The sequence below is a fragment of the Sciurus vulgaris genome (assembly GCF_902686455.1).
Source record: "Sciurus vulgaris genome assembly, chromosome: X".
Lineage (NCBI taxonomy): Eukaryota > Metazoa > Chordata > Mammalia > Rodentia > Sciuridae > Sciurus > Sciurus vulgaris.
Window position 1 is genome coordinate 38,668,754 of NC_136471.1, and position 144,179 is coordinate 38,812,932.

General features: G+C 40.3%; 1 protein-coding gene across 4 annotated transcripts; it reads left to right on the top strand.

The window, feature by feature from the left end:
• The first annotated feature begins 37,642 nt into the window (after window positions 1-37,642).
• On the top strand, window positions 37,643-104,208 carry AMOT (angiomotin). 4 transcript variants are annotated; one of them, XM_079124829.1, is made up of 14 exons: window positions 37,794-37,934; window positions 45,680-45,748; window positions 52,805-52,953; window positions 55,077-56,010; window positions 62,767-63,223; window positions 67,720-67,864; window positions 68,860-68,952; window positions 75,194-75,339; window positions 87,389-87,538; window positions 88,846-89,036; window positions 96,727-96,849; window positions 98,040-98,272; window positions 99,437-100,144; window positions 100,460-104,208. In XM_079124829.1, exons 4-14 carry the CDS (start codon window positions 55,139-55,141, stop codon window positions 100,555-100,557), a joined length of 3,216 nt encoding a protein of 1,071 aa, XP_078980955.1. In that variant the 5' UTR covers window positions 37,794-37,934; window positions 45,680-45,748; window positions 52,805-52,953; window positions 55,077-55,138; the 3' UTR covers window positions 100,558-104,208. The 4 variants fall into 4 exon arrangements, with proteins under 4 accessions (XP_078980958.1, XP_078980955.1, XP_078980957.1 ...); XM_079124831.1 differs by lacking the exon at window positions 52,805-52,953; XM_079124830.1 differs by lacking the exon at window positions 45,680-45,748 and having other exon boundaries at window positions 37,801-37,934.
• Window positions 104,209-144,179: the final 39,971 nt, after the last annotated feature.

Here is a 144,179-nt window from a genome sequence, read left to right on the forward strand (position 1 = left end):
GCTAGTTTTTAGTATATTTGTTCTATGTTATACTGACATCTATGGACTCCATAAGAGAAATTCAGTTTTTTAGAAAAATTATGTTTGCTGTTTATAAGCAACTTAAAATGCATTTCAACTATGTAGACTTAGAGTCCCTTGATCTTTTATGTGTGAGCTACTAATTGATCTTTGAACCTTATCACTTAGGTCAAAATCATTATAAAACTCTTCTCCCTACCTACAATCAAAACTGAAGGAAGAAGCAATGAATAAGTCTCCATTAGTGAAGAATAAAGGTCTCTTTAATGAAGAGTGGTCCTTACTGGTGAGACAATAAGGAGGATTCTTTCAGTGCATGTGAATCCATTTATAGTATTCATGCAAAAATATCCATTACTGTAGTGACTGTGTGCCAAACACTGCACTTAATGCTAGGGATATGAGTTCCCTCAAGGATCTCAAAGTCAAATGCAAGAGACAGAGAAATAAAACATGCAACGTACAACAGATTATGATAAGTACTATGATAGGGTGTTTGTCAGGACAGGCTAAAAGCTGTAACAAACCTCAAGATTTCAGTGACTTAAGCCAGTAAAATTTTTTGTTGTTTTTCACTCAAGTCAAAGTCCAATGTGGTCAGGAGGAGCCAGAGGGGTCTCTGCTCGAGTCAGTCATTCAGGAACCCAAATTCCTTCATTCTTATAATGCCATGGCCTTCAATTCATGACTTGTAAAATCACTGTGGAGGGGAAAGTATGTGGAGAAAACACAGTCCCTCTTACCTGTCTCAGCCTGAAGAAACCCATCATTTCTGCTCACATTCTATAGGGGAGAACCATTCAGATGACCCCACTTAAGGAAAGAGAAACTGGAAACTTAGTTCAGCTATGTCCCTAAGAAAAGAAAACAGCCTCTATAAACAACTACTGATAGATATATGTAACCAGTGGTAACTAGGTAACTTGGTAACTAAAGGTAACTAGCAGTAACTAGAGAAAGCCATGAAGTAAATTGTTAAAATTCTGTCAAATATAAATTTTTATGTTAGAATCATGGGTGATAACTATGGAAAAATAGAAAAAATAGAGGATATAGTTAATTAATAACTAGCTAACTAGATAATTGGAATAACTGGCATAAGTCAAACGGCTTGTAATATTTGTATTTTAACTCTAAGTTTTCATTTCTTACTTGAATAACTATTGATAACTAGGTACAGCTGCAGTTGATTAGATAAATAGTTAGAGATAACTAGACTAGCTACAATAAACTAAACAGCTAAAAATTTCATTCCTGTCAAATCTAACTTGTTGGAGCCCAGGTCCTGGCACTGCTAGGCAAGTACTCTACCAGTGAAGAGTATACAGCCCTATTTTTTGTTTGTTTGTGTGTGTTTTTGAGGGGTGCAGGGATTGAACCCAGGGACCCCTTACCCTGAGCTATAATCCCAGATCTTTTTAATTTTATTTTTGAGACAGGGTCTCACTAAATTGCTGAAACTGGACTCTAACTTGAGATCCTCCTACTCCAGCATCATGAGTCACTGGGATTACAGGTATGCACAACTGTGCAGGGTTCTAGCCTTATTTTTATTTTTGTTTTGAGACAGGGTCTTGCTAAATTGCTAAGACTGGTCTGGAACTTGAACTTGCAGTCCTCCTACCTTGACCTCCTAAATAGCTAGGATTACAAACTTGTGCCAACATGCCCAACTTCAAGTCTAACTTCTTATTTATTGTTAGAATAGCAAGTGAGAACTATAGAAAACTAAAGAAATTATATAACCAGTTAGCTAATATCAAGCTAACCAATAGCTAGATTACTAGAGACAACAAGATTAATAGGAGTAAGCCTAGAGGATTAGAATCACACATTCCTTAATACTAGTGTCTTACTTCTTATTTAAATTACTAGAGATAACAAGATATAGCTAGTGGTAAACTGATGAATGGTTAACTAGAAATAGCTAAAAAAAAGTTAAAGGAAGTCCAAAGGCTGAAAAATGCTTCCCTCTCAACTTTAACTTTTTATTCTCATTTTGTGACCATTCGCCTCTAGATTTCCTTATTATATGTCTCCTTTCAGGATGCCCCATTGTTTCATTGTAAACCCTCTCTGTTCTTACTTCATATTATCCTGATGTTGAAGACCAATTCCTTCACTGGAAAGCTATTTTCAAAATTTCTGCTCCAATATCACTTGAGATCTAATACTGCTAGATTGGTGCTCAGTGGTACTGGGCCACAAAGAGCTTTTATTTACACAAAAGTAGAAGCTGCTAGAACACAGACTATATCTGAGTTATGGAGAAGTCCAGGTAACCGGATGGAAGGTGACCAGTTTGACAATGGAAGTTATGAAAAACACATTTGCAAATGACAGAAACCCAAATAAAAATCTCTTGAAGAAAAAAAAAGGCAATTATTGGATTATATAACTACGAAGTTCAAGGTCAATCTAAAAAATCTGGACCAAACATTCAAATGATACTATTAAAAATATGTGTCCAGGGCTGGGTATGTGACTCAGTGGTAGATAGCTTATTTAGCCTGCACAAGGCCCTGGCTTCCCTCCCCAGCACCACAATTAAAATAAATAAATGAATAAAAATTTCAAAAAAGTATCTCTGTACCTCTTTTTCCTATACTTTCCTTTGTTTGTTGGCCTCATTCTCATCTCCTAAGGCAGGTTTTGTCCACGTGTCAGGAATGATGACTGCCTGTGGCTTTCTTTCTTCTTCTAGATTTATTTATTATTAACTTTTGGTACTAGGGATTAAACCTAAGAGTAATTTAGCACTGAGCCACACCAGTCCTTTTTATTTTATTTGGAAACAGGGCCTCTCTAATTTGCTTAGGACCTTGCTAAATTGTTGAGGCTAGCCTTCAACTTACAATCCTCCTGCCTCAGCCTCTCAAGTTACTGGGATTATGGGCATGCATCACCACTCTGGCTCTTCTTCTAGATTTATGACCAAATAAGCAAGGCATTTTTCTTTAATTCAAAATTAAAATTCTCAAAGGAGGACTGTGATTGGCTAAACTTGCTCACATGCTTAATTCAGAATAATCAGTGTAATTAGCAGAATAAAATTCTACATTTAAAGGACCCTGGGTCAGAAGCCCTGGGCCAGTGAGGTGGGGCACTTTGGTTCCCAGCTGTTTCATCAGAATCACATGACTGGATAGGAAGAGCAGTTCCCAAAGGAAATCAGGGTGCTAGATAGAAAAACCAAGATGTTATCAACTATAGGATCCATGCACTTGTGATCTAATTTTCTGAACAGAAAGGTCCATATTTGGACTTATTTTCAGATGTTCTGCAGGGATTGGCATAGATTGGAACTAAGTTTATACTGGGATATTGTTTACTAAAGGATATTTATACTATTAGAACCTTTGTTACATGGTCATCTACAACAACAAAGGCAGTAGGGATAGTTGGGATTGGAAGGTGGAAAGGTGAAAAACATATTTGGGGTAGAATGCAGTATTTTGAAATATATTTAGTATGTATCCAAGTAAGAAATGTCCAATGAGAGTAGTAAAGCTACTTGTATGTTTTGCTATAGCAGGTATAGAAATGGAGTCATGACTCAAAAATCTGTAAATCAGAAGAGAAGTATTGTAATGAGCAAAATGCCAAATATAGACCCTCCACATCCAGAAGATGAGTTTGGGGCACAACTGAAGATATAATAGTCAAGGAAATAGAGGAAACAAGACATTTGCCTAAGAATGCATATTTGCACAATCAATTTTCTAGAGAATCCATTCTCAAGCTCCAAATCTGTGACACATTCATGATCAAATCCATAATTTTGATGCTTCATGCACAAAACAGTGATGGATATACTGAATTATATAATGCCTATCAGGTACTTAACACAATGAGCACAAATTAAATATTCAGTCAATGGTTCTGTCATTAATATTACTATGGGCTCATATAATGCCAGGTATTTCGTATATATTATGTGACAATAACCATATTTAGATAGATATTGACAGTTGATCTTAAATAAATTGCTAAAATAACAGAAATGGTCAAGTCCAGAGATAGAATTTAAACCTAGCTCTATCTGTTCCTGAAGTTTGTGTTCTTACCATTAGGTCCCAGGTTGCATATTGAATGTTGGCGATGTCCCATGAAGCCTAAAAAGAGTAGGCAATCTATGATATATTTTTGGTGATCATGGTGTGACCCTTCATAGTGAACATCCAAATTCTTTACAAGAATAGAAATCTGATTTTAAGAAGTTCAAATTGATATTTCTGAATTAAATTGATGCTGACCCTAGATCTGTACAGAATGAGGTGTTCTATTCAACCAAGCAAAAACATTGCAGTACATCACATTATTTCTAACCACACTGATAATTCCATGCTATTCAATCCTTCATGAAATAGAATGTTCAAAAATCTATGGAAGACCTCAGGTTTGTTAGAAACAGTAAAGTGTTTGAACTGGTGTTCCCCATGTGCCTACTTGGTCTGAAAGGTAATATTCTCCTCATCTTCCTCTCAAATTTATATCAATTTATATGTGTTTCAGAGACTCAGGCAAGAGAAAATATGGGTAGGAATTTTCTTTTTTTGGGGGGTGCTGGGGATTGAACCCAGGGCTTTGTACTTGAGAGGCAGGCACTCTACCAACTGAGCTATACCCCCAGCCCCTGGGGTAGGAATTAATGGATAAGAAGTGTCAGTCATCCCTGGGTGTGGTGGTGCACTTGGGAAACTAAGTCAAAGAGGACTGCAAGTTCGAGGTCAGACTCTGCAATTTAGTGAGGCCCTAAGCAACTTAGCTGGACCCTGTCTCAAAGTTGAAAAAATTAAAATGACTTGAAATGTAGCTCAGTGGTAAAGCACCTCTGAGTTCAATCCTCAGCACCCCACCCTCAAGTAAAAGAGAGAGAGAGAGAGAGAGAGAGAGAGAGAGAGAGAGATCAGTTGTTTATCCTGGACATTGATGGCAATGAACCCTCAATAATAATTATGGAACTGGTTCTGTGCAGTTGGTCTTGAAGAATTTGAATTAATGGATTTCAAATTTAGTTAAACCTTTTGGTCGAAATCACCATTCCAGGCATCTTGGAGATAGTCTAACTGCCCTTAAAGATGAAGACATCTCCTTGACTACATGCTCATTAAAGTCCAGTTCTGAATCTTGCATAGCTGGGTTGTTGCCTCAGGGGCAGCCTTTGTTGATTTATGGATGGTTGATACAGACTAGATGCCTACTCATGGCACTTCTTACTCCACAGAACATGTGGGTCCCACCATACCAATACATATGTTGCTAGGGAGAAAAGGAAAAAAAGTATATGTACATATGTATATGTATATATATACATATTTGTAATATAAAAGTTATATATATACATATAAAGTATATATATAATGTTCAAAATATCTGGGGAAACATGGTTTGAATATTCAACAGTTATTATTTATGATGAACTTCCCAGAGGTTTTATTAAGCTCATATGTGCTATGAATCTTTTTCATTTTTATTTTTGGGGGGATACTGGGGGTTGAACCAAGGAATGCTTTACCACTGAGCCACTGAGCTACATCTCCTGTTCTTTATATTTTATTTTGAGACAAAGTCTCGCTAAGTTGGGTAGGTTGTCCTGGGACTTGTGATCCTTCTGCCTCAGCCTCTTCGGTCACTAGAATTGCAGGCATGCACCACTGCCTGGCTGTGCTGTGGATCTTTAGAAGCCTGTAGAATGAACTGGATCCAAATCTATTTGACCAGGGAATAGGTATGACCCAAGTCAATTGGTATCTATACTGGAGAACCAAGGCACTGTCAGAAGTTTCTGGTGGTCATCCCACGCATCCCTAAATTAACCCAGAGAAAGTTTGAGAAAAATGCTCTCCTCTCCAGGGAGCATGTTTGACAAAGCCTTTCAAGCTCATGAACCAGGGTGTCTGAGAAGGGTTCTGTGATCTCTGGGTCCATGTGGACTACGTGCCCACCCACTGCTTTGCTCTGCTACTTCTAGTGACTAAGGCTGGGCTTCCTTGGTTCCTGGAGTACACGCCTATCCTCTCACTGATTCAGGAACTCTTGTCTATATTCTAGTGTTTATGGCATTAACCCTGACCTCTTTTCTAATTCTTGTCAGACCCTCTCCTTGGGGACTGTGGATGATTAAAAGATAAAATGTGATGAGTTAATGAACACATTTATCTTTTAAGCAATAAATTAAATATGCAGAGCACAGGATTCAGTGTCATATGGCATACATTTAACAAATGCTGGTCCCCAATTAGATATCAAAAACTTCTTTAACAAAATCTGGCATCCATCCTATGCTCTTACCTTTCATTTTAGTGTTATTTGGAATTTTTAAAGCACAAACATGAATTGCTTTTATGTTAAAGGTGAAAGTAACTAAATCAGACAGCCACAAAGAAACCAGTACTGTATGATTCCACTCATATGAGGTACCTAGGTAGGCACAGAGACAGGAAGTAAGAATGGTGGTTGCCAGGGGACGTGGGGAGGAGGAAGTAGGAAGTTAATATTCAATAGGTACAGAGTTTTAGCTTTGCAAGATGAAAAGTGTTCTGTTTGGTTGAACCACAATGTAAATATACCTAACTTTACCGCAGTGCATACTTAAAAATGCTTAAAATGGCAAATTTGATGGTATATGTATTTTACCACAATTTATAATCCTAAGCAATTTAGTGAGACCCCATCTCTAAATTAAAAGAAAAAGGGCTGGGGATGTGGCTCAGTGGTTAAGTGTCCCTAGGTTCAATTCCCGGCACCAAGAAAACCATTTTTTTTTTTGTTGTTTGTTTAATTAAATAACAAAATGAAAACATTTTCTCCCTTTTTCTTGTCTTTTGGAAAAGTCTCTGCCTCCCTTTTGTCTCCTTTTCAATCAGTTTTCCATACTGCAAGGAGACTGATGATTCTGAACACAGCATTTCCTATTAATTACTGAAGGATGAAATGCAAAGGATTTCACTTAAAATCCCTACCTAGACCTGCATCCTAACACTGCCCCATTTCCTACCTCTGATTGACTCATAACAAATTGCTCTTATTTTTCAGAATGTTCTATTTCATGATTCTTGTCTCTGCCTAAAATGCCCTCTCAGAGTCCCTTGTCTGCCTGCTGAACACCTTATCCTTCAGGACTAGGCTTCCTATCTGCTCTGTGGAGCTTTCTTGGCCACGTAGAACACTGCTCTTTTGTCTGACCACTCCACCTGGTAGAACCCTCTTATCACTGCAGGTAGCACGCTGCATTGCAATGGCTTGTTTTATGCCTGTGTCCCTCAGTAGACCGGGAGGCCCTCAGAGTCTAAGTAATGTTTATATCTCCAGGGCCTAAGAATTGGTCAGTGGGTGGTTACTGAACGAGTGAATGAACATATAGAAGTGGAAGTGCAGCAGGGCACAGTGGCTCGTGCCTGTGATCCCAGGAACTCAGGAGGCAAAGGTAGGAGGATTGCAATTTCAAAGCCAGTCTCAGAAACTTAGTGAGAACCTGTTTTCAAAAATAAAAATGACTGGGGATGTAGCTCAGAGGTCTTCAGTACCAAAAAAAAGAAGGAGAAGGAGAAGAAGAGGAAGAGGAAGGGAATGAAGAGGAAGAGGATGAGGAGAAGAAGTACTAATAGTAGTGGTGGTGGTGGTGGTGGAAGCACAGGCCAGAAAATGTTATCCTTATCTCCACTACTGCTATCAATAAAACTTGTAATTTTTTTAAAAGGTTTCCACTCTGGGGTATATACTCAAAGGAAACAAAGTCAGCCTACAAAAGAGGTATGTGCAAGGATTGGTATTAGGATGGATATGGTATTAGCAGCCTCAGTGCCCATGAACAGATAAATGAATAAAGAACATGAGGTATATATATACAATGGCATATTATTCGGCCATAAAGATGGAAGAAATAATATGATTTGCAGGAAAATAGATGAAATAATGTTAAGCAAAACAAACCAGACCCAGAAATACAAGCATCACATATTTTCTCTCATATGTGGAATCTAAAAAATCAACAACATAGAAAACAAAAAATGATGACCTGAAAGTAGAAGAGAGACTAGTAGGGAAAGGAAAGGGGATGTGAGGGGGCAAGTGAAGGTATTAGGAAGTGTAGATTTGGACAAAGTATGATATATGCATATCAGGAAGTATCATAGAGAAACCCATTAATCTGTACAATTAATACAAATTTAAATGATTAATTTAAAAATGCAAAAAAAAAATCCTTAAAGAAGCTCTATGTTGCCTGGGAAGCAAGCAGGCCACTACCTGATCGTGGGGTAAAAACAGGGTGACCAGGAGTAAATACCTAAGAATTTCTGACTTTCTTCCTTTTCCTGCCCCTGAAGATCCCACTTCTGTCTTGAAATCTAACACACTGCCTGAGAAAAGATTGAGTGTTGGGGTATGAGGCAGCACTAGAAAAAAATCATACAGGAAAGGGGAATTTATTCTGGTCTTCCCATATTAAAACTGAACTTCGTTTTTCATGCTAATGTTATATATGATGTGCAATACTTTACTTCAAGCACATTGTGGGTTAAGTAGCCTTGGGTGGACTGGTTTGGGAATATGCCCATTATTTATAACATTGTTTATATGGGAAAATTGTTTCTGAGTTAAAAAAAAAAACAAACCTTTGGAACTTAACCTGAGAACTTCCCTAATTCTTTTTGGAAGCATATTAAGTGTTATAAGTGGGCATCTAGAGATATATGAAAAAAGGAGTTTTGATTAGGGGAAAGTGACTATGGCAATATTTAGCTCTTGCAGGCATTATGACTAGATTATACCAATCTCATTCTGCAGTGCTCAAATTACCCATTATTAGGACTAGCATTAAATTTTATAACAAGGCAATTGAAGTGAAGTTGAAAAATCCAAGTTTCCATTTTAACCCAGTCTCATAAAGGCCCATCATCCAATATAACCTATGGTGGGTCACACAAGATGCCTGCAACTTGCTTCAGGACATAAGTAGCCTGTTAAAGTGACGCACCCTCAAGCAGTTTTACAGCAAAATGTCAGACCATGAAAATGACTCACTGGCTTACAGTTTGTCATCAGGATAAAATAGTCCCTGAAATAAAATAGTCTTCTGTAGGACCCTCTACACATAAACAGATGCATCTGAAAACCCATATGACCTAAATGATTATTTCTGGCCATTCTCCTTCCCACATCCAAATGTTTGTGATATATTACTACTGCAGTTGAAGGCTGCAAGGCCATATGCGTGATTTGAGAGGCAACAGTTCAGTTACTGACACTACCCAGGGAAATTGAAGAAAGAGGCTTTCTTTAAAAAAAAAATAGAAGAATCTAAAACCACTTTAAGAATCATCCATTTTCCTGTTAGAAAAAACAATCATGAATATCTGTCAAATACTAATGACAGTCTGTCAATCACACCTCAAACCCAGCCCTCCCTGTTTTCAAGAGCTTGTCTTCTTATTGTAAAACTAGCTTTTAACTATTTCCAAAGCAACAGAATTATATTGCTGTTATGTGTGACTGAAATATGTGACAGGTTGTTTGGATTGTAATTCCAAGGCCCCAGTTATGACCCTACCAGCTAACACACTCTCACCATTCAATAGAGCCTTGTGTCTACATAATGTCAAACAAATGGTAGGGCACTAAACAAATAATGAGCTGATTCAGTAAGCTGTGGCATGTCACAGGTTGTGCCTACTCCATAGGTTAGGAACTTGAAATTATTCTGAAAAGCACAGTGGGACTTGCCCCATGGCACTGCCAGGATGTTGAGGAACTGTCTGAGCCATTGTCCCACTAATCTTGATATACCATGTAGAACATGCTGATCATATTCACGTGCTAAATATTTAAATGAATGGAACCTAAAGACAGACTCTCTTTCTGAGATGGTCTAAATTCACCTTTTTCCTACGTTAGCCATCTGATTCACCTTCATTTAAAACAAACAACCACTCAAATGTCAGCAATATTTTCTTATATGTCCTCTCATGAGTATCTTAGGTTATGGCAAATTAAGGGGATTTCTCTGTTTGGTGACTCAGGTTCAAAGGAAGCCATACCTTAAGGGGCCTGTCTCAACTTTGCTGTCCTTTCCATGAATATTTTGAACACTTTTGTCACATTCAGCACAAATGCAGATCTACTGATTGTCACAGCTACTACCATGACTTGTCTGTTCAACTGGATTATTGTCTGCTTGAAGAAAGACCCTTGTTCACTATTTCTTTTTCTTTTCTTGTTTCTGGGGATTGAACCCAGGGGCACTGTACCACTGAACTACACCCCAGTCCTTTTCATTTTTTGAGACAGGGTTTCACTAAATTGCCCAGGTTGGCCTCTAATTTGCTGTCCTCCTGTCTCAGCCTCCAGAGTAGCAGGGATTATAAACTGCATCACCACCCCCAACTTTGTCCTCCATTTCTTGGGTTATCTGAGCATCCCTTCTCTTCCTGCTCCTGCTTGATGTTTCAACTCTCTCAGGACCTTCTGACAGGTAAAACAATAAAAACAAAATCATCATTCTGCCTCTCCTAAGGTTTCACCATTGACTTTCTTACTATGTTCCTTTTCCTAGGTGGTATCATCTACTCTCAAGATTTCAGTCATCAGCTGGATGCAGTGGTGCATGCCTGTGAACCCAATGGCTTGGGAGGCTGAGGCAGGATGAACACAAGTTCAAAGCCAGCCTCAGCAACTTAGCAAGGCCCTAAGCAACTCAGTAAAACCCCATCTCAAATAAAAAATAAAATGGGATGGGGATGTGGCTCAGTGTTTAAGCACCCTGGTATAATCCTTGCTACCAAAAAAAAAAAAAAAAAGATTTCAACCATCAGCTGTGAAGATGACTTCCAACCCTGATTTTGCCTCTAAATCCCAGTCTCACTTCTTACAATTGACTGATCACTTGCATAATTTGCTGCCATGTTGTACTTGACATAACAAAATCCTCCTGTAACTCCCTAACTTTTCCTCCCTGATATCCAGATTTCTACCACGAATGAGATATTGAGTTCACAAATGTTGCTGTCACTGTTAAATCTTCCCTCTTATTTTCTGTGTTCAATCTATCCTGAAGTTCAGTAAGTTCTTCCTTTGAAACATTAAAACCATCCTCTCCATTCCCTCTGCCAATCACTCCAACAGTCCCAGTATTGGAGATCTTGGGCTTATGTTAGTATAGCCTCTGAGCTGGTCTTCACGCTAGTATTTCTCCTTCTTCCATTGCAGTGATTCTCAAACTTTGCTATTAGGAATACTTGGGGATCTTTCTAAAATCTTAAGGCCCAGGCTCTATCCCACGCCATTAAATGACAATCTCCAGAGTTAGGAGACAGACATCAGCATTTGGTAAAGTTGCCCCGATGATTTTAATGTGCAGACAAGGTTGAGAACTCATGTTTATTCTATTCCACTCACTACTACAGGGACGTCTACAGACACCGCTTTCATTATGTAACTTACTGGCTCAAAAACCTTTAATATCCTTCCACTGAGCAACTTCAAGACTCTGCAATCTGATTCAATTCTGCCTCATAAAACCTGTGCCTTCCCACTTTTATTATCATCTGCTGGAATGCATTTCTCCTGCCTATCCAAGTCATACTCTTCTTCAAGATCTAGTTCATTCATGAAGCTTTCCCCAAGTAATATAAACCATAATGATTTTTTACCATCTGGGCACAACTAGCCCTTTTTGCATACATCATTTCTAACCATAACCTCGTATTATACTAATATTTTCTGCTCTTATGTCATTTTCCAAATTAATTTCCAAATAAGTTTGCATGTCCTTGGGGACAGAATCTGTATCTATCATATGCCCCACTGTACCTGGTAGAGTGCTATGAACATTAAAGCCATTGAGGGCATGACATAACAGCACACACTGCTCATGATTGCTTGAGCCCAGGAGTTCAAGGCCAGACCAGGCAACATAGTGAGACACCATCTCTTCAAAGAAAAAAAAGGACATCCAATAAATATACTGATTGATTGCTGTCCATCCTATCATAAGGAGGTTTCAATTACCATGTAACAAACTTTATATGTTTGTCATGTTATAATATAATTAAATTATGCAGCATGCTTAAGCTTCTCTGCTATTATCATAAGGCTGATAGAAAATGGCACAACATTTTCAGATAATGCTGCTTGTCTTGAATACCTTCTCAGTATAGCCAAGGTATGTACATATACAGTATACAATAAACGCCAGGGGCCAGGCACAGTGGTGCATGCCTGTAATCCACTGGGAGGCTGAGGCAGGAGGATTGAAAGTGTGAGGCCAGCCTCAGAAACAGCAAGACCTGAAGCAACTTAGCGAAGCCCTGTCTCAAAATAAAATATAAAGGGGATGTGGGTCAGTGGTTAAGCACCCTGGTTTCAATCCCCAGTACCAAAGATTTAAAAAAAAAAGCATGAAGGAGGATATTAACATTCCCACCTTTTCTGTTTGTGTGAATGCTAATTCCATGTATCATACAAAGACAGAAATATTATCCTTTAGTGTGATCTTCCCTATTAGCCTCCTCAGAGCTCAAGGCTATAATCACTAGAGGAACCAGAGAAGGGGAGAAACCATCCCACTGACCTTCTGCCCACTGATCAGAAAGTCAGGCTGCCAATAAAGATTTCTATGTTCAGAAATGTTGAAATAGGCCATTTATAACTGGAGGCAGCTGCGGAGCTGTCTAAAGAGCAAGAGACCTAGGAGTCAGAGGAGCTGGGTTCTGTCACTTCACAGTCCTTTAACATTAAGCAAATCACTAAGCCTCTGTGGACTCGTTTCTTCACCAGTAAAATGGGATCAGTAATAAACAGCATAGTGTTTGGAGATTATTAAGTAACACATTATATGTGACTTGTCTCTAATATATAGTGGACAAAAAATGATAGTAGGTTTGAATAATGATGTCAAAGTAGTATTTGCATATTTGATGCAAAATGCAAATCTTTAAATGAAAGGGAACTATCCAGTTTCTCAAGGAATGTTCCAGACAGTTTTTAAAAATTAACGTTTCGGGTTGGGAAGCACTAGGATTGATCTCCAGAACTGAAAAAAAGAAGGTGGAAGGCAGGGTGAGAAAGAGAGAAATTGTTTTTTTATGGGCTGGGAGCGTAGGCCAGTGGTAGAGCATGTACTTAAGAGTATGAGCTCCTGTGTTCAATCTCCAGGACCATAAAAAAATGGAATTAAAAATTAGCTTTTTATTTGGAAATAATTTCAAACTTAGAATAATTGCAAGAATAAAGCAGCACAAAAATATCCACATGCTCTTTAACCAGATCCTGCTATTAACATTGTAACCTATTTGTTTTATCATTTTAATCCATCTATCTAAATTCTTGAACCATTTGAGAGTAAGTTGTATGTATCACGGTCCATTGTCCCTAAACACATTGGTGTGTATTTCCTAGCTAGAAGGATATTTTCTTACATACCACAGTACAGTTAACTTCAGTAAAGCCAACATTGGTACAATATTTTATCTAAGCTACCATCTGTTTTCTAGTGTTGTCAATTGGCCCAATGGCATATTGTCTCCTTCCCATTCAGGATCTAGGCTAGGATGAGGTAGTTCATTTCATTGCCATGTCTCTCTAGCCTCATTCTATCTGGAACATTTTCAAGCAGTTCTTTGTTTCTTACGATAATAGATGCTCCCTCAATTTTAAAATTGGGAAAAGATTCTTTTGCAAAATATAGCAATAAAGAACATAGGCTCTGAAGTCAGGCTGGCTGCATTAGAATCCTAGCTCTACCACCAATTAGCTGTGTGATCTTCAGCAAGTTACTTAGAGTCTCTATGTCTGAGCTTTCTCACACAAAATAGGATTGTTAATCCTATTTCATAAGAGTGTTGTAAGGATTAAATGAGTAGATACACAAAACACTTGAAACAATGCTTACTATATGGTAAGGACTCAATAATATTAGACATTCATATTATTATAATTCCAATGCCAAATAAAAAGTACAAAAATTTACTGATTGTCTCTTATGTGCAAAGTATATTTATTAAGACCAAGTTAATTACAGAGTCATAGAATTTTGAACTTAAAAAGGGATTAAAGATCATTGGTTCTTTACCATATGACCCAGCTATACCATCTCTCAATATTTAACCTAAAGAACTAAAGTTGGCATATTATAGTTGATACATGTCTACCCATGTTTATAGCAGCACAATTCACAATAACTAAACTAGGTATCCATCAATGGATGAATGGATAAAGAAAATGTGGTATATATACATAATGGAGTTTTATTCAGCCATGAAGAAGAATGACATTATGCCATTTTCAGGAAAAAAAAGATGGAATTTGAGAATATTATGTTAAGCAAAGTAAGTCAAACTCAGAAAATCAAGTATCATGTGTTTTCTGTCATATATGGAAGCTAAAGAGAGAAAAGAAAGTGAGGGGAATCTAATGAAAATTGAAGAGAGACAAATAGAATAGAGGAAATGGACAGGGAGGAAGATGGATGGGGGGAAAAGGAAATACTGGGGAATGATATTGGCCAAATTATATTTTTATACCATGTATAATGTGTAACGAAAATCCCACCACTTATGCATGATTATAATGCACAAATAAAAATATGAATGGTGCTTTTCAAAACAATATATTCATGTCCTAATCCTCAAAACCCATGAACATGAACTTATCTTTTTTAAGAAGTCTTTCAGATGAGATTAAATTCAGGATCTTGAGATGAGAAGATCATCTTGGATTATGTAGGTGGACCCTAAATAAATGGCAAGTATTTTTATAAGAAACACACAGTGCCTGGTTGCAGCAGCACATGCCTGTATTTCCAGTGATTAGGGAAGCTGAGAAAAGAGGATCACAAATTTGAGGCCAGTCTCAACAACTTTTATTTTATAAAAAATAAAAAGGATTGGGAATGCAGCTCAGTGGTAGAGCACCCCTGGATTCAATCCCTGGTACCAAAAAGAAAAAAAAAAATAAAAAGAAGAAGAAGTAAAGAAAAGAAAGCGAAAAACACAGACAGAAAAGGAGGCAATGAAGATGGAAAGAGATTGGAAAGATGAGGGTACAAGTCAATAAAGACTAGCAGCCACCAAAAGCTGGAAGGGGCAAGGAACCAACGTTCCCCTAGAGACCCCAGAGGGAGCTTGACCTTGTTTATGCCTTGATTAGGATTTCTTGCATCCAGACCCATCAGAGAATACATTTCTGTTGTTTTAAGTCACCAACTTGGTAGTAAATTGTTATAGGAGCCACAGTGAGCAAATATAAACAAACATGTTCACTCACAACATTGTAGATTTCAGTTAGTTTGTAAATTCCAGGTTGAGAAAATTTACTTTTATCCAACTTTATCATTTACTTATCAGGAGTCAGAAATTCAGGTTGGCAACTCACAGCTAGGTATTGAATTGGGGGTGGAAGGGCCGACCCTGACAACCCAAAGACCCTGATATGGGCTGAGAAACATAGCCATACTAGCTGGATCTAGCAAGTCAAGGCATTGGGCTGAAACTTTCCCCCTACACCCCATCTGTAAGTCAGTCCTTCCTGCTTCCTCAAGAGCCCTCCTTCCTCTCACCCCTGATATTTGCAAACTAGTGAAAATAAACATAGTCACACTGAAAGAATTTGGACAAAGAGCACTTTAAAACTGAAAGTAAGCAGACCTTACACAATGGGGGTGGGCATACCATTTGTCCAAGTCAATTAAGTGATTGAAAACATGAACATTTTTAAAAAAATTCTACAAACACATTTTCTTTGCCAAAAAAAAATCATAAGAAGAAAAAGTGAGAGCATGACCACGTAGAGATCAATTTGGATCTGGAGAACTTTATGCTCCTCAAACTTAAAATCCAGGAAATGCTGTTAAACAGGTTCATGTTGTGTCCCTAAAATGATACCTTGACTCCTAAGCCCTAGTACCTGTGATGTAACCTTATTTGGGTCTTTGCCAATGTAGTAGAATTCAGATGAGGAATTGGAATGAGCGCTAATCCAAATATTGCTGGTGTCCTTCTAAGAAGAGACAGAGAGAAACCAGATGCAATGATGCATGACTGTAATCTCACCAGTTTGGGAGGCTGAGGCAGGAGGATCACAAGTTCAAGGCCAGCCTGGGCAATTCAGTTAGACCCTGTCTCAAAATAAAAATTAAAAGGGGCTGGGGGTATAGCTCAGTGATGAAGTGCCCCTGTGTTCCATCCCTAGTACTTAAAAAAAAGGCAGAGACATAGAGAAAAGAATACCATGTGAAGACACAGAGGCACACAGAAGGAAGATGGTCTTGTGAACATGAAGTCAGAGATTGGTGGTATGGTGTCATAAGTCAAAGAACACCTAGGGCTACCGGAAGCCAGAAGAGGCAAGGAAAGATCCTCCCCTAGAAGTTTTGGTCCAACTCCTTGATTTTGGACTTCTCATGAGAGAAGAGATTTCTATTGTTTAAGCTACTTAGTTTCCACTACTTTGTTATGGCAGCCCTGGAAAGCAAATGTAGGCCTCTACTTGGTATCCGCAAGAAGTTTACTGACTAACCACTATGTATTAGGCACTATGCTAGGCCCCAGGGAAATATAGGTAAGATCCTTTTCTTAGTTTAAAGAATACTTCAGTTTTCTATAGTGGATTAGGCCACTGCAAATCCTTTCCCTCCCCTGTGACCTGGAAACTTCATCAGTTCCTTTTCCTGTTAGCTCATGTGTGTAGAGTATGTAGATGCTCTAGAGACCAGATTTCTTCTGTCTTTTCCATTTATCCAGGAACACAGGCATTCACACAGCTCTCCCTCCTGTGATGGCCAAGGGAGGGAAAGCAGGAGGGGAAAGGAGAAAGGATCCTGCATGGCTTTCACTATTTTCTGGCCTTATCTTTTCATATTCCTGTCAACATCTTCCCTGCTCTAAAACGAGGAGCTCCTCTCACACTTTATGAAACTCAAAGCAGGGACCACACTGTGGCACTGTTTCATTACTAGAATTGAATAAAATGCACAGATCATTTTGTGTCACAATATGATCAGTTCCGGTTTGTGTGTGGAAAGCCTATGGAAGGCCAATTCAATGTCAACTCAGAACTAGGGATATAACAGAGTGGCAGAGCAGTTGCCTAGCATGAGCAAATGCCCAGGTACAACCACAGTACCCCCTCTTTCTACCCCTCCATGCAAAGTCAACCTTTGTAACAGATCCTAGGTCTTATGCTTTAGGCCTTTGTTGCCACCATGGTAAGCCCTTGTTAAACTGATGAAGTAGGTAGTATTTGTCTTTATATCATGCCTATATTCATGATTAAAGAGCCCACTTTCTTACTTTCCTTTCTTTTCCCCAGTATTGGGGATTGAACACAGTTCCTTGCCTGCTCTGCTAGGCAAGCTCACCCCCAGTCCAATACGCTATTTTCTATCATGCTCTATCTTTTTCCACCTTCCCACCCCCAGTAAGCTGCTTCTTACCTTCAGATCTTGTCACTCTTGCTTTGACTAGCCACACCTGTTATCCCAGCTACTTGGAGGAGGCTGAGGCAGGAAGCTCGCAAATTACCGTTTAGCCTGGCCAGTTTAGAGAGATCCTGTCTCAAAAAATAAAAGGGTTGATTCTGGCTTGGCTAATTATGAAGTTGGGTAGATGGTGGTATCATTCATGGAGGTGAAGGATATGGGCACAGGTAGAGGAGAATGATAGGTAGACATGAAGGCAGACGATGTTCAGTTGTCGCTGCCCGCAGCAACAGTCGCACGGATATTGTTACCGCCTGCAGCAACAATTGTGCGGGTATTTATTGGAGGTGGACTGGAAATGAACTACTTCTACTATCTTCCTTTAGTGGGCTGCTTTCTTGCTTATTTGCTTGTTCCCTAGCTTATAGAGGAAGTTTTAGAAGAAGGGAGAGGAAGAAAAGGCTTTGCTTAAGAGAGAGAGTCTTTGCTTATCGGAGAGGCTACACTTTCAGAGATGCTGCTTCTTCTTAAAGGTGCATCCCACATCCAGTGTCCGAAAGGTGCGTGCTAGAAGTGCGGGCTAAAGGTGTGTCTATGGTGCGTCCAGCGTACTGCGATCTGTGATCTGCCATCTGCCATCTGCCTTCTGCAATCTATCAGAGGTGCTGCTTACACGAGGTGCCTCCTATAGGTGTGTGTCTTATATACCTAAGGCAGCCAATCAGCTTAGGATTAGCACAATTGAAGCACACCCCTCGGTACCAATCAAGAAAGAATGAGGAATATCTGTTGACCACTAGCACAGAGGAAACATTAACTAATCAGGCAAAAGTAGATCATGCCGTGTTAACACTAACTATGCGCCACCTCTTGGCTCAACACCAGCCGCCATCTTAGGGTTATCCAAACATGTCTTCTGCATTTGATGTTATTCACTGTAATGTTCCAGCAGGGGGTTCCAGCAGGCAATTTGATACATGGATCTTATAAGAGATCTGGCAGAACGTAGATTTTGAAATCATCATTCAACATGTTCACTTGTCATTCTTTGGGTCAATAAAAAGTATTTGGCTTTGGAGTGCCAACTTCTATATATAACTATAAAGCTCTATTTTTTTTAAATAAGAGCTGCAGATGGAGCTCAGTGGTGGAACACTTGCCTTATGTGGATAAACCAGTGGGTTTAATCCCCAGAACTGCATAAATGTGGGGAGAGATATATTAGAGATCAAAACACCTTCAAAACCAAATGGTATCTAGCTCTGATGATGGACTGTCATATAGTGGGCAAACCCTTTGGGGCAGGGGTGTTGAGCCCTCTCATGATCATTTATTCAGTTACAACTGACATGTGTTGACCATGTACTCATTGCCTGATCATGTCACATTTTTCTTTCACATAGTTCATTGTATCCTCCACAATATTGCAAAGTAGATATTTACATCTTAATTTTAAGGAAAAGGAAACTGAGGCCCAGAGAACTGTAATAATTTGTTCCTGGGAAGATAGACAGAATCTGTCTAAGTCTCATGTTTTTCTGATTCCTAGTTTAATACTCATTCTTGCATATCACACTGCCTCATTTGACATATTATAGATACAAGGAATGCCTCCTGTGTGTGAGATTTTGCCTTGAGTCCTGTAGGATGATACAGAAGTAAGTATAGTAGTCCCTTCTTACCCTCAGAGATACATTCCAAGATCTCCAGTGGTTGCCTGAAAGCACAGATAGTACCAAACCCTTTCTGTTCCATGTTTTCTTCTCTATATACATATATAATAAGATTTAATTTATAACTCAGGCATACTAAGATACTAACAACAGTTAATTGTTAATAAAATAGAAGAATTATAGCAATATACTATCATAAAATATCTAACATCACTACTTGTACACTTTGGAGCCATTATTAAATAAAATAAAGGCTACTTGACCACAAGCACATGTTTTGTGTTATCCATTCTAATGTTCCAGCAGGGGGTTCCAGCAGGCAATTTGATACATAGATCTTATAAAAGATCTGGCAGAGGGTAGATTTTGGAATCCTCATTCAATGTGTTCACTTGTCATTTTGGGGGTCAATAAAAAGTTTTTGGCTTTGGAATGCCAACTTCTATGTATAACTATAAAGCTCTAATTTAAAAAAAAAGAGCTGGGGATGGAGCTCAGTGGCAGAGCTACAACAGTTGATCTGATAACCAAGATGACCACAAAGTTACTAACAAGTGGGTAGCATATACAGCATGGATATGTAGGTCAAAGGCATAAGATTCATGTCCCAGGCAGTACAGAGAAAGACAACATGAAATTGAAGCACACTACTCAAAACTGCACAATTCAAAACTTACAAATGTTTACTAATGAAAGTTTCCACTACTATTTTTGGAACTTATTTGACCATGGACGACTGAAACCATGGAAAGCAAAACTGCAGGAAAGGGGCAACTAACATATAGCATGCGGAGACCCTCTAGGAACTTAATATCTATTCCTATCAAATCACGTCATACAGCCACATCAATGCCAGCCTGCATCACCAGACTATCATATAGGCTGTTTTACCCAGATCTCATGGATGTCTGAGTTGGAAAGTCCCACACAGTTGGGGAGAAGGGGAAGGAGCTTGATGATGTTTTCATTCAGATGTTTTCTTGTGATTAAAAATTTTGAAAATCTTTTTCCTTCAATAAGCAATATCTGTTTTCCCCTGGGTAAGTATTGCTTCCCATAAGCCTCTATCATCTTTTTTACCTGGTTTCCCAGAAACTCAGCTGCTTCTCTTTATTAGTGTGAACTATTTCTCTGTTGAAACAGACATTCCTGTGTTGCCAGGGCTTGCTCTCTCTAATGATGGACAGTTTCTGTAGGAGGTTCACTGTGACTTTTACTCTGGTCATGTCATCCCCTAATGTTCCACATAGCAATATCTTCCTCATATTTTAGATCCTCTACAACTTTCATGTTTTCCTTGTTTTGTATCTAACTGAGTTCCAACTGGGCATGATGGCACATGCCTTATAATCCTAGCACCTGGGGAGGCTGAGGCAGGAGGATCATAGGTTCCAGGTCAGCCTCAGCAACTTAGTAAGACTCTTGTAGAAATTAAAATAAAAAGATCTGGGGATGTAGCTCAGTGGTAGAATATTCCTGGGCTCAATTCCAGTACTGCCAAAACCAAACAGAAAACAACAGACTCTCCAGAAAGGATCATATATTAGGCCTTCGTACTTCACTGTGACTATATTCTAATCTACTTCATTTACATACTTTGAAGGATTTACTGCATGTAGATATTGTTGATAGAAAAAAAGATGCAGGCTCTTTTCCTCAAGGAGCTCATTGTCTAATGAGATGTACATGGATAGACCATACCATTACAATATTGTAGAAAATGATTAGTTTTTTTAAAGCTATGAACAGAGTACCCTAGGGGCCACAGAGGAAAACCTAATCCACACTAGGAGAATGACAGGGTTTTCAGAGGCAATGGCTAAGCTGTCTTGAATGACAAGTATTAAATAAAGAAGCAAAAAAATAAGAAGGATTTCCAGAGAGTGAGAGAACCCAATATGCGCAAAGGCACTGAGGCATAAATAGGCATTTAAGGAAAGAATAACTATTTTGTGTGAATAGAACACAAGGGATGAGTTGGGGAGGAGAGTGAATTAAGTTTGGTTTTTGGGTCAACCTGAGCTTGGGTTTTATCTTAAAAGGAATATGGGGCACTACTGAAGACTTGCAAATAGAGCAGTGGTGTTGGAGCTCAGAAAATGATACCCCCAAAATATGGCACTCTAGCACACTGAGTACTTTGAATTTAAGGAGATTGGAAGGGCCTCAAAATCCAGTTGTCTCTCTGACCTCTTTCTATCCTCCTGTTTCCTTCCCTTCTTCATTCCCCAAAGTGAGTGACAGAAATCAGAATTCCTCTGCTTCATGATGGGTCGTAGAAAATAGAATCTTTCTCCCTCAAAGCAGGACATAAAAGCTAAGAAGGTCATTTTATCCCTTCTCCTTTAAAGGATCATTCCAAAGGGTTCCTGCTCTATAACCAGGAGGAAGGAATGCTACACAGAGGGGCCAAGAGGAATCTGAACAGACAGGACTTGCTGGCTTTCCCCCTGTCTATAACCATAGATCTTATCCCTTTATCCAGTCACATTTCCACAGGGCTGTTCATTCTTCTAAACTAAGCCTAAGAGTTTTCCCTGGATATTGGGGGAGTTTTCCCTGGATATCGGGGTCTTCATTTCTTACAATGCCTTTTTTTTTTTTTTTTTTTTTTTTTTTTTTTGGTGCTGGGGATCAAACCCAGGGCCTTGTGCTTACAAGGCAAGCACTCTACCAACTGAGCTATCTCCCCAGCTGAGGGGTCTTCATTTCTGAAGGTTCTTGTGTCACATAAAAATTTGATTCAATCTGTTATGCCTTTCTCTCCTTAACCTGTCTTGTTATAGTAATGTCAGTTGTGACCTTTATGATGGGTGAGGAAAGGTACCATACCTTTCCAGCCCTATAGTGGCAAGATCAGATTTTTAACAAGATGCTTCTTTCAGTGGTGTGGATAAGGGTCATAAGGGTGGGAGGGGACAAAGATGCAGAATAGAGAAAGCCAGAACGGATGGGGGCCTCAGAGTTAGACGGTAACAGTGGGAATGGACCAGTAACCAGAGATATTTTAGTGATTGGACCTGGGTGGTGAGGAGAGGGAAGATTTTTGAAAATTCCCTGTGATTCTGGCTTGGCTAATTATGCCCTTGGGTAGATGGTGGTGTCATTCATGGAGATGGAGGAAATGGGCACAGATAGATGAGAATGATGGTTAGACATGAAGGCAGATGATGTTTTGTGTTATCCATTCTAATGTTCCAGCAGGGGGTTCCAGCAGGCAATTTGATACATGGATCTTATAAGAGATCTGGCAGAGGGTAGATTTTGGAATCCTCATTCAATGTGTTCACTTGTCATTCTTTGGTTCAACATAAATTCTTTGGCTTCAGAATCTTCCAGAATAGCTGGAAGAGGCATATTTTAAGGGGAAACAACTGTGAGATACCCTTGAAACACTTTCATGGTCTTGGCCAATGGCTAAATATGTTCTTTCAGTCTAGTCTAACCACTTTTAAGCCAGCATAGGTATGTGGCTTTGGTTGCAAAATATGATGTAGGCAGCCATTAAGGTCAAAGATCCAGGAAAGTTAAACTTGGTATTTGTAAGTCTTGCTCCCCAGCTAAATAGCATATATGCACCATGGAGGACTGTGCAGTTTCCAAAACCTCCAAAAGAACAAGTTCCAATTTGGTCCTGTCTTACACAGACAAACTTGACTTTTCCAAACCTGCACACAAACTGGCTTCTCCAATCAGGACAGTCCACTCAGTTGTACTGCAAATGAATCAAATTTGTTTCAATTATAAAGGCTTGTTAATGTTATTTTTTGTAGGGGTGGAAGGGTGTGATACCTTACCTCACACATCATACCCTGCTGACATTTCTATAGCAAGACAGGTTAAGGAGAGAAAGTCATGACAAATTGACTGAATCAAAATTTCATGCAAGCAGGATCCTTCAGAAGTAAAGACCCAAATACCCAGGGAAGGCTGGGCATGGTGACTGGGGAGGCTGTGAGGCAGGAGGATCTTGAGTTCAAAGCCAGCCTCAACAACTTAGGGAGGCCCTGAGAAATTCAGCGAGACCCTGTCTCAAAATAAAATATAAAAAAGGGCTGGGGATGTGGCTCAGTGGTTAAGCACCCACCCCTGGGTTCAATCCCTGGAACCAAACACACACACACACACACACACACACACACACACACACACACAAATACCCAGGGAAAACTGTCTATTTTTATACTTCAGTTCAATGAAGAATGGGCAGACCTGTAGAAATTCAATTGCAAGAAAGTATATGATCAAATGGTAATTGGGGAAGTCAGCCAAGGCCAGTCTGTTTAGATTCCTCGTGGCTTCTCTGTGTAGCATTCCTTCCTTCTGGGATGGGTCAGGACCTTTCTGGAATGAGAGTCTTCAAGGGACAAAGGAGAAGGGAGAAAGGAGAAAGCAAATTTCTAGGTTTTATGGCTTACTTTGGAGGATAGGGGGTCTAGTTTCCATGACTCACTTTAGGGAAAGAAAAGGCTGGGGAGACAAGAGGGCAAGAGAATGTCAGGGAGAGATCTGGCTTCCAGCCTCCTTCACTTCAAAGCACTCAGCATACCAAAGTGCCATATTTGGGGGGTATCATTTCCACGTGATGGGGAAGCCTTCCTATAACCATTCCACCTGTAATTATCCAAGGAATCTTTACTGAACACGTACTATGTACATTCTTTGCTAATAAAAGTTCATATAGATAACTCCCTTCTCTTTCTTAGTACAGTTATAGTGGCCATATAATAAGGAAAAAATGATAGTGTAGAAAATATATATGTGCCGTGGGACAATCAGAAGATAGATTTGAAATCCAGGCTATTCACTCATCTGAATTGTATCAAAGAACCCCTTATGTGGTTAGTTATGTATTTTGTCTCTCCAGCTACACTGGAGTTTAGGGGAGGTTGGGTCCAAGTTTAGACTTCATGGCACCAATCACATGCTAGGTATCTAATAGTTCTTTAGTAAGTATTTGCCTTTGGACTAAGGGCTAATGTCCTTTGTTTGAGTTTGGCTACATTCTTTAGGTTTGGCCCACCCTCAGGAACTATGTAAGTAGTGCACAAGGAAAACCAATGAGAGTTAAGATTAAATTCGGCAGAAAATACATTTTAACAGAGGAGATTAGCCCTTCTGCTGAGTAAGCTGAACCCTAGTAAACTGATCCTGCCTTCTTCCAAAGAACTATGGAAATAAATCACCTTGTGGGTGAAACAGAGTTAGTCTCCGTTTGCAGGGGGATTTTAAGTGTCTCCATGGTTTAGCCCTCTGTGAAATCTCCTCATACTTACCATCTGCTCTGTCTTCAAATTACCTTGAGCATTTTTCTGAGACTCTGTGAAAATGAGCAAGGAGCTCTCACTTTCCAAAGTGTCCACCAAAGCCAGAGGGATATTAATTAGAGGCAGAAGGGGAGGGAGCAGGGAGCTGTCTTGCAGAAGGAAGTTAGTTTATTCCTTGGGAGAGAAATGAAATGTGAGTTCAGGAGGTAGAACAGAAACCTTTTAAACTCTTCATGGCTAGACTAGAAATTGAATGGAAGGGATAGATGAGATGGTTAGATGGGTTCATAAGTAAGTCAGAAGTTTCCTAGAACCTTAGGAAGAGAAGATGATAGGGTCAAAACTACAACCCTCGTTTTGGATATTAAGAACTCTAGCAGGGAGCAAACTTTCTCTGTGAAGGGTCACGTAGTACATCCTTTAGGTTTGTTAGCTCTGTTTCTATAGTCTCTGTCACATGAACTTTACTAAAATGTAAAATAAATAAATAAACAAATCTTAACTGGGTTTGCAGAAAGCCAGCCAGTGGTAGACAATCCTCTGTTCACTTTTGCTTAGGAAGATGGTGTGTCAATTTCAATTCAATTACAAGTTGAAGACTATTTACTGAACTTAGCTGCTAGGGGCTCGGGATGTGGTTCAGTGGTAGAGCACTTGCCTATCATGCCTAAGATTCTAGGTTGGATCCCCAGCACCACTAAAAAGAAAAAGCTGAATGCCTACAGTGGTGAATTCAATTCTGCAAAAGTTAAAAGGATTCAGAGTGAAGAAAAGGCTAACCTTGGCACTAACTAAGCAGGGCTGCCAAAAGGCAACTACTCCCAGCAGGAAGAACTTACTGGAGAGGGGGCAAGCTTTAGTGAATCTAAGGGTCTGTGCAAAAGCTATTCAAAGTGGGAGGAAAAAATGGGGCATGTGATCTGAGCGAGACACTGAGCATCTGGCCAAATTAAAGCTGGGTAACTCCCTCAGGAGCTTTGAGAGCAGACCCAAATGCAGGCTGGAAGCTGGGGTCAAGGAGAGGCGAACACCGAGGGTGATTTTTGACCACAAAGGCAAGGGAAGTCCTGCATTTTGTAATTACCTACTAGCCGAGACCGACAGCACTTTGGGAATAAGTGAAATCTCTGCAAAATGTAACTTACCTGCCTGGGATCCATCTAAAATACCTCATAGGGCCGACCCTGATGGATGTCAAGAAATTATGCCTGAAAAATTGGAGTCTGGGGACTCTGGGATTTCTGGTAGGGGGTGCGGCGGGGGGTGGGAAGAAAAGGTTGGAAATGTGCCCTTTCCCTTTCCCCCAGAAGAAGCATTTTGCACTAGGGAGGGAGGCCACAAAGCAAGCTGGAAGGTAGAAGCTACATAGTATCTAAACAGCACTTGATAATAAGCTTTTGAGAAACCAAGGGAGGGGCTCCCCCCAGATGCTGACTGAAAAGACCCCAGGGCAACAAGTCTTAAGCCAAGATCAACCTGTCAAGATAGGAAGAACAATGCTTCCCCACCCAGCAATAGCCCAGGGCTAGAGGGTTTAAGACTGAATCAATGCTTGGTGCCTAATGGGGAGGGGAGAGAGGGTTACCTTGGGTGGTAACCACAGGTGTCCTGAAAACAGCCAACAGCCTTATATTTGTTTCCAAGGTGTTTTCATAACCATTGTTCAATCTGAAGCTCACATCAAGTCAGTGTGGGACCAAGACATGACAGTGATTAGTCTCTCCATTTTTACACGGGAGGAAATTGAGATTCAAAGGGTTAAGCTACTTGCCCAAGTTTGCATAGCTAGTAGCAGCACCACAGTCAAATCTCTCCTTTTACTTTTTTGTTTAGTACTAGGGATTGGACCTAGGGACACTTAACCACCCAGACACATTCGCAGCCCTTTTTTGTTTTATTTTATTTTTTTATAACTTTATTTTTGTTGTTGATTTTTTTACGTGGTGCTGAAGTTCAAACCCAGTGCCTCACACATATTAGGAAAGCACTGTACCCCAAATCATAATCCCCAATTTTGAGACAGGGTCTTACTAAATTGCTGAGGCTGGCTTTGAACTCTTAATCCTCCTGCCTCAGCCTCCAGAGCCACTGGTATGTGCCACTGTGCCCACCTTTATTTTGTTTTGAAATTGACACATAATAATTATACGTGTTTATGTGATACGGTATGATGCTTCTATACATATATTGTGTAATAATCAAATGAGAGTATTTAGCCTATCTGTACCTCATACATTTATCATTTCATTGTGATGAGAGCATTTAAAATCTATTCTATTTTGCAATATTCAATGCAATACTGAATATTGTCACCCTACTGTGCAAAAGAATACCTGAATTTATTGTTCCTGACTATAATCTATACCTGTTGAATATCCTCTACCTAGACTAGACTACAAATCCCATACTATTACACCAAGGTGGCAAATGACTGCTAAAGAAAAACATTCTTTGGGGAGGTGACCCAGTTGGGGCTGGGAGGGGTGGAGTCCAAATGAACAACTGGAAGATAAGGATGGTGATATCAGGGAAAACTTAACAATTCTGAAGGACTGTGAGTCAAAAAGACTTTTTAATTGAAGAGGTTCAATGTTGCAAGGAAACAGGGAACTGAGTTTAAAAGACGTTGAGGATAACCTGCGAAAGCCACTGAGGTAGAGTTGGGATGGATTCAAGGGGGTTTCATTTAAAGCAGAGGAATACTCCAGAGCAATGACCTTATCCACTCAGTTGAGTGCAGATGCTGACAAAAATAGCTTTGATTTTGGATTTAAATGCAAAGGACAACGGGGCATTCAGAAGGATTATAAAGGACTCATTTGCACAAAACGTGTCTTCATGAAATAGTTTTCCTTCACCCAAAAAACATCTACTGACCACTTACTATGTGCCAGCTACAGCATGTGCTACAGTCTAGTTGGCAACCAAAAAAATAGATTGCTGCAGAGCAACGTGATAAGGAATCTGACAGAGAAAGGAACTCGGAGGAGAACTGAAGCCTTGGGAAAGGGAGGAAGCTGGGGAGGAGGTGTGCAGGCCCACAGCATATTCTGCCTCTCTGAACAGCCTGACCTAATGCCTGCTCCACCCTGGAGGTAACTGAAATGCTAGAAACATGATAGTGTATGAAATATGACTCTTGGTGAAATTAGCCACATAACATGTGAAACAGAAGTCATAGTTCTGTTGTTCTGCAATGAGCTAAAAATCACTACCCAGGAAATCAAACTAGAAACTATGAATCATGAAAAACTAAGAACTGCATCTCTCTCTCTCTTCCCATTTGGACACAACTATGCTTCTTGAAAAGGAACTATGAAGCTAAAGGGATGGGGCATCCAACTTGTGTTAAGTGTTTGTTGGTTCATGTCACCTGGCTAAGCGCATGACAGGAGCCATTTTAGGGGAATGTCAGGATTCCACATTCATGCTCTTTGATCTAGAGATAATAAAGGAGGAAAGTTTATCCAAACAGAGGCGGCTAAACCTACTGCTCAGGGCCACCCTGGGCTAAATTTTACCATAGAAGGAACTGCTACTGAGGAAGCTATAGTAGAAAAAACAACACTGGCCTTCAGGATGGAAAAATCCATACAAACCCCCTGTTATTGCTACACTGCAAGAATTTCAAGGACTTTGTTTAAGCCACTTATTGTCCTTTGTATATGGTTTGTTTTTTTGTGTGGGGGGGCAGGTCTGGAGATCAAATCCAGGGTCTTCCACATGCTAGGCAAGTGCTCTACTACAGAGCTATATCCCCAAACCCTAGAGATTACTAGGCTTTGCAAACTGAGTTTTAACAAAGTGTTGATTGTTTTACGAAAATACTCTACCACTACTAATACTCATAATAGCTACTATTTATTGAGTATGTACCATGTTATAAAACTATAAGGACAACATGAATCTTCAAATATCCTTAAATACTACCCAACACTCCCATATCTCTCTAAAACATAAATTCCATAAAAACAGGGATTTTGCCTATTGTGTTCAGCAAAGGTGTCCTAAGTGCTTAGAACAGTGTTTAACACACTGTGGATTCTCAGTATACATTCGTTCAACCAATAGGTTAGCAAATTGAGACTTGAGAGGTTAAATGATTTATTCAAGATCACACAACCAGCTGAATATGGGGATCTTAATCCAGTTATATCAGGTTTAAAACCTCTTTGTTTCCTAAACTATATTAGGCTGCCTCTTGGAAACTCTTTTTTTTTTTAAATCTGTTTTTCTCTATTTCTTTTATGCAGTTCTGATGGTAGTACAGGAAGTGACACTAACCATTAAATCACCTGAAATTGTCTTCTTGCCATCAAAGACATTGAACAGTCAGTCACACTCTAATTTGCTCCCTAGCACTCATGACTATACATTTTACCTTCTGCTTCAAGAGGTAACACTAACATTTTCTAGGTATACTTCAAAACTCTCTTAGCAAGGTCCTAAGCAGCTTAGTGAAATCCTGTCTCAAACTAAAAAATAAAAAGGGCTGGGGATGTGGCTCAGTGGTTAAGCACCCCTGACTTCAATCCCTAGTACCGAAACCAAACAAACAAACAAAAAACCTCTCCATTATACACCAAGACCAAAGAACTAGGATGTGGATGACATTTTGATGTAACTTCTCACTCCAGAATTCAGAAAATTTGTTAGCTTTCTGACAACTGTCAGTAGTCAACAGTTGCAAGGAACCTTAAAGATCATCTAGTTCAATGCCCCCACCTAGTATTGCAAGAATAACTCTTAAAATGTCACTAAATCGGTTTAGCTCACAGGTATCTCAAGGGTGGGCAAGAGGATGCCAGAGGGTGCACAAAGTTACAGAAGACAAATAATCCCCCATTAAGCATTTTTAAATGTTATTTTATATTGTAACTTCTTCTAATATGCTTTATTGGAATATATAATTCACATGAATGTTTAAAGAGGGACAGGAGATGAGGGTTGGCAGGACAGTTACTTCTCAGGGAATACGTTCCTGAAAAAGTGATATTTAAACTGAGACCTGAGCCAGACGAGATGCCTTACTTCTGTAATCTCAGCTACTCAGGAGGTTAAAGTACAGGATCAAAAGTTCGAGGTCAGCCAGGCATGGTGGTGCACGCCTACATTCCCAGTGACTCGGGAGGCTGAGTCAGGAAGATTGCAACTTCAAAGCCAGGCTCAGCAACTTAGCAAGAGCCTGTCTCGAAATGAAAAATTTTAAAAAAGGCTGGAGATGTGATTGACCCTGAATTCAATCCCTAGTACCAAAAAAAAAAAAAAAAAAAAAAAAAAAAAAAAAAAAAAAAGGAATAAGAAAAAGAGGAAGAGAGAGGAAGGAGTTTGAGGCCAGCCTGGGCAACTCAGCAAGACCCTGTCTCAAAATAAAATTTTAAAAGGGGCTAAGAATGTAGCTCAGTGGTAAAGTGCTTACCTACCCTGGGTGAGGCCCTGGGTTTATCCCCATTACAAATCTCCTGTCAGCACCCCCTGCCCAGCAAAACAGCTGAGGCCTGAGAAATGTGATTGAGGATTGAGTTAGTGGCATGAAGAGTGGGAATATAGCACATCTTTAAGCAACCTAAAGAGACCCTGTATCAAAATATAAAATAAAAAGGGGTTGGGGATGTGGTTCAGTGGTTAAGCACCCCTGGGTTCAATTCCTGATACAAAAAAAAAAAAAAAAAGAAAAAAAAAGGTGGAGAGCCAGGCACACACCTGTAATCCCAACAGCTCTGGAGGCTGAAACAGGAGTATTGCAAGTTCAAGACCAGCCTCAGCAACTTAGTACGGCTCTAAGCAACTTAGGGAAACTGTCTCAATTTTTAAAGAAGGGCTGGCTGGAGAGGTGGCTCAGTGGTTAAATGCCTCTGAGTTCAATCCCCAGTATCAGGTTAAGAAAAAAAAAGTGGGAAGATGGTGAGCTAGTGAGCTCAAGGGGAGGCTAAAAGGGAGGGGCATGGGCAGTGTCACAGGCAGAAGGAATAGTTTGCACAGAGGTTCTGAGGCAGGGAAAAAGTGTAGAATTCAGAGTCAGAGGCCCAAGTGCTCCAGGCCTACACTCTATTATATTCTATATATGTTCTATTTTGAAAACATCTCCTGCAGCACCTCCTATGAGTCCATCTATCCTCTTACCTCCTACCAAAACACTGTGAGAATCTTGCGGGGAAGAGGTGCAACGCTGGGAACAGAGATCTCTACAGCTGTCCCAGCACCACCCCAAATTTTGTAGCCAAAATCAGGAAGCCAGGAATACACAGCTAGCGTTTGCTTAAGGATTTTCAACAGTTACTGAAACCATTCACTGCTTTAGATTAGAAACTGCTTGGTAGAAAAAGTAAATTCTAGCCATCCTGAGGTACACGATATTACAAAAAATAGTACCAGCTGATACCTGTATATGGTTGTCATTTTAGCTTCAGGTGCTATTATGATTCTTATTTTACAAACAAGGAAACAGAGAGTCAAAATTTGCCCAGAGTCACATAGATAGTGAGCAACAGGACAAAGATCGGAGATCTAGGTCCTTTGGGTGCTAAAGTTTAGGTGATGTGCTTAGCACCACACTGCCCTGCTGATCAGAGTTACAAGAGTGACTAGGAAGGTTTTACTTCTTGGTGCTTTAAATCTCTGTGAGCCACTAAGCAAACCCAGCATCGTGCCTCCTGATATTCCTTAAGAAGACTGGGGCAAGGGGATAAAGAAATAAATGGTGCCAAGTGACTGCTATATGCCAAGCATCATGATAGGAGCTCCAACACTGTTATTTCACTTAATCCTCACAGCAACCCTTTACGGTATAGAATTTCTCCCCATTCTACGGATGAGGGAATTGCTGTTGAGGATGCTAAAGTAATTTACCTTGTTGGTAAATTGTAGAGTTGCGACTGGAATTCAGGCTTGAGCATCTCCAAAAGTCTATACCATTTCTACTAGAGCACACTAATGATGGCTTACTATTTAACCCTTCCCAGATTAGGTATTTGCCCTTTAATGAGGGTCTTTCCTGTGCAAATTTCACAGGACAGTGGTGGACCTGAACAGAAGGGGCCTGCAAGGTGGGCCTGCCTTAAATCACACCAGAATGGCATTGACCTGCCTTCTCCCTAGAATTCTGAAAGTGGGGCAGTGAGCCAAGGAAGATAAATCTCTACTCCAGTCACAGCCTTCTTCTCCTCCAACTGGGATAACAACTCTCAGACACTCTGGCAACTACAGAAACAAAGAGAGCGGCGAATCAATCAAGGGTTTATTTGCAAAGGGTAAAGTCAGGGGATGAACTTCCTTTAAATCCTGCTAACTCTGTACATTTAGCGTGCTTACTGGCTTAGGAATTTGATTTTCTTCTGACTTGCTTTTGGAGATTTGTTTTTATCATTGACTAAATTATATTCTCCCTCTCAGCCCATCACCTTTCAGAGCACAGACTTTGATGTGTGTTCCTCAGTCTCCTCAACCTCCCTCTTGGTCCAGCTAAACTAGGACTTTACAAACAAACCCTACCGAGAAGTAAGACCAGCCTGGGCCTTTCCAGAAACTCAAGCTGCTGAAGGAGATATGGTATTTAGTTAAGCTAAAGTGAAGCCCTGCATAAATCATAAAAAGGCAAACCCAGGTTACTCAAACAGGACCCTGAGAGGTGCTTAGGGAATAGACTTGCAGGCAGCTTTATTTTTCTACAGCCGATTTACTTCGAAAATGCTAGATCCCACAAGTACTCCAGGAGTAACTTGGCTCCCAAAAGTTGGAGCAGGTCTTGGCCTTGGAGCACAGTTCTGATGCTGTTTCCTGCATTCCCACATTACTGTTTTCCACACATGGATTGGGCTTCAAACTTCTGTGTCTGGACTGTGTGTGTGTGTGTGTGTGTGTGTGTGTGTGTGTGTGTGTGTGCTTGGAAAAGGTGGAAGGGGAACCGAAAGGAAGAACGTCTAACTCAATGATTATATTGCATGGGTCCCTTTGTTCCTTTTCTGTTCAGATAAAGCTGTTCTTTTCTGATCATCTGCTTCTTGCATGTACAGGGCCAGGAATAAATAGGAGCTTGATTTTAGGAGCTGTCTGGGAGAGGCAGCTTTTCAGTGTTTGGCTGATATATATGCAGGGTGTTTTGTTGTGGGGGGAGAAAAGGGGAGAGTTATGTGTAGAGATATAAATCCTTGGGATTTATTTTCCCCTGTGTATGTGCTTGCTTCTGCTTTTGTTCCTAAACACACTTAAATGATTTAGTTGTTCACGAGGCAATTAGACGAAGATGTGCTCATTTCACACTCAAGGTGGACTAGGTGGGTGGGGAAGAATGTCATGCAATGCAAAGCACTATGGTTTTATGGTCTTCAAGAAGAATCTAGTCAGGGATTGGGGAATAGACTATAAGCCACATTCTCTTTCCTATTTATATTGGGCAAAAATTTTGAATGCAAAGAGCAGAGGATTTTTTTATTAAGATACTTATTTTGCCAGAATGAAGAAACTAGATTTTACATTATAATCTACATTTGACTTCTGGTTTCCCTTTAAAAAACCAAAGTCCTGGCTATATGAGCCTACATTTCCCTGTGGTGGCGATTAGGATGCCTCTGCACTTGAGTCCTATTTTTTGTTTCTTGGCAGTCCCCATCACTGGTATTGACTTGACAATATTGTGAGACTATCTTCACTACCTATTTCTTTTTTTTCGAAGGGGAAGGGACTGGGGATTTAACTTAGGGTCATTTTACCACAGAGCCACCACATCCCCAGCCCTTTTTTAATGTTTTATTTTGAGACAGTCTCAAATAGGCTGCTGAGGCTGGCTTTGAACTTGCGGTCCTTCCACCTTACCCTCCCCAGTTGCTGTGATTACAGGTGTGCGCCACCACACCCTGCACTATTTCCAATCCTCTTCATCGTCCCAGATAGAAATGGTCTGCATTAAATGCCATCTCCTCTTTCCCCTTCTCCCAGTCTGTGATCACCTCTACTCTACTTTGTTTCTATGAATTTGCCTATGTTGGTATCCTCATATAAGTGAAAGCAAACATTTGTCCTTTGTGCCTGGTTGATTTCAATTCACCTAATGTTTTCAAGACAGACATTTGGTTGTTTTTTGTTTTTTTTTTTTTTCTAATTTATTTTAGTTGTGGATGGACACAAAGCCTTTATTTAATTTATTTATTTTTATGTGGTGCTGAGGACCGAACCCAGTGCCTCACACATGCTAGGCAAGTGCTCTGCCACTGAGCCACAGCCCCAGTCCCAGACATTTTTAAAAAAATATAGATGCTATTAATTAGAGCATAGATACTGTTTTTCATTGCATATTAAAGGAGCTGCATTTTGTGGACCAAAAAAGTCAAACAGGGCAAATCGTTTGTGATGGAGAATTTTGAGCTTAAAATGATTCTCCTTTTTTCATATTGCTATACGGGGTTTTGTAACATGGAGTACGTAGGCAATTCAGTGTCTTTACACAGGTGTTTTACAGCTAGTGGTTAATTCTCCTGGTATCCCCCAGAGGGCTTTCCATATTTTATAGTCAGGATATGAAGACATAGGGATGCTGTGGGGATTAGTTAAATGCGTGTGGCACAGTTTGCTGTATAAACTCACTCTCTGGAACTAGTTTTCACTCCCTGTTCTTAACTTCCACAGCTTTTACTGTCAATACCATTCATTTAGCACTTAGCATATGCTTGTTAGTTGTCTTTTTATGTATATATCCTGGAAGGCAGGAGCCAAGTCTCATACCTCTTTGTTTTTACAGTCCTGTCCATAATAGCAGTTCAATTGATGTTTGTTGATGTTGGCCTTCCCCCTCCTCCCTTTTAAGTAGAGCAGACAACCCATAGCTTTAAATTCAAACTCAGTTTAAACAAACTGAAAGGTTTTCCTGGTAAAAACACAGAGGAACTCTTGCGTGGCAGGAGAGAAGGAACACCTAAGACGCTTAGAAGACCCTGGTAGAGCAGAGGTACCCAAAAACCTGTTGTTTGCCACAGGCTAAGAAGTGACTCACACAGGGCCTGATTCACCATCAAATGGTGAATCTACTCCATCAAAATTGGAATTTGAAGAAGAGTCATGCCCAAGGCAGTGTTGAGAAGCGGGTGTTGAAACAGTCATGTTTCAGGGGTTTCCAAGCTCCAGTAGCTGTGCGGAAGACATGTTGGAAAAAATCTTTTCAGGGCAATTTCAAGGTTTGGGGCAGGCATATTACAAACATGGCTGTCAGTCCTTTGCTACCAGAACTTTGTTCTTTCCCTAGCAACCTCTCTAGTGACCTGATGGAAAATGGTCTAAATCTCTTCTTAATAAGGGAATGAGTAAAATAATTTTTGCACGATTTTGTAGTAAAATACTGAGTTATCATGAAACAGAATGAGGTAAAGGTAGTTATTCTGAGATGGAAGGATACTCAAGATACATTGTTGAGTAAAGAAACACAAGGTGTGCTTCAAGTGCTGACCCCACTTGTAAGAGATAGAATGGGAAGCAGAGTGGTAGAGAGGAACTTTTCATTGTACTCCTTCAGGATGGTTTTACTTTCATTTTCTCATGTGTATATTTGATTTTTTTCCACTTTAACACCATAGGCATTTTTTGGGGGGAACCCAGGATTGAACCTAGGGTGCTCAACCACTGAGCCACAACCCCAGCTCATCTTTTATTTTTTTTTTATTTTGAGACAAGCTATCGCTAAGTTGCTTAGGGCCTAGCTATGTTGCTGAGGCTGGTTTTGAACTTGCAATCCTCCTTTCTCAGCTTCCCAAGTCACTGGGATTACAGGTGTGTACTACCACACCCAGCAGCATAGGCAATTTTAACAGGTATCCTGTTGCCATTGTGATCAGTAGTGGTATTCCAGCATATTCCCTCCCTATCTAGTTCTCTTGTCCATACCTCTAAATAACAAGGTTAGAATAACCTTGCTTCGCAAACCAGATGTCTCCATGTTTTAAATGCTCAAAACTCACTTTCCTCATGAAAAATCATCCAAATAACCTCACTTCATACATATGTTGAATCATACCAAGCATTCACTTTGCCAATTCTTCTGCTTCCGAGTCCAATCAACAGTATCTATCATAAGCCTGGCTGCACACTCTATGACACACCATCTGCCCACAACTTTTCCTGTACTCAGAGGGATATTCTGAGACCCTGTTCATGGTGAAATAGTGTTTACCTTGAGCATACTTCTCTTGCATGCCTGATCCATGGTCGCTCAGAAGGCTCCCATGAGGCAGACTTGAATTGGATGCCACCCTTTCATTGGTATGAGTTCATTACCATGACTGTGTTTTCAAAGCCTTTACATTTCGACTTCCTTCCTGCTTGAAACATTTTCTAGGAAATATGGATGTGGAGAGAATGGTGGTTTCCATGGTAAATGTTCCCTCATATTTATTTTCTCAAGTTCAATTCAGAGATTCACAGCATTATTTCCTCTTTCAGTACAGTACCAGCACCACAATAGATATAGGTTGTGGCACAACTGCAGAAGTGTTTAAGAAAGAAATCTCACTTTTTAAACCTTGGTTAAAAAAGGGGTAATTTGTTATTCTAACTTCAGGAAGTCAACTTAATACCCACTCCCAACATTGTAGGAAAAGAATTGACTTATTAAAATAAAGCTACAAAACCTACACAATCTTGGAAGTAAAAGCTTAAAACAGATGAGCAGAATATTTGATTCTCAAGCACATGTGAGACTCTTCACCATGTGTCATAGGCAAGTAGAACACATACATGTGTGGCACGCTTTGTGATTCAGAGTTTTCACATATTTCATTTTATTTTCACAGCAGTGACATTAAATTAGTAGGGCATGTATTACAGCATTTATTTAGATAGGAAAATTAAGGTTGAGAAGCCAAGCCACCTAAAAGTCGCACAACTAGCTAATTAAATGCTAGAGCCCACAATGAATTCTTCCTGTGGTTCTAAATTCCTTGCTATTTTGCTATCCCTACACAGTTTCTTCGTGCTTTCGTTTTCCCAGATGTAAAATGGTAGATTTTCCATCTCCCCGGATGCTATTGCACTTAACCCTTTGTGTTCTTAAGCAATATCAAATTTTCGCAGTTTTTGAACACCACATTGACACTTAACTTACTGCCCTCCCTCTGGGTTTAATGAATTAAGAGGGAAAGTTACTTATTCCCAGAGGGTTGGACAGTGCCATAAACATAAAGGTGTACTGGAGTCAGCCGACACACTGTCACACTCTTTTACGAGACTGAGAAACAAACGTCTCATCTTTCTATTCCCAGCAGTAGCTGCGAGAGAACAGAGAGCTAGACAATAGCCTCTTGTGTAGTTTTATTAATTTTGAGGGCGGGTGGGCAAGGGAATCGGATTGGCGATTCAAGGGACCAATCGCAAGCAAATCCCAATCCAGAGCTGGCCAATGGGTAGCTGCAAAATAATGATGGGTGGTACTTACACATTATGGCTCGCTCCGCCCAGGCCTGCGCTTCTGGCCCGCCCAACTGGTGGAGCCTCCGCAAAGGCCCGCCCACGCCTTCCCCCAGCCGCCCGCTCCGCCCGCCACCAAGAGGGGGGCTAAAGCCGCCGCCCCGCGAGGAATCACGGCCAGGAGGCGGGGTGGGGGGGTGCAGTGGAAAGCTGCGGGTAGCGAAGGAAGAATGGAGGGTGTCTCTGAGAGTTGTGATCTGGGTGGGAGCCTGCGGTAATAAGAATCAAGAGGTAAAGGAAAACGAGGGAGCATTGCTCCTTCCTGCATTATTTTAAATAGGTTTGGTAGAAGCTGCTTTTCAGCATTTTTGTTGTTTTTCTTCCTCCCGCTGCGGGGCGGGGAGCTGCACGGACTCTCCCACGCGACTCTGATGCGTTGTTGCTTTGGATTTTTATTATAGGCTCCTCAAACCCCTTTCCCTCCTCCTGGCCAGTCTGCGTGTAGACACTGGGGCTACCATAACCAAGTCGTGTCGGGCTAGTGAGAGGAGAACAAGGGTCCCTCGCGTTCACCCGAGCTCCTGGACCCCGCCGTTCAATTGTTTGAAACTTCCCCGCCCCCTGGCCCCGCCTCTCTTCCGTGCCGTCCCCCCGCCTTCCAGGGTCCCGGCAGGCTCCCGCCCTTCTTTCCCCGCCCTTTACTCCGCCTTCCTCCGTAGTCCACCCCCCGCTCCTGGGCGGTCCTAGTCCCTCACCGCAAGAAGAAAAGCCACCCATTCCTCCCCCTCCCCTACCTCCCATCCTTTCCCCAGGAGCTGCCTTCCTCGCAGTCACGCCCCTTCCTTCCGAGGAGCTTTCTGGCTGCCTAAACTGGTAGACCCCCGAATTACTCCTCCATCGCCGCTCTCTTTCGCCTCTCCTCCTAGTTCCCACTGCCTCCCCCACACTGCCACCACCTCCAGTCTGTCTAGCTTCCCACCATCCGCTGCTCCACCCTCCGGCCCGGTATCCTGCCTGTCCTCTGCCACCAAGGAGATCCCGGACGGAGCAGCGACTAGGGGAGCAGCCGGGAGTTGGGGCTTCCCCCCTGCCCATCCCTGGCCACTGGCCGGGGACCGAAGCCACTTCAGCGAGCAAAGAGTCGTCACCTTGTCTTCATTGCCTTCAGGGGTAGGAGATGCGTGGTTACTTTTCGTGGGGAACTGGGACTGAAATCCATGGTGGCATGAACTTGGTTGTGCCCTCGGCGTGAGTGAATCGGTCTAGATGTGTGTGGGGGATACCCGAGTGTTTTACTTTGTTTGCAGCTGGACATAAGTTTTCTGGGATGTACAGCGAAATAAATTGATTAAAGAGTGAGCGCTCTTCACCCGTCCTACTTTGGCTAGGAGATGCTAGAGGGTACCACTACTTGACGGTACTTTACCTTCCTTGCCTACTGGGGATCTTATAGGTCTCTAGGTAATTAATCACGTAAGGAACTAGAAAGACCCGAGGGAACCTGAGGTCTACCTTTAGATCCAGCATGATGTTCGCGCTTATCTCAGATAACTAGATGACTTTCTCTTCAGTGCTTAGGTTTGGGGTGGGGGCTCACCCTCCCTGACCTCCAGGCTGTGAATTCTTGAAGTTTTAAAGACTGGGAGTAATCTGCAACACAGAGCTACCTCATATGTATGTGTTTGTGTGTTTTTGGTGTTGGTGTTCATGGTGAGGAGGATGGCAGTAAGTAATTTTGAACTGTCAAGCAGGTGCCTTGACTTCTTGGTGTATGAAAATGAAGAGTAGGAAAAGTGGGAGGGAAAATGACAGTTTTTATAAACTGTGAGGAGTCCCTGATAAATTACCTCTAATAACAATAAACTGATAATTTTCAGCAAGGGACTGAATACAAATTAATGGTAGAGGAAAAGAAAAGTTTATGTGAGGTCGTTTTTCAATCTCTAGTATGTTTAGCAAGTTTTCCCACAGCTTGAGGTGTTTGGTTCAGTTCTCCCGGTCCCTACGGCGAAGAGTGGACATTGAGAGGCAGTTTAAAACTTTTATGAATATAACCTTTTCCCATTCAGAAAGCAAGATAATTAGTTACCATAATCTTCAATGGTGAAGGGCTAAGGACATTTAAGTCTCCTTGAGCTAGGCTTTGTGAAAAGTTCTTTCTCAGGCCAGCTTTTGTGAAGCCTCCTCAGTTAGATCTTTCAGTATCCGCATTTAGTAACTATGAATAGTTTAATGCCATTTTGGACATGGGATAAATTTTCACCCATCTCCCACCTATCTTCAAATGGACCAGGGCATCAAGGTCTTAAGAATGGTGATGTTTAAAGACCTGTTACTGAGATATCCCTAACCCATTGCTTATTTGGGAACAAGCTATAATATTTAAAATGATTCCTTTGGTTGATTTTAGTGGAGGAAAGGAAAGCAGGAAGGTAGAGAAGGAAAGTTACATGGCGACAGTTTTAAAGGCTATCGAGTTTCAGATCAGCTGGGAGGGAAAAGTTGGCCTGACCAAACTACATTTTGTAACTGGCCTGGGACATTTTAATAGCCAGGTGGTTGTAGAGTAGTTGCATCTATTTACAGAGGATAACTCAGGTTCCAACTATTCTCTATGGGTTTATCCGGTGTCATTTACAGACACTTTCTGGCACGACATCATACTTCATTTGAGGTTACTTCTTTCTTTGGAAAAGTTTGTGGCTCTGTAAAATTGCAAAAGTTTTTTTAACTTCACAGTCTGGATGTGAAGTAAACCTGGGACCATGAGTGTATGTAGAGTAACTTTCACATGAACGTTGTGGATCTGCTTACCTATTTAAAAAGGTTTTAGAAAGGGAATTTTAAAAATTCATATTCAATACCGTTTGGGATTTGGAACTTAAAATCTCATTTCTGGTTTATGAAGTAGGATTTATTAGACTGATGCATAACTAGGGCATTTTGTGGAGTTTCCTTTTCTGAAGTTTTGTAAAGAATGAAGCAGATTCTTTCTAGAATGTTTTGAGAACCTTCTAATGGGAAGGCAGAGGGATGGATGCTCTGATTTTGAGGTCCCATTGAGTGCCAGAATCCTAAGTGGGTACATCTGCTTCTGGGCCTCTCCTAAGAGCCCTCTCCCAGGGCCTGCGCTTTCTTTTAAAGGGTGTCTTTGTAATTAAGCAGTCCTTCTTCCCCATCCCCCTTTCTTCCTTTGATCCAGTTTTTTAAGGCCTTTTTCCCCATTTGAAGACAAGAGGAGTTTCTCACACCCTCCTGCTCCCCTCTTAACGTTTCTTTTCCTTTACCCCAGAAAAGTCCCCTGAAGTTCTCAGGATGGTTTGAAGTTGTTTTGTTTGGGGCAGCAGGGTGTGGGGGATGTTACCAATGAAGAAGAGCAGAGGATATATTCCCTCTTGGGAAGTGCTTGTGGCCAGGTAGTCTCCTCCATGGAGACTGAGCATTTGGAATGCATGAGAACAGTCTATTCTTACGAACTGTCTGGTAGAAATTGTCCTTTGCACCCATTAAGCCCAGCTTAAACCTACTGAAAGGAGTGGAGAGAGGTGTGTGGTCGTGGCAGAGTCTTTTAGGATGGTAAATGGGTAAATGTTTCCAAATCTCCTATTACATCACCTCTTTCTCCCATGGATTCAGTGGGTTTAGAGATCTGCTTGACAAGTTAATTAGCTGGGGACTAAACCAATTTGTTTAGAATTGTGATCCATTGATTTCCTGTCCCCAGGAATTTTTGTTGGTGTTTTACTATGATGTGTTGTCTTTAGTCTTTCTTACTTTTCATTCCTCACTGCCTTTTGTGGACTTTGGTCCAAAATCTAGGGTCCCACCCCCAAGTCAAAGGTTAGAATTTGGTCTCAGGAACTAAGGGGGCATTAAATAGGCAGGCCATACTGCATTACTCTCCTCCATGGTGGGCTTCTGACCCTTTTTAGGCCAGGAAAAGGAGAGACGTTGCCCCTTACACACACACGCACACACACACACACGTGCGCGCGTGTGCACACACACAATCTCAACAAAAAAGAGAAAGAAAAAGAGAGAAAGAAAATAGAAGCTCTTTTTTTTAAAAAAAAAAAAGAATCCACAACAAGTTTCTTTGAAAGAATTATCTTTCCTACTTAATGCCTTTGAAGTATGACTTGATATATACACGTAAAAATTCACTATAACTGGTCCTTGCATAAAAGAATACATTAAAAATTGTTGTAATGATTATTGCTTGGATTAAACGAGGTCATTATTTGGCTTTGAAAGTCTTTTTTGTTATATTGGATGGAGTTAATTGTCTAAATCATTCTGACTTGTAATAATGCTGGCCATGTTAGCCCTGGCTCACAACCGCTTGGAGAAGGGAGCTAGGATTACTTTCTGGAAATAAATCAGACTTCATGGATTTTGAATAAGTCTAATGATGGGATGTCAACTTCATTTTATTAATAGATTTTATTTCTGATTATTATATTTGACTAAACCAAAGATCCAGACAAATGTTTCTAGTAACTAATGGTAACTGATGCCATTTTAAATCTGAGAATCTATGATAAGTTCTCCTGTGAGCCTATTGATGTGAATGACCTGGGCAGTAGGCCCAACTCTAACTCGGTTTACCACCCTTGGCAAGGATCCTCCACTGTAAATTGTGGAGGTCAGGCAGTGTGATTTTGAGAACCAGTTCTCAGAAATTTTTGGTTCTCTCTCTAGGCTTCAATACTTGATGTAAATGTGAATCATTGTTACTAGAATGAGGTGCTTTCTAGAAATACATGAGGTGCTTCGTTAGAAATACAACCATGTAGTCATCCTGTTAAAAAAAAAAAAAAAGAGAGAGCGCCTGTAAAGATGTCTCAACATAAATTGTGTTTTATAGTTTAACAACATCAAATTGAATAGCTAAACTTCATCAAGAATCCCAGCATCCTAACGGATCACCTGCATTCATTTTTCCTGGTTCTTTTCAAGTGCTTATCCCTGTACTAAAGTGAATTTTACATAGTTAGGAGTCATAGCATCAGATGTTGTTTTAAAATAAGAGTTCACTTAAGCCCTTGCTTTTTAAAACTGTGTGGAGGAATGAAGTCAGAACCTGACCGAGTACACATGAAGCATACATGTTTTGTTTCATGAATGGCAGGAGAGACTAACAGATTTAATAAGTAATTGCTAAACAATTTTCTATGATTTGGGGGTTGTTTATGAATCTAAGAAGGCTGTTGATTCTATTCTTTTGACCGCCTTTTACCCTCCCCCATTCTTTTTAAGCAACAAAACAAACACAAACAAATAAAACCCCAAAACAAAAGCTAGGAACCACAGTTTACTTTGTCTAAATCATTGGCAGTGATTCTTAAAGCACTGTATCATGATATCCCATTAAAATAGTACAAATTTGGGTAGACTGTGAAATCTCCAAAAAGAGAAAGAAGCAGACCAGTAGAGATAAACTAGTTTTATACCCTGGAAATAATATGAAAAAAAAAATAGTAAGGAATCTAAGGACTGCAGACATTTAAATAAAGGATATGTAGGTACAATGAAGTGGCTCACACACAATGGTTTCTTCACCATATAGTGAAAGTTCAGTTCTGTGGACCTTTAATTTTCCTTTGATAACAAAAGTATAGCCTACATGCAATCTCCAATTTTTGATGGGATCAATAGTGAACTTTCTCTTAAGTAGAATAGAAAAATGGGTTATGGATTTTTCATATTTATGAAGTACCAAGTGAAGTACAAGAATATTTTTTGTAATATGCACTTATGGGAAAATGCAGATGAATCTATTTGCTAAAATTTCCTAAGGCAACTCCTAAAAAAATCTACTTTAAAAAAAAAAAAAAAAAACTCTGTGGACTTGCCTTGACATTTGTAAAGTCACTTTCACTCTTGCCCCAACTCCATGAAATGGCATTAGCCTGTGTGACTTGAAGCCAGGATCTGGGTTTCTCTGCCCAGTCTCTTTCTGACTTGCTATGTGACCAAGGGTAGATGAATTAGCTGCTCTAAGCTTCAGTTACCCTTCTGGGAAGCAAGGATATTAATACTTCACAGAGGTGTTTAGGCATGCTTCATATTGGGCACATGCTTTGAGGTCATTGGATGAAAGGTGTTTGTATGATGGTGGCAGAGCAGGCTTATTATAGGGTCCTGAGCAGGTGTTCACTTTTAATGAGCTTTGCTCTCTTATAACATACAGTGCCCTTTGGTGCCCCATTGCCTTACTGACTATAATTAAGATTGACCCTACATTTGTATTATTGACCTTCTCAGCTTTTTGTAAAACAATGAAACATTTTCAGACTCTGTGGTAAATCGAGGACCCAATAAGAGAACTCCAGCCACTGCTAGACTGATGAAAAATAGCCTCCGAAAGAGACATTTGGTGGAATGTGCCATAGTGATCTGTGAGTTCTTCAAAGCTCCTCCAAAATGTTAAGAGTAAAGCAAATCTCTGCATGTCTGTGTTTTAAGGGAGAAAGTTTTGAGTAACATTTGCTTGTGACAAATACTGATGATAGCCAGTAACTGAAATCCAGCCATTGTAGTGTTTTTTGCACAGCTGGTTTTTATTAATGATGGAATATTTATACTTGCTGTACAATTCGTGGCTCATTTCCATGTGTATGTCAGAACTTAAATACCCCCCAAGGCAACATTAAGATAACATTAAATATAAATGTGGCCAAGCTAGAAAGGGTGAATTTAGGGGGCTCTCCCTTATTTTTAATTGTTGTTGGTACAGATCACAGTAACTGCCCCCCCTTAGACATGGATGCTGGTTCATTTTTCCCTTATAATATCCCATTTCAAACTTCACATTGTGATCCTTTTGATATGGACAGATGATTTGCTCCCCCCCTTTATAATGCAGATGAAATCGATGTATGTGTTTTTTAAGAGCATATTTTCCCTGCACATGCTTCTCATTATCCAAGAGGCCTGGACTCAATCAGTAAAGGAGCAGAGAAACCACATAATTGAAAGGAGAATGACGGTGGTGCATACTTGGAATATTTGTGGGAAGGGGATTGCTGACATCAGAAAATGTAGTGGCCTGAGTGTTAACAGCATTGAAGAGAAATCAGCTTTCTGTGTTTCTGTGTATTGAGAATTATTTTTAAGGGGATAAAAATATGGGCCAGGTTTGACATCCTTTTATGAAGTTGCCCTGGAAACTTTGATGAAGGTTGTTATAGAATAGTTCAATTAAAATCTTCCCCATTAGGAAGCTAATTAGTGCATCCCTTACTCATTTTGCTTCTTTTCAAGGGGCATGGATTTACATTGAATTAGTGACATTTTTTTCCATGTGATAGCAAACTAAGATAAAAATCACAGATGGGGAAAATTATTTAGATTGCCTATTTTAAAGAAATCGAATTTCCTCTTTATTACATTTAGGTTTTCAATTCAGATTTTTGTTTTACTCTGTTTATACACAGTGATCACATTTTAGTTTAGTAGCCACTTTTACTTTCTGGATCATGGTCTGTAAACCAAAGCGTCTTAATTTGAGTTTCCCATGTGAATTGGAGAAAGACAACGAATCATAATAAACCATTTTATTAAGGTAATATTTGATTTTCTTTCCTTCTACAATTACTTTCTCTGTGCTGTGTGTGTCTGTTGAGAGAGAGAGGGAGAAGGGAGGGAGGGATGGGGAGGCAGATTGTTTTTTAAAAGCAAACAATTTTGGGAGTTAAGAAAATATTGATGACCCCCTTTACCCCCAAGAGCATTCTGTTTGCCTCAGGCTGCCAGTTAGACATTGGTTAGGAGAATGTGATGAGTTTTCTGACCTGGTGCTTTCTGGGACCAGGCTAAGCACTCCTCTCTTGGTAGCCTGAAGGAGAAGGGTTATAGTGACAATAGGAGAGCAGGGTTGCTAGCAGTCCCCCACCCCTGCCATTCTGATGATGGAACCCAGGGCTTCTCCCATGGTAGGCATGTGCTCTATTACTGAGTTATATCCCCAGCCCAGCCTAGCAAATTCTTTCTACTGTACTCCATCTTTTTTAGGGGAATGAGTACTGGCCTCTCGGGTTTCAGGGCCATTTGCAGTAGAGTAGATGCTCTGTAGCAGAATATATAATTTGGATCCACTGTGGTTCTCCTTTGTCCCCTAACCTGTAGGGGCCAGTCATTCTCTATGTACATTCCCTGATACTATCCTCAGGATATATGTCTGCACTACTTTTTGCAAATAGGCAAGTTGGCTGGTTTATGCGATTTGTCATTTAACTGATCTCTCCGTAGTCCTCCTTAGGAAGGCATGGTCTAGATTCAGTTTTGCAGTGGCAGCTCAGTCAAACCAGGTTGAACCAGGTTGCCAGTGCTTGCAGGCCGGTAGCAGGAGGAGGGGCTGCTTCTGCCTTGGAAGAGTGACTCAGGCCCTTCGGCATGAAGATATGAAATGCTGGCCCCTGTCCATGCACCTGCTGGATGCCACACCTGTAGCACACACCTGAGCCCCACTCAGACACAAAGCCAAACCAGAGGAGGAGGGGACTCCCTTCGAAAAGGGTACAGCAAAATAGGGATCTCCCAATTATATTAGTGGAGTACCCCTGGCAATAACATTTATCCATCCCAGTGTTGGTTTGGACAGACATCTTAGATATTTTGTGCCAGGTACAGCTCCGTCACTTGCTCAAGATACTGTTGGAGTGCTGAAGGAGTTCGCTTTTTGATTAAATTTTTCTTGTGAACTCTCAAGAACCAGAAAGCAGTCTGTGGAGGATTTTGTCTTATAATTGAACATAGGGCCAGAAGTCACAGACCTGGTTTCTCATCCTGGCCCTACTAGTGAACAACAGTGAAGCTCTGGGCAAATTAGCTATCATTAGCTATCTGTTCTGCACTTGAGCTTTTCCAGTTGTAAAATGGAATTAATCATATCTGCCTTTATTTCTGAACAGACCCACTGAGAAGAATAACAGAAGTGAAAGAGCTTTTGACTTCTTAGTAGGAAGACTGAGAAACTGAAGGTAATAATAATAAATTCCATGTCTTTCATTTCTTTTCTTCTCCTGCTGTTGCCTGTAGCAAAGTTTTTGGGAACGAAGTTGTTATTCACTCAGTGTGCAAGTTTTTAAGCACATTGCATGTATCGGTTAATGTTTTAGGTGTTTGTATGCATACAGTGAAAAAAAAATCACACACCTAGCCCGTGCCCTCTAAGATCTCACAGTCCAGTCATTTCCATTTCCATTTCCAGCTCAATATATTGCTGTGATTTCTGTCTGAACACTTACAAGCATAAATGGAGAGAATTAGCTTTTCTTTTTCTTCCCGTGTTGTGGTTGAGGGCTTCTGTCTCTGGAGCAATGTGTTATTTCAATGTTTAGATTGAAAGTATATGGGAGCTAGGCTTGGTGGCTCACACTTATAACCCAGCTATTTGGGAGGCTGAGGCAGGAGGACCACAAGTTTAAGACCAACCAGGGCAACTTAGCGAGACCCATTTTTAAAAAACATAAAAGAGGTCGGGGTGTAGCTTGATGGCTTTTTACCTAGTCTGCAAACCAGTACTGCCAAAAAAACAAAAAAAAAACAAAAACAAAACAAAAAAAAAAACAAAAACAAAGAAGAAGGTACTTGGAGGGGAAAAATATGGAGTAAATAAAGGATTTTCTCTAACCTGCACATTTGCAAAGTGCCTAATCCTTGGATGATCAGTTTTTCTAGGGGTCCATCCTCAGTTTCATCTTTGCATCTGTTCCATTTCTACCCTGTATGGTTCAAACTCTTTCTTAGGACCTTAACTGTTAGCCATATGCGAATGACTCCCAACCATATATCTCAACCTGTCTTTGACATCAAGTTAGTCACCACATTCCATGTCTTCTACCCAGTTCAGGGAATTTTTTTCCTCAGGGAAGTTTTTTTAGAGAGCAGAGTTCTCCACATTACCAGAGCTATTTGCTTGTCTCTCTGAATCCTCTTCTTGTTGGGAGCTCCTTGAGGACTGGGCTCCCTTTACTTTCTCCTCTTTCCCTACCTGGGGCTTACATAGCACAGGGCCTAGTTATGGTTAAGTGCTCACTAAATGCCTATGGAAAATAACACTGTGATCAGTGCTGTAATGATCATGCATATAAAAACCAGTAGGATCCCAGAGAAGAGGGAATCAGTTTTCCATATTGTGCAGAGTTGGGTCAGGGAGTGCATGGAAAAGCTAGAAATCAAAACTACCCTTTTCTGAGAATCCTGACAAAGAAGTGAAAGAAAAAAATTCCTGTTATGGCTGCTCTCTCTCTGGCCTGTTGCCTCCTCTGCCTCAGTACTGGATGAATTTTATGATTGAGTCTGAAAATAAACCTCTGTCTATAGCACATTGACCACTTAAGACAGGTGCCATTTAGTCATATAATATTAAATAGAACTAATCTTAAAAGTGCCACCTTCACTGAAGCTGTGAATAGAGGTATGCACATAGACTTACCAGTCATGTGTTTAGTTTTGTCTTTTCTTTTTTCTTTTCTCTTCTTTCTTTCTCTCTCTCTCTCTCTCTCTCTCTCTCTCTCTTTCTTTCTCTCTCTCTCTCCTTGTCTTTTATTTTTGGGGCACTGGGGATTGAACCCAGGGATGCTCTACTCCTGATGTGCACCCTCATCCCTTTTTATTTTTTATTTTGAGACAGAGTCTCACTAAGTAACCAAGCCCAGCTGGTCTTGATCTTATGATCCCCCTGCCTCAGCCTCCTGAGTCACTGGGATTACAGGTGTGGGTCACCATGCCTGGCTCATGTATGTTTAGTTCTATACAGTAAAATGTCCTTTAGGATATGTTGAAGATTGGGATCTAAAAACTAACATTCAATTCTCAGAATGTAGCAGGCTGTCTCACTAGAACTGAATGTCTTCAAGCTGACTGTCAGATCTTTCCAAGGGCAAAAATGAAAGATGATATAAGCCATTACAGGCCATGAACCTGTTCTCACCCACCTGATGCTTTTACTAATTAGCTTCTTGGCCGAGTGGCAATTTGGGGCAAGTGCATGCAAGCTGGATTCCCAGGGGAGCCCACATTCCACTCTGCCATTTCGCAAGCGCTGGGATACTACACTGCTTCTTTTGGCCTCTCTCCCTCCACAGAGCCCTGCTCTGCCCTCTTGGAGAAATGGGAGCAGGAGAACTTTTCATTATGTGAGCGAGAGATTTTATGGAGCTTTGGTGTTTTGCTGGTTGTAGTTTTTTTAGTGGGATGTCTAAAAACATTCATACATCTTGACCTATTAATTTCACTTCTGGGATTCTGTCATTAGGAAAGCATCCAAAACATCAAAAAAGGGCAAATCACAAAGTTGTTTTTGTAACATTATTTAGACTGCCACAAGACTGGAAGTCATTTAAATGCCTTAATAATTGGAGAATGGGTAAGTGAATTTGATGCACTCATTTAATGGATTATTACACAGCCATTACAATGTTTGTTATGATGTCTATGCTACAATGCTTACGATAAAGTGAAACACAGAATCCATGATTTTGTGTACATTAATATTTCATAGATTCATAAAACTATGTAAGAAGAACTGAAAGAATATTCTATGACATTAACGATGTTTGGGTTGAGGTGCTAGGATTAATAAGTGATTTCTCTATTATATTTACATGATGTACTCATATTACTTGTAAAAGAAAGAATAAATAAGGATAAAAGTGGGTAGTATGCCATCAGAGGCAAGAGATTGGTAAAAAAGGCATTTTCTAAGTGTATTCTTGAACTTTCCTCATTTTATGCTCAATCTGATTTTTTGTGTCCCTTTTACTTTTTCTGAGGCAATAAAGAATGGGATATAATAACATGGTTGAGTCCTCTGAAATGGATGTGGGTGCCGGGGGCAGAGGAGTGTGGCAATGGGATTCACCCTGCAACCTAGTATCTCATGGCTCATATCCACTTTAGGGTTGACCACCTTCATTGCCTATTAACTTGTTCAAGTTAACTGCTTCAGAGCACAGTAAAGTGTAACCAGGACCCAAAATTGACCAAGCTTTTGAGTTACCATCTCAGAAACAGATCTCTCACAGTGATCCTCAGTAAGATTTGGAAATATCAAGCCCTAGCTGAGGTTTTTAAAATAATATTTCAGCCTAATCTAGGCAAAGGTAGAGATAGGAGCAAAGAGTTGTCGCTAACTCTTTTCTAAAACTTTTCTTAAGCTAGTACAGAGTTAAGTAAGAGCAAATGCCAATATGGTATAATGGTCTCAAGACCTAGAACAGGGACCTAGGAACATTGATCAGTGGGGATTGATGTACACGTCTTGGTCTCAGGAAGAGAGATTTTGCAAGGAACTTCTGCCATAATTCTAGCTAAACACTTTCCTCTTACCTCTTTGAATTTTTTCCTCTTGTCATTAGAACTGCAAAGTTGGTGTTAGTGTTAAGTCAGGTTTATAGTCTCTTAAAACCAGAGTCTATTCAATTTAGTAAATATTTGTTAGGCATCTTCTCTGTGCTAGCTAACAATGGCAGATAATATATTGTAGTGGAAGGGCTCTTACTGTAACAGGTATAAAAATTGCATTCTGGTTTTGGTTCCAACCTTTTTGGCATCATCATTTCATAAAAGGAGGTAGGTGGGCTACTGAGTGGGCTCTCAAGAGTCTTTCCAGTTCTGGCCTTTGATGATATAAGGACCACTGCACAAAAGACTGAATTGCAAGTAAAGGTTTTTTCCTAAACTTCATAAAATTGCTACAGCCTTCTGGAAAAGGCTACTTTGTAATTATAATTATAGGAATAGCTAACTTCTGTTGAGCCACTACTGTGTTCCAGGCACTTACATGGATTCCCTTTTAAAATCTTTATGACAACCCTTGGTGGTGTGAGCACTGTTATGGCCTATTTCGCAGGTAATGGAACTGAGACTCGGGGATATCAAGAGGTAGTTAGTGAGCCATACATAGATCCAGGATTTGAACTTGGGCAGTGTGACTCTAGACCACCTAACCATGGTGCTTCTACTGCCTGTTGAAAGTTTAGGGATAATCTGCAAAAGGACTGTTCTTTCTTATCTCTCAAAGGAAATGAATTTGTATCCTGGGTTTCAAGATCATTGGGAAAGGCATTTCTGTAGGACATTTTAGTCCTCAATATGGACCAATCTGAGAGAATATGAGAATTTACTGGTGCCTCTTGCTTTCTGTGAGAGGTTTTTTTGGGGTGTGTGTGTGTGTGTCTGTGTCTGTGTGTGTCTGTGTGTATCTGTAGTGTATATTTTATGCTCAAATACATGGACATAGTTACAGGGAAAACTTTGAACTGGCTCATTTCCATTTGGCTGGGAGTAAAATTATATAAAACAAGTTGACCAAGATTTAATAGAGAAACAGGTTTTCTGGATTTAGATTCTCCATCGTGGTTGGTGGAATAAGGGGCCAGAACAGGCGGAGGAGGTAGAACAAGGGATAGAAGGGAAGTTCTTATAGGCATATTGCAAAATGTATGTGAAGGGGGAAAATTTGGCCACCTAGTAATGTTGAATTTTCTGGGACTCGGCTTGAGAAACATCTGGGCTCTCACTAAGGTGTTCTGGCTCAGCTTCCCAAGTATATTGGGAGGGGCCCGTGACTGCCAATGGAGTAAGAATTTAGCTTGTTTTGCTATTCTGTTGTTACAGAAGAACTGAACATATAGATTCATCTTACACTTTTAAAGAAAGAGAACTATGAATATCCTTTCTTCTCCTATCAAATATCCTCAGGGACAGTCTGTGTCCAGAAGGAACAAGGTTATTTTATTGATTAAAGATGATGTCAGACCCTGGCAGTGGCATGATGAAAGCTGTGGGCAGATTAAAAGTTGCAGAGTTCATACTATTTTAGTTCTTGTGCACAGGACGACAAATCTTTCTTTCCTTTCTCTAATAAATAAGTGGAGTAGTGTTTTTCTTCTTATGTGACTGTGTGACTCGACATATAGATGAACATAAATTATTTAAGAAAAAAATGATAAACCGGAGAGGACTCTGCAAAGTTTTTGCTCTCAGGCTGATTTCTTTTTCTGTTAAACAGACACCAAAAAGGCTTGGGGTGTGGGTGGGGCAACAATCTGTGTCCAGTGGACAGAAAATGATTTGGGTTTTGAAAAGGATGTGAAGGAGAGAGGGTAAAATTAGGGGAAGAGAGTGAGATTTTGGACAAGTAAAGTTTTCCCACTGAGGAGCTGAGTGTTAGAAGAAAGCCAGTCACAGTGGGCATGAGGAACCTATGTAGTTCTAGAAAAGAATTGTGTCGTGGTTTCTCTCCAGGGGCTCAAGTTTAAAAGCCTTGGGCTATTTTCTGATGTTTCCGTTGAAAAAAAGACAAATGTTTTGTTCAGAATCGGACAATAGAGGCTCCGTGGTTATTTACCATAACTCTGTTAACAATCCAGCTTTGATTTAAATTAAAGGTTGTTTCTCTGCTTTGAAATTTGGGGAGATACCCTAAAATAATTATTTTGCAGATTGGAGATGATTTTGCTTTTGATCGTGATTATACATTGGGCAAAAACAAGATGGAAAGACAAATTTCCATGTTTGTTCACTCTGGATCTGCTCACTTTATTTTTGGCAACATTGCAAGGAAATAATGTTAAATTAATGACTGTGTGGTTTATGTGGATTTTTAGGAAAAAAAGTAAAATTTTGGACATGTTCCCAAAATACAGAGTTTCTTTTGTGCTTCTTTTGCATTGCTTTGCTCTGCAAACAGAACCTGTATTATGAATTAAAGCTTTTCCTTTAAAAGTGATATGAATGAATCATGGCTAGGTCAGTACGTGGTTCATATGCATCTCACCTAAACACAAACTCCTAAGGTTTATAACCGTTTTCTATTGGATCTGGCGGTCTTTTCAGAAGGTCAGAGCAGAAATTGTAAATGAGGACTGTCTCAAATCCACATCTGTGGTGTGTTTGCAACTCATGTCTATAATGTGAGTCTGGTGTGAGTCCATTTGCTGAGACAGTGGGGCTGGGAAAGTGTTGGGAAAGCAAGTGGAGGCATCTTCTGCTTGGTGAAGAGTTGCTGTTCTGGCTCGAGAAGGGCGATCAACTCTCATACTGCAGCAAGACTGGGTGGGCCACCAGGCATGGGGGTGCATGCCTGTAATCCCAGCTACTAGGGAGGCTGAGGCAGGAGTATCGCAAGTTTGGGGCCAACCTCCACGATTTAGTGAGACCCTGTCTCAAAATAAAAATAAAGAAGGGGCTGGGGTGTAACTCAGTGGTACAGCATCCCTGGGTTCACTCCCTAGTACCACTGCCACCACCACAACAACAACAAAAAGGAAGAAGAAGAAGAAGGGATGAACCATTGATCAGGTGATCTGATTATAAACTTCCTGAGTGTCTGCGGTTATAGCTCAGCACTTGCTTAGCATGTGCAAGGCCCTGGGTTAGAGCCCCAGTACCAACCAGACAAAAAAAGTTTGTAAGCTCCATGAGGGCAGGAATTATATCTTTGTATCCCTTGTTGTGTCCAGCAAGAGGCTGACAAATATCTGGAATGGTCAGTATGCAATAAATATGAAATGACTTGGCTGAAAAGAAGTTTTCTTTTTTCTTCCGCCCATCTGAGGTTGAGGCAGTAAAATCAGGAACATGACAAATGTTCTTTCTTTTGACTCCCAAATCTGCTTTATGATGACCACCTTCCTTTCTGGGATGTGGGTCCATGAGCTTCATGAACCTGAGATGTTGAACCTTGTACCCTAAGGTGAAAGTGGTTATGGTTTTGTCATCATCCAGCATCCCAGTTGGGATGACTTTCCTAGACTGTAGGGCTAGGATCGGGCGATACTTTTCAGTGTCAGACCTGAACATTTCTGTCACATGGAGACAACCATGACCTCCTAATTACAGCTGTTGGGCAGTGAGGTTGCTTTTCTGCCCTAGTGGAGATAGACTCTCGCCACTCATTTAAAAGCCAAGCACCATGGGAGGACAAGTCATTCCCTTGGAAGGAGTGGTTTGGTTAACTGCTGGCTGTTGGTGGCAATATAGAAACGACATTTTTATTTCTCCCTCCCTCCCCCTCCTGAACATTTCAGACTGACCAGTGGTTGGACTCTTGGCGGCGCTTACCCTGAACCTGAGTTTTAGGGGAGAGGGAATCTGCCGGTGCGGTTTCTGGAGCTGCTCATAAGCAAGAATTCCCTATCCTGATCAAGGCTTTAAGCCTAAAAGAAAGCAGAAATAGGTATGGATTATGGATATTGGTGTGTGTGTGTGTGTGTGTGTGTGTGTGTGTGTGTGTGTGTGTGTGTGTGCGCGCGTGCGTGCAGACATGTGTCTACGTGTATGTGCAGGTTGGGGTGGGTTTTGCATGGGAGGGGGTGGCATACTCTTCTGGGTCTGGGACAACTCAATGTCTGCATTTCTCTGCAGCACAGAGCTATATCCCCAGCCTTATTTTCTTTTTTCTTTTTCCTTGCAAGAAAAATAATAGTTCAATAGTCATCTCTCCAGTTTCAGGCACCAAAAGAGATTTATGTTTTATGCTTGCCAGCCTATCAGAAAATTCAAATTTGACAATTCAAAGACATGACTCCCAGAGGGTCACTGGGAGGGAGGGAAAGAACTAGAGGCAGGTTGCTCAGTCTGTTGGTGGTTGGTGTGCATGTCCCAAAAGAATATAATAAATGGGATTTAAAAGGGGGTTTTGGAGCAAATTGCTCTGTAGAACAATTGAAAATTAGGTAATGATCATCATCAGGAAGTAAGGGAGAGATGACTGCCACATGCATATTCTGGGTCATTCCCTCCACCAACTAAGGGAAAGGGTTGATGTTTCCAGAGATATTAGAGGTTGCTTAATCTGCTATAATTAAGGGCCTGGGAGCTACGATTCCAGAGTTCTCATCTAGAAACCCGAGGCTGATTAGGTTGACCTTTATTATGACTTTTCATGTGACATTATGTCCATTATCACAAATTATTTCAGATCTTTAGAGTGAAAGTTTTATTATTTAACATCATTATTTAACATGACAGACCAATTTTCTCCAAAGAATTTTTAAGTAATACATTTGTATACACTATACAGTGCCGAGAAAAAAAGGATGTGTGTGTCATCTACCACTCATTTTTCAGATGAGGAAACAAAAGGCAAAGGAAGTAGGAAATCACTTACTTAGGCTTCCCTCTAGGCCAATAGAATTTGAATCTTAAGTTGTGTTACTATGGTTACCTATTTTACTCAACTCATAATACTCACTTAGAAGAATTGGTGGTGGTAGAGAGAGAGATGGTGATCATATCCTTTCTAGAAAGATAACCTTTTTATTTTTCAATTTTTTAATGTTGTCAGAGGCTCACTTCAAATCAAAGAGGTGCTTCTCTTTTACACTCCCAACTCAACAACAACAGAAATCTCAGTGACTGTCCCTGGTTGGCTAAAAGATACATTTTGTCAGTAATAATTTTCCCGAGTCATTCATTCATTAAGCCACAGAGCATCCAAATTGAACAATACAGAAAAAGATATTTTTTTGGAGTAGAGGAATGGGAATGAAGGGGAGGGAGAGGAGAGAGGGGACAGGGACATAACAGCAGAATGAAATTAATCAAACTATGCCATGTGCAGGCATGAACATTTCTCAATGAATTCCACTTTTATGTATAACTATAATACATCAAATGAAAAATAAATGAATTTAAAAATCTGAACGATCATCTTTAAAAAACGAAATATGTGAAACAAATACAGCTTACTGTAAAAAAAGAGTATTTTTTAAAAAGAGATTTTGCAAAGTCTTACAGATCCGAGAAAAAAGATTTACTTCAAGGCAGAGATCATTCCTGTCTGGTGCAAGCCAAGCTTTCTTCACCTTTAATTTATTTTAGTTCTTATTTAGCATATTATAGCTCCTGTCACATGTTGAACTGCTTTACAAATCCCGGCTATGGGGTAACTTTTCCCATTCTTCTGCTTCTACCTCCACAGCCATAAAACTTGGATTTTTAATTTAAATAGAACACAGAGAGATGAAGCCTGTGAATGAGGGCCTTGGAAAATTGCCCCCTCTGATCACCCTGCTTGACTACTCCAGGTCTCCCCCATCCTCTCAGGAATTAAGTCAAGATTGAATATTTAACTCATGCTAGATGTAAAAGTGGAAACTGAGCTCTTTTGCCTACATGTTCCTCATCATATCAGTGCTAGAGCCAGGAAACCCAGCAATTAAGTTGTTATTTTTAAATTCAATTTTTCTACCTTGTTTCTGCAATGGAATCCTCACTCCCAAATATCCATTTTCTTCCCCTTTAGAGGACTGATTTATCCATCAACTGGGTGTTAAGCTTCCTGTTTCCCCTTCCCAGGTCAAGGGCAGCCCAGGTGCCCAATTTCTCTCTCTCTTCACAAGGCACCACCGGCGATAGAGATGAGAAATTCTGAAGAACAACCAAGTGGAGGAACCACAGTATTGCAGCGTCTGCTGCAAGAGCAGCTTCGCTATGGCAATCCTAGTGAGAATCGCAACCTGCTTGCCATACATCAGCAAGCCACAGGGAATGGCCCTCCTTTCCCCACTGGCAGTGGGAACCCAGGCCCTCAGAATGATGTGTTGAGTCCCCAAGACCACCACCAACAGCTTGTGGCACATGCTGCACGACAGGAACCCCAGGGCCAGGAAATCCAATCAGAAAATATCATCATGGAGAAGCAGTTATCCCCTCGAATGCAGAATAATGAAGAACTCCCGACCTATGAAGAAGCCAAGGTCCAGTCCCAATACTTTCGAGGCCAACAGCATGCTAGTGTTGGAGCTGCCTTCTATGTCACTGGAGTCACTAACCAGAAGATGAGGACGGAGGGACGTCCATCAGTCCAGCGGCTCAATCCTGGAAAGATGCACCAAGATGAAGGACTCAGAGACCTTAAGCAAGGACATGTCCGCTCCTTGAGTGAACGACTAATGCAGATGTCACTAGCCACCAGTGGGGTTAAGGCACATCCACCTGTCACCAGCACTCCCCTCTCCCCACCACAACCCAATGAACTCTACAAGAATCCCACAAGTTCCAGTGAATTCTACAAAGCCCAAGGGCCACCTCCCAACCAGCATAGTCTGAAGGGCATGGAACATCGAGGCCCCCCACCAGAATATCCTTTCAAGGGCATGCCACCCCAGTCTGTAGTGTGCAAGCCCCAAGAGCCAGGGCACTTCTATAGTGAGCATCGACTGAACCAGCCAGGGAGAACAGAGGGGCAACTGATGAGGTATCAGCATCCCCCTGAGTATGGAGCAGCCAGGTAAGAGAGTTCCCTTTCTGTCATTTCCTGACCTCATCCCTAGCCAGCCCTTCTGCTGAGTGTTGGGAATATTAAGGGAAGGAATGGGCAGGTGTAAGGAACTCCAACAGGAATGCATGGCTTGCCTGTGGCTCAGTAAAATTGCCTGTTGACCAGAATTTTAGCCTCTTCAGCCATAATGAGCACTGTATTGACATTCCCTTGACTTACAGGTTGGGCATGGACTTGATCACATAGTAGATAAAGAGGAGTGCAAGTCTTGATTTCAATAGCTCTTTGCTGTCCTGTGTCCTTGGATCTTGAAGGAAGGGTCAGTGCTTCTCTTCTTGTGAGTTATTAAGCTCTTCTTTGAGAAGCAGAAGTAAAAGATCTTGGACTTTATCTGCAACATCCTATCACTTCCACACAATCCCATCCATAAAACTCTCATCATTTATTTTTGTGAACAAGTCTATCTGTTTCCTATTACTTATACTTTCTCCGTAGCATTACTGCGATTCTTTTGGACATTAAATAAACAGATATTATGGTGAGGGGAGCTATATACGTGTTCAGGTTCAGGATGTACTTCCTTGCAGTTCATGAAGTTAGTTTGAACTGCTTTGTATTTCTTCTGTAAAGAGTGTTGTTAGTTGCCTGTTGTGTTTTTAAACATCTAAGTTAAATTCACGTCATTTCATGTAGAAGTTTGCCAGATGCTAAAATGCACAAAGAGGAATATTCCCATGACTTCTGTTTTGTATATTCAGTTCTCCCTAAATTCACCTCTTACATATTCAGAAGCCAGTTGCTCCATGTCTTTATTCACCAGACTTTATGATTCCATGATTCCGTTCATTGTCCCTGTTATTAGCCATGTCACTGACATTGATATCCATATTTCAGCATATGCAGCAGACAGAAGTTTAAGTCATGGGCAAAAACATTGGCAGTTCCGTCCTATTCCTGCCCTGTGACCATGGGTAATTATGGGTGGCCCTAAGTTCAAAGTTCTGACCCTAGACTGGCCTTCTTCCATAGGTGGCCAACAGACTAGCTCTGTGATTTCTTTCATGTCTACCTCTTTGCCTCCTAAGAACCTCTTGGCTTGAAGTTCATTGGGTGACTCAGGAGAGAAGATACTCAGGGGGTGGAATAGGGTGGAGGTAAGAGAAGGAACCTGGCATTTCTTGATATATCCTTTTTTTCCCCGCTGGGTCATGGTTTTTAATCAAAGGCAATTTCCTTTGGGCTTTACCCCTAACTTTGCCAGTTTAGGATTTTCCCCTGTTAACTCAGGTTGATTTCCTAAGCCTTGGCAGCCTCCTCTGCAGTTTTCAAAGCGTAGGAGCCTATGTTCTGATAAGTGTCTTAGAACAGGAAATGGGGTAAGGACAGGTCCATTCAGCTTGAAACCAGAGCAGAACCCAATTCTCATCGGCTCACTGAAACAGAAGACCCAGGGAAGGGCTGTTCTGTTGGACTGCATAGCTTAGTGGAAACCCATTCAAACCAGCAAAATGTCCATGAAGCCAAGGGTTTTTGTTTTGCTTTTCCCATCAATATGGAAGAGTCTGTGGGACTCCCTCCTGTCTGTGGATGGGCTGATGTCTGCTGCCTTGTGGGTGTGGAGCAGAAGCCAAAGCCCCGTTCAGCACATGGCCCGCCTTCCCGGGAAAGCTATTTTCAGAACTCATTCACGAGTATTGTTTGTGATCTGAAATGACTCCCACAGTGTTTGAAGCTAGATGGAAAAGCCCTTTGATCTGCCTAAATAAATAATGAGACAAAGAGGGTTTTTTCCTTTACATACTGATTAAACCACCAGAGAAATTTAGTTGCATATATCTTACAGAATGATGTCTACCTTTTCTCCTGCCTCCTAAATTGTCTATGATTCTCACTATCCCTTAAGCAAAAAGCCCATGCTGATCTGTCCTCTTTTCTCCTCTTCCTTCCCTTCCTTCCTTCCTTCCTTTCTTTCCCTTTTCATTCATTTTCCTTCTTTCCGTCTTTCCTTCCTTTCTTTCAGCTGAGTGTGAAACTCAGAGCCTTCATGCTAAGTAAGCATGCTATCACTGAGTCACACCCCCAATATATAGTCCATCATGAGCAGTACTTTAGCACAGAGTTTTCTCTAACATTCATTTCTCAGTGGGACAGGGGCAGAGTGATTCATATACTTGACAAATAATCAAACCTAAAACAACCCAAGTCAGAGAATTCCCTATGTAAAGTTTGGTTGGGCATCAGGCAAGTTCTGGCTGCAAGCTCTGTACTGACCCTGTGTGAGGGAGTGGCACTTATTGACGGATTCCTGGCAAGAGAAGGTAGTTGAACAGCTTTCCAGAAGCATACTGCTATTAGGTGTTGACACATTTTTCCTCCTTTACTTCCTTTAACCAGCTAGCTTTATGGTTTGTGAGTACCTTTCCAAGTAATTGCTGCTAGCACCAAAGCTTAGAAGACGAAATTATTTGTTCTTAATCTACAAATTACAGATCAGGATGCAAAGCTTTTGAACAAATTGCTGTTAAAAAAAACCCAAAACTTTTGTTTGCCTTTAGAGGTGCGATGAAATACTGAAGATTTGCTGTAAAAATGAACAAAATGTTATAAACAATCCTTTGATTATTTCATCTTCCCTATGCCCTCCTCCCTATTTAAAAAATAAATATCTTGAATGCCCAAATCTCCAGATGGGAAACAAAGCCAACCCATCTGAAGCATTTTACAGTTTCTGAATCTTTGTCTTTCTGAGTGCTCTGAGCCTTTTCTGCATCCTGGATTTCTACATTTATCAACTGCTTTTAAAAATTAAATCATTTCTGTTTACAAAAGTAGCCACCTCCTTTCAATTATTGAATTCATGCCCAGATCTGAGGTTTCTTGAAATCCTTGTTGAGTGGAATCTCAGGGTGACCTAATGCTGTAGTTCAGAGTGGAGCTGGTTGTGCAAGAAGAACCATCCGGAATTCGCAGCCTGCTCCAGGATTCACAGATTCACCATTGCAGAGCCTGGGAGAGGCAGCATTCAGGTGGTGAGGATAAATTGTGCTGCAGACTGTTGGTGGCACCTGCTCTGATGACAGTGTGCGTGTGTGGGCCTACACACATGTGGGCAGTTGTGTGGACTTGCATGCATGTGTGACTGGGGAGGGTGGGGAATTTTCTTCAGTCATGGAGGTTACAGGGTGGAAGGTGCTATGTCAGCTGAGTGGAGTGGCTTTTACTTTCCCTTTGTGTCCTCACAAGCTGTTTCTGGGGGAGGGTAGTGGGTGAACCACTCCCTGCCCCTGGTTTTGGGGAGGTCTCTAATTTTGGTTGGTGGCCTCTGTCCTGCATGAATGGCCATGTCCCATTTTCTGCAGCGCACCAGAGGCCCAGCTAGTCTTAGGAAGGAGCAGGATGTCAAGGAGGAGGGAAGTGGCAGGGAGGCAGGCCAGGTCTTCCCCGGGATCACGTGATTCTATTGTCTGCTGGGTGGCTTGTTGTTCCTGGTTAATGTGTCAGCAGGGAGCGATTCCAGCGGCTGTGGGGTGGAAGGACCTGGAGAGTGTGCCACTCACATGGCTGCCACTTTTATTATTACTGTTATTATTCTTGCTCTTACTGTTATTTAGTCTTCAGTATATTTTGCTTCCTATGACATCCCCCATAGATCTCCCCGATCCCTGACTTTTCCTCTTCACAGGGGAAATTTCATCCCCGTATTAATACTGTCCTGCTTATTGGTGGTGGGTTGATGGCTGGTGCACAGATGGAGTTTCTTTGCTGGAGGACTTTCTTTCCTTTTGAGACTGCCCAAGACTTGCCTTGTTTTCCAATGATGGACTCCCTTAGTTTTCCCACCATCACTGTGTGCTGAGATCTGCTTCCTTTCCCAGCCTGGGGAACTGAGGGGCAGCTGCCTTTCTCTGTTTATCTTCATCCTGGGCTTATCTGACCCTGGAGACCTCCTTCCGGAAACCTCGTGGCCTCCACCTTCCCGAGCTCCTGGGTGGCTATGTACTGTGTAGGACCTGGAAGAGCCTTCTGGCCTCCAGGCAGAAGGGAGACCAATGGCTAAGTATTTGAAAGAAAAGACTGATTTGCTTGATGGTGCCCAGGGGAGCTGTGGGGAGGAAACCCAGTTCAGAACTGGGCATTCAAGTCTTTTAAAGAGAACACCTCCCAGGCTTCGGGCTTTCAAATCCTGGGAACCAGGACAAAAGTAAATGTGGTGATTCTTCTCTTAAATTTTGAAAATTATGAAACTGAAATTATAAAATTTTAGTCCCTCTTTTCTGCCCAAGAGTTGCAAAATCCCCCAACAAATCCCAGGATATTGTATCTTAATTCTAGGAAAACATATACGTTATAATAGCTCTTACTCAAAGAATTAGGAGAGTACATTGTCCATTTTACCTACGATGAAACAGAAGGTCCACGGAATAGAAAATGGGAACTCTTTACCAAATAAGTTTATAAATGGTGCCCCAGCTTTTGAAAAGGGTGTATTTTCAGCTCTTGTAAAGAAAGATTCTGAGCGGCAGCAACTTTCCAGTTGTGATCTTGAGAACCAACCATGTCAATTGTTTTGTGCCCAAGTACTTTGTGTGTCCTCTTTAATATTCAGCAAGTGTGGTGATATATAGTTAAGATATATATCACCACACTTGCTGATATCACTATACTTGCTGGAAATTGGAAGAATATGGATGTACCAGATGCATACATGGAACTGAGAGAAAGAACCAGGGTTTGAGCAGTTTTGAGGGCTTTTGTGAACATCAAGGTTATTTGACATCCATGAGCAAGTGTTTGGAATGATTTGGTAGCTGTTAAAAGCCCTTATAGTGAGGAATTCTTGTAGGGATAGATATGAACAATAGTGGTAACTGGAGTGTGTGTGGGAGGCATGTGCTTTAGCATCTGGAATGCCAGTTAAAAGTTAATTGCTGGGCTGGGATGTAGCTCAGTAGTAGAGCACTTGCCTAGCGTGCACCAGGCCCTGGGCTAGATCCCCAGTACTGGAAAAAAAAAAAAGAAATAAAAGTTAATTGCTCCTGGTGATTTGTCTCAATTCCACCATAAATTTTATGTGTAGTCGTGCAAAGATTAAATGGGTCGCCTATAAGTGCAATGCTAACAAGGTCACCCCATCAAAATTGGGAGCTAGATAAGAGACTGTCACTCCTATTGAGCTAAAAAATATGAAGTCCTCAGTATGTTTGCAATTCATTTGGAATCTCAGGAAAGAAATGGGCTCAGACAGATTAAGTAATTTGAAAAAAAAATAATTTGAACAAGGAGTAGACAAGGTCTCCAAACTCTCCCTGTTGGGATCCAAATCCCATGCTCTTAGCCATCTGTCTTCCCTGGATTGAGAAATATCAACTGTAGGACAAGCGTCCACAGAACGTGGGAGCATATGAGGTTAGCTGGGCTTGTGCTGGGGGGAGGGTGAACAAGCTTTTTGTCTTCAGTGCAAACCAACAGATATTCTTTCTGGTAGTGTTGTTGGTTGGAAGTGATCCATCCACAAACTCTCATGGTTTCCCTTAGTGGCCTAATAGTCATTATGTACAAATTGTTTATGTATTATTATTTATTACATATTATTATTATAGGTATTAGTATTTTGTACCTAGCAATTAGATGCACATTAGGAGAGCCACATTTAGCAATGTACCAAAGTTGTCATTCTGAAACTTTCTATAAGTAATAAGCTGGAGATCTGAACATCAGTGCACAGATATTGATTCATTGTGGCAGTGGAAATAGCCAGAAAATATGAATCCGGAAAGAAGTGCTCTATCCTGCACTACCACGAACTCACTTTAATACTTAGTGGCTTACTTCCCTTCTTTTCCCTCTGTCCAGGGATGGAGTTGGATGAAATAATTTCTTTAAGGCATTTCTGGCTCTTATATTTTGTGATTCAGTACATCAAAAATAGTATGATGATGTTGCCTGTAACCCCCTCCAAGTCTTGGTACTGTTACTACTACTAATGGACATTATTAAGTTACCAATAACTGGAATGAATAAATAAGAATTATTTGGTGTTTTTAATGTAAAAAGAATTAACATATTTTTGAGGGATTTTTTTTTTTTTTTTTTTTGATGGGTATGCATTCTCAAAGCCAGGTCCAGGTAGGAAGATGAAGGGAAGTTTTGGTGGCTATTTGTTGATTCCTTCTGGGCAGGTGAGACATGTTTTCTAAATTTGAATCTTTACGTATGCTGGACCACATACATAATGTTATTTCTAACATTAGGTTTAGTTTAAAATAACCTGAAAATTACCTTGTAGAAGAATCATTTAAAATACTTATTAGACTGTACATTCCTTAGATTTTTCACAAAGTGACCTTGGAGGTCATCTGGTTCCATTATCCATGGGATCAGAGTCACAGGTTGTGCCAGAAAAGAACTGTAGAGAGTTTTGCAGGGATCCTATAGTCTGACTTTGCCTGCTTCTCATTTTGCAGGTGTTCTGGGGGCTCCAGAAGCCTCCTCGTGTCACTTTTTTTGGCCCTAGTGGGGATTGAACCCAGGGGTGCTCTACCACTGAGTTACATCCCCAACCCTTTTTATTTTTTATTTTAAGACAAGGTCTTGCTAAGTTTCCCAGGCTGGCCTTGAACTTGATTTCATCCTGCCTCAGCCTCCTGGGTTGCTGGGATTACAGGTGTGTGTCACCGCACCCAACCTCATGTTACTTTCTTGTGCCCTTCTCTCTCAGTGCTTCAGGAGCGAAATTAACCACAGCCTGCCCTTTGTGTTTTCCAGGCCACCACAGGACATCTCCTTGCCATTGTCGGCCAGGAACTCTCAGCCTCACAGCCCTACTTCTTCCCTGACGTCTGGAGGTTCCTTGCCCTTGCTGCAGTCTCCACCATCTACTAGATTGTCTCCAGCACAACACCCCTTGGTGCCAAACCAAGGCGACCACTCAGCTCATCTTCCTAGGCCACAGCAGCATTTCCTTCCTAATCAGGCTCACCAGGGTGATCATTACCGTCTCTCCCAACCTGGGCTGAGTCAGCAGCAGCAGCAGCAGCAGTCAGGAGAAGCCTATTCAGTTATGCCTCGTGCTCAGCAGTCAGCTTCTTATCAGCCCATGCCAGCTGATCCTTTTGCCATTGTTTCCAGAGCCCAGCAGATGGTTGAGATCCTTTCAGATGAGAACCGGAACTTGCGGCAGGAGTTGGAAGGATGCTACGAGAAGGTGGCCAGACTGCAGAAGGTGAGGCTAGTTTTGAGGGATATTAGGGTCTCCTTCTAAATCTTATTAGTAGGAAGCCAGTATGGTGGTGCACACCTGTAATCCCAGCAACTCGGGAGGCTGAGGCAGGAGATCTCAACTTTGAGGCCAGCTTTGGCAACTGGGTGAGACCCTGTGTCAATTAAAAAAAGAAATAAAAAAGGGCCTGGGACTGTAACTCAGTGGTAGAGCGCTTGCCTAGCATGTGTGAGGCACTGGGTTCGATCCTCAGCACCACATATAAATAAATAAATAAAATAAGGGTATTATATCTACCTACAATTAATAGATAAGTAAATAAATAAGAACTGGGAATGTAGAGGTGGTAAAGCACCCCTGTGTCCAATCTCCAGTATCCCAAAAAATCTTATCAGTGGGACTTCACATCCACGTAAAAGTTTCTACTTGTGGGTATCTGTATTGCTTATAGGCAGGTCTTCAGAATTTTTGTGTCCGAAGGTTAGATATGGGTCAAACTTTGGCCTCTCTGTCAGGGAAGTAACATTTTACATTTATACTGGGAGGAAAAAGTATATTTTTTCAGATATCATAGCCCTAGAGAAAACTTAGTTGTTCTAGAATTCCAAAGGGAACAGGGATACCTCTTCATAAGGCCAGAATCCATGTGTCAGTCGAGAACCTACCAGCACTTGAAGGCTTTTAGTCTTTATTATTTTCACCAATATGGATTTGAATTTTCAATATAAAACCATAGTTCACAGTTCCTTGAGAAATCTCACCAGCAGAAGTTAAAGTCTGCCCTGCCTTGTTCTGGAAAAGGTTAAGAGTACTCTTCCTAGTGGGAGTTCTCCTAATAACTTTTTTTCCAACACTGACCCCCCTCCCCTGTTTTGCTTTGGTTCTTCCCTGCAACTCAGATTCAACATCTGCTCTCTTGTGTGGGGGGGGCAGGAGGGGCTTAGCACCACAGCTGGGTGACAGGTGACAGCCCTAGGCTGAGGAACTGGAAAAAGGAGTGTGTGTCCCCAGTTCACATTCTTCCATGGGCCCGTCCTGTCTCCTGCAGCTGGGACTTTAGCTCTTGAGTGCCCCAAGCTAGGAACCTTAGTTCTTGGCCTCCAGTGGCTGTTGGTGAATAGAGTTTTATGTCCTTGGCAGCCTCTTGCAGTTTTGTCATTGTGGAGCTCTTGTGGCTTGATCTCTCTATCTTCTGCACTGTTGAGGGAGGTGAGGCTAAAGGTGAGGGAGGGAGGGAGGGAGGGAGGGAAGGAGGGAGGGGTGGTTGTCTTGTATTGTTGAGCAACTCTGTCCTTAGGAGACACCAGGTGGAAACTTCAGGGGCCTGAATGAGGCCGAGAATTTGCAAATCCAAAGTCTCGGTCCTAAAGTAGAGGAGGGCTTATCAGCTAAGTATTTTTATGCAGCTAAAAAAGCTTCCCCTTTTCCAGTTGTTTTTAAAACCTGAATGGGGCTCATTGGGTTGGAATCAGACCTCTGTCTGATTTGACCCTGGTTTTGTATTTTTTCCCTCTTCTCATTTTAACTATGCCCCTCCCTCCATCACTTTGTTACAATAAATTAATTCTATCACACACTACAAACACAGTTTGGATGATTAGGCTAATAGTTGACATCCCTCCCCACACTCTCCATTCAAGGTGGCCCCAGATCCGTTTTTGATACTACCACTGAAAGATGAACCCAGATCTTCTATAAGCCCTCTTGCCAAAGGATTCATGGTAATTTTGAGGGGTTGGGGTGGATGACAAGGAAAAAGAGCAATGTAGAACTTTTGTTGTTGTTTGTTCCCCTGGATATGAAAATATATTTCAAATAAGTGTAATTGGCCTGAGCATCACGAGATGTGGAGGCCGAACTAGTGCTAAGGTGGAGCACAGGGACAAGAGGGGGAGAAGAGGAAAAGGAAAGTGGGGAAAATAACGTAGATACCAGATGGTACTGGAAAAAATAAGAAAGCTGAGGCTCATGAGGGTAATAAGTAGACAAAATCTGGAAACTCATCATCACCCTCACTTTCTCCTGACCCTACTGTGCCTCAGACCATGCCAGTGGACGTGCCCTTCTGTGAGTTGTGTCATGGAAAGCCCTATTGGTGTTAGGGTTTGGATATGAGAAAACCCCTCTAAGTTCCTGTGTTGGTGTAGGAATACTCAGAGGTGGAATGACTGGACTGAGAGCTAATCAGTCTAACCTAGTTTTAATGAACTGACTGGGTGGTAACCATAGGTGGGTTAGATAAGGCTAGAGGAGGTGGGTCCCTGGGGGTGTGACTTTGGGGTATATATTTTGTCCCTGATGAGCAGAACTCTCTGTTTCCTGACCCTGCCATGAGCTGAGCAACTTCCTTCCTGGGCCCTTCCCTCATGATGTGCTACCTCACCTTGGGCCCAGAGCAATGGAGTTGGACACCATGGACTAAACCTCTGAAACTGAGCTCCAAATAAACTTTTCCTCCCCTAAGTTGCCCTTGTGGGGTATTTTGGTCACAGCAATGAAAAGATGACTAATGCATGAAGAGTACATATCTCCACAGGGCTTGGGGGAAGAATTAGTACCAGAACTTGAAACAACAGTCTAAACACCTAGAGTGAAGTTACAGCTGCCTTCCAGGTGTTGCATACTGTGGAACCTGGAAGCCTCACTCCCTCCCTCCAGACTGCCCAGAGCAGCCCAGCACCAAGCCTGCTCTTTCAAATGGAAATGTTTATTTTCTCTACCCAGCACTTGAATTTCATGCAAAAGCTTCATCAGACACAGGCCTTACAGATCTTGTCTCTAAATGCCATTCACTAGCTTTCACCTTCTGTGCTGCTATCTCGGTGCCATCTGCAAGGAGAAAAGCACTTTCAAGTCTGCTCTTTTCAGTGGTATAAGCCTCATTTGTAGGCAGCCCTGTCTCAGGCAGGATTTTGGAGATGGGGGCAGGTTGAATCTGAGTTGTTTGGTAACCCTACCTTTCACCCCACTCTCCCTCTGGTGGCCTGGTATTTCTCCCCATAAAGCACCCTGAGCTTTGTTAAGGAGTCCAGTGGAAAACTAAGAAGGAACACAGAATGATTGCAGGAATCAGACTTAATTTGAAAATTGCCTAATAGGCCATGGGATTTATTTGTCTTATACAAATCATATGCAAATAATCTCTGTGGTTATTACATGTGCAGTGGAGCTATACTGGTTACAGAAAGACTCTGGAGTCTAATTTCTTTTTTTCTTCCTGATTCTGGTGGATTCAGGACAAGACCTTTTGTCTTTGTGTTTTTTTTTCTTTCTTTTTTTTTTTTTCATTTTACGAGATTTGCAGGGATGTCATAAAATACAACTCTAATCATGAATTTCTGTTCAAAAATCTGTACTGGTTTCCCACTGACTATGGGATAAAGTCCAAATGCCTGGCATTAAAAGCCTTTTATGATCTGACTCCAATCTATCTTCACAGCCATATCTTGCCAGCTTCCCTCTGTGTACCCCACAGTGTCCAGCCAAATGAGGCTACTGGTCATTCTGGGAATGCATTTGCTCACTCAGAATAGAATACCCTTCCCCTCACCTCTGCCCATTGAAATCTGACCCAGCTCTGAGAATCTGACTCTAAATGCTACCTCCTCCCTGAAATTGTTCTCCTCCCCACATCAGGAATAACTTCTTCCTTCTCTGTGTTTTATAGCACTCCTACTTTTCTTCTCTCTCTCTCCCTCTCTCTCTCTGGTGCTGGGGATCAAACCTAGTGCCTCATGCCTGCCAGACAAGTGCTCTACCACTGAGCCACATCCCCAGCCCTTTTTATTTTGATACGGGGTCTCACCAGAGTTGTGCAGGCTGACCTCAAACATAATCCTTCTGCCCCAGCCTCCTGAGTCTCTGGGATTACAGGGTGTGCTACCTTTTCCTAAAACTGCATGTTGCCCTATATTCCTTGACTTGGTTAGATTGAAAGCTCCTGGAGGACACAGAGAATGTTCTCATTCACATTCATACACCACAGTGCTTTAACTAGTTCTTATTACTATTTGATCCTTGATTAAATGTTTTAAAAATGAAGTTGAAGTTTTAGATTTTTAGGGCCTATTGCTTCCACTAGGTAGATAACAGGACAAATTGAAGTAAACATGTGAAAGCCCTGTATGCTCTGACATTATATACATTATTATTAATATTTTCAAAATCAAGAAATATTTATTCAGAAGTTAAAATAATTTTTAATGCTATTTATGAAGTTTATTCTGTCCTACCATCTTCTCTGAAGGCAGACATTGTATATAAATACAATTTTATATACATTTAAAACATTAGGAAGTCTTGTGAAACAGTGAGATACTTACCAAACTTACCATTGAACTTGGGATGTCGTCCTTGAAACTTTTCTGACTGTGTTCTTCTTGCAACATGGCTGTGTGTAGGCTCTGGGAGAAACTGTCACTGAGGTTTTTCATGTATGTTTTTAGACCTTCCCCTATCAACCTCTTATCATTACCACCTTTTTTGCTTTTTATGTTCAGGTGGAGACAGAAATCCAGCGAGTCTCGGAGGCATATGAGAACCTGGTGAAATCGTCCTCCAAAAGAGAGGCCCTGGAGAAAGCCATGAGGAACAAGCTAGAGGGCGAGATTCGGAGGATGCATGACTTCAACAGGGATCTGAGAGGTAAGGGATCCAATGGGCCTACCTGTGTATTTATGGGGAAGCTGCAAGGTGGTGATGGAAAGGGCTGACGAGGATCTGATCAAGCTCTTTGGGGTCATCCAACCCCTTGGTGTGGTCAATGGTAAGTTGTAGGGCCTCTGCCAGGCTAGATGTGTGTGTGTGTGTGAGAGAGAGAGAGAGAGAAAGAGAGAGAGAGAGAGAGAGAGAGAGAGAGAGAGAGAGAGAGAGAGAGAGAGATTGAGAGCCTGCAATAGTATTTGATCTCAAGCTTGCTTAGTCTTTAGTGGGGAGATGTACCTGACTGGCCTTCTAATCCGTTAATCAAGCAGCAATTCTTCCTGATAAACCTGGACTCACCTAGCCCACCCCCACGATTGGTGCAACCTCTGTTCCTTTGTAGGTCTTGCAGATGCATGTCTTTGGACTGTGCAAACTTGAAATAGTGATTCCGTTTGTTATTTCTAGGGCTCACTCCCTTCTTTTATTTTTACCTTCACCTGATGATATCAAAGATGCTGGCAAATGTTTCTACTTTAAATCACCATCAGTACCTTTAAAACTGCTGCCCTTGGCGATGTTATTTTCTATCTTTGGATTTCAGTTATCTTATCTGTAAAATCAAGGGACTTAACTAGATGTTGTCATGGTCCCTTTCTAACTTTAACATTACATGATTTTAAGAACTTGACAGAACTGTGATGCTTTTTTTTTCTGGTTAATGAAAGTCATCTTTATATATTCAGGGATGGAGTATTTCATTGAATGTACAATTCTACATCTATATTTTGGCCATGAGGAGTGAAAGTGTTAAGTCCTTACCCCCTTCTTCCCTGCTATTGTTTTGGAATTCCTGTTTGTTAATCTCTGTTTGTGTCACCCATTCCTACATGACAAGAAGATGCAGACTTGTTTTGCTGAAGGTCAGTAGTTAAGAGGGCAAACATGTGCTTGGTAGTTGTATTTGGGGCCCTGTTGACTATCTTCAAATTCCACAGAGCGTCTAGAGACGGCCAACAAGCAGCTTGCGGAAAAGGAGTATGAAGGGTCCGAGGATACCAGGAAAACCATCTCTCAGCTCTTTGCAAAAAGTAAGTCTGAAAGCTCTAGAAGTGGTTATGAATGGCAGATGGGAGCAAGGTGTGTGAAATGGTTGCCCAGTTCTCTTTAGCTTTCGAGAACAGCCAGGTAGGGATTCTTATCCCTGGTCAAACATGAAATTGGAAGATTCTATTCTATTCCTTCTAGACCAAGAAGTCAGCGTGCTACAATATCTAATCATATTAAATGGCTTCCTCTGTATTAAACCAGAGAAACCTCTTGGAATCCCTGCCAAGAGGACCTCAGTGAGCACAGGATCCCTTACTGTTGAAGGGATTTCTTAGAAGGTTTTCTATACTGGCTTTGGTAGAGATGATATTAACATGCAGAATTGATGATTAGTGTCTGAAATGCCTAACCTGCAGTTGGGGCTTCCTTAGTTAAACACTTAGTATTGTATCCTATCACACTTTGGCAGATCGCAAGAGTAGCTAGAGGCAACGGCCTGAACTAGTGACTCCTGTTGCAGAATTGAAGGGTATAGGGCAGGCAGAACTCTTGTCTTCCTCAGAATAGAGTTTCCTTTGTCTGAAAATACTCCTAGGACCCTGATGATGAATTAATCCTCTTCTTTATCGGTCCCTAATGAACTCCACCCAGTTAGACAATGCCTAATTCTTTCCAATTGCCATAATAAAAGCAGCAATAAAAACTTCATAATAGATTGAGTCCACAGGGAGAGTAAGCTGGGAGGAAACAGATGAATGCCCTCGTTTCTGCAGATGCCCAAAGTTGGTTCCCCCCATCCCGTCCTCCCCCAGTGCAGCCCCTGCTGTACTTGTGCTTGGTGGGGACTTGTCAATCTTCCGTCTTTGCTGGGCCTCCCAATGACCCTTTCAAGTTATTCTGTGTAGCTTCCAGTCAGCTTTTACAAGTTTGTTTGATCTTCATTTACAAAGTTCCCCTCCCTGCCTGGGTTGCTCTGTTGTGCTCTGGCTTCAGAACAGAGTTTTTCTTCCTCTTTTTCTTTTTGCCTCCTGTTCCTTTGTCAGGAGTCTTAGATCAAGGAATGTCGTTTTTCTGGTGTCATGGATGCCCAGTGTGAATTGTTGTGAAGTTGCTTTTGTGGTGTCACGGTTGCCCTGGAAGCTAGTTCAGTGACAGAAAGAGGGTGGCAGCCTCCCAGAACAAAGCAAAACAAAACAAAACATATGGATTCTTGCCCTCGATCTGATAGTTTGCACTCCTCTCTGTGTAGAGATGGTGTTTCAGGTGTCCTAGAAGCTCTGCTACAGTTTTATAAAATGTGGTAATTTACTAGATCAAACTACCTTATCAGCAGGGTGAAAGACTGTCAAATAGCTCTAGAACTAGACAGGGAAGAGAGCATGACTCTTGGCTTCCTTTATTTCTTTTACCTTTGGATATCAACAGGGCCCTGCATGGTTGGAACTATGGCAGAAAGAAAGAAAGCCTTTTTGAAAAGTCTCTCTGGGGTGTGTGCTTCAGCAATCCCAGAGAGTCCAAAGCAACTCAACCCAGAAGTCAGTCGGGTATAGTAGAAAGAGTGTAGAATAAGTTGGGCTTAAATGAGAGCTCCACTCCTTATTTACCAATTGTGGGTCCTTATGTTCGTCATGCTCTCCAAATCTCTGTTTCCTCATATGCAAAATAGAGAAGACAATAATACCTGTCTTGTATGGTTGTTCTGAGGATTAGGCCAGTACAATACTTGGTACACAGTAAGCAACAAATGTACATTTCTTTCCAAGGTACATCTGCTCAGACAGATGTATGTAAAGTCACAGTGAGAAGGTAGGGTGAGGCTACTTTGTGAAAGTTTCTCTTAAGGTTCAAGGTCTTGAGGAGAAGGACATTCAACCTCCAAATCCAAATCCAAATTACTTACCTGAGTTTCTGATGAGAGAGCTGTCCTAGTTAAGAGGAGAGGGACCTAGAAAGGCATAACTACTTATGTCATGGTCCCCCGTAGCTATAATGTAATCCTAAATTCGGAAACATAGGTCAAGTGAGTCTCAACCTTCTCATTCTAAAAATTAGTATAACGAATCTGTCACATCTCAATGAAAGGTGTATATATTCATTTTATGTGTGTGTGTGTGTGTGTGTGTGTGTGTGTGTGTATTTGTACTGCAAATTGAACCCAGTGGCACTTAACCACTGGGCCACATTCCTAGCAATTTTTATTTTTTATTTTGAGACAGGATCTTGCTAAGGGTCTTGCTAAGTTGCTGAGACTGGCTTTGAACTTGTGATCTTCCTGCCTCAGCCTCCCCAGTTGCTGGGATTACAGGCTTGCAACACCATTCCTGGAAAAAGGCATATTTTGAAGCTGCAGATTCCTTTTCATTATTAGTCATGAGATAATGATGATTCTCTTTATGGAGGAAGTTCCTCTGGTGTTTCTTTTTGCCTTCTGATGCTTCTTTCATTTAAATAAACTCATTATCTCATTTGATCCTTAACAAATATCATGAGGTTAAATAAGATGTTATTGTTACCTCCATTTTAATCTCTAGAAGCTTTTATTCTTTCTCTGAATTTTTATCTTTCTACTTACATTACTCATCTATTCTTGCGTGCTGTTTACTTTTGCCATTGGAACCCTTAGCATATGAATCATAGTTGTTTTAAATTCATGATCTGATAATTCTAGCGGTCTTGCCTATCTGGCTCTGGTTTTGATCTTTTCAAACTGTTTTGCCTTTTAATGTCTTGTCATTTTTTTTGTTGTCATTATTAAATAGCAGACATGCTGCATGGGGTAAGAGGGACCGTGGTAAATACATGCTTGAATAATACAGGCCATGTATGGTTGTTCTGAGGATAGTATGCATCTCTGATGTGGTGGTAAGGTGGAGGGGGAAGGGAAATGTTCTCTAGTTCTATGATTAGGTCTCGCTCTTTTAGTAGGCTTGTGCCTCTGAATTGTAAACCTCATGAGTGCTTCTCAGTTGTTCCCTTCCTAAGAAGGTTGCAGGATGGCCAGAGAGGCTAGAGTTGGGTATTTTCTTCTCTCATACAGAAGGCTTGAACAGGCTGGAGTTGGGTATTATTCTATCCCAGGTTGGTTAGGATCTGGAAAAAAATTCCAATAGGTTAGGCAGAGCTAAGTAGTTTCTCTTAAGGGTAAGCCTTTTCAAGAAAAACAGAATGCTGTGGCATATTTCATAATGGTTACTTTCCCCCTGCTCTGCTGATAACACAAGGTAATTTTTCTCTGATCTTCACTGTGAGAACCTGGTCAAGCTCCTAGATGTAAAAGTTCACAAAAGCATAGAAGTTCCATTATGACTGGGTCTCTGGAGTTACCTCTCAGGTTTGTCCACACCAAGCCTCCAGCAATTCATCAATTATAGTCCAGGTTTTCCTAATTCTCTACTGGTTCCTCCAAAGCTTCCTGCTCATGCAATTCTAATCTGGTAAATTGTGATTCTCTGTATCCACCTGTCTGTCTCTCCAATTTTGAGGACAGAAGTTTGCCTTGTGAACTTACTTCTCTGATGGATCTAAGTAAAGTTGTTGATATTTCAGTTTGTTCAGCTTTTTAATTTTGTTAGGACAGAGTGGTGACTTCTAAGTTACTTGTATGCCACAACAGAGAACTGAGGTCCTGTTATTCTGTTTTAAATGAAGGAAAATCAGGACATTGTTGACAGTTGGATTAACTGAAATGTTCAAGTCAACAAAATTAAGGAATGGTAAGGGCTAGAATCTTGATCCTGTTTAAACTTCTCAGAACAGTTTCAGGACTGGGATATTTATTGAACCATCCTTGCATGACTAAGATAAACATCATTTCATTTGTTATTTCATTTCTTGGTACAGATTTTAGCAGATATGTATTCTCAGAAAAAAGCATACCACTTCAGCCAGATGTTCATTTTTTATTTAAACAGTGTCAAAAGAACATTCTTAGGGTTATTTTAATTTTCTCTATTTCTGTGGCTCTTTCTCCCATTCAATTCTTATATCTTTCACTTATCCTTCTTTTTTTTTACTTTTTTAAAAAATATTTTTAGTTGTCAAAGGGCCTTTATTTAATTTATTTACTTATATGTGGTGCTGAGGATTGAACTCAGGGTCTCACACATGCCAGGCAAGTGCTTTACCACTGAGCCACAACCCCAGCCCTCACTTATCCTTCTTAATGAGACTCTTTAGTGGTTTACGTATTGCACTTATATATATATATATATATATATATATATATATATATATATATATATATATTAATCTACTCCTGAATGTGACTAACCATTGAACTAATAGAATCAACACTTTCAGGAGCTCATATGAATAACAGACACCTAAAGTTAGGACCAAGCAATAGAATCTATTTGGGAGTAATAAGAATTGCCTTATTGAGATTTAGTGAGAATCAATTCCAGTGGAATATTCAAGTGTTCTGATCAGCTATGGGTACTAGAACAAGGGACAGCCAATATAAAAAAGCAGTTGAGATAAGAGTAATATATGGACCAAAATATGAGCTTTGTTTAGAGACTAAATATAAACCTGTATAATTTATTAGAATGCACAACTTGTATCCATCTATAGATATTTTTTCAGTCCTCATGATATAGGTGTCGCCTAACTGAGCTCTCTATAAAATCCAAGCCAAAAAGATCATTATGGGCCCACTAAACTCTTTCATTCTTTTTTTTAATTTTATTTTTTATTTGAGCTTTATAGTTATACATAGTAGTTGGGCTCATCCTGAAAAACTAATATACGCCTGGAAATCTATTTCAGTTCATGATCCTCCCCTTTCCCCTCCCGCTTTTCCCTCCTGTCCTTCCTCCCCTCCCCATTCTCCTTCCTTTACTCTTCTAGACTTCCTTTTACTCATCTATTAATTTGTATTTGATTGGTTCTTTGTGTTATCCTATCCTTCCCTCCCCATTTCCTTTATTTTGCTCTGACTTACATATATGAGAGAAACCATTCAACCAGTGAAATACTGAGTTTGGCTTAGCATGGTATTCTCTATTTCCATTCATTTATTGGTAAGTACCATAATTTTAAAGTCTTTCATTCTAAAGTCATATATTGTATCTATACCGGTACATACACATATGTATGTATATACATATATATACATGGCATGTGTGTGTGTGTATATATATATATGTATATATATATATATATATATATATATATACACACATATGCAAGTACCCAGGTATATCAGCTTACTATAAAAAAAATCTAAACTTTCAAACTCTGATAGACTTAACTGTTAACTCATCAGAAGAGAAGAGTCTCAAGTAGAGGATATTTTGGGGGGTGAAATGTTTGCCTGTATTCCTCTGATCCTGATGTTTCTGATCTGATGTTTTCCCTCTAACTCCTCCCTATTGTTTCTGACAATCCCACCACACCCAGTCTATGCTGCAGGAGAAAGAGTGGGAAAGAGCATAGCATGGCTTCTAGTTTTATCTCATTCACTGTTTAAAGACCTTGACTTTCCAAGAGGAGCAAATTCTGAGATAAAGTGGGCTATGTTAGGGATGGTTTTGGATTAGGATTTCCCTGGAGATGATGTGTTGTCAAATAGAACTCATCTCAGGAAAAAAATATTAGCGTGTAAAGGGTGGGATTTGACATTTTATCCACGTTATGAAATATCATTTTTTTTACTACTGGCGATTTAAACCAGAAATACTCAATTGACCATTGAGTTACATCCCCAGCCCTTTTTGGATTTTATTTAGAGACAGGATCTTGCCAAATTGCCTAGGACCTCACTAAATTGCTAAGGCTGGCTTTGAACTTGAGATCCTTCTGTCTCAGACTCCTGAGATGCTGGGATTACAGGCATATACCACCATGCCTGGCTATGAAATATCATTTTTAGATCTATTTAATATACTGTGATGAGGAAACAATGGGGACAATTTTATTGGGCTCAATTGCTCTTTTTTCAGTGCAAGAACATTTTGAAGAAAAAAATTGAGACAGCTAATTTTCTCTTCCTATATATGTGTATATGTATTTATCCTTTTTTGTATAATGCTTCATACTTTTCATGACTTTTACATCCACTTTCTCACTACTTCTGCACAAAGACCATTAAGTGACTTTTCTTAATTTACACAGAAAGTTAGTGGTAGAGTCAGTGCGATAGTCTAGATCTTGGGTATAGTGGTTCTTTAATCTCTGTGCTAGAAGAGTAGCATGTCAAATGGGTCCAGTTTTTCAATTTTGCTCACATAAGGCTTTGAGCCAGCTCTGGGATGGAAGTCCTGATGTTTCTTGTCCTCACAGATAAAGAAAGCCAGCGGGAGAAGGAGAAGCTGGAAGCGGAGCTGGCCACTGCCCGTTCTACCAACGAGGACCAAAGGCGACACATTGAAATCCGAGACCAGGCCCTGAGCAATGCCCAGGCCAAGGTGGTAAAGCTGGAAGAAGAGGTATGTTTTCCTCAGGTAGCATGTCAGTCTAAGGGTGTGAGAAATGGGAAAAAAAGAGCACTGGGCTACCATCTTGGTGAACTGGCAACTTGTGCAATCTTCCAACAAGAATGGGTCATCTTCTGCTTCTAGTTAACAGTTGTGCTGATGTGAGTGGACTTTGAATTCTTTTCTCTTTGCTTGCAAGTTCCTCTTTTGCTACAGAATAGGAAATCACTAGGATCACGGGGCTATTTCCATTCACTTATATAATAACATGACTGCCCTCACCCTCCAAGTTTTACTATATACTTAATCCTGCTTGTGAGATATATATTAGAGTGCTTTAAGACTTTTTTTTTTTTGGAAGAACCAGAAAATGATTCCAGATATTTTAAGGTACTCCAAGGATCTTGAAATGAGAATGGTCCTTGTCTCCTCACACTTAGTGGGAAATAAGTTCCCTCTTAGTCCTAAGTACCCCTCTTAGGTCAAAAGTGCATCTTCATGGTCATACCTTTTGCTGTTGGACTTGGCATATTTGTTTGGGAAAATAAATAGCCTTGGTAAGTCTGGGATAGGATAAGACCCAATTTATGTCAGGAGAATGTACTGACCATGATCTTTGCTGTGGCTTAATGATTAGTTTTAGCATGTAGTTATGTGATGGGGGTGAATTTGTCAGTTATTAGTGGAGCCCCAAAACTATGAAGCATACAATTAATGTATCTTATCAGTCTTGATGGAAACATTACTAGACTGCAACACTAAACTATTCATGTCAAATAGAGGGAATGTTGCTGCTGGATTGTCCATTGATTAACCTTGGAAGTCAGTTGACATTGTACTAAAGTACTACTAACTCCTAGATGCTTTGCATTTCTGGGAATGGATATGTTCCAGCAAACATTGATGCTAAAGATCTTTGTAACTTGGTTAAACAATTTTTGTATCTCACTAAATTCTATGCTAAAGTTTATACAGTTGTGAGGGAAAAATGCCTCCATTATAATAAGTTGAAAGCTTTATAAACCTGAGACAAAATTAAAGTGTTAGGGATCAAATAGCATTCTGGCTGTTGTATGTGAGGTATCTGTCCTGCTTTTATTCATTGTCTGCTTCCTGTCCCTTAGTAAGAATGGTTCTAGTTCCTGGATATCTCTTGACTTGCAGGCTTCCTCTGCTTTCCTTTTTGGGTTTTAAAATGCTTGCTGTGGTGGGGCTATGGGCTCATAATTTACCAGGAGGTAATGCCACCTAATTCATGATATCCTTTAGCCTGATTGATTGTTAACTTCAGGTTGTATAAAATGAAGTTAAAGTCTTGCTTCATTGGTTGTCCAACTCAGAAATATGCCAGTTTGCTTCATGGAAAGTGAGGAAGTTTTGCATTTGCCAAATGTCTGGGTCTAAGGAGCTTAACACACCCTTTAGTCCTTCAGTACACCTCATATATTCCCTTCCCTCATTTATTTATTTATTTTTTGCAAGGGAATTCCAGAGAAAATTATAGACCACAGGAAGACTATATTCTTTTAGAGAAGGGTACACTAAGAGACCTGCTGAGAAGTAGCTTGCTGATGGTCACATGGCAGGTCTTGGGTAAAGCCAGGAATAAAACTGGCGTCTCATGACTTCCTTCTCTAGACCCTGCTGCCTATCTCCCTGTCTGAATCATCCTTTGGTTCAACTCCCAAAAAGAAAATGTGGGCACTTGTTCAGATCTAGCAACTTCTGCATCATTTTAAAACTACCTTTTTATTGACAGGTAATAGTACATCTTTATGGGGGTATAGTGTGATGTTTTGATCCATTTTATGCATTATGTTATCATTCGGCTCAGGATGCTTAGCTTATCCATCATCTCGATCACATAGCATTTCCTTGTTATGAGACCATTCAAAATTCTCTCTTCTAGATATTTTGAATTATACAATACAGTATTGTTAACTGTACTCACCCTCTGTGTAAAGGACCACCAGTATTTATTTCTCTTATCTCTTATCTTATACCCATTAACCCTATCCCTGCCTCTCCAGTACCCTCCCTGGCCTCTACCACTTTACCATTGTTTTACCCTTTAGACCTCTCTTTTCAAAGGACTATAAGAAACTTGTCCAAACTGCTTTGAGATTATGGTGTATATATAACCCTGCTGCCTGTCTGGGAAGGGTACTCGTCCAGTTGGAGATAAATGGGCAAAATACTGCAGCCTTCCTGGTTTTCATTGTTTGAGGATACAGTGGTAACTGGTTGTTATTCATGGAAATAATATGTGTGTAGGAAGAAGATGTTCATCTGTAGTTCCCACTGAGCAGCCCTTGCGGAAACAGTTGCCTGAAATATATATCTGGCTTCAGACTTCTGAGGCTTTTCTGGGCATTTGTTCCAGAGATTTTCTAGTAGTTTTCCAGGGACTTGCCCCAAAATATGTAGCTTTACAATTTAAAGAAGTTCTAAATATTGGCTGGGATTGAATGAATATTGTCTAATGGCTAGATACCTCAAATGAGCTCATCAATTATTGTTAATTTTTTCGTCTTCATCCAACTTGTACTTTCCTATGGATTCAAATTGTTGGGGAATTCTGAATTGCTGTTGCTAAAGGAGGTGGAACTTTTGACTGGAAGAGTAGGCTCACAGCCCTGCCTCTACCCAGTGCAATCTCAGAGGCCATATAACATCTTCCACACTGAAGCCAGATCATATCTCTAACATATAAAGGTTTGCAAAATCGTGTCTGGGGGAAAAGTAGACTAGTTCTTGTGTTTTTGCTTTGTTTTTAGCAGCCTATCAGAGCTGGATTTGCTCCTGGGTGGTGTTTGTCCTGTCTTTCCCATATGTTCAAAGGAAAATTTTCCTTTCTATCATCCTCAAATGTAGGAATTGTTAAGCAAAATTTTGCTTTTCTGCTGTGACTCAGTTACCATTAGGTCTCTGTCATTCTGGGTTAAAATTTCCAAGGACGGAATATTAGGGAGGTATTTAAAGTGTGTATAGCTCTGGAACAGAACTGGTAAAGGGTCTTCATTGTGGTTCCTACACAAAATATCAGTGAGCATTTCTAAAACAACAGGGGTATTCATGAGTACAAGCATTATCTCTCTGGTGGAGAGGAAGGCCATGCTTGGAGGCAGAAAGATATGCTAGATGATCTGCCTATGTCCAAGATAAACACATAACTTAGTTATGGCTCACAAATGGCAACCACAAACTTCCCTTTTTTCTCAGGCCTTCAAAGTTCTTCCAGTGAGAACCTCTCTAGTCCACTTAGTAAATCATATTTAAGGGAAATTTCTCAAAATGGGCCTTTTGCATGGGGAATGTTTTCTCAGCTTTCCAAGTTCAGGGTCACTCAGGTAACTAGTTCTCATTGCATCAAGATGGTCAGGGAAAGATTATAGCTACTTCATTGGTTCAAGAGCCCTTGTGTTCATTTATGTCTTCCTCTCTAGAAAGACCTCATTTATATGGCTTCCCTGAAATTCATTCCATCCTTCTAATCCCATTAAGTCACTTGTCTGGGGTTCTCTGCAATCATCAAGCCCTATACAGAAATGTGGTCTCAGGCTCACAGAGAACCTTTCTCTTGTAAACACAACTTCCATTCTCTTCAGATTTCAGTGTTGATTCTTTCATGGACCCAACTCTGCTGACAACCAGGGAGGTATCTTGCTGGGGAGGGGATAGACCTGTTTTTGGTGAATCACTGTGATCCATGCCTTGACACCAATCTACAGCCTGTACAGCAGGCAGCCAAACGAGGTAAATGGTACTTTTCCGTCTTCACCCTTATCTTTCGGAACACGTAGGTCCTATTGAAGTGGAGGCTCATTAAACTCCAAGTCAAAAGAGCTCTGTGTCCTACAGCAACCATGGTATTCTCTCATTCAAAGAGAATCTCCCCACCCCCTACCAATTGAACTTCACTGCAGAGTTTCGACGGATGCCTGGCATATCCTCTCACAAGGCTAAAGGCAACCCAGGCTTCTGGCTGGCTGCTGTCTTATGAGAATCCAGAATTGAAGCCATTGCTTGGGTAATTGTTTTGGGGATGGTGGGAAAAAGGCCTTGGCAACATCAAAGAGGGAAGATGCTGGGTGGGGGAGGGTTACTGAGCAGAGAGTGCACAGGAAGGGATACAGCAGAATGTGGGAGGGCTGGCAGAAGAATCCAGTGAGCCTTGTTCTTTGGCTTAAGACTAGAATGAAAGCCATAGAGGTTCAGGAAGAAGCGGCCCAAGTGTTAACCTGTTCTGAACTTCAAGTGGCTGCTGGATGATTTTGACATCACATCGTTAGCTCTTGCTGGAGTACTGGGAGCATTTTGCAAAGTCCTTTGCCACTCCACCCAGTTCTCCCAAACTTGCTTTATCTTCTTTTACTCCATTTCCACCATTCTTAAGGCTGATATTTCTTCCTTATTTCTAGGTCCCTTGGTACTTCTTTATGTGTTTTTTTTTCTCTTTTTTTTTGGGGGGGGGGTGGGATTATTAAAGATGCATAGTATTCTGCTACCAGACCTAGTGACCTAATGCCATACCTTGTCTTCTTCCCAGTATTAGAGAAACATGTCTTAGGCATAGACATTTAGATGTCTAATACTCCAGAATAAATTTCAAACAATAGGATATTGTTGGTGTAGGTAAAACTTACACAGTGGTCATGGTGGGTTATAGATTTGGATAGAAGGTCTGCGGGTGTGAATTCTGTGTGCATTTAGAGTGTTGATAGGATTCAGATAAAATTTGTATCTACCCTGGCATCTCCCAGGGTGTTCTGCTAATGAATTGTGGAATCGTGAATTATTTGAAGGGCATTTCATCAAAGGATGACACTTCTCATATTTATGGCAGTGTATTTTCTTTGTGGTAGGTGTCACTTTATCCAGTATGCTAGCAAGCAAAAAAGAAAGAAATCATGTCCCCATCCCAAATAGAGATGGAATGACCATTCTGAGCTCAATTCCTTCAGTCTTATGATTCTGACTTTTTAAATTCCCAAGTTGGAAATCTTATGGATTTCTCTTTAGTCTTCTTTATAACATGAGCTCTGTTTCCCATATAACAAGTTTTTAGAGGTGGCATTTTGCTCTTCGATTCTTTTAATATCCACCAGAGGACCACAGTCTCTTGGCAATGAACAGAAGCAGCATACTAACAACAGAGTAGTGTTACCAAATTACTTAAGTGTAAACCCTTACTTGGAGCCAAGGGCTCCAGGGTAAGACTAAATCAGATCAAACTAAAATCACCAAAGACTGTCACGGAACAACATAGAACTAGTCACATGAAGGAGAGGAGCAAAGGAAGCACAGTTCATTTGTGCTGCTGATGAAACTGTAAACACTAGAAAATAGAAGGGAAGAGACAAATCAGCCATAATGAATGCACTGGACTTAGTTCTGTGCTCTTAGCCTCAATGTCCTTCAGATGGAGTGTTTGTATATGTTGGTGTTCATCCAGCTAGTATTAATAGTTTGCCCCCTCTACTTGCCTCTCTGTATTTTTTAACCTTTAAAAATATTTATAGATATTTTATTATATGCCCCTAGGAACTGTGCAAGTTTTATCTTTCAGCAGATTAGGAAATTAAAGTACAGACAGATTAGACCATATAATTAGTGATAAATCTAGGGGAAAACTCAGGATACCTAACTCTGTCCACCAGTGAATAAATTAAAGAGTTAATGATTAAGTCACTTCCTTGCAAATGACTGAGACAAATGTTTCACTTTAGAAGCCCTAGAAGTGATTTTGTATATAGCTATCCTTTAAAAAATAAGTTTGAAAGACACCCACAGTTGTTGGAAGGAGGAAAGACTTGCCATCACGTGGTATTCATTGCAGGGATCAGATTTTCCTGAGTCAGAAGCAGGTTAAGGAATCTGCCAAATGCTTGGGAACGGGTTCAAATTATTGCAGAAGTGTGATGGGAAAATATGATTGATTGAGCTCAAGAGTATTTGCCTTATTCTTTAATAGGTTCTATTTCCACCATTCTTAATGCTGCTTTTTCTCCTGATTTTATGATTCCCTTCTGAAAACTTATCTCTGGCTAGGAATGATTTAAAACAATTATCTTGACTTGGCCAAGCAAAGTAAATATATTTGTGGAGGTGTGTTTATTGTTTGTATATTTGCAATGTTTAGCTAATCTAGAGTATGCTGGTTTTTGTTCTTGTCTGTAACAGTTATTTAATATTAGTTGGTCACCAGGAATATAGAGCAGTGAACTAGAACTAGAAGAGAGCTACCAAGGGAAATAGTAGGGACCTACCCTTATATGACTGAAGGGATACTGACTCCAATGGAATAGGAACTTTGTCTTACTTCCCACTACATTGCTGCTGCTCTCAAAGGTAGAATAGGACCTAATACATAATAAGCATCCAGTAAATTTCTGGTGAATGCATGAATCCCCACATGAGTAAAATATTAAAAATGACTGATTATAGTGTATTCATGATGAAAAGCTTTCACAAAAAGCAGCAATCTGGTTCAGGAAAGATTATTCAAGGAAGAGCTCTTGGAGAGTTTAGTGATTTGATGAGGAAGAATAAGGAAATAGTCTGGCTGATATAAGGTTTGATCATTTGTATAATAGACATGGTAGAATTTTAAGGCAGTAAGAACCTAGAGCATTGAAGGCATTTTAAGTGGCCATACCTTGGTTGGAAAAGGGACAGTGTGACAGTAGACTAGGTAGTGAATTGAAATGCACTAAGCATTTTGAGATATAAATGAGGAAGATTAGCTTTGGTCTAAAGAAGCATAGGAGGAGGTGTAAAGGTGCTTTGGATATAGTAAAAATCTAATAATTATTAATGGGATGGATGTGCTAACAGTAGTTGCTTTTACTCTTAAATAAGATAGTACCATGGTATGCTACTTCTGGAAGCCTGTTATAGCACCTGAATATAAGATGCATTGATAGAATGTGCACATGTGTGCACAACCTGAGTGTATAGGTCCAGAGAGAACTGAAAGTCTGTTAGGTTGGTATTGTAATAATTTAGTTGTGAAATAAAGACTTTTAAATTATTCATATTGGCTATGAAAATGAAAGAATAAGAAAGATGTTGGTTAGAATTAAGACATAGTAATAGTTGGATATGGTGGACAAAGGAAAGTGGGAAGAACAATAATTCCAAGATTCTGAAACTGGAAAAGTGGGTTAAGTAGTGTTGACTGAACCATCAAAAGGATAATATTTGGGGGAAAGATGAAAGCAGTTCTAGGGCATGTTAAATTTCACATTAAGACATTTTGCAGTCAGCTCGGGATCTGTGACTAAAGACACTTTGAGAACATTAAAATGTGAATATAATTGGTTGTTTAAAGTGTGGCATGAAGGAGCTGCCCTGTGGTCTAAAGTGTTGAGCAAATTTTCTCAACCTTGGCATTAAGGACATTTAAGACTAGATAAATCTTTGGTGGTGGTAGGAGGCAGGGACTGTCTTGTATTATGATGTTTATCAGTATCCCTGGCTTTTATCCACAAGTAGCAACCATAAACATCTCCGCACATTGCTTAATGTCACCTGCGGATGGGTGTGGAACTCACCCCAGGTTGAGAATCATTGGTATAGAGGCAAAAAAAGCAAACTATCATAGACTGTATCTTTGAAGCACAGTAATGGTAGGGTGGGTGGGTTGGGGGAGAAGGTGGATCCAAAAATCAAGACAAAGAGTAAGAATAATTTGAGGAATCATATTGAGAGAACATAGATTTAGGGAAAGGAAAGGAAGGGAGTCTTTAACAAGTTTTTGAAAATTGGCTTTTGGGGAAAACATTGAATGAATGAGTGATTTTCACCATTCACTGAATATCCATGGGGGAATTTGGTTGAAATGATGGATTTACTTGGAATCTTCCTAAGGGGCTCATAGTTACAAGTCTTGATTAGAAACCTGGAGTGAGTGATCTGAGGTTTTGAAAATTCATTTTCCACATGTAGACCTGAACCAGTACCATGGCTTTGGGAATTTTCAAGTGAACCTTCACTTCCTTGAACACTAAAGACATAGAAAAATTAATCATCTAGGATCCTATGGAGAGTATACATATCACATGGTCAGAGTTTTGTATGTACACACACACACAAACCGAAGCACAATTTTGTTTTTACCTCCAAGAATGTACCTATATAGAATTCTAGGATGCTGTTTTGCCTTGTTCTCTTGGACAGTGGTCAGGGTTGAGGTATAAAGGATACTCAGATTTACAAAACATTTAGGAGTTCAAAGACCTTTAGAGGTCTTTTTGGATTATCTGTGTGTGTGACATCAAGTTTTACTGAGAAATGTTTACAGGGAAAGTATGATGGCAATAGTTTGAACAGAGAACACCTTGATTCCTCGTGATGCTTCATGGAGCTGGGTCTTATTTTTTTTTTTTTTAACTTCTTGAAAGCTCATGGGCCAAGTCATTTTGAAGAGAGAGAATATTATGTCCCAAAGCAGTGAGGGGTGAAACAGCCAGTTATTTGGGAACCGTACTGATACATCAATTATGAAAAGATGATGAAGGGAGATAAGGTAGGAGACCCATTCTCTAGGGAAGACAGATAACACACAACAATATTGAATATAAATACACACACAGCTGTGGCAGTCCTTTTCAAATGAAGTTGTAGGTAGAACCCCCTAATACATAAAATGCATAATAGAGGAGCCATTGAATGTGACCATCTGCACCTCAGCAAAATGCTAAGACTCTGAAATACAGTTTGAAAACCTTTCCAAGAGGTGGCAAAATTTTTCTGTAAAGAACTAGATAGTAAATAGTTTCGATTTTGTGGACCATGCAGTTTCTGTTCAATTGCAACTGCTCAGCTTTGCCATTGTACCTGGAAGACAGCCATCAACAAAATGTAACTCCATGGCCAAAGCTGCATTTGGCTTGCTGTTGAGCTTTTTGGTTTTCCGACTCCTGAAACTCCCCGCATTTCCATTTCTTTTAACAAATGGAAACTCTGAAGCTGAGAACAGGGAAGCAAGTTGCTGTTAATTGCAGAACTAAGAGTAAAATCCAAGTCACCTGATAGCCACCTTGTTCCTTCACCTTTCATTATGCTATCAAATAGAAATTTTTGTTATGTATATCTGTGTGGACCACAAGCGAGGACTTTTTTGTCGTAAAGTGGAATTATTCCCTCAAATCATGACATTTTGGAAAGAATATGATGTGCTTGCAGCTCCTAGTGGTTGCTGCTAATTCCGTCTCCAGTGAACACCTTTGCACTATTAGGATATCTTCAGCTCCACTGCCTGAACTGTTTGAGGTCTCGTGTCTTCCTGGGGGAGAATAGCTATATGTTTTTTTTTTCTTATTTTTTATTTATTTATTCATTAAAAAAAATTTTTTTGGTACTACAGATTGAACCCAGGTGTGCTTAACCACTGAAGCCCATCCCCAGCCCTTTTTAATATTATATTTAGAGACAGGGTCTCACTGAGTTGCTTAGGGCCTCACTAAGTTGCTGAGGCTGGCTTTGGACTTAACAATCCTCCTGCCTCAACCTCCCAAGCCACTGGGATTACAGGCATGTGCCACCAGGCCTGGCTAGAGTTGTCCTTTTCTATACTGATATATCTAGGCACTAAGTATTTACTAGGTGATCATGGTGTTTATGAGTGAGCTGTACTTTTTCTTCTTTTAAAGGAGGTGAAAGAATTATGCTGGCAACAGCGGTCCTGGTACTTTGTAGAGAATCATCCCAGTGGTAAACCATAATGGGATTTTTTCGTGGCCTCTTCTGTGGAATTTGTCTGACCTGCATGACCATCTTCAGCCCACTCAGAGAACTCCCTGGGCCTTTATTGATTTTCCCTTCCATGTGGTTGGCTCAGTGACTTCTCTTACTGGGGTGTTTTTGTTACAATATTTAGGTTTCCTTTTTCAAGAAAGGCAGAGCATGGAGAAATCCACATGGCTCTTGATTGCTTATTTTTCAGTTTTCTTAGCTTACATTGCAGTACTTTACCATCAAGGCAATAACTGCATGCTATCTAAGTTTAATTGCTTTAAGTATAACTGCTGTAAGCCTTCATAATTATGGTTAACATTCTCTACATTAGTGTTTCACTGCTCCCTTAGGGTTTTCAGAGTGATTCACAAATAAATGCATTCAACTTTAAATAGCTCATGAGGATTATAGAACCCCAAAGGTGAAGGATGGAGAATGTTTCCTGCTGTCCAATTATTCAAAGCTTAGCAAATAGGAAGGCAGAGGCATCCATGACCTTAAAATTTTGGTTGCCCTATTTAGTGTTGTTACAAATAGTCATGTATCCCAGGAAAGAAAAGTTTAAACTTACTGAGAGAAAAAGTATGATGATTTTGTTTGTTTTATTACCTAGGAAAAGACCTAATAGATAAAAACACCTAGGCTTAGAGTTTGCCTCAACTGGTTTACAAGACTAGATTGAATGAAGGCTGGAATGAAAGGAAATTTCAAGAAAGTATAGATAGATAAAATTAAGGTTTTTTCCCCCAATTACCTGGGCAAAGCATAACACAGGTCTGGTGGGAAAATATAAGTTAGGTTTCCTTCCACCTGGAGAAAGTTTAGCAATTCTAATTTGGGGAAGGGCAGGTCTAATGCAAGGAATGTATGCCTACTGGTACATGTCCATACTGTCTGTATGGAAATTCTAGGGAGTGGCAAATTGGAATCATGACCACAAAGGAGTTGTCTGGTTTCTGCAGTGGGGGAGTCAGATTGGTCCTGCTGCCTTGGTCCCAGCTAAATGGACATGGGTAATGCTGGTTGGGTGGGTAACTTCTTACATTGAAGTTGTCTACCTAGGTAGCTCAAGGGCTTGGGGATTTGTTGAAAAGTCAGAGTTGAATTCCTGAATTCAATTTAGGTTGAATTCAGCTCAGGTTATTGATAATATTTTCAATTGTAGTCTTAATAGTGAAGGTCTATCTCCCTAACTTTAGCTTCCATGAGAGTGATGACAGATGTGCCCCACTTGGAAGAATTTCTGCTTTAGAAAGAGTCCACTGGTTGATTTATTAGCATTGAGGGGTGTCACACAGGTATTTCGAGAAGCATAATCTGTTCCTTCATGAACAAGGTGGCATGGCTATCCTTTCCTCTATCCTCTTGGGTGTCGAGTTCTTCTTTAAAGAACTGCGAGGGCCTCCTCTTTACTTCCTTACTGTGGAGCCAGGATTTTACTTATAAATTACATCAGTACAAAGAATTCACTTTATTATCCACAGTTTGTTTCAACTTTTGCTTTTGGATATGAATTATAGACTTGCAAAAATGAAGAACTGTGTTTGACTCAGGCATAGTTTGAGTGATTTGAATGTTTAGGAATCTTTGAAAGTCCCAGAATAAAAAGTTGAGAGGCTACAGTATAGAGTCATTGACTCAGGCTGAGATAGAAATCTCAAATAATCTGTGACCTTTTAATAAAGAATGAGTAGGGTAGTCCTGGTCAATGAGGAGACTAAAAACTTGAACTATTGAATGGTAGCTTCCCTTTTGAGAAGCACAAGAAACTTTCCAGAAGAGCAGTGATGGATTATATTGGGAATTATCAGGGACAGACTACAAAAAGACAATTCTGGCCTCCTTGTAGTTGCTGACTTTCCCACCTGGAAATGGAACAGCTGTATAAAATGGGGTGGGTTTCTTTTTCATACCAAATTAAACCTTTTCCCCTAAAGAGTCCCGCTAGCCCCTTTTTAACACCTCTACCCTAACAAGTGCAATAAGCTATACTTCCTCAAGAACATTGTGGTTGAGAGTGAAGAAGAGCAGATATGAGAACATCCATTAAGTGGGCACCTGAAAAACTTGCCAAGACACACTGTACTTAGGGGAGTAGACTTAGGGAAGACATAGAGAAGGAGAAAGAGATTAAAAAGCGCTCCTGATTTGTATCCCTCTTTGCATCACAAAGGTCCTTGTTGCCATTCATTCCTTTTTAGAGCTGAACTCTAGGACAGGAAGGGATCTAAACACAAGACTGGACTTGGGGGCTTCATAACTGACCCTGTTACCCTCCTCTTTCCTTCCATCTTGCAAATCTCCCATCTGGGATTTCCAGTTGAAAAAGAAGCAAGTGTATGTTGATAAGGTGGAGAAGATGCAGCAGGCCCTTGTACAGCTCCAGGCAGCATGTGAGAAACGTGAGCAGCTGGAGCACCGACTCCGGACACGTCTAGAAAGGGAACTGGAATCCCTCCGAATCCAGCAGGTATGAAGAACCTAATAAGAGAGAGAGAGAGAAGGAAATAGATGATTCCTGGTTATTTTTCAGTTGGCATTTGGCATGAACACAAAAAGCAAATATTTGCTCATCTTCACATTTTTTTTGCCCCACATGACCTCACTCAAGGCTACCTCCTTGTTATAAATAGGATACCTGCTTCCTTAACTTCCTATTCCTATTCCATCTCCAGTAGTAAGGATTGAACCCAGGACCTCATGTGTGCTATATAAGTGCTCTTCCACTGGGCTCCATCAGCCCTTTTTATTTTTTATTTTGGGGCAGGGCCTCACTAAGTCGCGGAGGTTGGTTTCGGGCTTGTGTTCCTCCTGCCTCAGCCTCCCTAGTCACTAGGATTACGTGGGTGTGCCACTGTGCCTGGCTCCAGCAAACTTCTTAATGTTTATTATGATCTTGCACCTTTTATTTTCACAGGAACCAAAACAATAGACCCTATAAGAAGTGAAGCTACTATACAAATAGACTCCTAGACATTTTAGAATTAGAAATGGTCTTCAGAAATCATCTGGCCTCAAGTTTAGAGGAGAGAAAATCAAGACCCAGAAAAGATTGCATGACTTACAAAAGATCACACAAGTGAGGGACAAGTTAGCAACTAAATTCTAGATTTTTAAACTCCCCATTCCTGCCAACTGACTGGCTGGGATAGCAGGTTTCACCCTATTGATGCACTTGTTGTGTATCATGACAATTACACATGGCAGGCTCTTTTTCTGACCAAGGGAGTCTCATATTCAAGTCCAAGTCCCATGGCCTTCATAGAAGATCTGAATTCCCCTTTCTTCTTTCTGAATCAGAATCCAAGCTAGAAAACCAAAGGCCAAATGTTTTCTCTGATAAGTGGATGCTGATACATAACAGGGGTGGGGGGTAAGGGAAGAATGGAGGAACACTGAATTGTGTAGAGGGAAATGAGGGGTGGGGGAAGGAAAGATGGTGGAATGAGACAAACATCATTACCCTATGTACATGTATGATTACATAAACAGTGTGTCTCTACATCATGTACAACCAGAGAAATGAAAGGTTGTACACCATTTATGTACAATGAATAAAATAAAATAAAAAAGAATCCAAACTAGAGACTGGGAATGTAGCTCAGGGGCAGAACACTTGCCTGGCATGCAGGAGGCCCTGGGTTCAATCCCCTGTACCACCAAAGGAAAAAAAAAAATCCAAGCTGAAGTTGCTTGAAGTAGCCTTTCTTCAAGTGGATCTTGGACACCATGTTTCTTCTCTCATTAATCTGAGGGGTCTTGGTATCTCCCCAACAGCGCCAGGGCAACTCTCAGCCCACCAACATTTCAGAATACAATGCCGCTGCACTGATGGAGCTCCTTCGGGAAAAGGAGGAGAGAATTCTGGCCCTGGAAGCTGATATGACAAAGTGGGAACAGAAGTATTTGGAGGAGAATGTGATGAGACATTTTGCTCTGGATGCAGCAGCAACCGTTGCTGCTCAGAGGTGAGGAGTTGGCTGGGAAGGCCACTGATTGAAGTGGGTCATTGGCAAGAACTGATAACTGATTCATACATTTTCCAGTATATGATTTTCTCTGATACTCTGTCTTTCCTCCAGTTTCCTTCTGGAGTATGTTTTCTTTCATCTGAGGTTATTCAGGGACTGAATGGCTCTGGAGACAGAAGGTCATGGATTTGAAAATCAAAGTTGTTTTATGGACTTAGTGGAATAATAGTTGAGCTTGCCTCAGAAGCCAGAACAATCGCAGATGGGATCGGCTGAATATTTGCACACCTCCTTCCCCAGAGCCACTTTCTCCCGGCCACATGTGCACACTGTTTAGCCCTAGGACTGGAATGAAACCCCCTCCAGAGAAATGTCACTCAGAAGCTAAATGTCACTCAGAGTGGCTGTTGCCATTTGATAGCTCTGGTTCATCCTGGGTATGTTAAGGGCTGTGCTGAACATGAATCCATCCCTGCCCTTTGAGAAGGTCTATATTTGAAGGCCACATTCTCTGTGTGCTTGAGATCATCACTTGTGAGCAGTCCCATTCCATCTGGTACCAGGGAGAAAGTGGCGGGAGGATTTTGGTTTTGATTTTTTATTTGTCCTCCTTTACATATTATAAAAACAAATTATTGGCTTTTGGAGGAAAGAGTTGCTCTTATCTAGTTTGTCTTGCTGCTCTTCATAATCATCAGCTGAAAAAGAAAGAAACAACAATGAAAACTCAATTCAGTTCAGGTGATGATTTTGGTTGTGTTAATAATAGCACCTGGTCTGGAGTTGGGTGTCGAAGGTGTGCTATGGCATATTGCTTCCAGACAGATTTCTAACCAGAAAGTTATTAAAAACCACAGTACTTTTATCACCTCTGTATGTGGTAAGCCAGTAGAGCCTAGAAATGCCCACCAGACTTTGGACTGTGATATATGTGTGGAAGGGGCAAATGGATACATTCATGTTTGAGTACTTCTCGTGCCCAGTCAGATGGGGTAGTGCATCAGGGCTTAAAGAGTTGGACTGGTGCTTTGTCAAACTCATTCCTTATTCTCTAGGAAGATACCTTATGTTTCTCTGTCATCAGCCTGCTTTCAGATACTCCTTATATACACCTTTAATGGATAGAAGCTGCCTATGGTTTGATTTTGAGGTCTTCAGGGTCTAAAGCTTCCCTGGCTTTGCTTCTTGAGAAAGACATGCTCAGTACATTCCAGGTACCCCAACTGTGCCAGAAGATGGTCACAGGGTTTGTAGGCAGATTCAAAACACAAATAAGTATTATTTTACCTTTAGCTTCCAGGGAAACACCCATGCCCAGCACTTGTTCAGAGGTTATTCATGAAACCCTGACACTGAAAACAGTTATTATTGGGAAGTAGGGAAATACAGGGTAATTTTGTCATGTTTGGACAGAAGCTTAGAAAGATACAACTCCTAAGTGTGTGCAGTGTGAGAAAATGCTAGAAAGCAGGGTTCTTACTCCAGGTCAAAAAGCAGGAAAGCTGGGTGGGGCTTATCATGGGCTGGGGCTTATAAAAAAAACTACCCTCCTTTCTCTCTTGAAAGCATTGAGTATTAGGGGAACCACCTTTCAGATGGATTTGGTGCTCCCATAGAAGGTAGAATTAATTAAAATTGAATTCCTTTAAATTACCAGGTAGAAAGTTTTCATGTAATCAATGTTTTTTGGCAAAATACATGCTTATCATTTAGCATGAGAAAACACAGCCAGTTCCCATTTAATAGGAACATTTTCTAATAGTGCCACAAGCAAACATTCCAGATTTGAACTGTGTGCTTTCTTTTCCTGTCTTCTTTTTTTTTCTCTGTGGTGTTGAAGATTGAACCCATGAACACAGGGCTTTGTGAAAGCAAGTGCCCTACCACTGAGCTGTATACCCCCAACCCTTTTTAAAAGACTTTTGTGACAGTCTTACTTAGTTTCTGAGGCTGGCCTCGAACTTCAGATCCTCCTGCCTCAGCTTTCCGAGTCTCTGGTGTTACAGGCATGCACCACCACATCAGGCCTGCATGCCTTTTTTGCGTGCTACCAATCCAGCCCACGGGAGAGACAGAGAGATTGAGATTATATTCAGATTCCTATAAAATGAGAGAATTGAGCCAGGTGATTCCTCCAGACCCTTCTATTTCTAGGACTAAACTATATTTCTAAGATAGTACCTAGTCTGCTTTGCTGTGGAGATTGGTCTCCTTTTCCTCTTTTGCTTTTCATGAGATTACAAATTTGGGAGGAACATTCAAAAACTTTATTTCAGAACCTGTGGGCTCTTCTGCCTGTCCTGCCAACATTTCTTCCCATTCCTTTTCCATTTGTTACCTTCTTCCTCCCCACAACCTAAATGTAGGTACTTGGCAAGGTTCTGTCTTTTGCTTCTTTCTGTGGTAAATGCTTATATTTGCTTTCTTTCAAAATACTTTTAAGTGCCTATGTTATTGGTAGCTGATGGAAAGTGCTTAAAATTTATTTAAGGAGGGAAAGAAAGACAGACAGAAAAGAGGAGAAAGGAAGAAGTGAAAGAAATGATTTCTAAATGTATAATTTATATCCCTAAATTTAAGTGCCTTATTTTAATGCACTGCTTAGTTTCTGTGTATTCTACTAATATCTCAAACTTAATATATTCCAAACCTAATAACTCACAGGTAAATGAAGAGTTTCTCAATTAGGATATCTTACTTAGATGGTATCAGTGGTAGTGGTAGAAGACAGAATATTTTTTCAATAGATTATTAGTTGCACATGAAACAAATCTCATTTAGTTGTACAATTTGATTCATGTTGGTAATTGAATATAACAATGTAGCTGCCACCATGGTCAAGATACAGGACACATTCTGAAATGACCTTGTGCCCCTTGAGCTTGATCCCATTTTCTCCAGACAATGATTGATCTGCTTTTTATCGTAAAATTGTAATTGTCTTTCCTATAGTGTCATATGAAAGGAGTTGCATTGTGTTTACCTGTTCTTTTTGACTTTCTGTGATCAGCATAATTATTTTGAGAACCATCCAGGTCAATGCGTGTATTAATAGTTCATTCTCTTTTTATTGCTGATTAGTGTGCTATGGTACCACAGCTTATTTATTTATTCACTTGATGATGGATATTTGGATTGTTTCCAGTTTGGGGACATTGTGAATAATAAAAGACATTGTAACATAAGACAAGTTTCTTTTCTCAAATGAGAAGACATGTATCAGGTGGTCTTTTTATACCCCTTCAGCACTTTGATTCTGTAGAGCACCTTTTGTCAAAGGGAAAGCTGCCGATGCAATGATTTCAGACAGGACCCAAAGTTTAGCCTTAAAGGGTCCAGGAGAAGGCATTTAATCCATACGGAAAGTGTTGACATTGCCCTTCATCCTGAGATGCACCTAGATCCCAGATTTACCAACTCTGTGGTATTGGACAGTTGTATAAGTAGGTGAATTTTACACTTTATGAAAAGTTAAGAGGGCTGGGGGAGAGAGAGAAAAGAGTTCATTGATGATTTTTGGCTCATTTAAAATTAGTATTTGATACTTAGAGGATTAATGGGGATTTATATTATTTATTAAAATGTGTAATGCTTACTATACAAGGTGCTCTTCTGAGCATTTTACTTTTCTTTTTTGGGGGGCACTAGGGATTAAACTCAGGGGCATTCGACCACTGAGCCACATCCCCAGCCCTATTTTGTATTTTATTTAAAGACAGAGTCTCACTGAGTTGCTTAGTGCCTCACCATTGCTGTGGCTGACTTTGAACTCACGATCCTCCTGTGTCAGCCTCCTGAACCACTGAGATTATAGGCATGCACCACCACACCAGAATTTTACTCTTATTTCTTATCCTTGCAATACTTTGAGGAAAGTACTGTTGTCCACTTGACAAATGGAGGAAACCAAGGCACAGAGGAAGGGGCTAAATAATTTACCCAAGATCACACACAACTACTAAAGGATTTAAATCTACATTTTTGTAACCTTAGCTGCTGTACTTTGCTGCCTCCTAGATATGGTGTAGCTCAAAGATGGTGAAATTGGGATCATTAACTCTTCAATAAGATACTATTTGAGACATCATTGTTATTATTATTATTTGGTCCTAGGGATTGAACCCCAGGATGCATTACCACTGAGGTTAATTCTATGTCCTTTTATTTTTTTGAGGCAGTGTGTCACTAAGTTGCTGAGGCTTGTCTTGAACTTGGAATCCTCCTTCCTTAGCCTCCTGAGTCACTGGGATTACAGGTGTACACTCTCATGCCTGGCTCGAGGTTTATTATTTTCTCACTTGGAATTATTATAAACAATCAAAATGATGCCTATATCAAGGCTCCTCTCTAGATGCTTAACATAGATAAGGGAAATTACGATTGATAAAATTCTCTCTTCATTCCCAGAAGACCCATTTGACAATGCAGATTTTGAGTTTCAGTTCAAAAACGGTGAATTTATTTCTAAAGAGCTGCAAAATGGTAACAAGGTAACATACTGGCTGACCATGTAATATTTTTATTTGCATTTCCTGAATCAGGTCATTATCTTTGTCCAAACTTGGCAATGATTGATTTGTATTTTGGGCAAAGTAAATTCAGCAAAGGAGGAAATAAGGACAGGGAGAGCAGAAGTAGAAGCTCCTCAGACACATTACTCATGGTACCTGTTCCTTCTTGTTGGCAGCTCTCAGTTTGTATCTTCTGCTTTCCTTTCATTCTACCTTCTGTCTTAGTCAGCCCTGTTCTTTACTGTGACTTTTCTATAATAATAACAGTGGAAATAACTTTGTAAGGGTAATCCTGACATCACCAAGATTCAAGTTAGAGTCTCAAGACACTTGCACTCCAATGTCCCTAAAATCACAAGCCATCACAACACTTTCAACATCATCTTCTCAGTTTCCTATGACAGCAAATGGTATGCCCTTTTTCCTAGATAGTCTAATTAGAAATAACAAAGTTTTCATTCATTTTTCCCTCTTCCTAACACCCCCATTCAATTAGTTTCCCAGTTCTATCAATTCTACCTCCTACAACCTGTTTCCATTTCCCTTGTCACTTCACCAGTTCATGTTTTCCTTATCTCACTGGGATTATTGCAATCACCTCGCCAACTTGTCTGCCTGATTCCAGTGTCTCTCTCCTCTAATCCTTCCATCACATTTTAGCAAGAGATAATGCTGTTGTCCTAAAGCCTGGCACATATCAGTTCATTCCTCTTGAAAAGCTGTAATAATTTTCACTGCCTCTTGGAATAAAGTCCAAGCTCATTCCTTTGTCTTGCCTTGCAAGTTTTCTGAAGTCAGAGCCTAGTCTTTTTCCACATGTCTTCCCTCGGCAGCCTCCCAGCAACTTGAAACACTGATCCACTTATGGTAGGGTCCATGTATTAAGTAAATAAAAGGATCCTGCCCACAGGACGAGATGAACTTGAAGTTTAAACAGTCACTAGGTGTTTTATTTAGGAGCTCATGGGTGTCATTCTGGAGAGGAATTTGAGTAATGTGATTGGAATTACTTCATTGGAGAAAGGAAGGATAGAGAAGATGACTAGGATGGGGTATTCACAAAAACCGTTTACTTAAGAATTTGAGATGGGGCATGTGAAGTTCAAGGATATGTGATTCGGTGCTTGCAGGTTGTTTTGAGAATGTAGCCAGCATCTTTGTCCTGATGTTTTTAAGGATGGTCTCAGAGTATTGGAAATAGCACCTTCAAACAATGTGCTTGCCTGCTTTTTCCTGAGCCTTTGGCTTACTAGCCCTAGTCTTCTAGAAGGAAGATTGATGCCGAGGGCTGTCCTGGCAGCCTTGTAGGAATTCACTTAAGTGCCCCACATTTTCAGGCTCCATTCCTGAGGAGTTCACAGTGTCCATGTCAATTAGCTGGCAGGGCTCTGTGTACCCGAAATGGTCTTTTATGCAATGAAAGTGGCAGTAGGCCAGCATTAGTTCCTGTAGTGACAAACCGTACGTTCAAGTCCCCAGTGTGCACAGACCCCATGCTCTCTTCGAGAGGCCTGGCTCTAAAGGCTCAGCCCTCAGTTCACATTGGCACTCTGCAGTGCAGGAATAGCCTCCAGGATTATACAAGGGCTGGAATTTTTTCAAACCATACTCTCCACTATGTTATTTTTCTACCTTTGCACTTCTAGCTTAATAATAAACAGCTTTGTTGAGTGCTTTCACTTTGTATGATGCTCTGTGTTTTACATGCATAATTTTATTTTATCCCCTACAACATGAAGATATAATTATGGTTTCCATTTTGCCTATTAGGAGACTGGGGCTTAGAGCTGGTAACTGACTTTCTGAGTTCATTAAGCTTTTCAGTGGTAGGGTACTTGGGGAATCTGGGACTTGACCCCGGTGTCATCTGTAATCAGAGCCCTGCTCTCAAACACTACCCAATGCTCTTTCCTCTCAGAGTATCCAGTAGGGCTACAAGCAGTTGAATTGCACTGAAGGAAGCATAGAATTCTGAGATGCTAAAATATTTTGAGCTTAGCAAATGATGAGAGCCATTGTATTCCTTCCACTTCTTGCTCTCCAGTTATTTCACCATTCCAACCTCACATATAAGGTGCAAGCTCTTATGGGAGCAGTTGTTTTGTAGAGGCTTGCCCAAATTCCCCAACCTTTGTGTCAAAGGTTGTTCTGCTTGTTCATTCCCTTGCCACTTTGCCCCATTGCCCCCATCTGCACTGGTCACAATCTCGAAGCTAAGAGAACATAGTTGCTGCCTGCAGAGAATGTGCCCAGAGTTCTCCCAACCTCTCTTCATTCTCCTAGGAAGTGTAATCAAGTAGGACCCCAGTTCACTGTTCCTCAGCCTAGTGTCTGATTTCCTGTATGACCAATCTAATTCCATCTGTGTTCTCCTTAATCCTAATCTCTCTCTCCCACTCCCTCCCTTTTTCCTTGTCTCTGGTTCTCTGTCTCTCTCCCTCTCACATATGTGCAATTTTCATCATTCATTGGTCTTTGAGTAAATGGCCTGAGACACTTTCAGATGGAACATGATGGTCCCTTATGCAGCTGGGACTCTGGCAAGACAACAGTCACTTTGATGGGGTAGAGTCATTGATTTGGTGCTAGCATGTTCCAGATGTAGATTAGATAAGGAACCAAGTGGCACTGAGTCAAAGGCCCTCTTTGTCCACTCACACGTCCTACCTGATCTTTGCTGTTGACGTGCCTATTACTTGTTTGTAGCACTCACTCAGGTGTAGTTACTGATATTTATCTGCAACAATAAGCTACTTAGTAACCCTCTGATTTCCTTTAGAGTCTAACTTTTCCCTTTCCTGACTGTCATGAGAATAAAGTTGAATATGTACATATTCCTGTTACTTGGTCATGATGTAAAAACTTGAATGGGCTACCTTCTAGGTATCGGGAGGACGTCTTTTCCACTTCTGGAAGCAAGCATGTGCACATTTCATAGAATACCTCACTAACTTTTGCAGCCATGTCATGACAACAACCTCTTCTACCCTGAAAGCTTAAACTTCCTATTTTGGAGACCCTGAACCCAACAACTCACCCAGAACCCAACTGTTCCCAATGTGATTGATTCTAACTTCAGGCTTTCCAGGAAAGCTTCCTTTGACTTAGGAGGGAGATAGCATTTGTTGATTTTGCTGCCTGCCCACCATCATCATCACTGCCTTTTTCCTCCCCAGGGACACAACGGCCATCAACCACTCTCCTAACACTAGCTATGACACAGCTCTAGAAGCTCGCATCCAGAAGGAGGAGGAAGAAATCTTGATGGCCAACAAGCGTTGCCTGGACATGGAGGGAAGGTAAAATATTGATCTGGACTCTGATAGATCTGAGAAGTTGGTATAGAGACCAGATAGGTCATTAGGGAAGTACAAGCATCTTTATTCATGGCTGGAGAACCTGATTATGCAGCCATACCCACCCCCCCCTACACTGACAGCCCATTACTTAGAGTTTGAGATATGATGACCTTGACCATTCCCACTAACTGTGGAACTCCAAGAAGGGTTACTGTCCCCTGGCTTTCCTAATTGCTTGCCATCTGCCTTCTGCCAGAGATGAATTGTTGACATTTTTACACTGGGGTATTCTTCTAACCCTGCAACCCAACCCTGTTACACAGCAGACTACTCAGGAAAAGAACATCCATTCAAACTGGCATGTAGGGCACCTGATGCCTCTTAAACCCAGGATCATTTGCTTTTGTTTTGTTTGTTTGTTTGGTACCAGGGATTGAACCCAGGGGTGCTTAACCACTGAGCCACATCCCCAGCCTTTTTTTATATTTTATTTTGAGACAGGATCTTCCCAAGTTGCTTAGAGCCTCGCTAAGTTGCAGAGGCTGACCTTGACCTCCTGCCCCAGCCTCCCAAGTCACTGGAATCACAGGTGTGCACCACTGCACCTGGTTTCAGGGTCATTTACTTACTACCTGAAGGTCGTGGCTCATTGACAGAAGGCCTCAACTTCTCAATGAACACATCGTTTCCATTGACTCAATTTCTTCATTACAGCACCTAATACATAGCTTCTCTCATATCCTGCCTTTCTTTTTACCAAGACTCTGCTTTGACATTCTAAGGTGTAAGAGACAGTTCCTGGATTCTCTGTTGTATCCATTTAGATGTGCAGAAGGATATTTTTAGAAAACCCCATGGCACACCATTCCTTGTCTTCTAACTCAAAACTCAGACTAGACTACCCCTTAGTGAGAAAGATAATGGGAGCTCAAGTCCACGAAGGCAGCAAGATCAGAGCACAAGAGGTAGCAATAAGGTTTTTTAAATTGGTTCTTTTTAGTTATATATGACAGTAGAATCCATTTTGATATAACATACAAATGTGGAATATATCTTATCTAGTTAGAGTACTATTCTTATGGATGTACATGGTGGTGGGATATACTATGTTGTTTTCATATATGTACATGGAAAAACTATGTCAGATTTATTTCACTGTATTTTATGTATTCTTTGTCTTTGACTTCTAGGATCAAGACCCTCCATGCCCAGATTATTGAGAAAGATGCCATGATCAAAGTACTCCAGCAGCGCTCCAGGAAGGAGCCCAGTAAGACAGAGCAGTTGTCGTCCATGCGGCCAGCAAAGTCTCTGATGTCCATTTCCAATGCCGGGTCAGGCTTGCTCTCCCACTCATCCACCCTGACTGGTACACCCATCATGGAAGAAAAGCGAGATGATAAGAGCTGGAAGGGGAGCCTAGGTAATGACAGCAGAGAAAGATCATAGTGACACATTGTAGAGGGGAAGATGATGTAGGTTGGGATTTTTTTTCTTCCAGAGGGGTTAGCTATATCAGGGGCTCCTCCACACTGTGAATTCTCACAGTGAAAACATTGAGACCAAAGTCTAGTAAACATGAATTCTGAGTTCTATTTGAATAGGAAGGAAGATCATTTCAATTTCACCTTAAAGTTTCAGATTTGGCCTTTGTCACATAGGACCTTTGTCTTTGTCCAAAGCCCATGTGGCCTTTGTGTTATTCGAAATTTCAAATTTTTTGCATTTCTCTGTTCCTTTTTCCCTATAATAGGAGGACCCAGAGTCCTCATTAAACTACATTGAGCTGGGTGACAGTTTTTTTTGTTACCAGAATGTTCTGATATGAAAACAGAATGTACTTTTTCATTCCATTCCTGGGCAACAGCATCAGCAGCTGGAGCAGCAGCAATTACTGATGTCTGTGTGTGTGTGTGTGTGTGTGTGTGTGTGTGTGTGTGTGTGTGCGCGCATACATATGCACTATATATGCAATATATAGCAACATATTATAAATAATACGTATTTTATATATTATATAATATATAAATATAGTTTATATATTTTTATTTTGGCTCTCCTTGTTGTTTTAAATGTCTCCCTTGGTCCTCTGACCCTTGAAGTGTCCTTTGACTAGAGTAAACATTTGGGGAACCATAGTCATGGTCTGAACCATAGATCACACGATTATTAACACTGTCATGTGTATCTATGGGTTTCTCCCCTCCCTCATCCTTTTCAGCTCTCTGCTAATGTGTGGTGTTGGTTATAACTGGAACCAAATAAAATTCTGACAAATTGGTAGAACTTAATCACCATTGAAAAATAAACCAAAACAGATACCCAGACACTTAAAGGCTTAATACAGTATGCTGAGAGTTGAGTAATGAGGACCAGAAGGGATCTTCTAAGATGGAAGGCAACTTTTCACCAAGGTGGGAGGTGCCTCATTCTGGAACTTCACTAGAGGCAAGAAATAAAGGATTTAGACCCATTCCTTTTTCTCGTGAACTCGTGCAAGGGAGAATAGCTAATCAAATACCTGGGTTGGAATCACCTGTTATTTTTATTGGTTGTTTATATTTTTTGTATTGTTTTTCATCTGTAGGTATTCTCCTGGGTGGAGACTACCGTGCTGAGTCTATCCCATCCACACCTTCGCCTGTGCCTCCCTCCACTCCCCTGCTCTCGGCTCACTCCAAGACAGGCAGCCGAGACTGCAGCACCCAAACCGAACGTGGAACCGAACCGAACAAAACTGCAGCTGTTGCTCCCATCTCTGTTCCTGCTCCAGTTGCTGCTGCCGCCACTGCTGCTGCCATCACTGCCACCGCTGCCACCAACACCGCCACTGCTGCCACCAACACCACTACCATGGTAGCTGCTGCTCCAGTTGCTGTTGCTGCTGCTCCAGCTGCTGCTGCTGCTGTTGCTGCTGCCCAGTCTCCAGCAACTGCTGCTGCTATTTCTGCTGCTGTTTCTCCAGCTGCTGCTGCTCAGTTTCCAGCTGTTGTATCTGCTGCTGCTGCTGCTGTTGCTCCTGCTGCTGCTGCTGCTGCTGCTGCTGCTGCTCAGGTTGCTCCAGCTGCTCCGGCTCCGGTTCCAGCTCCAGCTCCGGTTCCAGCTCCAGCAGCGGCTCAGGCTTCTGCTCCGGCTCAGACTCAGGCACCAACTCCAGCTCCGACTCCGGCTCCTACTCCAGCTCCAGCTCCAACTCCAGCTTTGGCTCAGGCTGAGGCTCCTGCAAGTCCAGCTACCAGTTCTGGACCACGCCGTTTGTCTATAACAAGTTTGACCTGCAATCTAGACAAGACAGGTAATAATCATTCTCCATGACAAGTAGTTCGGGTTCCACCCGCAAATACAGATGTATTTGCTGATGCCTGCATATAGAGAGAGTTGGCCATTTGGACTGAGCTTTTCATGTTCCAAAGGGGATTCCTCAGAAGAGGGAAAAGAAGAAGGTCTGAGATGGGAACAGGCATGAGTAGGTGCTAGTGTTCCAGTAAATGAAGTTCCCAGACAAGTCACCTTGCCATGGGCTTCATGAAGGTTCTAATGCCATCTCTTTGTAGAAATTTGGGTTTTTACCTTGTCCCTAAATGTTCTCTAATCCCTTGTTTCCACATAGATGGTCCTGCTTTCCACTCCAATACTCTGGAAAGAAAAGCTCCTATTCAGATCCTGACACAAGAGCCTGATACAGAGATGGTGGAATATCTCATCTGAGTGGCCCAATCAAGAGCTGCAGTTTCTCAGCAAGGATGCTTTTAATAATTTTCTCCTTTTGTTTGTTCTTATTTTGAGGGTGAAGATAAGGGTTGGGGGGAGGGAATGTTTTTTAAAGGGACTTTTTATTGGAACAATGTAGTACTTTAGTGATACCATATGAACTCCAGTCTATTCTTGACTCTTTAGGAAGTACTTCTAAAAGATAAATTGATGAGAATGTGCTCTAAAGTTTATCGTTTGGAGTTATACAAATACTGGGACTGTTAACAAGTAGATATACATCAATGTTTTCAATGTGCTTAAAGTTGCTTTAAAATGTCCCTATTTGAGATCATTTTCATTGAAGAGCACAGTATGTGTAGAAGACAGTTTGGAACATGTAGTTTGAAAGTGGGAAGCCAGAGAGAACTTGAGTGTGTGCTGTTTTGTCTAGTAGGCAGCCACAGAAAACTCTCGCTTCAGGCTCACGAAATGGAATAATTTTTGTAGCTATGTAAGTTGGACTAAAGGTAGGGAATATTGGGGCATGAAAGGGTGCTAGAGCTAATTCTCTCTCCGAGTTGCCCAGCTACCCTGCCCCAGCAGATTGTTATTGATCTTCATTTCAGTGGTGCTTTGGAAGTGGATTTTTTGGTACCCTTTTGGAGGTTCATGCATTCATATATGTACTCTGGAGTAATTTATGCATTTGGATAATTAATATATTGCTTTCAGATGCTAGGAGAGTAAATTAACTAAGTGATGCACAACTTCCTGTCTTGTAGGGAGTTAAACATCAGGTGCCTTGACGGACAGTTGCGTGAGATTTTGCACGCAGTTTTCTGTGGTTTGGGTGTAACCATGAACAGTGCTTACTTGCCTTTCTTAGGATCAGTCAGCTTAGTGTTTATTTCTTCTACAGCATAGATTCACTGGTTGGGTCACCAGTCTCCAATTGCCAATTGTGGGCAAGTGAGGAACATTTTTGTTGACAGGTTGAATGCTTTGAATTTCTGGTGACTACTTTAGAATAGTTCATTTTGTTTTCCTACATTTTTAGCATATGTCTGAATAGGCATATGTGACTGTCACCTCCAAGGGAATAGCATCAGAAGTCCAAAGTACCATGCTGCAGTCAGGGGAGAGGTTGATTGCAGCAGTCTCTTCAACTACCTCTTCTCAGTGCCAGTGACTCCATCTTGGAATCCCTTTGGGAAGCAGCAGGAAATGTGCATGTGGGCAGGGACCAGTGGAGGCCTTGCCATAGGGCTGCCTCAAGGGACACCAAGGGATGTCAGTTGCCGCAGGTCCCTGCCCCGTGTCACCTCTCTGCCCTTCATTAAGGTGACAGATCTGCAGATAGTGTCATTAAGATCAGTTTGCAAGGGTATAGGGAGGGTGAGGGGCGGGGGGGGGTGCTAGGTAAGGGTGGGGGCGGGTAGATGTTTGGGGATGTATTAGTTAAAATCCAGACTAATAGAAGAGTAGCCTGATATATTACGTCATGAGCCATAGTGTGGGAAGGAACTTTAGCATTGTAGCCCTATTCCCTGATTTTAGTGGTGAGGAATATGAGACTTGGAGAGGTTCAGTGACTCTTTCAAGATCACACAGCACATCTGTCCATTGTCCATTCTCCCAATTACCATGCTTATTTTGGAAAACTCCTATACAAAAAGGAAAGCCTATTTTAAGAAAAAAGCATCTTCATGGTCCAGGGTATATGTAGTCTATAAAGCATCCCTGGATTGAGTAGTTTGTCCAGGATTCTGAATTTTTCTTTTGCCTCTCCTGCAGTGCCTTGTACAAGGTTTTCCCTTTCCTGATCCTCATTTCAATATTGACTCATATGAAATGTCCCCCTAAGAAATCAACTCCACTTCTTTTCTCTCTCTGAGATTGGGTATCTCGGGTGATCTTACAGGGCTCCTCTGTGAGAATAGGAATGGTGTGACCAGTATTCTTTTGTAGTTCATAATTATCTTCCAAAGGAATTACTGTGTGTGTGTATGTGTGTGTGTGCACAATAGGGATGGACAAGAGGGAAGGTGTTTTGATTTTCAGCCAATCTTTTCACATTTTCAGTAATAAAGTGATCATCCCACACATTCATCCTCAGTTACAAAGTGAATGACAAGAGCAGTTGTGCCTGTTCTCATTCATACTACCCATTTATGAGGATACCAAACCTCAAATAGTAGAAGCAGCAAGTAGCAAACTTCAGAAAAGCTACTTTCTGTCCACACAAATAAATCAAAATAATAATAAACCTTTCATGGTGATAACACATTGCCAGAATTTTTGCTGACTCTGGGAGCCATGATTGTAATCACATTCTGTAAGGTGACAAATGTCATATATTCCACACTAGGTGACAGCCATCTCTTTAGACACATGTATTTGGGGGAAAGGAGGAAGTTCTTGCCTAAGTACTATTTTGAACTTTCTACAATTTCTCTCCCCTTTCACAACAGAGGCAGTCCCTCTCTGCTCAGTTTTCAGTTCTAGGTAATTTGCTAAAATAATATTTTACATTTAAGAGATGGAATATGACCACATTGTTGTGTTCTATTTATGCAGAAGATAGATTCTACCTTTTCAGAATATCTTTAAAGTGTCACTTCAAAAGTTCAGTTTTATGGGAGAAATTTCAAGTTAGCCACCTTTTCACAGTTGTGTGGATGTAACATTTGTAATCCTCTTTCTGGATTCCACCTATCCATACATTTTACTGGCACCTCACAGGACAAGAGGGTGACCTTGTCTTAACTTGTACTGCCTGGTAGTCTATGGGGACCTTCGATTTCAGTTATATACCAATGTCCCATGTCCAGGAAAACTTCATTAGAACAAACTTTACTTGATATAAAACTCCTGTTAACAATGTTCTGGAATTAAAAGTAGCTTGAACTTTCTTTTACATTCATATATCTTGATTATTGTCTTAATGAAGGATTTAATCCCAATGCTGCTTTTGAGCTTTTGAGTGACAGGAGCAAGAACCTGATATATCTGCCATCATCTGCCATAGGAAACCCATCATGTTTTCTTTTTGTTATTACACTGTTGGGTGGGTATAATAATTAGGAAATGAACAAACTGATTGTTCAAACTACTTTTTCTTAAGAGCCTAAATCATATGACTGCTTGAAGTATATGTGTACTAACTTGGATAAATTTAATTCTCACATCCATAAGCCATACAATCTCCTGTTGTCTCAAATGCTCATTCATATGTGGAATGTTACTTAAGATGTGTGTCTTCTTACTGAAAGTGTTTTCAAGGGAAAGCACCAGCTGTGGGCTAATTTCCACCAATTTCAGTCCTCATGATCCTTGGAAATATATCTTCCAAGTACCATCCATCATCAGTGGGACAAGTGTTGGGAGTTTGTTTATTTTCTTCTGGTAGCAACGATGGGTTACATGGGGCTCTCAAACCTCCTTCTGGCCTCCCTTGTGATTAATGGCATGTGTTTGTAAAGTGGATAGCTGGGGTTGGCAGATGGCTAGAGAAGAATTGCCTTTGGTTTTAAATGTATGTGGTCCCATAATGATTGTAATCCCATTCTGTAATCGACAGAGCTAGTTCCAATAAAGTGAAGCAGGTTTAAATCCACTTTGTGCCTATCTTTTCACTGACAATAAAGTTAGCTGTTTTAACATGCAGTATCGTGTGGAAAATGTTTTTGTGTTTACCAACAGAAGCTTTCTTTGTGCTGTATTAGTGATTAATTTCAATTAATTGTGCAGAGAAATTACTGTTCAAGGACAGTGTGCAGTAGGATTTGCATTTTCTTGAAGTATGGGATGTGATTATAGATCATAAAGTATTAAGACAACACCACAGGCCACATGCTCTAATTGGTCTCTTTATATAATTGGGCAGTATATATTAAAAGCTTTACATCTTTTCATCTCCTGGTTCCAAAGGATAAAATGATGGCCACCCAAAGCAGAGAATTCAATTTTGGTTAGCATTTTGGAAGGCCCCTTGATAGCCCTTTTCTACCCTTGTTCTTATGCCAATTCATCAGTTTGGGTTAGGGGAACTTGTTATTAAAAGCAAATCAAAACTACAAAGAAGTTGGCTCTTCACTGAAAATGTTGAAGCTGCCTTTACACTGCCCTTTCTGGGCCACCTGTTTGCCAGTGAGTTCTGAATCTGACTGGTGAGGAAAAGATCCCCAAGGACGGGGCTGGGGTTATATAGCTCAGTGGTAGAGCACTTGCCTAGTATGTGCAAAGCCACAGGTTCAATCAGCTGTATGCAAAAACAAAAACAAAAATTTCCCAAGGACTTTGAAATGACATGTTTGCATAGTGACATTGAACTGATTGGTGTTGCAGAAGGGATGGGGCAGGGCTAGAGAATTCATTCAACTGTACATTGGATTTCTTATAAGTTGGGCTTCATCCCCTCCATATTTATGATGAGGTATTTGAAAACTGTATGGGTGAAAGCCCACCCCTCTTTTTCAGAACACATAAGATGCTATTAAGTGAACCACACCTCACAAAACTTTGCAAGGCATTCCTTCCAGAACTATCTTGTGCCCAGTTGTAAGCAAGTAGTCACTTGTGAGAAAAGTTTCCTTCAAAATTGTGTCATCACATTGTAGAAGGAGTTCTAAATATTTTCCAGTATGATAATTTCATCTGGTATATGCCTGCTGTTATATCTCCCTTTCTACAGTCCTTCCCTACTGAGCTAAAATGATGTCCACAGCCTCTATGAGTTGCACTGTTGCAGAAAAATCACCTCCTGCTTCCCACCTCCGCCACCTCCCTCTTACCCTACAAGAAGGTATTTATTGGAGGAAAAGAATGTAAATGGTTTGGTCTTAGAATACTTTTTACATCAACTGGTATTCCAGTGAAGAGTTCTCACTGATAGGACTTCCTTTCCAAGAAGAAAAACATTGTGCACACACCAAAATGTCAACATCTCACAAAATACTCATTCCATAGGTGCACCAACTGAATGAAGCCCAGGGTATCTATTTTGCTTCCCATAATTTGTCATTTGCTAGTCACCTTTACCATTGGATTAGGGCATGTGTGAGAATTGCTGAATAACTACTTACTAGATGTTGTGGAAAAATATCCCTAGAATACAAAACTTTAAAAATACAGTCCATAATTCTTGTTCCTTATGGAAAACACACATACACACACATGTGCATGCTCACACACAGAGTTCATTGCAATGTATGAAATGGCAAAAATCTGAACAAGATACAGAATAAGTACAAATGAGAGAATGATTGATGATTGTTGCAGCCACATGGGAAGGAGAGAAACAAACCTGAACTTTAAAGGATGTATAGATGTTAATCTGATGAACTAGGGACTGGGGATGAAGATTCCATGTAGGAGGAACAGCATGTGCACAGGCAATCTCACTCTGTCAGACCTGCAATCAAGTGAAGACTGTCTTAAGATGAAAGACCCTAGAGTACACCCCTGAATTTTAACAGCCTCCTCATGCAGACTTCCAAACTCAGGTGAGAGATTGTACTAGTGTAGAAATCAACAGAGCATCGAGTTCTAGTCCTATGTCAGTCACTAAACATATTTACCTGTGGACAAGTTCCCTAACAGAATCAGAGAAATTTATTGATAAAATAGGCATAAATACCTATTCCTGTGGACCTCATGGAGAGGGATCAGGAGACTCTTAGAAAGTGAGAATATAAAAATGCCAGTCAAAACAGTGGGCTGAATTCATAAAGAAGAAGTGGTTTGAATTTTGGTTAAGAAAAATACAAACATACAAAAGCTGAATAGCTAGGGCACCTCCATAGACCCATTACTGGGCTTCAACAATTACCAGTGCAAGGCCAGTCTTGCTTCATGTATTGTCCCCACCCACTCACCTTATATGATTTTGAAGCACATTCCAGACATCAAAGCATTTTACCCATAAATATTTTAGTATGCATAAAGATGAACATTTTCCCGTATTTTATTGGTGCATTATAGTTATACAAAAGTGGGATTCCTTGTAAGGTGAAATTTATAATGAAAAAGAAATGTGAAGTGCTACTACTGGAACCAAAATAACAACCCACTAAACAAACAAAAATGACAGCATGGTCATGTTTGCTATTTACAAAGCTTCATTTGATCCCTCAACTTAAGGCCTTAAACCAAAACTGATGGTCTCAAAAACAAGGATTCTTGGGGCTGGGGTTGTGGCTCTGTGGTAGAGGCTTGCCCCTCTCATGTAAGGCACTGGGTTCGATCCTCAGCAACACATAAAAATAAAGGTATTGTGTTCATCTACAACTTAAAAAATACTTTTAAAATACAAGGATTCATTCTCCCTTAACCCACATATCAAAAAGGTAGTATATTTTCTTTAAAGGTTCCCCAATGTAAGTTCTAAGTCATTATTCTTTCTCCACTCATATAAAAAGCTCTGGCTTCTTTAGTGTTCCTGTCATCCAGCTGTTCCTTGTTTACACTCATCTGCTGATTTGGTCACTATCCCAAGTGCACGGATGATTTTGGCCTCTGGATCATAGTTATCTCTCCACCCCCAAACGACCCAACCAGCCTGCTGGCTTTTCTGCCAGCTCCTTGGACTTTCCATCTCCTCTAACCTCCACGTCCACTCCACTTCAGCCCTCTGTGCTCGTGGCCAACCCAGAGCTGGTCATCACTCAGCACTGCTCCACTGTGCACATCATGTCCTCCAGTGCCCTGCTCTCTGGCCAGCCTCCCATCCTTGCAGTTCTACTCTGACTCCATCTGCTCATTAAGTCCTTTGATACCTCCATTTCTCTCCAGGCTTTCAGCCCTTACCTACCAGATCTGGGCCTCATGCTCAATCACACAAAACCTTCAATTCATTTATACTCCCTAAAACCTCAACTATTCACTACAAGTCAGAAACTCACCCTCAGAGCTTATATCCAATCCATTACTGATTCTATCAAAATTAATCTCAAAGCCAATCCATTTACTTCTTTGCAACTCTACTGCCAACAACCTGTTCAAAGCCACCAGTTTGGACTATTTCAGTAGCCTAATCATTTATCTGCTAATACCCACTTCTTTATTCTAGTGTTCATTCGGTAAATGATACGAAATGGAATTCATACCATTTCCCTGCTTAAAGTCTTTCAAAAGCTTCCCAATGCAATGTAAATAAAGCAGAACTACAGAAGGGAAAACAACTGAGCCAGTTTTATAGCTGATGGATTTGAAAGTAGGACACAGGTATCTTGGACTCTTGTTCCATTAGAACCATTATTTTTGTTTGTTTGTTTGTTTTTTGTGCTGGGGATTGAACCCAGGGTTGCTTTACCATTGGACCACATCCCCAGTGCTTTTTATTTTTCATTTTGAGACAGGGTCTTGCCAAGTCTTTGAACTTGGAATCCTCCTGCCTCAGCCTCCCAAGCCACGATTATTACAGGTATGCACCACCACACCCAGCCATCTGAAACTATTCTTATTCCTTGTTTTAAGTATCTTCTTTTTCCCGAAGGACACAACTGACAAGACATCATGAGTTTTTCTGATAATATCTTAGAGAAGTGTTTTTATATTTTTATTTAAGTCAGGTGTAGTGTTGCATATCTGTAGTCCCAGCAACTCGGGAGGTTGAGGCAGGCAGATTCTAAGTTCAAGACTAGCCTCAGCAACTTGGCAATACTCTGTCACAAAATAAATTTTTATAAAGGACTGAGGATATACCTCAGTGCTAAAGTGCCCCTGGGTTCAATACCCAGTAAAGCCATTTTTTAATATATTTTTTAATGTTTTAAAACTAGTACACAAAAATATAAATACCATACATAATAATTATACATATTAATAGGATATATGTTAATGTGATATTTTAATACAGGGTAAACATATCTATCTCCTCAATCATTCATTATATTTCACAGTGAAAACATTCAATATCTTTTCTACCAGATTTTTGAGATATACAATACATTGTTGTTTTCCGCAGTCACTCTACTGTGCAATAACACACTAGTTTCTTACTTCCATCTGTAAACTTAGTACCCATTGATCAAACTTTCCCTATTCCTAAATCTCTGCTACTCTCTCAAGCCCCTGAAAGTTAACTTTCTACTCTCAACTTCTATCAATGTTTCATGACTCCACATATGAGTGAGATCAAGAACAGCATTTTAAAGTCCTCTCTAAGCCATCTGTCTCAGAATCACCTCAGGTGTTTATTCAATGCATATTCCCTGTCCTTGTCCTTAGAGATGTTATCCTGCAGTTCTAGAGTAAGATAAGTCCCATGAATTTGTGTTTTAGCTCCTCCCAAAACTACATAGTTTGAGAAACACTGGTCAAGGATTTCCTGGCATTTATCTTACTTCCCTTCCCATCTTTAGTTCCCCTGTAATATAATAGACTCCCAACTGCACATGGTCAAATGAATAAATCCACTGTGAGTATTAACATACCTTTCTTCAGTGATCAGCCATTTTATTTTCTTTCACTTTTAGTACCTATGGTGAAATGGCTGCCTGTTCTCACCAGATATGACTCTTTAAGTGTTTGGATTTACTGCTCTGATCAAACAGGGAATGTTGTTAGTTACTTTTGTTATTGGTTTATAGTCCTTGAAGCAACCACAACCACATTTGAGATTTTGGCCAGCTCATTTAGCTCCAATGACCATTCTGTAATATGAGGTCACTGGATTATGATCTCTAATGCTCCTTCTGGCTCTTATATTTCATGATTCCATGAGACTAAATACTACTTCTGAGATCATACATTCTTTCACATGGATCCAAAATTGGCTGTGAGGCACAGATAAAAGACATTTTAAAATGTGCATATACTGAAAATATTCTACAGGTCTTCGGATCTATTTATCAAACCTCAATTTCTTCCTTCTCGTTCTGTCCACCCTTCTCTCATGTTGGCTGTACCTACTCCATTCTCCCCCTATGCATGTCATGTTTTCAAAGAAGAAAGGTCTATAAGAATAAATTTTCTGGAAGCATCTGAAACATCAAACCAGAGGAAAGGCAGGATAATTAACATTTCTTATAACCCATGAGTGTATGGCAATTTGCATTTACCCAGTTATAAGGGATAAGTGGAACATATAAGGGAGAGTAAAAGAGAAGTATGCAAGGCATGTAATATGTTGCAGTAGATGGCCAAGAGAAGTATGACAGTTGCTGAGCTGCCATGATACCCATGATACTTCAAGAGGTGGGGAAAGAGGAAAGGGAAATAACTCTTTAGTGATCTGTCAGGTATTAGGAACTAGTTGTGTGACAAATATAACTTATATATTCTTCCAAACAAATAATTATAAGATCCAAAAGAAAAAATAAGTAAGGGAACATATCTTTCAATACTATTGTTTCTTTCACACCCTAGGGACAGATACACATTTTGTGAATCCTGAAGTTTATACAATTTGGAAAGCCTCTCTAGGAAAAAGAATTTTTAAAATTGTGAATACACAGACACTAAAGTATCTCTTTAGAATGAGAAATCACAATTAAGTACAAATTTTCAAAAGCTGACAAAATTTTTAAAATCCCTTAAACATCACAATTAAAAACTAACAGTATTTTTTAGTGAACTACCAAACACACATCCAAAGTGCTTTTCCCCTAAGCTCTCAGCTTTGTATGATTTGTTTGATGTTTCATGTTGAATGATTTTGCAAAATCATTTTCTACTAAAAGAACAGAAAGAAAATCTAATCTTTTCCCTAGTGTGGTTAATCAAAATTTATTATTATTGTTGATAGTTGGGATGATAAATATGCAACTTCACATATAGATATTTTTAATGCTCGTAGAAATGATTTAGTTTTATCCTCTAAAAGCATAAGAATTCTGATAAATTATGTCTTAGACAATTCTTATCCAGAATAACTAAAAGTACCATGCATATTTGTGTAAATTGTATTACCAAGTATATTTCTAACAGAAGAAAACTGTTTCTGTGACTAAGAATGAGTGACTGACACCAGAATACTTTTCATACCATTTTGCACATTAGGTGAGTGAAGGAATTTTCTGAAAACTAGCTTCTTAATCCGTATATTTCAAATTTTGTTTCTCCCACAGTACCACATGCTTTCAGTGCCAAGTGCTATAAGACACATTCATATAGTGTTAAGACCTCTGGCTTTACACCTTTGTATTACCATGCTGGATAATTCAGCAGAGTAAGCAGTGGGAGTATTTCTGGAATCCATCCTTTACCAATGTGGTTCAGTAATGATTTATCTATACACAGGGCTGACAGAAAATCACATAAATATATCTCACTAAACACAAACTAAATACATCTTCAATTTGAGTTGCCCTTTGCTGGATCTCAATCATGAAAGAAAATGTAATGGAGGGAAATCAGAAAGGATGTCAGGGTTAGAGTGACAGAGAGGGAAAGAGAGAGAGGGAGACTGAGTAATTTTAAGGAACTGGCTCTCAAGATGGTGTGGCTGGTAAGTCCAGTATCCGTATAATAGGCTGTAGTAGAGATTCAGGTAAGAATTGATGTTGCAACCTTGAGGCAGAATGGCTTTACTTTGGGAAACCAGTCTTTGGTTTTAGGGCCTTTAACTGATCACACAGAACCCACCTAGATTATGAAGGAGGATATTCTTTATACAGAGTTTACTGATTTAAATGTTAATCACATTTTAAAATATCTTCATAAAAACATATGGACTGCTGTTAGAGAGCAAACAACTGAGTATCAGGGTTTAACTAATTTGGCACACAGTTAATGATCAGTCAACTTAGCTGATTGTAACCAATAAATTAAGCTCTACTGTTTTTTCAAATTTTACAGTAGCATACAACAATGTGAACTTATTCCTGTGGAGCCTCCCAAACATCAAAATGGGCCTATGCAATTCACATCCCACATACAATCTACCAGCAAATCTCATCCATTCCACCTTCAAAATACATCAAGAGTCTGTCCATTTCTACTGAGCTCTCTGCCAGCTCAAATTTCACTTTCTTCTGTTGTATCACCATTTCCTGCACAATTCATTAATCTCTGCTTTGTGTTCTTCACTTGAAGTGTTGAATACTTCATTTTTTAAAAAATTTTATAGGGGAATGCTTAGACACAATTTTCATCTACTCATGGACAAAATGTTTTTAGTGTTTGATTTTTGTTGCACTTTTCAATCTATTCAAAAATAGTACACTTTTATTAATACTGTGCCAGGTCCTTTTTAATTATCCATTTTGAATGACTTGGTTTTGTCCTGGCACAGCTATTTGTAGAAAGCTCCAGTGATGGAAAATAGACAAGGATGGACTTCCATGCTTCACAATCTGATGAAAACTTTAGACAAAATAAAGTTAACAATTTAATTGAGCAAAGAACGATTCACAAATTGAGTGACAACTGGAATCAGAAGAGGTTCAGAGAACTCCATTCTGAAACATGGGCAGTGGATATATATAGACTGATAAAAATCAAAGAAGGAAGGAACAGGGAACAGAAAGTGGACTGGTATTCCAAAAGTTACTTTCTTTATAAAGGTTAAAGCAGAGACGACTTCCTTATCATGTTGGTTAAAACTGGCCTGTTTGGAAATTTAGCCGTTATCTCTCTGACTCCTGATTTCTCAGGAGTTCAGATAAACAACTTAGTTTTGGTCTGTTGGTGTAGAACTTTAGCATGAGTGATTCCATTTTCTTTTGGTTTGTTGAGGCCCAGTTCAGGAGCTCAATCCAAATCAATGTCCTTCTGTAAATTTTATCTAATTTGAACAAAAACAATATTCCCTGCAGGCAGAGAGTTTGCTTACTGCAAATATGGCTCGTGTGTGTGTGTGTGTGTGTGTGTGTGTGTGTGTGTGTGTGTGTTTTGTCTAATCCCACCTCTTCAGGCTCTGTAAACCAAACCTAGCCAGAAGAACATCTGCTCCTGCTCTACTCACCCCAGTTCCTGGACTGTTGTTGCAACTAGGGTACAGTTGATTATGCCTTCAGTGTACTGTGTACCTTCAGGAAGTACATATTTTTTTAAGTTTTCTAAGATCAGTAGGGTCCTTTTTATACTCTCGATGCTCCTTTTCACTTCCTCCCATCACTTCCTCTCCTATCACAGATACATTTGGCAGCTAAAACAGATATATCTGAGTCTATAGATCATAGCTGTCTTAGTAGCTATTTGGTGTTTGTAGGATTTTATTTTTCTTCATTCCCCTTATTGCTCTTACATGATTTCCAGAAAATTAAAGGGAAAATGCTGACTTATGCAACTATTTTGATATGGTAAGTGATCCTGTCAATTTTTGCTCATAATTATATCTCTGAAGCCTAGAATAATGCCTGGCATCAAATAAGTGCTCAGTAAATATTGTTTGTATAAATGAATGAATGATTAATCCAGCAAGCTGCATTTCCTATTCCTGTATCTGAGTTATTGTGTTTGCTAAAGAAAGATGTGCAGATTGGTGCCACCACACATTTATGGACTCTGATTTCAGCTGAAACGTTTTATACTTGCCCTAATTTAGTATACTATTCTCCTTGGCAAGTTCAGTCATGTGCCACATAAAAATTTTTTTTGGCTTATTAGGGACAACATATATGACAGTGGTCCCATATGATTATATCATGTAGTAACTTTCTAGCTATCTTATGTAAGCACAGGCTGATGATCGCACAATAATGAAATTGCTCAACAACGCATTCAGGACTGGGCCTTCCTGTAATCCTTGTGGCTCAGGAGGCTGAGGCAGGAGGATTGCAAGTTCAAAGCCAGTCTCAGCAATTTAGCAAGGCCTTAAGCAATTTAGTGGAGACCCTGTCTCAAAATAAAACATAAAAGTGCTAGGGATGGGGTTCAGTGGTTAAGGGTTCCTGGGTTCAATTTCTGGTACCAAAAAATCCCTAAATCAAACCAAAACAAACAAACAACAAAAACATGCTCATCAGAACATGTCCCCATCATTAAGTGTTGCATGACTGTACTCCACCCATAGTATTCTTTTCCCATATCTGCAAATATCCACCACCATCACTCACAGACAGCATTTAACCCCCACTTCAAAGTGAAAGCAGTTTTCAGTTGGGAACCTGAGGTTCACAAAAAAAAAAAATGCAACAATAGGTAGAACACAGCCACTGACCAATCAGAAAACACTTCAGCCATTGACCAATCAGAAAACACTTCAGACATTGACCAATCAGAAAGCACTTCAGACATTGGCCAATCAAAAGCACTTCAACTTAAATAGTTACTATCACCCTACTAGGGTTAATTAACTCAAAATCAGCTTCAGAAACAACTTCAACAGGAACACATGTCACTTATTTTGTATTCGCAGCATTTGTCACAATGCCTGATTTAATTCCTACTACAGGAGGATGACAAATTCAAGGATAGCCTCTGCAACTTAGCGAGACCCCATCTCAAAATAAAAAAGGTCTGGTGGCGTAGATCAGTGGCAAAACACCCCTGGGCTCAATCCTAGTAAATAAATAACTTCTGCTACCTAGTAGGTGCTCAACTAGTGTTAGTAATTGATGGCAAAAATAATGGTAAGTTCTCAATAAATGTTTCATAAAATGAATGTGTTAAAATAAAATTAAAATAAGCATCATGAGGACAGGAAGATGAAGAGAACTTTTCTAATGTGCTGTCATTGTAGTTGTCATAAAGATGAAAGAAAGTATACAAAAGAACTTTGCAAATTATAAAGTGCTATTACTAACATTAGGTATTTTCAGGGAGTTCATCCTTGTAGCCCAGTCCTATGATAGATCTTATGGGCAATACAATAAAATACAAGGATAGGTCCCTGATCTTGAGAAACTTGCAACTCAAGAAAACTAAATAACCAAAACTATATATGAAATAATTGAATGTGAAGTATTTTGTAGTACTGTCTACATAGACCATTTCTGGTGCCTAGGTGTGTGTGTGTGTGTGTGTGTGTGTGTGTGTGTGTGTGTGCCCCCTTACTCTTTTGGCGACTATTAAGATTTCACTATTAGCTGGTCACAGTGGCACACATCTACAATTCCAGTGACTTGTGAGATTGAGGCAGGAGGATTGTAAATCCAAGACCAGCCTCAGCATCTTGGTGAGACCCTATCTCAAAATTTAAAAAAAAGTATTGGGGGACCAACTCAGTGGTAGAGTACCTGCCTAGCATGCACAAGGACCTGGGTTACATCCCTAGCACTACAAAAAAGAAAAAAAAACTTCAGCATTTACTTCACCAGTAACACGCTTGTGACCTTGGGCACTGTCATAGCCCATTTTAATTTGTTTTTTTTTTTTCATGTGTCAAATGGGAATAATAACTCCTGATTTACTTTCATGTTCAAATGAAGTAATATACTAGAACAAACTTAGTCAAAGTAAACCATGCTCTACAAATGCCATTATGATCATCATTGAACAAGCATTCCATGCCTGTGCTTTTGTGATACACATTTAATATTCATTTGTTCTTACTGATCATGTTGGTAATTGGTCCCCAATTTATCCAATTTCCCCTTCTCTCTGGAGGGAAGAAAATTGAGCCCTAAATAACATAGATCTACTGTTTGGGGAACTTGTTGAAATATGGGCTAAAGCGGGCACCTCTCAGCAGAGGGTATACATCTTGCCATTGGGGATGGCAACTGAGTGGGTGGGAGGGGTGCAGTGTGAGGGTTGGGGAATGCAGACTGATTGGCACTTTGGTAGTTGATTCCTTCCCTTATCTGATGTGTGTCTTTCTTTCTTGGATAGGCATTTCTAGAAGTTGCTTGCTGGCCCTAGGTTTCTGTTTACAGTCTACTACCTTCTTGCTAGACCATATCATGAATGGCTTTGGACTGATCCAGTTATCTCTACTTTCTTGCTTGTAGTTCTCAAGAATAACTTTAGAATGTACTGGGAATGCAATGTCCTCAGATAAGGGGGGAACTGACTAGAATATCCTAGGTGTGGGTGCACATTCACTTCCTGGGCACCAAAAGTGGTCTTAGGTACAGTAGCACCTCAAAATATAGCACTGACTTTACTTCCAATTACTTCATGTACATTTATTAGTCTCATGAGATATGTTTTTCAAAATCAAGGACCTAGGTTTGAATATTATTGTATTATCCATAAGGCTCACTATCTCCTTTAGTAACAAGATGACCTTCAACACGTTAACCCAGTGAATCCTGTGACCTTGAAGTATAAAACCCAGGACCTGATGCTTTCTGGAGTCCCTCATCTGTAGTGAAAGTCAGGGCATTCATGACACATCTGCCCCAGGAGGCTTTCTGAGCCTTAGAGGAAAGGCTCACAGTGAATCCTACACCTCCGTTGTCACTTGCTGTCTATCTGTAAATAACACATCTGCTTCCTGTGATTTACTGCATCTGCAGGTATTCTGCCTCACCAAACTCAGAGAAGTTGGTAACCAGTACATGGTGAACTTGCTTCACACTACCTGCTATGAATTGAATTGTGCTCCCCCAAATGCTAAAGTCCTAACTCCCAATGTAACTGTATTTGGAGATAGGTCTTTTAAGAGGTAGAAAATCACTGTCTCTCTCTTTCTCTTTCCACAAAACACACACCAATACAGTAAGAAGGCAGATCTTGTCTGCCGAACTTTGATATTGGACTTTCCATCCTTTAAAAAGTGAGAAAATAAATTTATGTTGTTTAATCCACCCCCCACACTAGTTCATGGTATTTGTTATGGTAACCAGAGCTGACTAAACACTTCACATCACACTTAGGTACATGTGGACTTGAACCCAGGGGCCATGGGACAAATGGCTACAAGTGAAGAGGAAAATAAACCCAGTACTGGGTTTGAATACAGGGAGGAATAGTGTGTGGTATGTGAACAGGGATATTTGTATCTCCAGACAAGGATTGCTGACATTCAGCATTGGGTTGGTGGAATCAACAACTGTTTTCTAGCAGGGAGTCATTTATGTTTTAAACTAAAGATACATTTTTGAGCAAATTGCTGAATCCTTCTGTGGTAAGACTGGCTAGATGAAGCCATGAGAAGCTGAGCTGCTGGAGCAAGAACAGTCTGTTTCTTTTTTTAGTGGTCAAGTTCTGTGGAGGCCTTCTGTAGCAGATGGGATTATTTCTGCATATTCTTCTGGAATGTTTTTTTCCCCTACTTCTATAGAACTGGAAGTAAATTAAAACTGAAGGCAGCTTAAAACTTAAAATCTTTGTAATCCCCAGTATGTTATATGCATTTATGAATATGTCAAAATGAACCTCCACAATTGTGTAAAACTGTAGTGGACTAATAAAAACAAAAAAATTAAATCTTCACTTTTCTTTGCTTTTAAGGTATTATGATTGCTGCTTCTTAGTGGGTGCTCTATTGAATAGATTTATTTCCAGGCATCTGGAGAAACAGAGACTCCTTCAGACTGTATCACCTTACAAGCCAATGCATGAGGACAGAATGAAAAACCATTGGCTTAGGGACTATTTCCTGCAAGGCCCAAAGAGCTTGCCACCCTTGCTTCACCAAGCTGCCTGGAAAAACATTTGGTTTCCAGATGCTATGTATTACAGGACCCTTATTTTTTCTCATGGTCCATGTGACCTGAGCTATGGATGCCTCTTGGGATGGTCAGAGGTACTTTCTGTAGACATTGTTTTCAAGTGTGTAAAGGTTAGGACAACAGCACAGGTGGGTGGTATAGGATAGGAAGGATTCAGTGACATCTACTGGCCAGTCTCGTGCATCTTTAGGGCACTGCTTGGGAATCATTTGGTCAGTACCTCAAAATAGAGATTCCTTGGCCTCTACTCTCAGAAAATATGATCAGGTGGATCTGGTATGTAATCTGGCTGTCTATGTATTTAATAAACTCTGCACATTATTCTGACACACAAACAGGATTGAAAACCCTTGATTGCTTTTGAGAGCCTGCAGAATTAAGAGGTGAACATAATGGCACAAAAGCCCACCTCAACTTTCCTTAGATAGATCAACTCCAGACCCTAAGGCTGCCATGTTTTGAAAGAAGGCAGCTGTTTCAGGCTGGTGCTTGATATGTAAGAAAAATAAACAATCTGTTATCCTTGCTCTCGGGTGAAGAACTGTGAGATAGTACATTGAGTTAAATGAAATATGCAATTTGCCTATTGGCATTTATTTATTTAGGTGGTACTAGGGATTGAACCCAGAGTCATTTTACCACTGGGGCTATATGCCCAGCCCTTTTATTTCATTTTATTTTGAAATGGTCTTGTTAAGTTGCTGAATCTGTCCTTGAACTTGTGATCCTCCTGCATGAGGCTCCCAAGTAGCTGGTATTATAGGCTGACACCATCATGCCAGTCACCTGTTGATATTTAAAGTATCATTTATTAAATATTTAATAAGTCTTCACAGGGGCCAAGAGGGCATTTTCCATTCTGTTTGGTCAGGAATATTGGTCCCACTGGCAGATGTCATACTACCATAGAACTTCAATAATTTTTCCTTCTTTTTGTTCATTCATATTTATTCTCAGACCCATTCATTTACTCATTCATGTATGCATGCATGCATGCATCCATCCTACTATGTTCCAGACTGCTGCCTGTTATAATAAAGTTATAATAAAGAAGTCAAATCTCCATCTTTAAGGACACTTATGATTAAAAACAAGAAGCAGCATCAAACCTGGTGTGGTGGCACATGCCTGTAATCCCAGTGGCTCTGGAGGCTGAAGCAGGAGGATTGCAAGTTCAAAGCCAGCCTCAGCAACATAGCCAGGCCCTATGCAACTGAGACTCTGTCTCTAAATAAAATATTAAAAAGGGTTGAAGATGTGGCTCAGTGTTTAAGTGCCTCTGGGTTCAATCTCAGGTACCAAAAAAAAAAAAAAAAAAAAAAAAAAGCAAACCTAGTTCAGGTTTTAGGGTGGACCAGATACAAGGGCAGAAGACAAAAAGACCTCAAGGAAATATACTTGTTATCATAAGCCAACAGCTTCATAGCATTTCTTAAGCATCCAGTCTTTTTCTAAGTGTCTTATGTCTGTTTATTCATTTCATTCTCAAAGTAACCCTAAGAAATACATACTATTATTATGCTCACGTTATAAGTGTAGCAACTGAGACTAAGTAATTCATCTATTTTGATACAGAGCTAAGAGTCAAAGTCCTTTTCTTAATCACTTTGCTACATTCTTTTCCCTTTGATAGCTGAAATCCCCACCATTAGAGAGTGATTGTTTTTATTTGCTTTAACAACCAACAATGGTAGCATTTGTGAAAGACTTAATGTGTACCATTACTGTATTATGCACTTAACATATATCATTTATCTCATTTGACCTTTGTAACAACAATTTCCATTATAGAAAGAGGAAGCTAAGAATCAGAGAGGTTAATTCACTTGTTTGAGTTCACACGGCTGGTAAGTAGCAAAGCTTAGATGTTCTTTCTGAAGAGCCATACTCTCAACTTCTGGACCAAATTGCCTTCCACAAAGAGTTGACACAATGAAGGCAATGCAACCCCAATATGGAGTAAAAACACAATCTGGAATCAGGTGCCTGGGTTTGAATCTGCTCTACCATTTACTTGTTGTGTGATTGTGATTCAGTGCCCCCATCTATTAAACGGAGATGATAATGGTACCTATGCCATGTTGTGAGGATTGAATGGGTTAATATAAGAAAACAAAAGAATGCCTGTCACATGGCAAAAATTATGTAAATATTGACTGTTGCTAGTATTATTCTTTCATATACAAAACATGGCTACCACACATCTCAGTATCAATGTCTTTCAGATATTAGCTAGTTTAGCTAGCTTGTCATCTGGCAAAGTTCTGTAAAGGTCATACTATAGGACTTGGGTGGTGGTGAAGGAGGGTGTTCCAGGCAAAGGCAAGAAATAGAATGGTGCATTTGGAGTTGGGGCATAAAGGTTGCTTGGGATGTCTGGGACAGAACATACTTGAGAGTGTCTGAAGCTGAGATAGGGTAGGTAGGCAGAAGCCATGTCAGAGTCTTATCTGCCACACAGGGATTTAGACTTTACCCTCAGGGGAATTATTTTTTTTAGGTACTGAGGATTGAACCCAAGGTTGCTTTACTACTGAGCTGCATCCCCAGCCCTTTTTATTTTTTCTTTTGAGATGGGGTCTCAGTAAGTTGATGAGTCTGGCTTTAAACTTGGGATCCTCTTGTCTCAGCCTCCCTGGTAACTGGCATTACAGGCACGCACCACTGAGACTGCCTCTGGGGAATTATTGTAGAAGGTTTTAAAGCAGGAGAGGGACATGGCCAACTTTGTATTTTAGAAAAATCACTCTTGTAGCAGCCTGGAGGACAGATTTAAAGAGATCAACTTTAAAGCAGGTTGTTATAAATAGCGTTTTCCCTCCCTTTTTCAGTGAGTAATAGTGAATGCCTGAACTAGGACAAGTATTAGCAATGGGAATGGAGAAGAGGGAATGAATTTCAGACATAATTAGGAAGTCAGTGATTAATTGTGATGGGGAAAGGTAGAGAGAGGAATCTAATATGACTCCCTTGTTTCTGACTTAAGCAACTTGGAGATGGGTGGGAGGGCAATGCACTAAGTGTACGCAGGAGGAAATGGCTGGAGGGGAAGGGGTAGAGATAATCAATTTAGTTTGTGACATGTTGTGTTCCAGTTCCTTTTGGGACATCCAAACTGAGATGTCAAGTGGGCAGATAAACAGGGATCTGAAACCCAGGAGTGAGATCTAGGCTAAGGATAACAATTTTGTATTCATGAACCAGTATATTGTCTGTAAGGTGACAGGACTGGCTGAAGTCGGCACAGGAAGAGTGCATAAGGTATTAGAAAAAAGAAGCAAGGAAAGGAGTTCAGTTCACAGTAGTATTTAAGGGGTGAACATAAGAGGGGTTTGTGATGGAACTTGGTATGAGACAGCTGAGAGGAAGCAAAGAAAACCAAGAGAGCTTTCTGTTAGGAATTGGGGTGCCATTTTGGTCATATTTAGTTATTATTTATCTATAGGATCCAGAAATACTGAAATCTTGCCCTCATAATCAGTCCTTCCTCTCACGAGATTCCCTATGGAAAGATTTGCAAGGAAGAGCAACCAATTGGAGAACAAAGTATCACTTAACTAGAAAAGCTAAAATCTCAGTGCATGACTTTCTAGGAAAATTGGAACCTATGGCTTAGACCAGAGGCCTAAATAGGGTTTCTACCTCTTTCTAAAACCTATCATATTCTGGGTACCATCTGGAGGAAACTGCAGGAACAATAGAACTAAGAGCAAATGCCGTGACCCTTTTATCCACTGGTATGGGAGAGAGTATCAGTAGGAGACCAAGAGAGTGCTGGGGTTGTGACTCAGTGGTAGAGCACTTGCCTAGCACATGTGAGGAACTGGGTTCAATCTTCAGCACCACATAATAAATAAATAAATAAAATAAAGATATTGTGTCTATCCACAACTAAAAATATTTTTAAAAAATAGGAGACAGAGAGAAATCCCAGTTTAATAAGGAGAGAGAAAATGCACGAAAGCAGAAGAACTAGAGAAAGAAACAATGAAACAGGCTAATAAGACAGCTAAAGTGGGAGAAGAAAATCCTGAGTGTGCAGACTTTGAAGAGCAGACTGGTCCTCATTGTCAAAGGCTGCAAGAGAAGTCATAAAAGACAAAGCAGCAGAGAGAAGAATCGGACATTTCTCCTCATTGTCATTTCTGATCCTCACCCCCAAGCACATGTGGCTCAGATTTCCAGTCCACATTAGCTCAGAGCTTTAGAACAGAAGTTGTGAACTGGCAGATGACAGTTATGATTTATTTGACCTGACCAGTGTTTGCCAACATGTGAAAATCACTTTACTTTCTATGGAGATTCCAAAAGTAGGCGTGGGGAAGATAGAGAGATGAAGACCAAATGATATGCAGTTTCCTTTGGGGGTTATAAAAATGTCTTGAAATTGATTGTGGTGACAATTGCACAACTCCAAATATAATACAACAAAAATATTGAATAGTGCATTTTTAATGGGTGAATTATATGGAATCATATGGATTTTACGGAATGTGAACTTCATCTTAATGAATTTGTTACCAAAGAAACCAAAAAGGAGAAGAAAGAACTCAGTACAAAGACACCCATCGGAATCCAATCAAGCAAAAGAAAGTTGATGCCAAATGGTGACCCAAAGCAGGCAGAATCTCTGGGTAACTCATTGGTTCTCCTCCTTCTGATAAATGGCATGACTATAACCCAGGTCTTAGGGAATACAAATGAGCCAGCCTCTGAGAGGAATACCAGCCAACCCTCATGGGAACAATTTCAAGAATTAAAATGCTGTTAAAATGATCAAGTAGTCAACCTGACTGATGTGAATTAGAAAGATTCTGAAGTCTTTGTGTGTGGAGCAGGGACAAGGGAGGAAGAGGCTTTCTGAGGAAGGATGGGAAGGCACGATATGACCTAGTCTGGACTTTTGTAGATGAGAATGTGACAGAGCTCACCTAAGGCTAACAATACATCCTGGGACCTTGTCAGAGAATCCACAAGGCTATCAGATAGTGTAAGATATAAGCAGTGCTAAAAGATGTCCCTTCACCTCTATATGAAGAAAGAAATGAGAATCCTTTCCTTTTAGCCAACTTAAAAATATTTTGGTTCTGATTATCAAAATAACACACTTTTACTATAGAAATGTAACATACATCATATAGAAAGTGTTAAAAAGAAGATAAACATTTCTTATTATTCTACCACCTAGAGGCAGCTGCTGTTCATATTCTGGTCCAGTTTTATTCCAGTGCCCTCAAAATACTTCTGTATAGTTGAAAATTGTGTATGTTATTTTTAGCTTGCTTATTTTTTACTGAATCTTAAAAATTTCTTCATATTATGAAAAACTTTGCAAATGTGCTTTTTGCAATTTATATATACATTATGTATATGTATATATGTAATCCCCCATTCTCCACCCCACACACCAACACCAGCAGTTTGAACATTTAGGCATTCTAGAAAGTATTGCTATTATAAATGATGTTCCAACTGGTATTTTTATTCATAAATCTATCTATATTTTAAGTGATTTCTTTAAAAATATCACTAGTAGTGAAACTAGAGGGGCAAATGGGGTGATATTTTTAAGTTCTTACTAATTATCTTTGTCTGCTTTTTGAGATCTGTATGAGAGCCTTCATGAGGATTCTGAATTTTAAAATTATCTTTATTATGTCATTATTTTCATTATATTTATTCACTTAACAGAATTTACCAGCACCTACTATATGTCAAATCTCTGAGATGGATTAAGAGAATTTAAAGATATAAACAGTTCTTTGGAGCTTGTAGTCTATCCAAAAAGACAAGACCCAAATAAATAATAGAGTACCAAATTCTATTGGTAAGAATTTCCTCTAAAGATATGCTTGCAAAATTTCACCCAGAGATATGAAGGACATCCATGGTAACTTTGTAATAGAAAAAAAAAAAAAGGAAAAGAAGAAACACACACACAAGCAAACCACACTATTATGTATAATTATAATGCACCAATAAGAAACCCTAGAAATTTCCAAAATGCCCATCAATATAGAGTTCATTAAATAAATATTGCGACAGTCAGACCTGGAATGTTGGGAGCAATATTGAAAAGAATAAGATCTGTATAAATGGATACAAAAGCTTGTCTAATATATATTATTCAGGGGAAAGAAAAGCAAGGGCAGAACAGTGCCTCCTCTTTGCATCCCTTTGTGTATATGTGCATGTGTGTACAATAAGAAAGAGACAGAATATGAGTCTAAACACACTAAATTTGTTTGAAAATTTTTTTTTTTAAATTTTGGTACTGAACACAGGGGTGCTTAACCATTTAACCATTGTACCACATCCCCAGGCTTTTTTTATTTTTATTTTGAGATAGGGTCTTGCTAAGTTACTTGGGCCTTGCTTGCTGGGGATGGTCTTGAACTCACGATGCTCCTGCCTCAGCCTCCACAATCACTGGGATTACAGGCATGTACCACCATGTCTAACTTTCATTTTCTTAATCCTAAAAAAATTTTTTTTAAATGCAGCATAAACTAGTTTGGTGAAAAACTCATGTTAACGGACTTGTGGCTATTCGTAATCTTCATTTATCCCACATAGTGTATTTGAACACTTTGTTCCATAACTTTTAATTAATTTAATTATATATGTTCATTAATGCTGAACATATATAATTTATGCATTTGTTGTCCCAAACCTCATTCAGGGAATGACATATTGAATGTCATAGGCACTATATCACCATGCTAAAATCCTAAAATGTTGAATTCTAACATACTCTGTCCTTGAGGCTTTGGGATAGGGGATAATGCCTAGTATAGATACATGTGTATATATGAGTATATGTTTTTTTCCTTTTTAATCTGGATGATACCACATGAAATAATTTATAGTGATCGCTGAGAAAGGGACTAGGAATGATAGAGGATTTTGCTTTTCATTTTGTATCTCCCCATAGTTTGAATTTCAAACTTTACATGTATATTTATTTAAATGTTTAAATTGACAAAAATTGTATAGATTAATGGCACACAACCTGATGACATTTTGAAATATCTGTCCATGAAGGAATTATTAAACTGAGTTAATTAGCATGCATTAATTCACATACCACTTTTGTAATGAGAACACTTAAAACATATACTCTTAGCAATTTCAAGAATACAATGCATCATTATTAACTGTAGTCACCATTTTGAACACAGATCTCTTGAGCTTATTGCTCCTAACTGAAATTGTGTATTCTTGGACCAACATCTCCCTAGTCCCCATCCCTCCACATGTTACTTTTATATAAAAAATTCAACTGATTTAGAGGGAGAAGATTATGGACCATTTTTGTTTTCTTTCTTGTATCTCTCCATATTTAGGATCAATATGAAAGTAATTAAAATTTAAAAAGAGAGTGCACTTAAAACAATAAAAATAAAAGCAATTAAGATGAGAGAGCAGTCTATGAAAAGGATACGACGGAGGTGTACATCCTAGAGCCACAGACACTTAGAAGCACCAGGTTGCCTTGTAGTTTGAGATATGTCCAGTGAGTAATCATGGGGTGAAGAGAATTGAAATAGACTTTACACATATGTGGGATTAAATTGGAAAAGATGAGCGGGAGTTCACTTGGGGAAGGGGCCCAATAAAGACAAGAAAATGAGAATGAGCTACTGTAATCTGGTAATTTGGGAGACAGCATAGTGAGAAGGTTACCACCTACGAAGATGATGCAAAAGACAGAAGAGTGAAAGGTGACTCGGTTTCCCAATGACATTTAACTTTGTTTTCTTCTGGAATATGGCTACCACCACACTGGAAGACATGAAGTTATTGTTTGCCTTCTACCTGTCCCCAATCCATTTACATATAGTCCCAGACTCGTGATGATTCAGCTTAATGATTTCTTGACTTTCCTATTTTGTGAAAGTAATACACATTTCAGAGAGTCTATACTTCAAATTTTGAATTTTGATCTTTTCCTGAATTAGCGATAAATAGTAGAATACACTATTTTCAGTTACATGATCAGGAGGGGAAATGACTGAGACTACAGTGTGTTCCTATGGTATGATGCTCTCTGCAGGTTAAGAGTATTAAACAAAATTTCGATTTACAATATTTTCAACTTTCTATGGGTTTATCAGTATGTAACACCATGGTAATTTGATGAGCATATTTATTTTCTTTCTTCTGCTTCCTTCACAGGCATTTCATTATACAGCTATTCTTCTTTTTTTTAATTCTTAGGACCCCAACTTGGAAACAGTTACCAATGACATTTCAGTGCATGTTAAAGATATGCACAAAATCATGATAGTACCAGAAAAGCCTTTGGAAATCAACTATTTCACCCCCCTCATATGCTAGAAAGGCAATAGAAGGTCAAGAGAGGTGAAGCAAGTTACCAGGTTGCTAAGTTGCATAGCCCACTGGTGCAAAACTCCAAATAAAACCCAGTTTTCTATCTCCTAAGCCATTTTTATTCTACTCTTTTACTCCTTGGATTTACTGATGATGCATCATTTCCCAGACTAGCCTCTGATCAGATAAGACTCTAGCATGTTATTAACATCCAGGAAAGGTGAAACAAAATAAAAAAGCATACAGAACCAGGTGGTCACTAGAGAAGCATTGTGCTGGCTTGCATAGATTGGAATCTGAGTACTAGTGAGTTTCCATGGCAACATCTGGGCATGCATTTCAGGCTCAAGGGAGAAGAGAGAATTCTCATATCCTGCCTGGCCTCTCATTCCTGTCAAGATGTGATTCATCATTTCAAGACAATGAACTTCCAAGTGTCAAGTTGTGGGGTCATGTCAGGAGTGATGGGGACTTTGATACTGTCCCTTATTCTTGTTTGCAATACCTTCATTTTTGAAGGTGGAAAGAAGGAAGGAAGGAAGGAAGGAAGGAAGGAAGGAAGGAAGGAAGGAAGGAAGGCTGGTTTTTCCTTGTACTGGCAATATAAAACACTACTAACCCTTCCTGGCCTGGAAAAAAATTGTTCTGATTATATCTCCTTCACTGGAAATCCCATTCTTTCTTACCCTTCTCTCCTTATTACATATGCTGCCATAGTGTTTCACAATGATCTGACATGGCTGAGAAAGTCACAGTGTTTTGTAGAAAACGTAAATGTTATTATCTGTAAAGGGTTCTCCCCTCCTGCAGTGAAACCCAAGACTCTGCAGCAAAGTAGGAGATTTAGATGAGGGCATCTAAATCTGTGTGTCTAATAAGGTTCTGGAATAAATCTGAATTGCTCTAGGATTCTAAGGTAGGGAATGGACCACGTTTAGTTCAGACCTCATAAGACCTACTCTCATGACCCAATCTATGCACTTTGCCACATCTCAGTGGAGTGCAAGAAGGTAGATAAAAAGTGATAGCCTGGTTGGGAAGGGGAGATTGCGACCTTGAAAATGAATAGTATACCACATGACCAAGGAGCTGTTCTGTGGGGGACCCCAAGGGATGATTTAGAAAGCATGATCATCCGCAGTGGATGAATTGTGGCAGAACAGCAAAAGATTGCCATTCCTGGGTCTCAGTGGTTGAGCAGTGCTGTTCCAGTTCCAAGGCTCATTAGTTTAGTCTGCAGGGTGGGAAGGATGATGTGTGTTCCTACTTTTCTACATCATGTGGCTTCCAGAAGAATCAGTCCAATGTAGTCTTTATTCCACACATATCAGGCTCATTTCCATCTTCTGTTTCTGTGGTTTCCTCCATTTGGAATGCACACTCCTCATCCCCTGTGCTTATAGGAATTTTAGTATGTGATTAAAAATCAAATCAGAATTCTGCATCCTCCATATTCCATAATTGTCCCAACCATGATAATTATCTTTTGCACAAAGTTCACTTCAGTTTGACATGACACAGATATTTAATCTCTCTGTGCTTTGATGAGGAAAATAACAACAGCTACTTTTTAGGTTTCTAGTGAGGATTAAATAAAATAGCACATCTAAAGTGTTTAGGGCAGGACCTGAAACATACTAAGTGCTCATTAAGTCATATCTATTATTATCAGGGTGGGGCACCGAACAGCCCCCCAAAAGTCATCACATATTGTTCTGTGACAATAGTAGATAGTAATAGTACATAGTTCTGTTCTGGAGTGGATTTCAATTGCTTTAGGATAATAAGGTAAGGAATGGATCAAACTTAGATTCTGTAGCAATAGTAATGACATCGAAAGAAATGACGTCAAAAGCAACCAGCAAGATGGGCAACACATGTATTTGTGCTTTAGACACAAAAAAGATACTTTTCTTCCCAGAATATGTAAAGCATAATAAGCAATATTTGTTGAGTTCTAAAAATGAGCCAGGCAATTTTCTGTGTGCTTTATTTATTATTAAGTTGTTGAATTCTTATGCCGTGAAGAATTCAGGACTATTGTTATTATCTCAGTTCTACAGATAAGGAAAGAGACCCAGAGAGGTTGGGTAACTGGCCACAGGCCACACAATCAACTAGCAAGTAATGGCAGAGTCAGTTCTAAACCTAGACATTGTGGCTCCAAAGCCTGGACTCTTGACCGCTCTGCTATTCCCCTTGCAAATTGGAAGATGAAACCCCAGGCAAGGCTTTTAGGAGCAGGGAGGCCATTTAGAAAAGCAGAAGGAGTGTCTCAACCAGAAAGTGTCTCAACTTTTAAGAGAATAGAGGCTTTGGAGAGGCCCACCTTTGTGGTGAATGAACAGTCCTTGCCTGTGGACCGGGCTTGTGCTCTCCTTGTTATCTGTCCCAGAGCAGTTTCAGTTGCACTGAGGAAGCCCAGCCTGAGAATCTTTGGCTGTCATAATGACTCACTGTGAGGAAGGGGACTGGAGATAAGGAAAAGGGAGGGTGGCATTCCAAGGTTGAGGCACCAGAAGAGCCGCCAGCTAGCCCTGAGGTGGTGGCAGGGAAGCTGGGGGAGAGAAGTCAGCCAGCTGTTGCCCCGCCACAGAGGGATATGAGCATTTTCAGAAACTCAGCTGCATAAATCAAGCCTTAAGGTCTTATCTCTAACTTCTTCTTGGCTCCTTTCTGGCCACGGTCCTGTTGTTTATCTGGAAGGAATTTCAAGTGTTACATAAAGCTAAGAGAGAACATTAATTCTTGGTTTCAATGAAAGTGTTCAGAGGGGGATTGGCAACCTCCTCAGAGCCAGGGCTGGGTAAGGGTTTTTGCTGAAAGGACAACTGCCACAGTTCTCAGACCTGAAGCCACAGGAGCTGGGGCCTAGGAAGACTGTCCTACCTCAAAGTTCATAGTCCCAAGGGGAGCTTTTATGAACTGGCCTTTTGCTTTGTGCTATTCTCAAATCTCTGGTGACTTCACAAATTCTTGAGAGATTAGATACCACCAGAACTGCAGTAGCCAGAGCTGTTCTTATGAGCAAGAAACATATATGGTTTTTAGTCACTGGAGATATTGGATATTAATTGGTTTTTAATCACTAAAATATTGGCCTCCCCCACACCTGTCGTCTCACTACTGGCACTTAATGTCTTTGAGTATTGATTTTTTTTCCATCTTTAAGAATGCTCATCTAATAACTAGAACTAGCTGGGCACCTGCAGCTCATCTAATCCACTCAGCCCAGGTTTGTGAAAGTGTGAACAAGTTGAACTGAGGTTTATGGACAAGTTCTATGAATTCCCTGAAATTGTCATGTTAATGGCCACATGTGCATTTTTTTTTAACCATTCCAATGTTCTCATGAAGCCAAATTGTAGTGAGTTGTGTTAATATATGGGAGCCAGGATGGCACAGTGGAAGGCATGGGCTTATGGAAAGGCTGAGCTTTGAATTCTGTCTCTACAGCTTAGTAGCTGGGTTTGAAAAACGTGCTTAATCACTCTGAGCATCTATAACATGTAGAAAACAATAGTGCCCATCCTGCATTATGAGTATTCTGTGAAATACAGTAGGAAAAGTGCAGAACATAGTTCCTGGTGCAAAGTTAATTCATTTAACAAATATTTATTGAGTGCCTACTCTATACCATTCATTCTTCTATGGGAAGACAAATCTCTGCTCTCAAGGAGCTTGCATTCCAATCAGTCATATTGTGTGCATATTACTTTATTGGACCTCGTATTTCACTCATCCTTTAATTGTACACATCTCTATTGAGTGTGTGTTAGATGAGAGTCACTGGGCTGCCAATGACGTTAAGGTGGAGAATAGGACAGATGTGGCCCTTTGTCTAATGGCATTTTGGTGGGAGAGACAGAGCAAAAAAAATGCTAAAAAGTCAAACAAATAAAATAATCGAAGTTATAACAAAGAAACATGAAGGAAGTAAATAATGGGGATTGAGAAAGTGAACAATGGGGTTAGGAGATAGGATATTTATTTTGAGCAAGACGGTAAGGGTAGAACCCTTGGACGTGATGACATTTAAGCTGAGATCTGAAAGATGAAAAGGAGATAATCATGAAAAGGGAAGGATGATATATTAGTGAATTAAAACAACACTGATTTATGATCTAACAGTTTTCATGGGGCAGCAGTCTAGGTACAGTGTGCCTAAGGAAGGTTCTGAGTTTAGGGTCTCCAGGGCCAAAACCAAGATGTAGGCTAGGTTGCATCTTGCTGGCAGAGGGAACAGCATGATGAATAAGAGCACTGAGATAGACTCAGCTTGGCATTTTGAGTAACTGAGAAGCCAGTGTAGCTGGAACATTGTGAGAAAGGAGGACAATGGGACAAAATGGACAAAATGGAGTTGGAGAGGTGGACAGGGGTCAGCTTATAAAGAGCTTGTGGCCTGTGGTCAAGAGTGGAAGGGCAATGGGCAGTCATTAGCAAGGTTAAAGCTGGAAAATGATGTGATCTGGCTGACACAGTTGAATGATTATTCTTGCTACTGTGTGGAGAATTAATGGGAAGGGAGCAAAAGATCATAAGGAAATTATTACACAGAATAAAGATAATGATCCCAATCCTTAATTCCAGAGCTTCTCAACTTGTTCCAGTGACACAGCACTGGATATTGCAGAACTCTCTGTGGGGTCTCAGGAACTATTCCTATTTCAATAATAATAACATATATCTAAACATAATTCTAGGCTAAATCAGGTGCTACCTTTTATATTCTAGTATAGGTACATAGGAGCCAGAACCAAAGGTTTTAGCAGAATTTATTAGAACACATTCTACCCATTAACTAATTGCTTTTCCTTAGAAATTCTAAGGGAAATACCTTTATTTCATTTCATCCTATTTCATTTTTAGTGACTGAGTTCTCTGACTTTGGTCACAAAACACAGTATTCTCTGAGAGGATAGTTGGAAAAACATTGGGAAGAAGAGAGAAATCTATTAGGGTGCAGACACTGATGTTGTCTAGGCGCAAGACCAGGGCCCTTCCTGTACCCTCTCTGACTCTTCTGGTCCTCTTTGTTAGGATATCTAGCTAGCTGTTTGAAACATGTTGTTATAATGGGAAGCAATTCAAGGTCCAAAGGGTACACAGATGGGAAACGCCTGGGGTTCACAGTATAGCTTAACTTATCAGTGGGAGGCATGATCCTTTTGATCTGATTCCCAGGCAGGGGCCCTTTGGTCCCAGGTTGAAACTGTTTTGAGTTTCAAGACAAGACTGCCATAGTCTCCTCTCATAGAGCTCTGTGAGCATGTTGCCCTGAGCCCCCACCCCCATTCCCCAGTCTCCAGCAGTTTCCCACCCAACCTCCTCCTCTCTTGCTCTCCAGCTTTCAAGAATTATCTGTTTATACTCCTTGCAGGCACTTACACTTCTGTCTTGTACTTTCTCATGCAGTCCCTCCATTTACACACCTACATTGAATTTTCAAGGTCCCATTTTTCTAAATAACCCTTGTGTTTTCTTTCATCGTTTCTAGGTCTCCTCTTCCCAGCATCGCACATCTGGGACTCTGATGGCACTTGTCCATTTCTGCCCCACACATCTACTTTATTCAGCTCATCCGTGCTCAGGACATACATTTGCATGTCTAAAGTCCCATTAACATTATGATTATGCCTTCCCTATTCATCCTACGGTTTTCTCAACATCACATACATTGAGAAGAGAGAAAGAGTTTCTATAGGAGGCAGGATGCAGGTGTCAGAATTGTGAGAGAGGCCTTAAAGTTGGCACTGTTAGAGTCTTGAGAGCCTAGGCTGAAGTAGCTAGGAGTGGACTGAAGAGGCACTGGAATGTCCACTTAAGGATTTGTGTGAGATTCTAGTATCTGAGAAACAAAAGCAACATTGTCATCAGCTTTGGACAAGTCTACCCAGCTTTAAGTGAAGTGGGACCTGTATACTGCCACATCTTTTTATTTATTGGAACGTCAGGGACTTCTTTGGTAATGGTTGGGGAGGAGGGATGTGCAGAGAGAGACAGAGAGCGTGAGAGAGTGTGAGAGAGCTGGAGAGGGCAAAAAGGTGAGAGCAAGATTGATAAAAGAAAAATCTTTTTGGTATTTTGAGAATGCATTTGAAAAAGTGTGAAGGGTACAGAATAGTCCGGTTTCAGAAATTATTATGAATGAGACAGTACATTTCTGTGAAACTATGGTACTTTACTTTGTATCAAAGTATTACAAAAATGTTGAACATTTATTGTGTGCCTATTGCTATGTGTTGGGCCCTTGGACCCAAACTTTATTTGCCTTAACTCGTTTAATCTCACAATGGTGTTAAGAGATTATATTTACATTACTGGAGAAAAACATCAGGCATGGAGGGAAGAAGGAAGTAGTTCAAGGTCATATATTTGGTAAGTGACAGAATCAGGATTCAAGACCAAGTATGGTGAAGTTTAGCACCCATGTTCATGACCACCATGCTCTGCTGCCATTATTGACCAGTCAGTGAACCCTGCAGAGACCAGGAAGTTCCTTCCGTCCAACTTACCCTCAGGTTTCCAATTCTTTTTGAGAGACCCAAAGCTCAGGGAATGGGGAAAATTTGAAATGGGAATATAGATAGTTCACAATGAAAAAACACTGTGTTGTTTGTACTAAGCAGGCTATATTGATGATTAAAGAATCACAAGCTGTCTTTATGTGAGCCAAATGTTCATGTTGTTTATTTCATAGAGGAAAATAAAAATCTATACACACCTTTCATATCTCCTCCAGGGTCAAGCATCTTCTGAATGCATTAAAGCCCAAGTCTCAAAGCTAGATTTCTTCAATTCTTTGTCCTTCATCCTACCTTCCTCCCCTTTGCCTCAGTTCTGTCTCTTGCCTTCTCTGTTCCTTTATCTTTTTCTTGTTTCCCACTTCCCTCACTCCCTTTTCATATTTATTTGCTATGCCTAGCCAGAAAAGAGGCATAGTTTTATTTTGGGGGTGATTTCCTGGCTGGTCATCTCCACTATTGACTACTTCTGATGGTTCTATTCTCTCAGAAATCACCCTTGCATGCAACATTTTGAAAGAGAAGGGGGCACAGTCATGTTCAGTACAGAAAAAGCTGAAATGTAGTCCCTTCATCGAAAATAAATGTGTGGGGCTGGGGTTGTGGTAGTGGCTCAGTAGTAGAGCACTTGCCTAGCACATGTGATGCACTGGGTTTGATCCTCAGCACTATATAGAAATATATATGAATAAAAAAGGTATTCTGTCTACAACTAAAATTATTTTTAAAAAATGTGAAATGCCAATTAAACGTACTAATGTCACTTGCTTAAAATACTAATTTTGGGGCTGGAGGTGTAGCTTAGTGGTAGAGTGCTTGCCTAACACATGTGAGACACTGGGTTCAAACCTCAGTACCATAAAAAAATAAATAAATAAATAAAATAAAGATATTGTGTCCATCTGCAACTAAATTTTTTTAAATACTACTTTCAATTTCTCAGAATATTTGTTCATTGTTTTCTCACTTTTGATATTACAAGTCATAATCAAGGTGTGGTCTATGGAACCAAATATTGAATTTTATATTCATACTTTGTCTCTCTCCAAATGTGTGGTAAACTATGTAAGTATAATTTACTCCTTTTGCTGACAGGTAAGTTACTTACAGTAATACTGCTACAGAAAGGCCAGGCTGGAAGTGAAACCCACATACCCAATCCTTAGTTCCAGAGATCTGTCCACTGTACTATACTCAGTCCACGTTCTCCTTCCATTATATGCTCTGAGGCTACAGTTGGAAGCAGATGGAGGATGGCACTCTTGAGTGACAGGAGATTAGACTTAAAAGGCATAAGAAATAGAAAAAGCAATCATTAATTCATCTGGAAGAACAAAAGACCCAGAATAACCAAAGCAATCCTGGGCAGGAACAGTGAAGTAGGAGGTATCACAATACCAGAACTTAAACTATACTATAGAGCAATAGAACAAAAATGGCATGGTGTTGGCACCAAAATAGACAGGCAGACCAATGATACAGAATAGAAGACACAGAGATGAACCCACATAAATACAGTCACCTCATACTAGACAAAGGAGCCAAAAACATACAATTACTTTATACGGCTCAATGGAGAAAAGATAACATGTTCAACAAATGGTGCTGGGAAAACTGGAAATCCATATGCAGTGAAATGAAATTAAACCCCTATGTCTCACCCTGCACAAAACTCAACTCAGAATGGATCAAGGATCTAGGAATTAGACCAGAGACCCTGCACCAAGTAGAAGAAAAAGTAGGCCTGAATCTCCATCATGTTGGCTTAGGACCAGACTTCCCTAACAAGACCGCCAGAACACAAGAAATAAAAGCAAGAATCAATAAATGGGATGAATTCAAACTAAAAAGCTTTTTCTCAGCAAAAGAAACAATCAGTAATGTGAAAAGAGAGCCTACAGAGTGGGAGAAAATCTTTTCCACACACACATCAGACAGAGCACTCATCTCCAAAGTCTATAAAGAACTTAAATAATTTACACCCAAAATACAAAGAACCCAATCAATAAACGGGCTAAGGAAATGGGCAGACACTTCACAGAAGAAGATCAACAAATATATGAGGTTTCAAGATGGCGGCCTAGAGGGTGGCTGCATTTCATGTTGCTCCAGGACTCAGGATTCAAAAGAGGAGATATTGAGAGACTTGGGACCAACTCAAAGCAGCCGGGTGACTCTCTCCCATTGGGGAGGCATCCCAGTTGGGGCGGTAGTCCCGGAACACAGGGAACTTTGTGAAGGAGAGCTGCTGGCGAGACGCCCCTCCCCCCACTGGAGCAGTGAACTCGGACAACTGGGAGCGCCGTAGAGGAGGCCGCTCAGCACAGCGCTGGGACTCGGAGCCACCACTGGGACTCCGGTGGCTGCCCAGGGAAGGAGCGGCGAGGAGAGCTGTTTGGACTCAGTGCAACCACTTCTGAACACTCCTGCCCTGAGGAGGAGGAGGAGGAGTGTGGCCGCTTGGATTCGGAGTGACTACACCAGAGCTACAGGTGGCTGCCAGAGGAGAAGCTGCGCGGCGAGCTATTTGGACTCAGACCACTTCTGAACACCGGGGCCTACCCTGAGGAGTAGGAGGAGGAGGAGGAGGAGCACGGCGGGATGTTTGGACTCGCAGTGACTGCATTAGAGCTCCAGGTGGCTGCTCAGAGGAGAAGGCGAGTGGTGAGTTGTTTGGACTTAAAGCGACCGCTCCTGAACACAGGGTGGCTGCCTGGAGGAGGAGCACGGTGGGTCGCTTGGTCTCACGTGGCCGCACCAGAGGTCTGGGCGGCTGCCCAGAGGAGGTGTGCAGCGGGTCACGTGGATTCAGAGCCACTCAGAGCAACTGCTCCTGAACACCTGGGGGGTTACCTGGAGGAGGAGGAGGAACAGGGCGGGTCACTTGGACTCGGAGTGATTGCCCAGGGCAACGGGCTGTTGGTGGGAGGAGGAAGCACGCAGTGAGTTGCTCGGACTCCTAGTGACCGCACCGGAATACTGGGTGACTGTCTGGAGGAAGAGGCGTGCGGCGGGTCTCTGGGATGCAGAGCGATTGTACGGGGCCCCAGGTGGCTGCGAAGAGGAGGGGCCGTATAGCCAGGCAATTAGGTGCAGAGTAGGGTCCCAGGATCTAGGAGGCTTCTTGGTGGAAGAGCCGCACAGAGACACGCTTAGGGGCAGAGCGAAGGTTCCAGGACTGTGGGCAGATTCTCTGAGGAGGGGCAGCCTAAAGAGATTCATCTGCGAAGGGTGAGGCTCCCAGGCCCAGGAGGTAGGGCCGGGTCCCTGGGAACTCTGCAGAGGAAGGCAGCCCAGCCCAGGCGGTAGCTGTAAATTGAGGGGAACCTCTAGGAGGGCAACTGACCAGCGAGACCTCCCCACTGGGTGAGTCGTCCCTGGCGGGTGAGGTTTCCCCACAAGGACGGTAAAACCAGAGACACAGGCCCTAACAGGCCTTGCCTCAGCCCGCAGCCTAGTTCCCCTTTGGATGACCATTGGTCAACATGTGGAGGCACCTCTGCACACTATCAGGGAATATACCCCACCTGAAGGCCACCACTCCTAGAGAGGCAGCTTCCTTGGGCACACCACATTATCAACTTCCTCCAAGACTTCAGCCTACTGAAGGCTAAGAGGGGATATATATAGAAATCTTCAAGGACATTGAAAGTCAATAGAGGAAATCTGCAATATCTCAGCAGTCCACTGATACCTGAACAATATGAGAAAGAAAGGAAAGAAAATGCCACAAACAAATCTAGATGTTAAATCAATAAAACCCAATGACAGCATGGCAGAAGAAATGACAGAAAAGGAGTTCAGAATGTACATAATTAAAATGATCAGGGAAGCAAATGATGATATGAAAGAGCAAATGCACGCACTGAATGATGAGATGAAAGAGCAAATGCAGGCATTGAATGATCGCAACAATCGACAGTTAAAAGAGCAAATACAGGAAGCAAAAGATCATTTCAATAAAGAGTTAGAGATATTGAAAAAAAACCAAACAGAAATCCTTGAAATGAAGGAAACAATAAACCAAATTAAGAACTCCATAGAAAGCATATCCAGTAGGATAGAACACCTGGAAGACAGAACCTCAGACATTGAAGACAAAATATTCAACCTTGAAAACAAAGTTGAACAAACAGAGAAGATGGTAAGAAATCATGAACAGAATCTACAAGAACTATGGGATATCATGAAAAGGCCAAATTTAAGAATTATTGGGATTGAGGAAGGCCTAGAGAAACAAACCAAAGGAATGAACAATCTATTCAATGAAATAATATCAGAAAATTTCCCAAATCTGAAGAATGAAATGGAAAATCAAGTTCAAGAGGCTTACAGGACTCCAAATATACAAAATTACAACAGACCCAGACCAAGGCACATTATAATGAAAATACCTAACATACAAAATAAAGACAGAATTTTAAAGGCTGTGAGAAAAAAGAACCAAATTACATTCAGGGGGAAACTAATACGCATATCAGCAGATTTTTCAATCCGGACCCTAAAAGCTAGAAGGGCCTGGAACAACATTTTTCAAGCCCTGAAAGAAAATGGATGCCAACCAAGAATCTTATACCCAGCAAAACTTACCTTCAAATTTGACGATGAAATAAAATCCTTCCATGATAAACAAAAGCTAAAAGAATTTACAGAAAGAAAGCCAGCATTACAGAACATTCTCAGCAAAATATTCCATGAGGAAGAGATGAAAAACAAAGAAGCAAATCAGCAAAGGAAGGAATTATCCTAAAGGAATTGTCAAATAAAGGAGGAACCAAGTCATGTCAAATAAATAAATAAATAAAATTTTAAAAATGAACCATATGACCGGGAAACCAAATCATATCTCAATAATAACCCTGAATGTTAATGGCCTGAATTCATCAATCAAAAGACATAGTCTGGCAGATTGGATTAAAAAGAAGGATCCAACAATATGTTGCCTACAAGAGACTCACCTCATAGAAAAAGATACCCATAGGCTAAAGGTGAAAGGATGGGGATAAACATACCATGCACATGGACTCAGCAAAAAAGCTGGAGTATCCATCCTCATTTCAGATAATGTGGACTTCAAGCCAAAGTTAGTCAGAAGGGATAAAGAAGAACATTTAATACTGCTTAAGGGAAGCATAAATCAGCAAGATATAACAATCATAAACATCTATGCCCCAAACACTGGCTCATCCATGTATGTCAAACAAATCCTTCTCAATTTCAGAAACCAAATAGACCATAACACAGTAATACTAGGTGATTTTAACACGCCTCTCTCACCACTGGACAGATCTTCCAGACAAAAGTTGAACAAAGAAACCATAGGTCTCAATAACACAATCAATAATTAAGACTTAACGGACATTTATAGAATATACCATCCAACCAAGAGTGAATACACTTTCTTCTCAGCAGCACATGGATCCTTCTCTAAAATAGACCATATATTATGCCACAAAGCTAATGTTAGCAAATACAAGAAGATAGAGACACTACCTTGTATTCTATCAGATCATAATGGATTGAAGTTAGAAATAAATGAAAGAGTAAAACACAGAAACTATTCCAACATCTGGAGATTAAACAATATGCTATTATATGATGAATGGATAACAGAAGATATTAGGAAGGAAATTAAAAAATTCTTAGAGGTAAATGAGAACAAAGAAACATCATATCAAAATCTCTGAGACACTATGAAAGCAGTACTTAGAGGGAAATTTATTTCATGGAGCGCATTTAATAAAAGAAGTACAACTCAACAAATAAATGACCTAACAATACAGCTGAAAGCCCTAGAAAAAGAACAGACCAGCACCAAAAGTAGTAGAAGACAGGAAATAGTTAAACTCAGAGCTGAAATCAATGAAATTGAAACAAAAGAAACAATATAAAAAATTGACAAAATAAATAGTTGGTTCTTCGAAAAAATAAACAAAATTGATAAACCTTTAGCCACACTAACAAAGAGAAGATGAGAGAAAACCCAAATCACTAAAATTCGGAATGAACAAGGAAATATCACAACAGATAGGATGGAAATACAAAACATAATTAGAAGCTATTTTGAAAATCTATACTCCAACAAAATAGAAAATTTTGAAGACATCAACAGGTTTCTAGAGACATATGAATTGCCTAAACTGAATGAGGAGGACATACACAATTTAAATAGACCAATTTCAAGTACTGAAATAGAAGAAGTCATCAAAAACCTACCAACAAAGAAAAGTCCGGGACCAGATGGGTTCTCAGCCAAGTTCTACAAAACCTTTAAAGAAGAGCTCATTCCAATACTTCTCAAAGTATTCCATAAAATAGAAGAGGAGGGAACCCTCCCAAACTCATTCTATGAAGCCAATATCACACTGATACCTAAACCAGACAGAGACTCATCAAGGAAAGAAAATTTCAGACCAATATCCTTAATGAACATCGACGCAAAAATTCTCAACAAAATTTTAGCAAATTGCATACAAAAACATATTAAAAAGATAGTGCACCATGATCAAGTGGGTTTCATCCCAGGGATGCAAGGTTGGTTCAACATCAGGAAATCAATAAATGTAATTCACCATATCAATAGACTTAAAGTCAAGAATCACATGATTATTTCAATAGATGCAGAAAAAGCATTTGATAAAATACAGCACCCCTTCAAGCTCAAAACACTAGAAAAAATAGGGATAGTGGGAACATTCCTTAACATTGTAAAGGCCATTTATGCTAAGCCCATGGCTAATATCATTCTAAATGGTGAAAAACTGAAAGCATTCCCCCTAAAAACTGGAACAAGGCAGGGATGCCCTCTTTCACCACTTCTATTCAACATCGTTCTTGAGACTCTAGCCAGAGCAATTAGACAAACCAAAGAAATTGAAGGGATACGAATTGGAAAAGAAGAACTCAAACTATCCCTGTTCGCTGATGACATGATTATATATTTAGAGGAACCTGGAAATTCCACCAGAAAACTCTTAGAACTCATAAGTGAATTCAGTAAAGTAGCAAGATCAGTGCTCATAAATCCAACGCATTTTTATACATAAGTGATGAATCTTCAGAAAGAGAAATTAGGAAAACTATCCCATTCACAATAGCCTCGAAAAAATAAAATACTTGGGAATCAACCTCACAAAAGAGGTGAAAGACCTCTACAATGAGAACTACAGAACACTAAAGAAAGTAATTGAAGAACACCTTAGAAGTTGGAAAGATCTTCCATGTTCTTGGATAGGCAGAATTAATATCGTCAAAATGGCCATACTACCTAAAGTGCTATACAAATTCAATGCAATTCCAATTAAAATCCCAATGACGTACCTTACAGAAATAGAGCAATCAATTATGAAATTCATCTTGAAGAATAAGAAACCAAGAATAGCTAAAGCAATCCTTAGCAGGAAGAGTGAAACAGGGAGTATTGCAATACCAGACCTTCAACTCTACTACAAAGCAATAGTAACAAATACGGCATGGTATTGGTACCAAAATAGAAAGGTAGATCAATGGTACAGAATAGAGGACACGGACACAAACCCAAATAAATACAATTTTCTCATACTAGACAAAGGGGCCAAAAATATGCAATGGAGAAAAGATAGCCTCTTCAACAAATGGTGCTGTGAGAATTGGAAATCCATATGCAACAGAATGAAACTGAACCCATATCTCTCACCATGCACGAAACTGAACTCAAAATGGATTAAGGACCTCGGAATCAGACCAGAAACCCTGCAGATTATAGAAGAAAAAGTAGGTCCAGATCTTCAACATGTCGGCTTAGGACCAGACTTCCTTAACAGGACTCCCATAGCACAAGAAATAAAAGCAAGAATCAGTAACTGGGATAGATTCAAACTAAAAAGCTTTCTCTCAGCAAAGGAAACTATCAGCAATGCAAAGAAAGAGCCTACAGAGTGGGAGAATATCTTTGCCAATCATACTTCAGATAGAGCACTAATCTCCAGGATCTATAAAGAACTCAAAAAACTCTATTACAAGAATACAAATAATCCAGTCGACAAATGGGCTAAGGAAATGAATAGACACTTCACAGAAGAAGATCTACAAGTGATCAACAAACATATGAAAAAATGTTCAACATCTCTAGTAATAAGAGAAATGCAAATCAAAACTACCCTAAGATTTCATCTCACCCCAATTAGAATGGCGATTATCAAGAACATAAGCAACAATAGGTGTTGGCGAGGATGTGGGGAAAAAGGTACACTCATACATTGCTGGTGGGGTTGCAAATTAGTGCAGCCACTCTGGAAAGCAGTATGGAGATTCCTCATAAAGCTTGGAATGGAACCACCCTTTGACCCAGCTATCCCACTCCTTGGCCTATACCCAAAGGACTTCAAATCAGCTTACTACAGAGATACAGCCACATCAATGTTCATAGCTGCTCAATTCACAATAGCCAGAGTGTGGAACCAACCTAGATGTCCTTCAATTGATGAATGGATAAAGAAACTGTGGTATATATATACAATGGAATATTAGTCAGCCATAAAGAATGATAAAATTATGGCATTTGCAGGCAAATGGATGAAATTGGAGAATATCATGCTAAGTGAGATAAGCCAATCTCAAAAAGCCAAAGGACGAATGATATCGCTAATAAGTGGATGATGACATATAATGGGGGGAGGGAAGGGTTAGTGTTAGGGTTAGAGTTAGGGTTAGGGAGGGGGGCAAATATGGAGGAAGGAAGGACTGTATAGAGGGAAAAGAGGGGTGGGAGGGGTGGGGGCAAGGGAAAAAATAACAGAATGAATCAAACAACATTACTCTATGTAAATTTATGATTACACAAATGGTATGTCTTTACACCATGTACAAACAGAGAAACAACATGTATCCTATTTGTTTACAACAAAAAAAATACATTATTAAAAAAAAGAGAAAAACAAAACCAAATATATGAAAAAGTGCTCATCATCCCTAGTAATTAGAGAAATGCAAATTAATACCACCCTTCAATTTCCCCTAACTCCAATTAGAATGGCTATTATCAAGAACATAAGCAATAACATGTGTTGGCATGGATGTGTTGAAAAAGGTACACTCATACATTGCTGGTGGAGTTGCAAATTGGTACAGCCACTCTGGAAAGCAGTACGGAGATTCCTCAGAAAACTTGGAAAGGACCCACCGTTTGACCCAACTATCCCATTCCTTGGTTTATACCCAAAGGACTTAAAATCAGCATACTACAGTGATGCAGCAATATCAATGTTCAAGCTGCTCAATTCACAATAAATAGATTGTGGAACCAAGCTAGATGCCCTTCAATTGACAAATGGATAAAGAAACTGTGGTATATGTACACAATGGAACATCACTCAGCCATAAAGAAGAATAAAATTATGGCATTTGCTGGTAAATGGATGGAGTTGGAGAATATCATGCTAAGTGAAATAAACCAAGCCCTCAAAACCAAAGGCTGAATGTTTTCTCTATGTGGATAAGGATACATAATGAGGAGGAGGCTGGTGGGGGGAAGAGAAGAATGGAGGAACTTTGGATTGTGTAGAGGAAAATGGGGCGGGAGGGGTTGGGGGAGGGAAAGATAGTGAACTGAGACAGACAGTATTAACCTATGTACCTGTATGATTACATGAATGATGTGAATCTGCATTGTGTACAACCATAGAAACAAAATGGTGTACCCCATTTGTGTACAATGAATCAAAATGCAATCTGTAAAATAAAAATAAATAAATAAATAAAGGCATAAGAAATACTATAGCACTAAAGACCACCACACATGCAAATTTCATCATTTTCAAGAGAATGCATTTGGGCTAGATGTGTTTCTAAGTCCCTTCTGGTGCTGATGGTGTAGGGAGTCTAAGCTTCTGAGGTCTCTCTCATTAACCAGCTCAGACTGAGTAAATGTGATGGAAGGACATATAAAAGGCAATCTCACTTATTTCTCTGCCTTTTAGCAGATGTTCTCCGTGATCAGCTCAAGATATTATAGATTCAGTTCCCCTTTCCAGTTTCTCATTCCAATATTTCAACATCTTTTACAGGTGGAAAGATTTTCATGCATCTTAAGTTCTTCTTTGTTTAGAGAATTCTTTTGAATGCTGTATTAGAATCTTTCTGATAAATATCCATAGAAAGGAGACTTGGAAATGGGAGAGCAGGGTTAGGACACTAAGTGAGCCAGCATATGATTCTTAACCTTAAAAAGAAGGGTTTTCTTGGAATGTCAAGGTATTTCCAGGGAATGTGAGCAGGGTGGTTTTCTTCTCGCTTGACACTGCTGAGTCCACAATGCCTGATGGAGGAGGTGTTTGTTCCCAGTATAAGTTTAGAATTTGGGCCATGGCATCAAATGCCCTCCTCTCTCAATTCCTATTTAGACTGAAGTACAAGGGGTCTCTGACTTACGATGGTTCAACTTGTGATTCTTTTTTGACTTAGGACTACTATGAAATTGATATACATTCCTTAGAAATTGTACTTCAAATTTAAACTTTTAATCATTCCCCAGGCTAGCAATGGGCAGTAGAATATTCTCTCCAGATGCTGGGCAGCAGCAATGAGACAAAGCTTTCAGTCAGCCAAGAGATGACAAGAAGAAATGATCAATGTTCTACAGTGTTTTGTGTAGGATATTCAGTGGGTTGGGTGTAGTAAATACATTTTTGACTTAATGATATTGTCCACTTAGAATGGAATCATTGAGACTTAGGCCCTTTGTAAGTCAAGAAGTGTCTATACATTGGTTCCCACCTCTCAAACTCAGATAATAAATCCCTGTTTGAATTGAATACTTCCTCTACACAAAATGTAGAAACTATGGAATGAACAATATAAAAAATAATACTAACAATCTTACCTTATAGAATCTAGGGGGTAAAAGCTCAGTAGTCATTCAGAGCTGGGTTCAAGTCCCTTCAAATACTGAACATTGACCTTCGTAATCAAACCTCCCCATAATCCAGTTTTCCCATCTATAAAATGGGGAAATTCAAAAGCATACTTTGAAGAAAAGATAACCTTTTTAACAAGTGGCACAGGGAAAACGAGATATCAGCATGTAGAAGAATGAGACTAGATCCCTACCTTTCACCCTGCATTAAAGTCAACTCAAGATGGATCAAAGACCTAGGAATTAGACCAGAACCTTTACAACTGCTAGAAGAACACTGGGGTCAACATTCCAACAAATAGGCACTGGCAGTGACTTCCTCAATATGACCCCTAAAGCTCAGGAAATAATATCAAGAATTAATAAATGAAATTTCATCAAATCAAAAAACTTCTGCACAGCAAAGGAAACAGAGTGAAGAGACAGCCCACAGAAGGGCAAAAAATCTTTGCTAGCTACTCTTTTGACAGAGGATCAATATACAGATATATAAGGAAATATATATATATATTTATATTTTTTGGCGGCAAATATATATGACAAAAAATATAAATGGGCAAATATATATATACATATATGACAAAAAATATAAATGGGCTAATGAACTAATCAGACACTTCTCAAAAGGAGAAATGCAAATGACCAACAAACAGAGGAGAAAATGTTCAATGTCATTAGCAGTTAGGGAAATATAAATCAAAACTACACTGAGATTTCATCTCACTCCAGTCAGAATGTCAGTCATTAAGAATACAAATAATAATAAATGCTGGAGAGGATGGGGGAGAAAAGGAACTTTTACACTGTTGGACTGTAAACTAGTACAGCCACTATGGAAATCAGTGTGGAGATTCATCAAAAACCTAGGCATGGAACTACCATATGCCCCAGCTTTACCACTCCTCAGTATTTATCCTAAAGAATTAAAGTCAGCATACTATAGCAATACATGCATATTCATGTTTATAGCAGCATAATTCACAACAACCAAAGTATGGAACCAGCCTAGTCCATCAATGATGAATGAATAAAGTAAAGCTGGTATGTATATGCAATGGAGTTTTAGGCAATCATAAACGATGTCATTTTCTGATAATGGACAAAATTGGAAAAACATCATGCTAAGTGAAATAAGCCAAACTCAGAAAGCCAAGTATCATATGTTTTTTCTCATATGTGGAAACTAGAGAAAAAAGAAAAGATAAAAATCGTACGGCGAATCTCTAAAAATAGAAGGGGGACCGGTAGTAGAGAAGACTGGGGAAGGGAGGAGGGGGAAGAAAAGGGTAGGTACTGGGGAATAAAAGTGACCAAATTATATTGCTTTATTGTGTGCATGTATGAATATGTAACAATGAATCCCACTGTGATATATAACTA

Coding starts and splice junctions, on each gene's coding strand:
- AMOT (XM_079124829.1), top strand. CDS start 55,139: ATGAGAAATTCTGAAGAACAACCAAGTGGAGGAACCACAGTATTGCAG. Junction 67,865..68,859: donor CTTCAACAGGGATCTGAGAG/GTAAGGGATCCA, acceptor CAAATTCCACAG/AGCGTCTAGAGACGGCCAAC. Junction 75,340..87,388: donor TGGTAAAGCTGGAAGAAGAG/GTATGTTTTCCT, acceptor TGGGATTTCCAG/TTGAAAAAGAAGCAAGTGTA.